This window comes from Acartia tonsa, chromosome 3, assembly GCF_053477335.1.
Source record: "Acartia tonsa isolate MP-2025a chromosome 3, ASM5347733v1, whole genome shotgun sequence".
Classification (NCBI taxonomy): domain Eukaryota; kingdom Metazoa; phylum Arthropoda; class Copepoda; order Calanoida; family Acartiidae; genus Acartia; species Acartia tonsa.
In genome coordinates this window covers 43730924-43852819 of record NC_137262.1, presented here as the reverse complement: position 1 = coordinate 43852819, position 121896 = coordinate 43730924, and the positions used below count along the sequence as shown (strand labels likewise).

General features: G+C 30.2%; 4 protein-coding genes and 1 long non-coding RNA gene across 5 annotated transcripts; all 5 read right to left on the bottom strand.

Annotated features, from left to right (window-relative positions):
• Positions 1-5721: 5721 nt before the first annotated feature.
• LOC145314905 (uncharacterized) lies at positions 5722-13264 on the bottom strand. Its single transcript, XM_080154982.1, has 15 exons — positions 13048-13264; positions 12736-12858; positions 12087-12220; positions 11849-11905; positions 11661-11719; positions 10770-10863; positions 10551-10633; positions 10054-10131; positions 9815-9906; positions 9507-9605; positions 8775-8845; positions 8223-8309; positions 7316-7420; positions 6711-6840; positions 5722-6244 (listed from the first exon to the last, which is right to left on the bottom strand). The coding sequence occupies exons 1-14, from the start codon at positions 13262-13264 to the stop codon at positions 6775-6777; spliced, it is 1365 nt and encodes a 454-aa protein (XP_080011108.1). The 3' UTR covers positions 5722-6244; positions 6711-6774.
• Positions 13133-13857, bottom strand: LOC145314904 (uncharacterized). Its single transcript, XM_080154980.1, has 3 exons — positions 13843-13857; positions 13477-13765; positions 13133-13333 (listed from the first exon to the last, which is right to left on the bottom strand). Exons 1-3 carry the CDS (start codon positions 13855-13857, stop codon positions 13272-13274), a joined length of 366 nt encoding a protein of 121 aa, XP_080011106.1. The 3' UTR covers positions 13133-13271.
• On the bottom strand, positions 13769-14931 carry LOC145314286 (uncharacterized). The gene is made up of 2 exons (XR_013877719.1): positions 14646-14931; positions 13769-14003 (listed from the first exon to the last, which is right to left on the bottom strand). It is a non-coding gene; the product is annotated as an uncharacterized LOC145314286 (long non-coding RNA).
• Positions 14932-21874: 6943 nt separating this feature from the next.
• On the bottom strand, positions 21875-27930 carry LOC145314903 (uncharacterized). Its single transcript, XM_080154979.1, has 7 exons — positions 27922-27930; positions 26854-27343; positions 25018-25211; positions 24248-24314; positions 23493-23563; positions 22808-23041; positions 21875-22370 (listed from the first exon to the last, which is right to left on the bottom strand). Exons 1-7 carry the CDS (start codon positions 27928-27930, stop codon positions 22218-22220), a joined length of 1218 nt encoding a protein of 405 aa, XP_080011105.1. The 3' UTR covers positions 21875-22217.
• A 13-nt stretch (positions 27931-27943) lies between these two features.
• Positions 27944-80290, bottom strand: LOC145314902 (transcription factor EC-like). Its single transcript, XM_080154978.1, has 10 exons — positions 80028-80290; positions 64629-64705; positions 64264-64342; positions 53762-53891; positions 44938-45013; positions 34794-34884; positions 34324-34398; positions 29023-29118; positions 28671-28794; positions 27944-28029 (listed from the first exon to the last, which is right to left on the bottom strand). Exons 1-10 carry the CDS (start codon positions 80055-80057, stop codon positions 27944-27946), a joined length of 864 nt encoding a protein of 287 aa, XP_080011104.1. The 5' UTR covers positions 80058-80290.
• Between the last annotated feature and the right edge of the window lie 41606 nt (positions 80291-121896).

Here is a 121896-nt window from a genome sequence, read left to right as displayed (position 1 = left end):
TATTATAAGGTTAGAAATAAATTCTTTACTACTTTAAGTTAACTTAAAGTAAATTTGTGCTTCTAACTGTATTAAGAAATGATGGAAATTTTCCAAAGCTAATTATATTCCAAAGGCGGAATTTGCAATTTTTTGCTTGTTTTCAAACCTTAGTTTGTATTCCTGTTTTTGATAGAGGATACTATTACCTATATTTTTCATTGCATACATATAGGGAATAATATTAAATAAAAGAAATGTTCAATGGGCTTATAATGTTTTTTTTCAGAACAGCTTTATTTTTGTATTACTATTAATATATTTTTGATTATTGGTCCAGGTTTTAGGCTATTTTACGATGTTAATAGCTATCCGTTTTAAACAAAATTACCTAGATAGTCAGATAAAAGCAGCTTAGTCTCTTTGAATTGATAAGCAATAAGCATAGTACAATTGGAAAATAAAAAAATCTCTCATCGCCCCTCATAGATTGTGCCAAATTTTATCAACTTAATTTTTAAATAAATGACTTGTGTCAAAAAGTGTGATTTGATTATTTTTGAGATATTTTTTTAAAGGGGAATAAATGGGGGAGAAAAAAAATAATTTTAAAGAATGATCTTTATCAATTTTCACTGTTTAGTTTTGAACTTTGATTTTATTCGCAGTTAAAAAGTTTATATGTTATTCTGACTTGCAATTTTAGGAAATGTTATTCTCATAGAAAATTAAAGTCATATAAAAAAAAATTAAGCAAATTACTCTCATAGAGCGCATCAATCCAATAGCATATTTACATTTTACAATCTCAGTAACTGTCCAACCAAACAGATGAAAAGACAAACAATAATTATTATTTCAGAGAAGCTTTTCTCTTGCAATGATTGAGTATTTTGCACGCAGTTCGTTTTCTTCCAAATTTTTTTTTGCACATTTCTTAATCATTTTTTCAGCAAACAAACGAGGTTTTAGAAATTAGAGGTTTGGATATTTTACAATCATAAAACTATAAAGTTTTTGATTTGGTTAACGTCATCACGCATTAGACTTTAATTTGAATTTGATATTTACAAATATGCCATTTTTCTATTCCCTTTTCAAACACACATTAAACATCTATTTCTGAAAGCTTTTCCAAACAACCATGCCAACTAAAATCCCATACTTTTTTTTCTCACTTTTTACTGTCTTTTACATAAGTGTCAGGGATCAAAAGGGATAAGACAATGGCTGATTAATTGATGTATATCCCCAATAATGATAAACATGAATACCCCTTCTGTAGATTACAATTAGTGGTTTAAACTTAATAAACAAAATAAAAACTCAATAATAGTCTCCAAAGTTGTTTAGTCAACAAATAAGCAAAGTTGCAAACGTTATACTTTGGGGACCAGTGTAATAAACAGCCCAATGCACCCTATAAATGTACTCAATGGCAAACATGAAGATTTCAGAAAAAGCATCAAAATAATAAGTTCTTGAAAATCTTTTTCATCATTATATCATTAGAGGATTGAGAAAGAAAGTAAGAGTGATTGTGAGAGAAAGAGAGAGAGCGAGAGAAAAGAGTTTTGGGTGAGGTTTAAATCATATCTGCAAGAAAAGAAAAATCGCAAAATACAACAAAAATTTAAAAAAAAAACAGTCCCTTGAATACCTATAGATTACAATAATTCAATAATATATAAAATTAATCTACAAAATATATGTTTAGAATATTTTCAATCATATGGGTTTACCCAACAAACATAATAAGATTAAATTCGAATTAAATAAAAAATGTGTTATTTTGTAGTGACACCTTGCGGGGATATTGTGCATCAAAAAGAATTTTGAATTATACCTGGAAATTAAATATTCACTTTTGCCAGACATGAAGGGATATATCAACAGAAAATAATAGATGACCCAAGTAAGATAATTTTGGTACTTAATTATTTTATTATGGTCGATTTTCTCTTCTAAATAAACTATAATAGTTTTGTTGTTAACCAAAAAATAAAAAAATCTCTTTATTTGTGAATTTTTCAGATATTTTTCTCCTTTATGCATAAAACATAATTTTCAATTACAGATATGGATTACGTAAGATCACACTTTAAAGAGAGTTTCCTTCTAAAAAGGTTGAAAAATTCATAGATTTTTTTGAGACATCCCATTTTGTCCCTTTTTTGTATCATTTTGAAAAGTGCGACACCCTATGACGTCATCAACCTTTTGGGAAAGAGAAAGGGAAGAGGGGAAGAAAATCTCTTCAAAAGAGATGGGAGAAAAGGGGGCTTTCTTACTATAATAGGCTGAGTCGATTAGACAAAAAAAAATCATATATAAAGATGCAACGAGTGCAAACTGCAATATTTGCTATGCTCTTTGTAATTCTACTTTATGTTGCCTTTCCATAGAGAAATTAATTTGTACTTTCTAGAAATTAATTAACTTTTAAATTCATCCAGCTTGGAAATGATTTAGGGATAATCTCGTATTTTGCTGGTTTATTGCCCCTACAGGGCCATATCCTAACCTGCGTTCGACTCTTACCCTGCAAGAACCTAATTTAACCCTGCGGGGCAAATCTAACCTTAACTTAATTCTTCATAGTTACACACTATACCTCTTAATATTAACCGCCATGCCAAATTTTAGTGTTGTAACTATTTTTTAGTTGAGTTCCTTTTACTTTTGGTATCTTTAAGTGTCACACCCTCCCTCCCCCTTTGAAGGCTATAGATAAGTAGTTGTGTTGTTTGCATAATTTTCATAATACAAGGATAACCACATCCATAAAAGTAAAGCTCTAACGGATCAGTAATATTTGACATAATATCATTTGACATAAATTCATTTCACATAAAACATTTGGCATAAAATCACTTCACATAAAGGTACATTTGACATAAAAACATTTGCCATAAAGGTACATTTGCCATAAAGGTACAATTCACATAAAAACGTTTCACATAAAGATACATTTGACATAAAGGTACATATGATATAAAGGTACGTTTGACATAAAGGTACACTTGGCATAAAGGTACATTTGACATAAAGGTACACTTGACATAAAACGTTTCACATAAAGATACATTTCAAAGTGTACCCGAGGTTGTCATTTTTTTCCCTGAGCATGGCAACCGGTGAACAGAATCTCAGTTCTGCACCACAAGCCTTGCACAACTGAAGTTCCCATGTCTATACAGTCATATTTATATGAAAATATTTTTAGAAGATTTTTGAATTTTTTTTTGAAGATTTTCCATTTTTTTAAAAAGATTTTAGAAATTTTTATTTATTATTAAAAGAAAATCTTCAAAAAAAATTCAAAAATCTTCTAAAAATATTTTCATATAAATATGACTGTATAGACATGGGAACTTCAGTCGTGCGTGGCTTGTGGTGCAGAACTGAGATTCTGTTCACCGGTTGCCATGCTCGGGGTACCTTTATGTGAAATGTACCTTTATGTCAAGTGTACCTTTATGTGAAATGTACCTTTATGTCAAATGTATCTTATGTCAAGTATACCTTTATATGAAATGTATCTTTATGCCAAATGTACCTTTATGCCAAATGAGTTTATGTGAAACGTTTTTATGTCAAATGTACCTTTATGTCAAATGAGTTTATGTGAAATGATACTTTATGTCAAATGTTTTATGTGAAATGAATTTATGTGAAGTGATTTTATGTCAAATATTACTGATCCAGCTCTAACAGTAGGATAAAAGTACATTTACACTTGTAGAGTTTCAGAACTGAATAATCGGAATATAAATGTTTAATAGTCAAAACAAAATTGAAAGTAAATTAGTTGAATAACTGTCTATATACAGGATAATGTTTAAGGACATTCTTACATTTTTGGGACTTGATTATAGAGATGATTCGCCAATAGCATTATAACTTTCTTGTTCTAGGAATCTGTATTCCAAAAATCAGATGAACCATAAGGATGACAATATCCATAAAAGGGAAGCTCTGAAGTGGTAGAACAAACAAACATTAACACTTGTAGAGTGTAAGAACTGAATTATCAGAATATAAATGTACAAAAGTCGACAAAACATTATAAGTAAATTTCTTGAAAAAATGCTTAAATACAGGATAATACTTACATTTTTAGAACTGATTATAGAAATAATTTGCTTATAACATAACACTTTGTTGCCATAGGAATCAGTATTCTAACAATAAGATCAATAGGATTAATACATCATATAAAAATTGTTGTTAAAAATATAAAAATAAACATGTCTAAAATGGAAGTACGGACATTCTAGTAACAATTATTGAGTTGCTACGCTTTCTAAATCCTACCAACTACTACAGGTATCACTATGCAAAGGTTGAAATCAAGAGGACAATTCTAACATGCCCAAATTAACGAAAAAGATATCCTTTCCAGACAGACACACCCTAATTATAGAAAGCTTTGCTTTAATATTTAGTGGTAAAAAAGTTGATAATGTTTCAAATGGGCGTACGGGCATTCTGGTAACATTTATAGAGTGGCTATGCTTTCAAAGTTATACCTAACTATTATAGGAATCATCAGCTAACTGTTCCGACGGATGGGCATACGTAAGGACAGACCCTAATTATAGAAAAGGTTTAAAAATCAGACATCTGTATTACATTGCAGGGAAAAAAAATTTCCGCTTTGTTGATATCATGTTTTCTAGCGCACTACAGACTGGCTGACCAAGTGGGTTGTATAGTAAACGCAGATATTATAATCTTCACCTAAACAATCATTTGTAAAACCAGCTGAAAAAAATTCATTTTTCTTACGGAAATTAAGTTTAGTCTCCAATTTTTGTTTTCCCCTAAACATAGCTAACAGACAAACATTTCTAATCTTAGAGTAGCCACGCTAGTAAAGGCTAAACATCACAAAAACAAGTAAATCTTTCAAAAATGTTTTATATTTTAAATTAAAATGGATTGTGATTAATGGCATTTAGGAACAGTTTTGGCATTCTCCTCTTAGAAATATTTTTTTTCAATTTTGAAAATTTTTATACCCTCCCCCTTCCCCCCTGACAAAACAACTATTTTAGGTTAGGTTAGGTTTTAGAATAGGGAGCCGAGCGCTGCGATTAGGTAGGCAAGGGTGCCGAGCGCCGCGGCCAGAGTTCATAGTTCTGTCAAGGGGGGGAGAGGGGGGGGGGGGAATTTTCAAAATTAAATAAAATATTCCTAAGAGGATATTACCACAGCTTTTACATAAAGGGATAGTTGCATGAAGTGCATTTCAGAAAACCAATTTCAATTGATATTTTTAAAACTACATGTACAAAATTAAAATCTTTTTAAATATATGCCCTATAAATATAGCTTAAACCATTTAAAAAGAAAATATATGCAGTTCACTAATTTCATAAATAAATGCATTTCGTGCAACTAACCCTTTAAATATACAACAAGTAACATTTTGATATTACATAGTATATAGTAAATATAATTATAATTCAACAGTTTCACAAAATTTTTAGTGACCTTAAATTTTATAATTTCAATATATTTTGTTTGTAAAATTCATTATTTTCTAAATTAAAAAATTATTTAATAAAAAATCCTTAATTTTAAGTTACAAATGCATGGAAGAAATGAAAGAATTAATATTTAAATTTAAACTTGTTCTTACCTACTTACAAACTATGAACAATATTATTTTAACAAAATAGTTTTTACTGAGAGAGAAAAATTTACCTGAAGAAAAACAATTTAACTATTTGAAATTATCATTTTTAGCAAAATAGCGTAGACTACTGTACACTATTGTTTTAGATTATAACTAACGAAAAAGTTTGATTATAAAGAGTTTTTCATTGGATTAAATATCGCCCCCTGTATTTTTTTCTTACATGTCTAGATTCTTAAGAAAATACATTAGATAATGTTCTGAAAAAAGATGTGTTAAATGTAGTTTCACTAAGTATAACACGTTTTTTATGCCAAATTATTAATTATGACTTAATAGATTAAAAAATGAAGACTGAAAAACTGTAGTTTCAAGTTTTGATAAACAAAATTATATAAGGATAGATAAATAATCATTGATTACAACCTTGCATTTATAAATCTTGTAATAATTATAGTTTTCTGTATGACCCGTACAAATATTAATAAGCTTTCAATTATAGCTTAATGACAAACCGAAATGACTGTTATGTTAACTAAAATGTTACAGATATAAAAAGTCTGTTTTTTATTGTGATGTAGGTTGCGATTAGAAACCAGTTTTCTGCAGGGCTGTTAGCATCTGAACAAAAAATGATATTTAATACAAAGATTTATAATAGATGAAATGACTTCAATTTTTAAAAGAGAACTTAAAGGTTCGCTTTGTCCTTCATTAACGGTTAGCACTTTTCATTAATTTTTTTTAGGTAGTTTTCGAAGTACATTCTTGCAACTTTTAATGGTGTATATGAATGAATAACCATGCATAAACTCTATTTCTTCCTAAGCAATTTAAAAAAAAGGTAATATCACCTACGAATACAAAAATTTCGTGACATCATTTCGTTGTCATGTCATGAAATGACAGACTGATGAATAAAACAATGAAACAATTCAAAATCATATTCATCCTATATCGTTACGGATTGAATGACGGACAGACAGAAGAAAATTTTAGAGTGGCTTCACTTAAAAAAGTAATTTGAGTAATTTCACTTATGATGATAGCAACGAATCTTAATAAACCTTAAAATAAAAGTTTATACCTGAAAATAATGGCAGGTTTGGTGGTTGTGTCTATGTGAGCGGCCGCCAGGCTGCTTTTAGGTACTACGCAATGCGCGCTAGGGCCGAGAACACGCGGACAAAGGCTAGCTGTCTTGGACTGCTGGTCTCCTAAAACAAAAAAAAAATTTATTTTCACGACAAAAATATCTTAAAACATTTCTTTAAATAACAAAAAAATAATAAAGAGCTTTAAAATTATTTGTTGAAAAGTTTTTACACTTCAGGTTTGGAACCAACCAATCAAAATTAAATTAAAGTATTGAATGTTTTAAGCCAACGAATACAATAACTACAATAGCGTGGTTGTTATACTTTGGGTTCTAGTGATTTTAGTAAATATGATTTTTGACTTTCTGACTTTCATCTGACCGTATAAATGAAAATATTATATAACTAATGTTAACTCATCAATGTTTATGCACAAAATTACTCCTACTGCAGATTACAATTAGTGGTTGAAACTTGAAAATAAACCAACATATCAAAATCTATTAAGAGTCACCAAGTTGTCAAGCCAACAAGCCAAAAACATTTTCTTATAAAACTTTTGGGACTAGTGTAAAAAAAAACAATTTTCCCGGACCTCTAAGTACCTGTACTGGCCATTAATAGGTGGATTGAATGGCAGGTTATTGGAGACTGGAATGTGATTATCCTCAGGATGAGGAACTGGCCGGCTATCTTTAACCTGGACAGAAATTAATTATTTAAAGGGGGGGGAGGGGGCGAAAGTGACACTTTTTGAAACCAAAACTAAAAGTCAAAGGAACTCAACTAATTAAAGAGTTACAGATCTGACATTTTGCATGGCAGTTGCTTTATAGGGGTACAATATGGAACTGTGAAGAAACGGCGTCGCAACCGCCGAAAACCGCCGAGAAAAGGCAAAAAAAATTAGGCGGGAAACGGCGGTTGCGCCGCCGTTTCTTCACAGTTCCATATTTTACCCCTATAAAGCAACTGCCATGCAAAATCTCAGACCTGTAACTCCTTTTTTAGTGGAGTTCCTTTGTTGACTTTTAGTTTTGGTTTCAAAAAGTGTCACTTTCGCCCCCCCCCCTTTTAGTTTTAAAAATCTCAAGAAGGAAAATAAAAACAAACTAGGAAATGTATTTAAAGAACAGATAGAAATTTTTTGAGCCAAGCTACTTCCAGTAGCGACTTCAATGAATAAACAAAAAGGTAGCGTTTTAATATTTTTAATTAAAGCGTTTTCCATTCAACTTAACATTACAGGAATATGTATTCGTTATGAATGGCTGAAGTAAAAGATCTCAAAATTTCAAAGAATTTTAATTCCATTGGTCAATATAGGGCTTAAAGCTATTTTGAGGACTGAAAGGAAAATAAAACAGCCCAACCTATAAAGTATAGAAGTAACACCCAAATAACCTAATAGAACATAATCGCTCAAAGCCACATGAACAGAAATAGGTAAATAATAGCTATGATGAGATGATCACAGACTCAAGAAAAATCAATTTGTTTACCTTGACAACGTCGAGATAAAGATTTCTGTTCATTTCAGTAGCCAGGTTCATATTGAACATATCACTATCCTTCTCAATATCTTTAACCTAAAAACAACAATGTATAATAAAGATGATTGTAAAGTGTAATCCTAATAAAAGGTCTGCCATTTTCGGTATGAAAGTGCAAGAGTGTGTATGTGTTTATATTCTCTTTAGGTCCCTGAAGGGTTTTAAACTATTAATAAAAGGTCACGTCTACCCTCCCAAGATCAAATAAATCCTAAAAATCTCCAATCTAATTTTATTATCCCTAAAATTATGTGGCGAAGTCAATCTCACCTTCGGGAAGAAGTATTTGTTGTACATTTATGTTTTATTATCTCTGCTAAAAAATGAATGGGGAGACAACGACTAATTAAAAATAAAACAACTATAATGAGCTTATTTTCGCTGGATTTTAAACCTTTAGTTATATAAAAACAGATTGAATTTTATACAAATATTAAATAAGAAGAATGAAGGAAACTAAACATTACAGATAAACTCTTTATCACAACAATAAATATTCACCTTAATTTGATTCCATTGATTGCCATTCAGATTTTGAAAACTTGTATTAACAACATCATTCTTGTATGTACCTTAAGTAATATTTGATCATTAATAATTAACTAGGGTGACAACATCCTCCAGTGGCGAAGCACAAAACATTCGTGTGTGTACATTTATGAAAATAAAATACATGCATTCAATATTTTTTAAGTAATAAAAATTAAAAATGTCCTAATCAGTGAAGTTTCAACAAACTAATAAATTAAGTTATTAACTGTCTTCCCTGACATTTTTTTCTGTCCTAAAATAAGACGCTTTTAACTTAAAAATTATGCCCTATAATATTAACTAGGGTTGGGCCGGATATCCGGTGTGGCCGGATATCCGGTGTGGCCGGATATCCGGCCATTTTCAATATCCGGCCGGATACCGGATATTGAAACTATCCGGCCGGATATCCGGTTCTATAATTTTTAATACTTTACACCAAAAATCTCTGCTTTTAAAAATTTTAAATGGCTATAATTTTCTTATTATTGAAGCTAGAAGAACTTTTTTTCTGAACAAGTTTAACTTTATGTAAATTTGTATAAGATTTCTTAAGAAATTTTTTTTGCTACTGTAGTATCTAGTAATTTGGCCGGTTATCCGGTAATTTGGCCGGATAACCGGATATCCGGCCCAACCCTAATATTAACGTCCTAGAAATTGCTCTATACAAATAGATCTTGGGACCAAAACTAAGCTTACTTATGTCTAGCTTCATTCTCTTGGTGTTGATGATGTCCAGATCTGGCATGTTGATTGTCTTGTTGAACATGGAGGTCACCTCGTACGGTTCAGACTGACCTAAATTTAACGGAACGTGTTTAAGCTGGACTTTAACGAGTAGTAAAATATTACTAGATTTAAATCAGGAATAAGGTATATTAATATTAATCTAAGAAAATTTGGGTGGGAGGGTGGCAGTCAATAGAACAAAGATCAATTATCATATCCAAATTGTATACCTGCTTTTTACAATATAAAAAAATGTGTTTTAATTTAAATTTACGTACCTAAAGCCCTGTTGTAAACATCGTTTACATCAACACCAGAATCAGCACTGGATTCGCTGGATTTCCGCAGAGATTTCGTTGGCATCAAAGGTCTAAACAATAACAATTTTTATTCAAAATTTTAACATTCGTTAATAATTAAGTCTAGTAATAGAAAACTAGTCTTTGTTAGAAATAATGAAATAATATTTTCTTTTCGCACAGGAAAAATAGCTTTAAACCAAGGTGTAAAAACTCACCTGAATCCAGATTGATGTTCTCCAACTCTTGTCTTCTCTGCAATGTGTTGCTCCTCTTCCTGGTGAATGAAGTTGCATCTGAACAATTAAAGTTTGTGAGATTTCAAACAAAATACATAATTTTAAATTTTTTAACTCTTTGAATAATGAATCCTTTGGATAAATTCTGTAAAAGTTAAGATTATGTTTGATGTAATAAAGGTAAATCCCTGTACTAATAATCAGGGATCTAAAGGGATAAGACAATGAATGATAAATTGATGTACATCCCCAATGACTACCGTTCTGTAGGTAACAATTATTGTTTCAAACATTTTGACATTAATCTTTATGAACAAACTACCTAATCAAAATTTAAGTAAATGTTACTCCAAAACTAACCAATAAGAAAACTTAATAAAAAATTTTTAGGAGACTAGTGTAAAAATTATAACAGTCCAATGACCCCCTCTTGACTTATTAAACTAATAGACAGGTTGCATAAACATGGAAAGTACCTTGTGCCATAAGCACACCATCCCTTGATCCAATATTTCTGGCACAGCTTTGTCTTGTACTTGTTGTGGCGGATCATATCATGCTGAAAGTAATTTATGTATTTTATACAGCTTTCTGCGGATACTAAAATAAAAAACTTAACTGTTTTAAACCGGATTTAAACTTCTTTTTTAGCCCTTTCGATATTGGATATTTAAAATTTTTATTTAATATCTTACCCTTAATTTTGCTTTGCCATGAGCGAACTGGCACTGATTTCCATAAATGCATTCACCCTTCTCTCTAAAGTTGCGACAAAACTCTGTCTTAAACCTTAAAGACAAAAAATATGTAAAAGTGAATAAAAATAATCTCGAAATACTACCTATGGAAGTAATACAAAGGGGGGGGGGGGGGCGGATGTGCCACTTTTTGAAACCAAAACTAAAAGTCAACAAAGGAACTCAACTAAAAAAAGAGTTACAGGTCTGAGATTTTGCATGGCAGTTGCTTTATAGGGGTACAATATGGAACTGTGAAGAAACGGCGGCGCAACCGCCAAAAACCGCCGTTTCCCGCCGAATTTTTCGGCGGTTGCGCCGCCGTTTCTTCACTGTTCCATATTGTAACCTTATAAAGCAACTGCCATGCAAAATCTCAGACCTGTAACTCTTTTTTTTATTTGAGTTCCTTTGACTTTTAGTTTTGGTTTCAAAAAGTGGCACATCCGCCCCCCCCCCCCCTTTGTATTACTTCCATAGGTAGTATTTCGAGATTATTTTTATTCACTTTTACATATTTTTTGTCTTTAAGGTTTAAGACAGAGTTTTGTCGCAACTTACAGGTCTGAGATTTTGCATGGCAGTTGCTTTATAGGGGTACAATATGGAACTGTGAAGAAACGGCGGCGCAACCGCCAAAAACCGCCGTTTCCCGCCGAATTTTTCGGCGGTTGCGCCGCCGTTTCTTCACTGTTCCATATTGTAACCTTATAAAGCAACTGCCATGCAAAATCTCAGACCTGTAACTCTTTTTTTTATTTGAGTTCCTTTGACTTTTAGTTTTGGTTTCAAAATGTGGCACATCCGCCCCCCCCCCCCTTTATAATGATTAATAAATTGTGTCTATACCTGGGATTTGGGGATATAATCTGGCCAGGCTTTCCATCCTGTGAGATCATTTGACTTCCCTAAATTAAAATAACAATTTTAGACCAGCTAAACGACGGATTTTAAAATACATAAGTTTCTTGTGGTGGCAAAGTAATAAATTAGGAATAAACAAAGATTTTATTGAAAGCTTCGTTAATTAAACTTACATCTTTAGATTCATTATCAACTCCACTGGCGTAACTAGCTGTATCCATATGCTGAACCTAAAAAGTAACATAAGTTAACTGAACGGAAACCCCAAAATAAATATTAGAATAGGTATTTAAGTGGCTAAATAAACCGCACACTTTTCATAGAACTATTACATATTTATTAATATAAAGGGGATATTTCCTTAACACTAGTTTACACTTAATTTACCTTATAAAAATAAAATATATAAACCTGTAATAATTTTTGTGCCAGTCTAGTAGCACTGTCATGGTCCCATGTGTCAGGATTACTGTCCCACAATGGAGTCTCTTCGTTTGTACCCCAAATTTCCTGGGAATCACCGAGAGTGGACCATTGAGATTCGCCTAAAATTCAAATTCGCAAGAAAATTTTAAAATTTGGTTGGGTTCATACAGGTACTGCAAGACCTGATCATATAAATACAACTTAGTTAATAATAATAAAATGCAACCTTATTTTATACGTCGCCCCTAGTTTCTAGAAGAAGGTAAGGGAAATAGCTTAAAACCACTCTAAGATATCCACTTAAATTACATCAAATTAGGACCAGCAATTAACAAGATCTTTAGCTTCAGACAAAAAAAAACTAACTACCTTAATTACAGGTTAGTCGTGCGTTAGTTGACAGGGAAACTACTTGAACATATTTCTATTACCATTCGGCAACTACTTGTTAAACTAGTGTCTATAACGTATGGGGGGGGGGGGGAGATTCTAATGGTAAAATGTTGTTTACTTGTCAGCAGCACGATGAGCCAAGCCCTCAAAATTTCTTTAAAAACCTTTAATCTATTAATAACGCTATGTGTAAAGCTTGATTTCATATGACTGATTTAAAATTTAGGAAGTAAAAAATAACCTGTTTGTTGTTGTACTATAGGTAAACTAGAGGCATTTTCTGCGGGTGTTGTTGAAACAGGAGCTGTTGAAACTTGTGGAGTTGTTAGAGGCGTCTCTGATTCTGTGCTTACTACTGTTGTACCTTATCAAAATCATAATTTGAAATAAAATCTTTTAAGTTTTTTATTTAACACAAATAGAAACTTAAACTCATATCAGAAGTTCATTTTATGAAAAATAACAAAAAATTTGGCGCGAGAGAGGAATTTAAGCTTTAATGTTCTTATCATGGGGAGTAATACTATGAACAAAATGAAGTAGAATGTTATACATACCTGATTCTGTGCTCTGTTCAGTAACCTCCTGGCAGTGGCGGCAGTGGCTGCTGTTGCAGTTGCAGCTTCGTCAGTAACATCTCCAGGATCCCCATCAACTTGAGAACTGAACATACACTCTCCGTCCAGTTGGGAATTAAACATTGACATATATTCAGCAAGATCTATATGATGAAATTCGGTGTTGACATCGCCCTCTTGAGGTGTCACCATGCCCCCGTCAACCTGGCTGGCACCAACGGGTGCTGGCAGCATCACTAGTTACAGGGCCATCAACGGAACCTAGGAAAAAAAATATACATTTTAAAGGACATTCAAATGTAAACCTTATTTACTTACATTAATCTATAAATATCTTTCCTTAAAATATATGTTTCAACTTCCTTTGAATTTTTCTAAAAAGGTTAATTAAGAAGTCTCAATACCTGTAACACTAGCTGTAGGTTGGTTGCCAATACCAGCCGCCGACATAACGACCATCTGCTGGCCGCCTCCTGCGCTGCTGCCAACAACAACCTGTTGGCCGCCAGCGGTAACTAGCTGGCCGTGGTTTGATGTTGGTTGGCTGCTGACTGTGTTTACTAATTGAACTGTTTTACCTCCGTGAGTGGCACTGCCAGCTATGCTGGTCAAAACTGTTACGGGTTTTCCTCCTGAGAAAAAGATCAATGTGAAATAAATTGAAAGCAAGGGAAGAGGGCGAATAATTTTTTTCTAATTCTTTAGGGCACTGAATCTATTTGCCCCGCAGGGGTTAGCAATAGGTATTTTTAAAAAACAGAATTTGGTACATTTGAAGAAATCATAATTCACAGATTATTGTTGAATCATTAAATCAAATGTATGAAAACCCATTCCTGTCATGCTGATTAGGGGGAGGTCCAGTGGAATCTCTGGGACTGGTCGACGGCTGCTGGTCATGAGAACTGCTGCCAGACTGCCGTCCGCGGTCCTAGATAGGTAATTAACATTAATGATATGGTGAAATGCAGCCAAAACAGTGATCCTCACTCAATCAGTTAGCATGTCACTGTTCATAAGTATTATTTTAAAATTATTAATATGTTTGAACATAAGTTAAGGCTATTATCTTGGAAGATTTTTAAAAAGTTTAAGGGGGGGGGGGGGGTTTAATGCAACCATCTCGTAATCAGTGATTAAATTGAACTGAAATTTTTCATGGGTAATCCTTGGTAGGTCTATTTTCCCTAAATCGAACAAAAAGTTGGAAAAGTAACGGCTGGCGGCTCAGCCATTTACCCGCGTTTTGCCTATTTTCAGGGCAAATTCATCATTAATTACGTAGGAATCAACTTTTAAAAACATATTTTTTTGTTTAATTCATGTAAAATGATAGCAATAGCCATTTTTTAAGTTTCTAGTACCAACAGCAACCGGCTAGAACTTAAATAAGATTTTTGAGCCAAAAAAAAGTAATATGTGTTCTTTTTGTTCGAATTAGGGAAAATAGACCTACCAAGGATTATTCATGCAAAATTTAAGATCAAAATTCGAATTCTAAGTGTTATTCAATCATTGATTACGAGATGGTTGCATTAACCCACCCCCCCCCCCTCCTTTAATCCTAACATACCATGAAGAGTAAGTTTCCTTCTTCCTCTCTTCTTTTCAACTCCTTTAATTTGTTTGTCCATGAATTTTTACCCATAGTTCTAAGTTCTGAAATAAAATATTTTATGCTGATACTGTTGTTCCTGCCTAAATACACTTTACGACTTCCAACCATTTTTAAGATTTTTAAAGAAACCAAAAGTGTTCCCAATTTTCAGCCCATTAAGGGGAAAAGGGAAATGGGCATAAACCGGTTATAAAATATCTGAATCAATTAAGATATCATATGCCCAAGACCGCTAAAACGCTAAAACGGGACCATGGTCAGAAAAAAACACCCCAAAGGAAGTTCCGGGAATGCCTGATTTTAGCAAACCAAAGGGGGGGGGGTTAAATTTTGACATAATTTGGCTTAATGTGAATATTCTCATTACAAAATACCTTATTCTATCCTTCAACTTACTAAAAATATTACTTTAAGATAATAAGTATTTTAACATTGTGTAAAAAAATTTTAAATTCAGATTTTTTACCACTAGCACAACAAATTCACATTTTTTAAAAATTTTTTAATCCAACTCTTGTTTGGTCTTATTAAAGACTTATGTTTAAATTCAAGCCAGTCAGGTGCCTAACTCTGTACATCAGGCATGTAATGGGAATCCCCCTTCCCTTTCATCCTTTCAACCAGGAGGAAAAGTCGATAGCTGATGATAACGTGAACAGTCTTAAATAATTTATTTTAAAAATATTTTTTTATATTCATTTGGGGTTTATGGTTTTTAGTGTCGTTTTTTATGATTGTAATAAGTTTATTTGTATTCATGTGATATTAATGAAATTTTATTTAGAGACTACCAATTACTTTAACTAGCTATGTTTAAAATGTCATCGATCTACATTGAAAGGCCAACGAATTAACGACACTGAAAGACAATCAACATTTTTTATTTAATAGTATAAAAAAAGACTTTTTTAAATGTAGTACCTACGGACAAAGTTTGCATAATTAAAGGGATTTAAACATAAAAATGGATCATGAAGCATAAAAGAACTGCGATTCTCATTTGTCTAAAGAATCTACACAAAAAATTTCAGACTCCTTTCTTTATTTTTAGTGGTTTATTTTTGCACGAAAAGTTAATGTAAATTTTGTTACAGGAAAAAAATAATTGATCCGAAATTTAAACCTACTAAATGAAAACTAGCATAAATCCTGCCCTGTGGGTCTGCCCCCAACCCCTTACCACTTACAAATAAATGAGGTCCATATTAGCAACCTAACTATACAACATGTTCTACCTTGTAAATATTTCAATGAATGAGGGATCTTTTATTTTTTCAGTACAGCTTTGCAACCGATAAATATAATGGATATAGAATAACGTTTTTCACTTCGTTTTTAAGTTTTTAACTCTTGTATTTTTATTTTAATATCTGCGGACAGCTGTCTATAATACGATGTGATAAATAACTATTCCAGTATGGCTTCCAAACCAATTTATATCCGCTGGATAAGAACCTGTTCTAAGCCATACTGAAAAAGTCATGTATAGCATTGTATTACAGACATTTCCCACGATTACTAAAATAAAAATCCTAAAGAATAATGTCAGTTTTTTTTAGCACAGGCCTTAGGCAGGGAGGAAGGGAGGGGACAATGGGCAATTAATTCAATTTTATAGTTGTGACACTGTAAGGTTGAAAAACCAGATAATTCCAGATAAAACGAGTATTTCTGATAGTGCAACTTTTATTGGAATTTTTTTCATTTTTTAATTAATTTTAATTCAAAATGCACCATCCCCCAAACGCTACTTTACTAAAAGCCTCTGATTATCAAGATAAAGAACTTGGTAGCAATTCATTTACTAAAGAATATTAGTTTTAGAATTTAGCGTAGAAAAATAGCATAAAACCATCTTCAGATTTTAATGATGAAAACGGTCTAAAAGGATTTTAGAACCTTTATGCATCTTCCCTAAAATGTAGAACTTAATCGGATCGGTAACCAAATTCTTAAGCTATATATGAACAAAGCTTACTACTTTTTATTGGATATTAGCGCAGATTACTATATGTGTATCAGCATATTATAAATGGACGTACGGATTCTATGGTTTCTAAATCGTAATAAATAATAAACAAGAATCAGTTAAAACAATTGTATTAAAAATTATTAAAATAACAACAAATTCTACTTAAATAATACATATATAAATATAAAACAATTGAATTAAAAATGATTTATGGGTATAGTCCCATTCATGGCAACGCCCCTTAAGTGGCGATTCGTCGTATTTTCAAAATTGCTTGGGGCTAGAAATAGGAGAAAAGCTACTGTGAAAATACAAAGAAACTCCCCTTAAGGGGTGTTGTCACGAAAGGGGCTACCCTGATTTAATTACAACAAAATAATAAATAAAAATAAAATCCATTAGATTAACTTTTTAAAATCTAAAAAATTTGTCAGTTTAAAATTTAAAGTGCTTGTATACGACGTACCTACACAGTTATATACACTAGGTATAAACAAATTAACTTGATTAAAAATGTTTATGAATAAAAAAGGTTGCAGAATAGAATGTCTCAAGGATATTTTTAGTTTTGTATTTAGATTTATGGTTCTAATTCTTAATTATATTTGGTCTAGTTACAAAAAATTTACTTTTTATTGATAAAGTCTTAATAAAACATATTTTGGAAAGTATCAGATAAAACAAATGGATATAATAAAATAAACTTATAAATGGCCCCCTTTTAAATAAAATTAAACAAGGATGACAACATCCATAAAAGCGAAGCTCTGAAATGGAAGGACAAACGAACATTAACACTTGTAGATTGTCAGAACTGAATTAGCAGAATATTAATGCATCAGTACAAACAATATTGTAAGTAAATTTGTTGCAAAACTGCATAAATAGATAATACTGTTTAAGGACATACTTAAATTTTTAGGACTTGTTTATAGACATGAAACATTTTTATGTTAATTCATTGATATATTATAAAGAATTAATTTTTAATTAGTTTTGATTGATAAAATCAAAACATGTAACTTTACTGTATACTAGCATACAATATTTATGACGCAAGACACTCTAAAAGCTGAGTATTTTACCCACAAAGGAAAGAAACATCATGATTCAGTAAAATTTATTGAATCCATAGTAAAAAATAAACTTTAAAATCCTAATAAAAATCGACGTGGGCAATTGTTCTTATTTTTGGCTTTGCAGTATGATTCTACAGGTGTCACAGTATGTTTTTTATATACCTTTCAAAAATAGTTTAAAAACAGTTTAATTTTCCATTTTAATATCCGTGGACAGCTTTCTATAATACAATGCAATAAATAACTATTCCAGTATGACTTCCAAACCAATTTATATCCGCTGAATAAGAACCGGTTCTAAGCCATACTGAAAAATCATGTTTAGCTTCATATTACAGTCAAATTTCCACATTTTCCCACAATTACTAAAATAAAAATCATAAATAATATGTCAGTTTTTATATCACAGGCCTTTATCACAAAACTGGTTTTAATCTTATAATTTTCCATTTTAGTATCCGCAGACAGCTGTCTATAATACAATGCAATAAATAACTAGTCCAGTATGGCTTCAAACTGATTTATATCCGATGGATTAGAACTGGCTCTAAGCAATACTGAAAAATCATGTTTATCTTCGTATTACAGTCAAATTTCCACAATTATTAAAATAAAAATCATAAAATTAATGTTAATTTTTTACCACAGGCCTTAGGCACATCAGGGCCCACAAAAATGGTTTTATTTGTATATTTTTTCATTATAAATAACTGTGGAAAGCTGTCTATAATACAATGCGATAAATATATATTCCAGTATAGCTTCAAACCGATTTATATAAGATGGATTAGAACTGGCTCTAAGCAATACTGAAAAATCATGTTTAGCTTTGTTTTACAGTCAAATTTCCAATTATTAAAATAGAAATCATAAAATAATGTTTAATTTTTTAGCATTGGTCTCAGGCACCTCAGGGCAAACAAAACTGGTTTCATTTGTATATTTTTTTATTCTAAATAACTGTGGAAAGCTGTCTATAATACAATGCGATAAATACCTATTCCAGTATGGCTTCCAAACCGATTTATATCCGCTGGATTAGAACCGGCTCTATGCAATACTGAAAAATAATGTTTAACTTGGTATTACAGTCAAATTTCCACAATTATTAAAATAAAAATCATAAAATTAATGCTAATTTTTTTACCACGGGCCTTAGACACCTCAGGGCCCACAAAACTGGTTTTATTTGTATATGTTTTCATTCTAAATAACCGTGGAAAGCTGTCTATAATATGAGGCGATAAATTGATTAATTTAAGCATGTTAGAGTTGTCCTATAATTTTCAAACTATGGATTTCCAGCCCAAAAGTTGTTGATCAACAGTGCAGTTACTCTTTAATTTATTTGCCTTGTGGCTTTTCTTGGATGTAATTAAATATCTAGGTTTACAATTCAAATATTATGCTTATTTTATTCTAAAATCTTTTAATCATTTTTAGTCTTTTAAAATCGCTAGGATTTGTAGTTGAACTTAAAAAAAGAGCGAATTATGAGATTTCCATTTTATTATTGTTATTATCATAAACCGGTTTCAAGATATCCAAGAAACCATAGAATTTCTTCTGCTACAACCATTTGACCTTCCCTGGTACACTGGAGAGAGTACCTCTCTCCCCCTTCTGGCGATTCCAGCTTCCGTGTCGCTGGGGCCCCCCCAAATTCTACACAGTGCCTAGGATGAGAGACTTTCCCTTTTCAGATGGAATCTTTTGGGTCCTCCACAACTTTACATATATGATCAAGGGATAGGATAGCCTAGCTGGCCTGGGTCCTTGCCAAAGAAGCTGGCCCCAACGTCATCAATTAAAATAAATTTCATCAAATAATATAAAGTTCTAATGCTGAGTCTTCCCTCCCCCCCCCCCCCCCGATGACCCCTTCGCCGCTCATTCCCCCCTCCGTCCGTACCCCATTCGACCCCATCCATAAAAACCGACAATTACTGTCAAAAGTATAATTTAAAGATGAATAAATAAACCCTTCTCTTACATCTACTTAATCAAACATAACCTAAACTGAGCATCATTTGTTGTCTAGATGCAATACAAATGGTATTTTTAAAAGTTTTCTTCAGTTTTGGTTTGTACTAAATTAGCTCTTATAATAATTTAAAGCTGGCAATATTATTCCTTTAATTATATTTTGTATGCATTAAGTAACAATAAATGTTTATAACGGACCTATTAATGATTATAAAGTACCATCACTTTCTATATTTTATTCTATATTTCTATAATTTTAATATTTTCAACAAATTTTAAAATTGTTATGAAAATTATAACACGCCTCTAATAACAATCAAAACAATAATAAAAAATAGAAATCAGCTGATGTGATGAACATTGAAGATTGAATTTATTTAAAAAGTAGCAAAAAAACTAATTTTGTTACAAAAAAAAGAAGCAAATACGTTTTATAGAAATTATGTATTGTTTTTAAGATTTTTAATATTTTTTTTAAGCATTAAAAATAGTTATTTTAAAAAAAGTTGTTAATTTTATTACGATCAACTCTTCCTATTTCATTGACGTCACAGGGTGTCGCACTTTTCAAAAGAGATACAAAAAAGGGACAAAATAGGCGGTCTCATTTTTTTACTTAAAGGGTATTTTTTACTGACTGGGGGGAAAGTTAAAAAGAAATATATTAGTGTTAAGGAATTTGAAATAATTAAATACATTGCTCCTTCTAGCAAATGCAGAATTAGTTAACAATAATGTTGCTATAGGAAAAGCAATTTCTTATTTTCTTATTTTTCAGTAATTATTAAAAAGGTAATATCATCCATTCAAAATTTATAAATGATCTGAACTTATTTATTGAAATAATAAAAAGTTTTTATAAAAAAAAACATTAAAACTTACAAGTCAAAAATTATTGAAAGAAATACATTCATAAATTTTTATAAATGGCTTGTAGTTTTTTTCTTAATTTTTTCGCTATTATTTGATTGTAAGCAAAAATTCAAAACATAGAAAACAAATTGAAGAGAGAGAGAGAGAGAAAGGAACGAGAGTAAGTCAGGGAAAGAGAAAAAAAGAAAAATAAGTAGAGAGTGAGGGAGAGTTGAGATTTAATTGAAAGGAGAAAATAAATTAGAAGAGTTGAGAAATTGAAAATGGAAAACCTAATTTTCTTTTGTGTGTGTTTGTGTGTATTTTACTGTCAAATCTTTGCCCTCAAAAATAATGTTTTTAAAACCAGGAATTTAAAGAATACATTCTCTTTTGATTTATGTATAATTATGATTCGAATGATTATTTATTTCAATTCATTTATATTTGCAACCCAGTGTGAAAATAGCTGAAAACCACCAAAAAGAGATACACCATTAGAGAGATCTTAAACTTCATGCGGACGGATAGTTTAACATTCTTGTAATACTACCTAATGCTTTACTAAGGTCAAAAGCAAATCCGAAACATGATCTTAATAAATGCTAAACAATTATTTTGATTGTTTTGTTATATAAAACATTTTAATGTATTTAAATGTCATTCCTATTAAAATCAAGATTTGGGATACACGTTTATAATAAAGAGAACAATAGAGAAGAATAAAGTATCTATACAATTTACATAAAAAAGTAATTGTACAATTTTTGTAACGTGTATTATCAAAATTTACTAAAGATTAGTTGAATTAGTCAGATTCTATAATAAAAGTAATCATATATTGAGTTAATGGACGTTTACTTTCTTGTTTTGTGCTCATTTAAATTCAAATTTTATATGTAATTGTTTCATCTCAAAAATGCATATTATAAAAAAAATGTTAAATTGTACATAAAATTTCATATATTTTCTAAGTAGCACAGCTACTATAGAACTAACTAAAATAGTTGTGATGTAACGATTTATAAACCTTACATACTAGATAAAGGGTGAGCAAAAAAAATGCGGACCTTTTTAAAATTTCTAAAAAGTTCTAATGGTATGCATAACGTTTTTCTACTATTAACACAAGCCGCGCAATTTAAATTTTAAAAAGGTCCGCATTTTTTTTGCACACCCTGTAAAAACATAATTATAACATAAACACTTTATAAAGAAGAGTCTTACATTTAATTGCTTTCAAATTTTGATTACTATTAACTTATTTCCATTTTGCTTTACAAAAATATCTCTTATTTTTTTCATGTATGACAAAATTTTAATTGTAAGCTCATAATTTTAAGATGCTAAGAGATATTGTTGTTTTTATTTAACCAAACATATATCCATGTACAGTACAAACCAGATCATTTAATTGCCGTTTGAGTATTTTTAACAGAAATTTGCAGGGAGCTTTGTCTACAATTTAACCTTTAAAATAGTTTTTATTTTGAAATTTAATTCTTTAATTTATTTATTACAAATATGGCATGCTTTTTTTGCAATACAATACAGAAAAATAAAGATAAAATGCACCCTAATCCTTTTTAATAGGCTGTAAACTTGGAGGCAAAATCCAATAAATTTGCCTTCGAAAACTTACAGACTAACATACATCTTGTCACCTAAATCAGCAGTAGAGCCATCCGTGATGTCAGTACCATTATCATTGAATCCATTGTTTCCAGTAGTTGCTGCGGCTGCTCCAAGGGATTTGCGCTCTTCCAGGATGATTACCTTTCTGGCGGTCACCTGAAAATTAAAGGTTATTTGTTGTGTCTATTTTTCAAGAGTATTAGGTACGTATGTTAACATCCACCAGACAACACTGTCTTTGTGTATGTTAAGGATCATTAACTGGTGAAGATTTTGATACTATCACACATCTGACATAGCAACAATAGGTCCAATATTCAAGTCGGGGATCTAAAGAGATAAGACAATGGCCGATTAATTGCATCCCCAATGATGATACACAAAATTACCCCTTTTGTAGATTACATATTGTGGGTGAAACATTTGGACATTCAACTTTATGAACCAACCAATCAAAAATCAATAAAAGTCCCCAAAGCTGTTGAGTCAACGAATAAGAAAACGTTATTATAAAACTTTGGGGACTAGTTCATTATTATGCGGGGGTAAAGAAACAAACTATAACCAAGATCGTTTTTTGTTGTATAATTTACCTTATTGCCAGCGACAACGGTCATCTTAGTTCCATTGTTTGTTTGTCCAGATACTGAGGAGGATGTGTACAGGGTGGTGTCGGGGGGAGACGAGGACAGGGGAGAGCACGAGGTGTAGGAGGAGGAAGGGGTGCAGGAGGTGTACACAGGATTGGAGGAGGCCACCACTTCTGCTGGACACAGGTTGGCCTCGGGAATTTCCAGTTCGATTGGCAATAATTTTCCTTCGCTTACCTAAAATTTTAATAAATATCAAATAAAAAAATAAAAAAATTAAGAAAAAAATAAACCAAAGGTTATTTGTTTCTAAAAAATCAGAGGAGCGTAAGAATTGAAATGACAGGTGACAAAGTCAATTTATTAAAACTATTGGCATGTCTTTCATTCTCACTAAACATTTTCCTAAATTTAAAACAGAAGGTTTTTTTTCACGCGTATCTAGTTAACGAACAAAGCTTTAGAATACACGGAATCTATAGGGCCTATAAACTGGTGTACATACCTAGTGGTGATACACAAAATGACCCCTTCTTTAGATTACAATTAGTGGTTGAAACTTTTGAACATTAAAAAAACGAACCACCCAATAACAGTCGTCAACGAATAAGATAACATCAATATAAGACTTTGCGGACAAGTGAAAAAAAAACAGCATAATAATCGCCCCCTCCCTGGTAATACGAACCTGTGATAGTGTTTCAAAATCCTGGCTAAAAGAATCATCATGCTCCATATGTGTTGAGTGATCAGAGGCCTATAGGCAGCAAAGATATATTAAGATTTATAATAGTCTTATTGGAGAGCCAATTCAATGAAATTTGAGTTTTGTATACTGTCGTATTTTCACAGTAGCTTTTCTCCTATTTATAGCCACTGCGGGGGGCCCTAACCCTGAGTTGGCCTATTTTCTAACCCTGCGGGGTAATCATAAACACTTACCTAACCTAAAATAACTTTTCAAACGCTACTGTGAAAATGAGACGAAACGCGCAACTTAATTTTCTTTCCATGGCCCTAAGTTTAAACCTACAACGGTCAGAGAAGGAGGGGGGGGGGGGGGGATGGAACGTCTTCTCCACTTTCCGAAAGATAATGATACTGTTAAAAGTTTAAAAATCATTAAATTAAATTGATCTTTACAAAGCAAAGGGTATTTGGTTCATATTATTATCAGGCTTATTGATTTTGATCATTCTATTACAATTCTTCATGAAATATGTTGAGAAAGACTAAACTACATAACTTTTGTGTCACTTTTGAGGAAGACGATTCCCTTTTTCTCCCATCTCTTTTGCAGAGATATTCTTCCCCCCTTTCCTTTTTCTTTTCCATCTTATGACGTCATATGGAAAAGTCTTCCTTAAAAGTGACACAAAAGTTATGTAGTTTAGTCTTTCTCAATATGTTTTTCATTAAGCTATATGTTAATAATCTTTTCCTGTACTGGTTCTAGTTGACTAAACGCCTTATCTTCACCTGAGAAGCTCATATACTCGTTCAAGGATACCTAAAAAGTAAAAACATTAAATAATTAAAATATAGAAAATATTTATTTTTCCTTATAACAAAATATTTCACTTTACAATGTCGTGTCTAAAATTAAAGTAAAAGAATATGTAACTCAGTTCACGGGGTGGGGACAATGTGCTGACTTTCAATTGGGTTTTCAATTAACACAGCTAAATCAATACAAAAGAGTAGAAAGCAATTTGCTAGCAAAAATCTGAAAGGAAAAGTACAAAAATTAGTTAGATAGAATATGGAGTAATTTCTCAATTGCAAAAGTTTGTTTTTGCATCACTTTCAAAACTATTTCTATGAACATTTTTTAGCATACTTGTACTTGAAATCATTGAAAATAATAAAGTTAGAAAAAGATTTTTTCCATTATTGTTAGTATGTACGTCAGTCAGTGTTATTCTTGTAGTCGAGTTTAAAGATATATGTAGGTTTCAGGTAGTATTAAGTTGTTGGACATAATTCTAATGTTAGAATCAGGCAAAATACATTTAACACTTTAATAAGAGGCAATTTTATTATTTAATTTAAAGTACTAACATTTATTTGTATGAAGCTAAAGATCTTGGAAATTGCTGGTCTGGAGGGGTTTTAATTATCTGGAAAGCCTTATAAATGTCTTTGGGTGGTTTTAGGCTATTTTAGGCTAGAGGCTAGGGGCGAAGCAACAAGTTTTTCAATTCTAAAATTACCTTATCATCCAAAATAGACAGGGGCGCTAGCTCCTCACCCCCTAGGGTGAACATTAACCCAGAAGAGGGAGGGGGAAGGATGAGGGATTTATCATTCAACTGCTGTGGATTGTTAGATACTTGTTGTTGTTGATGTTGGTGGTGGTGCGAATCTGTTGTTAGGTGATGCAGGCTGAAGCTGTTCACTGTTGAATCTAAAAATATCATATTTTAAGTAGAGAAGCAACTCTGTGAAAACAAAATTTTTATCTTTTAACTTTTAAAAACTTTAATTTATTGAGAATTTCAAATATAAGGATTTTACAGGGACTTTGATATTGTTTCTAAATAAATATCATTTTCATTTTAAGGAAAAACTTAAAGTGCCTTTCAGTAGAGCAGCAACAATTTTGTCATTTTTTGTTTTAAGTTTGAATAAAGTGTATGACAGACAGATAGACATATGGACGGACGGACGTCGTTCTTCTTTGTATTTTCTCAAAATGAGGAAAATCTTATGTCGATGTCCTTTTTTACAATTGCAGTTTTTATTTCCCTTTTACAATCTACGTATGTATCATTGATATAGGTAAACAATAAAATATAAGCAAAACAAAATAATATAAAATATTGTGCGGGTTTCTATCTATCTGTTCCAAGGATAAAATACAAAACAGTAGTCCAATATTTATATCAATAATTTTTTCTTAGTCAATTTTTATTTGAAATATACACCTTTTGGTCAAAGGCAGTTACTGAGATCTTAACCTTCAGACAGAACCTATATATACTATAAACCTTCGAAATGGAAATCAAGGCTAATAATTTTTGTAAAGTTGCCAACAATCTTTGCAGATATTTTCTCTAAACCTGCTTATTTGGTGGGTCTTTAATAATTAAACCAATGTCCCGGTTGTAAAGTGTAGAGATCCAATTTTGTATGTAATTGGAATTGTCTGAAAGTCAGGCTATATATTTTTTTCTCTCCCAGATTTATTTTCAAATAAAGGGATAAATAATAATCCTTATTATAAGTAACAGAATGTTTATCTGTGTTTTTGTACCGATGGATCTCGCTTACTGCTTAACCGATATGTTTCTCTATTACAAGATAGTTTCTCATAGGCCCTGGAAAGGTTTAAAACTATTTTGGGAGAAGGTACCACCAGCCTCCCAAGAAAAAAAATTACCCACCCCAAAAAAGTAATCTCATTTTTTTAAAGCTGAAATTAAAAATCTCCTACTCTCAAAATAAAAAGAAATAGGTTATCGAATTCAACTCCTCAATCCTAGAGGCATCAAGGGGCGTAGCCGCTATTATATAAATAAGTGAAAATCATAATAAATATCATATATTTCTTGTACAACTGTAATTCTGTAATAAAATAGGTTTTAGATCAATTTTCTTCTAGGTATTAGCATATAATCGAACCGCAAATTTAGGCGCCAAGTCTTTAAAAATGTCAAATGGGTACAAGTATTCTTATTTTCCTACTTTCTTTGAAACTTTTTAACCAGAAACAAAATTGGTTACAGCTTACTTTTTTGAGTATTCTTTTTAACTTGTTTGATAGAGTGACTTTTACTTTTGTAATTTTTGTTTTGATTAGAAGGTAAATACAAATAGGATTCTACATAGTAAACAATAAAATGATGTAAAAAAGCCTAATAATTTTTAAAGAAAAAAAGTTTTACGCTTTTATAATTAAAAATTTTAACATTTAGGGACGGTTGGCTGTGACCCCTGTGGAAACGTTGGGTTAAACAAAGTAAGTTAAGGAAAATCTTGGAATCAAACTAAATCATGCTTGGCCATTTTATAGTTTTATTTTTTTAAATTTTATAAATAGCGCTTACCTTTGCTATGAGCACTGATGTTGATATTGCTAGGACTGCTTCTATTGCTGCTGTTACTGAAGCCACTGCTATTGCTCAAACTACTATTTACACTGTCACTCCTGCTGAAATTGGGCCCCTCCAGTCCAGGCAGGCTAAACATCGGAGATGGCGATATTTTTGTCATATCTAAGGAAATATATTCTCCCGCATTTACCGCTGACCCGCGTGATCCATTAACCGCTGAAAAATTTGACCGCACTGGCTTCTTGATGATCATAATTTCTGGCTTGCTTTCAGTGGCGGTGTTGTCACAATTTTGATTGTTACGCCGCCTGCCCCGACCACCGCCGCCACCACGCTTTCCCCGAGTGCTTGTGCCGTTTACACCGCCGCCCCGAGTGCCACCAGTTGCGCGAATTGTGGGTACTGTGGTGTTTTTTGTGTATCTACCGCCGACGGCTGTAGTGGAGTTACGCCGAGAGGAGCTGCCAACCGCTGAACCTCTCTTCTAAAGATCAATACTTATATAAATATGCTACTTAAGATCTCTAGTAAGACTATAACATTAAAACAATAATAAACGTATGGGTAGAATTCTAAAAAATAATATTGCTAAACAAAAATAATTTTAAGTTTTGGTCCCTGCTGTGATTGTCATAAGATGTTAGAGTCAGCTGATTCCTCCACGGAAGAGCTACGGGATGAGCTTGAGGCAGAACCTGGCGGAGCAGCAATTAGAAATATACGTTAAAATATATAATTAAGTTTGTATCATACTATAAACTATGTATTTAAAAGGCAGTTTTAAAATATCCAGGGGCATTAAATTTTTAAAAATCTATTTGATTGCACAACCCTTGTGTTAGAGTCCTATCTGTGGGTGCATAGTAATACATTTTATTGATGAGAATGCCGGGTATCCTATCAAATAAAGTAGTAAGCTTTTTGGATCAAGTCAAGCAGAGTGTGTCAATACCCTGTTTTAGCACACTCTGCTCGACTTGGGAAATATGAAAAATACTATTTTAGAATTTCACAGACAGCGCACGCAATATTGTCCAGACTCGATCCCGACAACTTGTATACGTATATCATGCAAAATACTATCTTATTGTATCTCTAATAGTGTTCCTGGAAGGTATGAAGAGGTTGAACTGGTCAGATATGACGAGGTAGACGAGGGGATCACAGAACCTGAATAAAGTAGCGGGTATGCGGTTGAAACTTAGCATTGACAAACATATCTATAATACGAAGTAGAATGATGTCTGTCTGTCTGTCTGTCCCACTCAACCGATCGGATTCTCCTCTTTAGGGAATATGCCTACATATATACAACCCCCCAAAAATTAAAAATCCCCCCCTCAATTTATTTTTTCTTTAATTACCTCTTGGGGCAAAGCCCCTGAGGCTAGGAGCGAAGCTGCTTGTAATACATATATGGCACTTTATATGTTTCTGTTGGAGGTATAAAAATAGTAGGAAATTGTAAAAAAAGATAATTGAAAGGTCCAGGAAGGAACTAGAAAGGAATAAATGGCTTAAAATGTTGTAAATTAAATAAAATTTTACATAAATAGTAATGAATTCTAAAAATGGAACTATATTAACTTATCAAGTATCACAAACACATAAGTCCTTTTTATTTTAAAGAAATATTTGAAGATGATTAAAGTACCTCCACAGATTATGACGTCATACGATAAAATAACCAATGAGAGGACAGCATAAATTTTACCATTGGTCGATTACAGTGTATACTGGCCTCTCATTGGCTATTTTATCGTATGACGTCATAATCTTTGGAGGGACTTTAGTCATCTTCAAATATTTACCTGGATTAACAGAATGAGAAAAAGGGAGGTTTGGTGAGGAAAGCATTGTATCCAGCTTTACTGGATCATCCATATCAAAATCCAAGTCAACACTGGAAAAATACTGACCAATTGTCTGCTTTTCCTTAAAATATTTATCAGAATTATAGTTAAATTTTTGATAGCATAATTACTCTAATAAGTTTGATAAATTAAACCTCGTTTAAATATTCTTATTTTTTCAATTTTTGTTTTTCAAAGTCATTTAACTAGCCTAAAACAATAAAATGCCCATCAAGGTTTAAAGTAACATGACTTCTAATATAAACGTTTCACGTAAGAGAGCTTAAGAGTCAATTTATACACCTCGTACCTGTTTAGGAAAGTTAGGAACTCTATTAACATCAATAGAATCCAAGGTGAAGCTCTCAACATGCAAACCATAGCTTCTCATTTTCTCCTCGTATTCCTAAATAATAATACGCGGATGTCAAGTAATTCTTTTCAATTCTTTTTTTACCATATTATTCTTCTATAATATAAATCAGTAGGGTTTTTGAAGCTTAAGATCTCAGAAAATACTGGTCGAACATATCAGGAAATAATATACTTATTTATGGGTGGTCTAAGGCTATCTTCTGACCTTCCATGACGCAACTAGTCTTTAATATAAATTAGTTTTTTTTTATAGCTGATCATTGCTTTTTAGGGTAGCTATTTACAGTCTTGTTCAGTTTTTATTAAGAAGTCTTTTAAAATTAAATTACCGCCGATTCTTTTTATGTTTAGTATATTTAAAATATTCGTGTTTATTTTATGCACTTTTCATGCAAACAGTTTAAAAGATTATCAAAAATCTTCCATTTTTTATTAATTTGTTTTGACATAACATATTAAGTTTGAGCAAACATTTAGATTAGTTGAGCAATTCAATATTATTAATAAAAGTAGCATAAACGCAAAAAAAATATTTTTTGTAGGTTTAAGATCATAACAAAGGTTAAAGTGCAAAGTAAAATTATGCAGATAATTAAGGAAAAATAAAAAAAATGCCTAATTGTTGATTATTTGATGCACATTGAATAATTTACATTTTTATTATTTAGATTATTGTGCAGATTTATTTAGCACAATTAGACATCTTGATGTGCAAAAATAAAACAGAAAAACAATCTAGACATTGCATTGTAATATCTTTCTATTTGTTCTTCTTTCTTATATACTACTGCAGAAAGAAATATTTGTAATTTTAATTGATTTTATAGCAGTTTCTTGAGACAATACAGTACTTAACAAGATTTATTGCAATTTAAAAAGTTTATTTTTATAGTTTTTAAAGATAATGTTAATAAATCTTAATTTCTAAAATCATAAAGAAAAGTTGAAGTAGAAGAGAAAATAATTGACTAGTGGTTTCCCTCAAACTTACTCAAAGTCCCCGAATTGGTTAGGCTACCCACTAAACTACGAATCCCCTCCCCTTTCCCCCCTAATTATCAACAAATTATAAAATAGGAGGGGTGAGGGGGGGGGATGCATCAAAAAATTTACTTTTAATGCCCAAAGGTAAATTGATTTTATCTATCACTTAATCTTATCAATAAATCAACATTACGTTTTGCAAAAAAAGTAATGCTATGAAAGAAATATTAGCAGTTGCATAAATAGTTTTCATCATATATTAATTGGCTCAGGCTTTATAGTTTTAGAGACGCTTAATGGCGCCAATTAGATGCCGCTGAAAACCATGGATGCCATGTAATTATATTTTTTAACAACCATACAAAATTTTTATATAATTTTTTTATGGCAAAGTAAAAAAGTTGAAGTTAATAACTTGTAAATGTTTTTTAAAAAACTAGCAAAAATTTAATTAATTACAAGTAATGTCTAGCATAATTTATTTATTTATTTGTGTATTTTATAAATGCTCCAACAAAGAATTAGAAAACAAAGTCCACTCTGACCTTTATTTGCAAAAAAAAAGACGCAAAGTAAGCACTTTTCTTTTTATGTCATTTCTCTTACCAGGAAAATTTTCTTCAGCCTTTTAATAATTCTTTATACCAAACTAAAGCTGATTATATAATAGTCTATTGGTCTGAAATATAGGCTGTAACTTAATTTTGCATAAATAAATATACAGCTGAAATAAAACATTTTATACCAAATGTCTTTTTTGGACAGGTATTACTTTAAATGTTTTATTTTTGGGTGGGAAAAAATCTAACCCCCCACCCACACCCCCCTAGCGGTCACTGATTGACAACACAAAACCGTAATAATATTCAAAATATGCCTCCGTATTTTGGTGGGACATTCAAAGTTATTTGTTGCTATAAATGTAAAGATTATATACCTTGACTTAAATATAGCCCTTAATTAATTTTTTTAATCTGGCATCCCCGTTATCATGGACATTGTGTTAATTTCCAGTTTTATTATCATCTAATCATCAACAGAGAACACAAAAATAAGATAATGCATTACTATTTCATATCCAACTAATAATACAATTGTATATTCTGTTGTTTTTTTTTATGAGGAATGCTTTTCTATGCAACAGAAATGTACGCCTGTCCTTTATATGTCGATAAAGAGGCTTTAAAGCATTAAGGAAGGAGACATTAGCCTGTAAATTTTACTGGTCCCCAAAGTTTTATAAACATTTTATCTCTTTGGGGGGCCTAAACATTGTGGGAACTTTTATCAAATCTTGATCGGTTTGTAAAACTTTTCTACCTATAATTATAATTTACAGAAGGGATATTTTTGTTTATATCATAACAAGGGGTCGCCTATTATCATATTCCTTTATGGGAGTTGCCCTATATTATCTTTTAAGCTATTTATCTAGGCGAAGTTTCTTGTAAATGGCACAAAAAAATTCTTTTGATAATTCTTTCATCCTTGTTCTCCCTTGATGTAGGGAGAATTTAATTTGTAATTGTGCTATGTTAGCAGAATTTTTATCAATGACTTTGGACATTTTTTGCTGTAAAACTACTCTTCAATTAGTTTATGTCTGTATCATAAATACATACTTTATAACAAAATGCAAGAAAGATTTATACAAGAATTGAAATTTAACAACAAAAACACAAATTAGTAATTTAAGTCCAATCAAAAGATTATATAATATAAATATGAAATATCACAAACAATTTTACTTTTTTCCTTTTATTGTAATTCAGTTTTAGCTTTCCAATATGTTTTTCAATCATATAACAAGCGATGTGTGTAATTTTGCTCCTAAATATCATTTTTATTTCCCAAGTAGTGTAACTGAATCTTAGTTAAATTCATAGGTATGTTAACACCGATTGCTGTATAATCGAGGAAACTGATAAGAATTCAACTTCTATGAATTGTTGTAATAGTTTAGAGTCAACAAAACATTCTGTCTTAATAATTCTATTAAATCCAACAGAAAAATGAAAACAAAACTTTTTGGAACAAATCTTTTATTTTAAACTTTATTCTTACGAATTATTCAATTTTATTTACACTGCATCTTTTATTACAAATTGCCAAAATATTAAACGATTCAAGAAATACATTTTTTTAATATTTGTCATTGTTCCTCGTAAGATCATGCTAATATTATCTACAATACTTCTTCGTTAATTAGACACAGACATCTATGCAAATCAAATAAAAATAATTTTTAAAAATAAGTAATCGAGTTTTGTTCACAGAGATTTATAAGGTGATGTGAACTTGGTAAGGTGGTAAATAGAAAGGCAGGTTACATAATGCTTGTTTTTAAGATCACGACCCTGGTTAAGTGAATAAAATTCTTTGTTTAATTCTTGGTTAATGATTCAAATATACTTATTTCCTAAAACAGAAACATGACAAAAAAACAGACCTTTGAATGCATACCATTTGTCAAGAAACTAATTATGGTAAATAGTTACGGCTGTTTAAGTGTTTAATACATTTCCAATCACAACAATATTTTCAATGTCTGTTTGTATTTCATATACCCCAACTTTTCTTGCCACATCCCAAAGTAAAAGAAGCACCATTTGACCTTGCAAAAACCTAATCTAAAATTCAATTTTAAATAAAAGAAAATTTTTCCTGATTTTCAATTTGTTAGAATGCATGATTGTATTGTATTCTGATATAAAAGGAAAATTTTTGCTTATTCCTGGGCCAGGCTAGGCTAGGCTAGGCATGGTAAACTAATTAATTAAGCTGCAACTAATGCAAATAATATGGGGGGAAGTTGGGGAGGAAAACCACTATGTAGATAACATACAGTAATTCGTGTAGGAATATTTTGAAGGTTCTATAAAGAAAAATAGTTAAAAAGGAATTATTGTCATATGAACACCAAACCTCTCTTGAAAATAAAAAAAAACACTATGTTATCGTCTATTTCAAAGACTTTGAACCTTTCTTTGAAAAAATCTTAACCATTTTTTGTTAAACTCCTTTAAATTACAGGATAAATCATTAAATTTATAATGTCAAAAACCGGCTTTAAACTTTTCTACTTGTAATTTAGAAAAAAGCCAAATCTTAAAATTGTAATACTGGTGAAAAAGCATAGTGTGGATTAAATTAGGATGAAAGCAACAAACAAAAAAACTTTTTTCGGCCTTAAAACTTAATTAGAACTTTAAACAAGGCATACACATATCAATATTCAAAATATTTCAACTTTTTCAATTTGAGAAGATTTTTAAAACAATTTTAGAAGCGCAGCTACAATACTATTAAGGATTGTCCGTACGTCACATATTGTAATTTAGTAGTTGTAAAATGGATTTTTGTATCTATAATACAAAGTAGAATTATGTCTGTCCGTCCATCCGTCTGTCTGTCTGTCCGTCCCTTAAGATCTCGGTAACCACTGAACCGATTGGATTCTACTCTTTAGGGAATATACCTGCTGGTCCTGTGGTAGTTTTAGGCTATTTTCTTAGGGGTGGGACACCCCCAACCCCTCCAAAAACAAAAAAAATCCCGCCCCATTTTTTTTTTTTTTTGCTGAAGATTTCCTTGGTCCTTTTTTTTGATCACCTCTTGGGGCAAATATTGCAATATAGGAATAGTAGAAAAGGGGACACAAAAAGAATTAGAGTAATTAAAGAATTAATTGAAAAATTAAAATGCCATTTAAATAGGTGCATTACAAAAAAAATGACCGACCTTTTATCCATGGAATTTGTTTGTTTGTTTGTTGAGGTTTGAAATCTCACACATGCACATTTTAGATTATTTGGCGGGGGTTACAAAGTATTTACAAAAGAAGTAATAATTTTGTTACAATGACAAAAATAAGAGTTGTGTACTGTGCGCCTATGTACAAAGAACTTGCGGCTTACCCTAATTGGGATAAGGGGATACTATCCTAAATTTATTAATTGTAACTAAAAATATAACTTTTTGTATGCTTGCCCATGACCAAATTAAATATACAAATCAATCGGTTCGGTTCAGTGGTTTCGAGATCTTGACAGTCCTAGCTATTTTACAAAAAAAAATACTTTGTTAAATTATCTTTGATAATAATCCTAAAGTTTGTAAAACAGAAAACTTAAATAAGAAGAAGGAGAACGGCCTTGTTGGTTAATGGTTAAACCCAAGTTGCAATTATATCTCCAGGTTTGATGCATAGTTATAGGATGTCTATCTGTTCATCTATAGAAATATTCCTTACCTGTATTTTGAGATACATTTTCCTATTTCTAAGCTCTAGAATTGAACATATATTTTGTAATTGCACTCGCTTTGCCTAAAATTAATATAAATCATAAACGATATAAAGATCAATATTGACAAAGCTACATATGTCTTAGCTTACAAAGATCAAATAGAAAGAGAGAAAATGACTAAAACTAAAAATGTAAACTATAAATGAAGACAGGGATGCGAGGCCTTGTGGAACAAACATTTCTTTCTTTAGATTGCACAAAAGCAGGGCAAATCAACAGTGAAATAAAAAAGCAGGGTAAACCATTTGACCTACTAGGGTCTTTTTAATAGGTATTAATAGTATGATAATAGGTATTTAGTCCAACTTATTTTCGTAGAGAGTAAAATAAAAAAATCCAGTCTTCGAAGCCATACTAGAATAAATGTTCTTTAAATCTATGTAAAATATCTAAAGCTAAATAGTTATGAACTTACCAGATCTTGTTTTAAAAGTTTGATATACTCGACAGAAGCTCTGAGAATGGATCCCTTGTTCTGACGCACATCCCTTATGGTATCATAATGCCTAAAATAATCATGTATAAAACAAGCACAAGCATATACTAGACAGATAGATAGATAATCTGAGGACATCACTTTAAAGATACCAATTTTACACAACAAAAACATTATGAAAGGGTGCTTACATATGCTATTCATATTATGGCCAAATTGCTAAATATTTAATCAACGTATTAAAAAAAAAACTTCATGAAAATGTTTTTAGAGTTGCTGCGCTTTCTGATTTTCACTTTTACAATAATCATAATCACGGTTGGTTTTTTATTAAATGAATAAGTTAGGGTACAATGTTTGGCACTTTCGATATAAGTAAATGATAATAACAAAGCCACAGAATACGATAATACCTTCAGAAAAATCGATGAAAATAGTTTTCATACTAAATTTTGGTTTTTTATATTTTTTTTTAAAATGTCATGACAGAAGATGTAAAATGTCGTCTTAGTTTTTTGAAAGGATTAATCTTCTCTGAAATTTAAATTATTAAAATATTTTTTTTGGTAAATGATTATTTACTAAGTATATTTGCGATTACTTTTATTTAATGAAATCTTCCAATTTTTAACATGTACAAAACGGCCTGCTTAATTGCTTTAAGATCCATGTCAGATCTATATAGGAAATAAATGTCTATAAACGAGCTCAAGTTTTCCAAGGAATATATGATTAAAACTCATAGTGCTCCAATAATCCATAATAAACTCTCATTGCCCAAAACGATAAGACCCATTATTTTACTTTATTAAAAATAAATTCATTTTTTTCATTTCATGTTGCTATTTACCTTATATTGATGTATTTAATTTCTAATTTCTTGTGGAAATAGTTTTCTGCAAATGTTGATAAACATATGTCTGCTAGCATTAAGATGTTTGTACTGCCAATACACGTTGGGTTTTATTTAAATAATTTTTTTAAATGTTCTTTTTTTTACCTCGTATACCAATAACGCAAATTTGCTATCAGGAATTTAGGAACATTAAAAAAAATCATTTTTTGTTTATGATTAAAAAAATTTTTCTATTTCTATCATTTCAGTTTATGTGACACGGCTACGCCTGGAATTATTAATGATTTGAAATATGTGCAAAAAGGGCAGTGTGGCTGGGGCTACCGTATGCCTAAAACTAGCTTGTCTCTGCTAAGACTGCAAAAAGTGCATTATGGTATAATAATTGTTGCAATAAATGTATAAGCATAGGTGTATGTAACCCAGACACCTATCTGTTTAAAGTGGTGGTGACCTTTTTATCTACTAAAAAATTGCTTTCTGCTCTTTTGTAGCAACTTGGATGTGTGAATATTTTGACGCTATTGGCTGTTATTAAAAGACCCAATTAAAAGATGGCACATGCTCCACCCCTGCGTGGACATACAGTTACTTAACTCCTGTCATTCTATTCATTTACTTTAATGCTGCTGCTTAAACCTTATAATTAGATGCGAAGCTACTAGTAAAATATACTGTACACATACATAATATAAAGTTTGTATTCCAAATGAGAACCATAAAAAACGTTAGATTTGATATAAAAGCTACTATAATAAAATATTTTTAAGCAACTTTAATCTAAATCATTAATTTACTTTTCAGGATTTTAAAAAAATGTAACTTGATAAGATTCACTAAAAAGGTAAAATTGAAATTTTTTATAAAAAAGGACCTAAAAACAAAGGTTGTTAAATAAAATAGTGAAGGAAGCGAAAATTGAATCTGATTCACTTATAGTCGGAAATTCATTATGAAACAGGGGACATGCACAAAATTTTTGAGCCCTGATCGAATAGGAGCTGAGATAATAGGGGGGCAGGCGCCCGACTGATAAGGGTTAAATAGAAGTTGATTGAATATTGGTTGGAAAAGGTGATCATTAACCCCCCCCCCCCCCAATCGACTAAGACTCGCCTACGGCCCGATCTTTTAGGATTGCTTTGTAATTCACATTTTTAAAAAATCTTTCAACAGTATACACAGCAAATTCTCTCTTTTTTAACTAACTTTCCGAATAATATACCTAAAGCATTTGAATTAATAAAGGATATGCTAATATTTTTACCATTCAAGTTTATTTAATATTCTAATAAATAGCGCAACCCTCCAAGTTATGGCTACTTTTCATGAACATATGATCTAAAGAATAAGCTCTGACGCAATGTCATATAAGGATAATATAATATTCATTAAAAAAATTGTTATTTTTGCATATATGTTACATTTTACAGTGTTTTGTGGCTCAAAAGAAAGACAATTACAATTTATTTCATATTATATAGTTTAAATTGCATAAGATAACCTAGAAATAGTAAAAAAGTCCCTTTCTTTTTTTGTCGTAAAACAGAAATTAACAAAGATTTTTATTAAAAAACACCTTAGTGTAAAAATTAAAAATTTTAAATATGGTCACAAAAAGATTCAATTAGTTTATTAAATGTTTCATTTTCAGCAAATGACGATTAATCTCTATTACAAAGAATAAAGTGTAAAAAGATGTTCTTGTTTTAATTTTAAGCAACTTAAAATGCATTTTAATACCTTTTAATGATTTATTTTTTAAAACATCATTTTATAAAATGTTATTGATTTTTAAAGTTATATATTTGAATGTTTTTAAATTTTGTTAACATTTTGTTTTAAATGTAGAAAATTGGTAATTCTAAACATTCAAAAAATGATTTTATTAAATTTTCATCACTTAAATTGCATGTTTGATGAAATTTTCAACTGATAATTCAAGAAAAATCGTTTAAGTTTTATTATATTTTACTTTGAAATGTTAAAAAAATATATTATTGTCAAAAATGTGGAAGTTATACTTTCCTCAAAAAAAGACCTAAAACATGCAAATTAACACGTGTAATGAGATTTTTTTTCTTTCAGGTTTAATATTAAGTAATTATTGATATTTTTTGTAAAAAGGATTTTATATAAAAAGTTTTAAAACTCGAGTTATGTATAGTTCTAAAAAAGGTTGCGAATTTATGCAATTTTCTTGCAAAAAATATTTTCTAGGATTTTAAAAATAGCAAAGGGTGTTATTAGACGTACTTACAGATACAATTGCTAAGTCATTTTGGCCAAACACTAAAATAAAGTTTTGACATCTGAGGGTCCAACCGTGTAATATAAACTTTAGAATTGATAGGACGGTTCTGACATGTCAAAATTTAAAATTAGACTTTTCCGCTTTTGACAAGTACAGCTATATTTTGGAGAAATTTAAGAAAAATTTATATAGAGCCATGCTACTTAAACTTGATTACTGTAAATCTAAATAGTCGCTGTAAGTCTTTTTACGTTAATCAGATAAAAAACAATGATGACAACATCCTTAGGTAGCGAAGCACAAAAAATCGTAGATGGACAACATAAGAAGGGACTTATAGAGCAGTGTTCAGTTGTAATATAAAAAAAACAGTTAAAATAAATCACAAAACCTTTTGAAATTTTAAAACTTGAACGGACAGACCGATGGACAGATTAAATTCTATACTTGATGCTCATTAGCGTAATGATCTTTCGCCCAAAAATTTAAATAGCAGCAGATATATAGCTCCTTAGCAATACTAAAAACTGAAGTACAAACCAAGTAAATTCTATAGTAGCTTCGCTACAAAAAAAAGTTCAAGTAAGCCTTCCAATTAGGAGGCATATAAAATATTTTACAACTGCAATAATTAAGCCGTGAAAGGCTTTGTTGTCTCTACTCATATTTATTATGGTTGATATACATGTCCAATTTCACAAAGCCAATCCTTAAATCAAACTAAACAAGCGGCTGCGCTCAGCATCTAGGGGTTCTGTTTTCTAAAAGGGACTAAAATTACCTCAGGACCTATGTAAAGCTCTTAACGGACAAACAAAAAAGTCTTACTACTTTTATAAAAAAAAATAATAACGGCTATGCCCTTTGAGGTCTTGTCTCTGGGGGAACTTGAGGAAATGATTAAAATGTTATATATTATATATATTTCATGTTGAATATAATTTGAAGAAAGTTTAATATTGAAGAAAAGATTTGCTTGCAAATATTTTCAAGCTTTTCGAAAATTACACAAAAAGAAAGGTTTGAAAAATGAGTTTATGACTTTATCTACCAACAGAGAAAATAATTTATGGTCAGTTAGCACACCTTTTATTCTTTTTGTACACTCAATAATATTTTCTAAATAATTTTACGTTTTAAGGTTACAAGTTGCTTCACCCCTAACCTCAAAGGGCGATCTGGGGAGGTTAGAAATAAAATCAGAAAAAAATATTCTTAATCCACCTCAAGACATTTGTAAAGCGTCCCTGAATATTGCAACTAATTCTGACCAGCAATTTCCAAAATTTTAAGCTTCAGATATAAACTCTTACTTTTTTATGTGAGTAATATAGTCAGAAATTATAAGTGGAAATGTATTTTGTACCACTTATTAAAGTTTTATTAAAATCATCTGAAGATTTTTCTCAGCGAATCAGAGAACGTTTTTTATAAAACTTTGGTGACCAGTTTAACTTACTGTCCAACTTCACATCCCTTTAAGTTTCAGGCTTATTTTGAAAAATTTTAGAATAAATCTTTTAATGTCATTAACCTTTGCTAATAAAACGTGTAATTATGCCGGGTGAAGCGCATAGAACCATTTTAAGTAGAACTTGTATCAAGATAGATGGCTTTAGCTAAATCTACTGTCGAAATTTGTACAACCATTAGGCACTGTTCAACTTTCAAATGCCATTAACCTTTGCTTTATGTAAGTCATTAAAACGTGTAACTTGGGTGCATAGAAATTAAATCAAGATAGATGGCTTAGATGGGTTGGTTTACAATAACTGTTTTCATTAATTGTACAGGAATTATGTTGTTTATTGTATTTAAGTTTTTAAGAGAAAAAGCATAAAGTGGACAATTTTCTGTCAAAACAAATCTAAAATTGAGCCTGAAGAGGTTTTAAGTTATTTTTCAAATGAGTGAGTTAGCCTCTTTTTAGACAAAAGTACAAATCCATGAAGTAGTTTTGTACGGCTTTGGGTATCTTTTAAATAGTAGCTGTGGTCATTTTAGATGTCAACACAAAATAAAGTAGTTAATAGGAGAAACAGTTAAAAATAGCTAACTAATTTTAAAAAAAACTTAAAACACAGTATTACTATGTTACCTACGTATAACAGTCTTCAATTTTTCAAAATTAAAGCTACTTTGATAACGATCACATCATGCTATTGGTGTATACAAATATTAACTTATAAATCTTTACTTACAATTGCAGGGAAGTTGGAGGCAAAATTGATTTTAGTTACGTTGTTAAACTCCTCTACAGAGACAAAAAAAACCTAAGCTTATTTATAAATAAAACCACAGCATATTTCACTTTTAAACCAATCACTAGATTATTGGATATTTTCATTGGAGGATTTTTTTCTCAATGTTTTTCGGTTCGAAGATTTTTCTTTAATTATTTTGGTTACAATGTCGAAACCCAAAGTAGCTAATTAATTATTCACTTGAAATATATGTCTGTCCATAAAAAGAAAAACATAGGTCTGATCTGAATTTGTAATGTCTATAGGGCAAGTGATAAATTTTCTTTTCTTAATTGTAAATTTATGTCTTTAGAAGCATATACAAATTTGCTTTTATACGCGTTGCTCTTTTCTTCATTGTATATGTTAGATACATACTTATTGGTTTATTGTTGCTAAGCACTTAAAATGAACCGAGAGCATAAAAAATACCTAGTTAGTTTTAAAAGCGAGGCGTTTCTACAATAAGTCTTTACAATAAAGTTCAAACAAGACAGCTATTCTTTGAACAGAACTTAATTAGATAACACTATCTATTTTCAGTGCAGTTAAATACCTCTTCTAAGAATTTTTTATTCCATAAAAGTTTATGACAATTTTATTGTTTTTACTGTCATGTTTTCATGAATATTGTTATTTTTGTTTAAAAGTGCATATAATCCGCGTACTTAATCACTAATAATGGAGTGTGAAACTATTTAAATCATGATTTATTCCAAACCATAAATGTCACTGCAGTATTAAACTTTGCCTTTCAAAAAAAAGTTTTGTGCTTAAATCATATTTTCTAAGTCTTTTTATGATGGTTTTTTATTTAGATGGTTTGAATTTTGTCTGTATACAGAGGTAATAATTTTAATATAAGGAACATTAACAAGGAACATTTAGCCATTAGAAACTCTTATCCTATTTTTAAAGAAATTCAGTGGCCTACCCCGGATTGAATATTTATTTTCCTTAGCAAAAAAACCGTACCCATGGGCAGGAGAGGTCTATGAATTTACTCAAAAGTAGGTATGAAACCAAATTAAAAAGTCCTCGCCGCTAATAATTCAACGCTTGCTAAACAAAAATATCTTTAAGGATTTAAAGCAGCAATAACTTTTAATGTTTACTGCAACTTTTTGGGGTATTTTAAACATCAAAATCACATTAGAAAATAAGCAATCTTGCCTACAATTGTAAATAAATTCTTTAGAACGGACCTGTTACCTCCTAAATTGCAACACTAATTAGAAGCAACCAAAACTAATTTTACAAATAAAATAAATCTACTACTAGATATTTTATCAGTGTGACAACTTAAGGTGAAACGTTCAAGAATTTATGAGAGACTTCAATAAATCTACGCTTAAAAGAAAAAAACAAGGTTGAATATGTCCAACAGTAATAGTGAAATAGTGAAAAACACATCGTTTCAGACAAAACTGCGTTCACAGGAGGCATTCCTAGTTTGTTAAAAATATGGGGGATCATATCTGCAGGCCTTTTTAAAAAATCAACTTTCAGTTATGTATATTCACCAGATTTAAAAAGTCAGTTAGTTAATATCATTTAAATCATAATCAGAACATCAGATAGAAAAAAAGTGAGGCGTTCAACCCCCGCCCCACATTCATAGATCCATAGGTAGCGAAGCATAAAAAAAAATATGGATGGGAATATGGACATAAATACTCCATGGTATCGGGATTCTTCGCAAAAACAATTCATCCGTCTATCTTGAATAGCAACCGATAAAAGGACATATACTGTGAACTATAGAGTGACATAAATAGGGATCGGTATAAAGTCAAACTGTTTAATGAAATTTGCATTAATTCACAAACCCAAACGCCAGGGATCTAAAGAGATACGACAATGGCCGATAAATTGAAATACATCTCAAATGACGATTCACAAAATTACCCCTTCTGTTCATTACAATTAGTGGTTGGAACATTTGGACATTCAACTAAATAAACTAAACAATCAAAATTCAATTCAAGTCCACAAAATTGTTAAGCCAACGAACAAGAAAAAGTTATTATAAAACTTTGGGGACTAGTGGAATAAAAAGCCCAATGTCCACTCCCTCCCTGCCCACCCGCACTATTATTTCCTTGTACACTTACATAATTCAGGATATTACATTTACAATATGAAATATCTTTCATCTTTTTAATAAACCTAAATTCATACATTTATGAATAAATATAAATGAAAAATATTTAAAAGTTTAAAGTGAAACTAAATACATAAATATTCAGAAATATTCTGTAGAGATAAAAGGCCACATTTAAATGTAAAACCATGTCATAAGTGGAATAAAGGTGGTACAAAATCTTTAATAGTGTTATATTTTTCCTACATGTAACTTTTTGGTGGGAAGGCGGTTGGAGGTTTTAAAGGTTAATTTAATTGTGCTTATGATATTTTATTATGTTTTAATATGAAATAAATGAAATGAAGATATTTGTAAATGAAATCAATTGACCTTATTTCAATTTTGATACTATTTTGTAACACTTTCCGTAATAGCCCCACTCTAAGATGTGATGTCATGATACATATATTTCTCGTATAGTAACAGGAATAAGGTATAGCCAACAAGCAAATAAAACTAAAATAATATTTTTTTTTGGGGGGGGGGGGGGGGCAGATAAAATAAAAAGCGTCGCCCCCCAAAATCATGAGAAATAATCTGAAATTACTAAATACTTGTTCAAGTTAATTCAGTTGTTGGTTACAGCTGGTAAAGTAATGGAATGAACTAAACAAATTTTAAAGTCAATTAAATAGTGTCCAGCCATATGAGACCTATTATTGGTTTTATTGTCATCTGTGTCCTTTCCTAAATAATTAAAAATTTTGGAAGATTTTTAGTTACTTTTTCCCTGATTATTTCCAACATACAAATTATACAACATTTTGCAGTCTCAAAACTTTTTCTGGGGGTACAATTTTTGTATTAAAAATTATTTTTCCTATTCAAAATTAGCAAACATTTCAAATTTTACCCTCACTTTCATTGCAAAAAGATAGAACATCAAATTTATCGAATTATAGAAAAGTTAGTTGTATATTTTTTTATCAAATCTATCATAAGAAATTAGTAGACTTTCCAGGGCAGGTTTAATTCTGTTTGACAAGTGATGGAGATATGACACGAAGAAATTAAAAACCTTCTGGTAAATTTAATACACTTTTGTTTAATAAATAAGATCAATGTAAGGGGATGTATTTATGTATTTCTGTATGGCTTTTCAAGAATGGTAAAAAGATTATTTTTACAAGGGCTAGTGACGCAGTCGTTAAAAGTAAATGTTTGACTTACAAAACTCAGGATTTTTTCTTATTTTACGAAGCTTTAATTTTTATCCTATTATACTTAGCTTACATATAAAAATCATGCTTAAAAAAATTATCCAGTTTTGTCCTCATAAACAATCAGGCTTAGCCTGGATCATAAGGAAATACATTATAAAAAATAACATTATTTGTTCATATTTATTGAATAAATAATTTGGTTTTAACAATTTTTCTTCTTCCTTCCTTCTATTTTCAAGTTAGAAATATATCTAGTTTAAAATTAAAGGGTCTATTCTACTATTTGTTTTCAAACAAAAAGTTCCCTAGCCATGGCTTGACCATTAAAATTGTTAATCTATCATAAATGATGAATATATAAGAAAATTCAGAGAGTGAGAATGAAAGAGAGAGAGAGAGACAGAAAGGAGATAGATTTAAATGAAGTACATAAGAGATAGTGTCAGCATATAAAAGCCTAATCCTTGAGAAAATATTTATCAATATCTTTATGTAGCCTATATAAACTTATCAATTTGAAAAAGGGTTCATTACTATAAATGTCAAAAAGATATTTTGACACAAATATAACAAATAATTTTAAGTATTGAACCCTGGTGACAAGTTTAAAAGATGATAATCGTAGATAAATCATAATGTCTTCTAGCACATAATAATGACTTGGTTTAGGTGTTTCTCTGTCATCGTTAAACTTCGTTTTAATTTTTAACAGCTATTTTTAGAATCAAATACAATAGAATATAGGGCCAATACACGAATAGTTATTTATCGCATCGTAGTATAGAAAACTTTTTGTGGATATTAAAATAAAAATTAGAAGATAAACCAGTTTGGTAGTCACGTGCCTTCTACCCTTAAGGCTAAGAAAACTGGTAGTAATTTCTTAATTTTTATTTTAATATTTGTGAAGATTTGTCTGAAATACGGTGCTATATATGAATTTTCAGTATGGCGAATAACCGGTTCTAATCCAGTGGATATTAATCGGTTTCGAAGCTATACTGAAAAAAATTTCAACCATCTTTGAATCGAATTTTGCTAAACTATAGGATATAAACTTTGTTGAAATGAATGAACATCCAAACTGTAGCATGGCTACAGGCAGATCCAGTCTTTTAAGGTTGACGACAACCCTGTTCTATTTCAGTACACTAATAGTCTAATAGTTACTAGCCAAATAATCGAATATTCAGCAAGATATAGGTCAAACTTTCATCCAATTTTTATGTAATATAAAAATCCTAAACATAAATTTTAACTGTTTAAGCAGTGGTGAGGCTGGATGGTTTGTTAATGTTTATAAGCATAGTGTATAGTCCTTATTTTTTATATCTTTACAAGTAACCTAGAGGCTCCCCCTATCAATCAAGGTCTTCCTTGGACCTATGTAATTTTTTCTTAAAATGAAGAACTCAATCGGTTTTCAAACGCTTCAGACAAGAAAAAAACTATGAAACTTACTGTTCAGATTTTCTAGGTAGAAGAGTGCCAAGCTCTTTGATTCTGTCATTGATGTTGTATCTTCTTCTTCTCTCAACTAAAAAAATAAATATTTGTAAAATAATTTGATGTTCTAGTAGGGATCTAAAGGGATAAGACAATGGCTGATAAATTGATGTACATCCCCAATGAAAATACACAAAATTACCCTTTCTGTAGATTGCAAATAGTGGTCGAAACGAATAGACGCTTAACTAAATGAACCAATCTATCAAAATTCAATGAAAGTCCCCAAGTTTTGTTGAGCCACTGAATAAGAAAATGTTATTATAAGACTTTGGGGACTAGTGTAACAATTAGCCCAATGCCCCCTCCCTCCCTATGTTGTAGTGTCTGCAATATTGTTTTAGTGCCGGTAATCATACACTTGCTACGAATCTCATAATATTTTAATCAGTTTTATTCATAAAAAAAGTTCCAAATGTGGCTAATTTTTATAGTTGGTAGGGGATAAAACTCAATATAATTCCAATCCCTATTGTGCGTCCATGATTTGTAGTGTAGCTTCGCTTGCAAAAACAGTGTTCTAAAATGGTGAAAATATATAATAGTGTCAGGAAACATTTATTACAAGAAATAATTTAATTTAGAAGCAAAATCTTTTTCTCTTTTTTATTCTTTTTCTCAAGGGAAATTTAGAATAGAGTAACATTGTTCTAAAGATAGTGACTTTACTCCAGTTTACTTTACAATAAGAGTTTATTATATCTTTAGGTACTTAATTAATTTCTTTTGTATTGAAGTGAAAAAAAAAATTATTTATGTAGTTTTTAAGGCATAAGTTATTAAGTATATAGCATTATTTAATTCCCTTTAAAAGAGTTAAATTTAACTACACAATTACTTCTTCTCATTACTTAAAAATAGTAGTTATCTTTTTTCTAAATTCAATTATTCTTTTTTTACAACACAGCTAGGATCAACATAAGAATATGTGTTCTACAAAATATTATTACAATTTTACATTATTCTACAACATTGTATTCTTTTGTTTTATTTTAGAATCATAAATATTGCTTTTCATATCTTTTTAAAAGATTGTTTTCTTGTTCATTTGCTAAGCAAAATTTGGCGAATTTTATGGCCTTGGTTTGTCTTACAATTTTTGGTATTACATACCTTACTGACTTTAATTTAAAACCTAATGCGATATTTTAAATTTTCAACAAACATAAAAGTTTTACTCTTTCTAATGGTTAATATGAATTAACCCCTCCCCCCTTTATTTATTATTTTTTTTTGAAAATAAGAAGGGTATAGGGGAGGGGGGTGGTTCGGTATTTCTTAACTCATGTAGTGCCCTGAAAACCTCCTGAAAATGATATAAATATGAAATTAATCAAATACTATAAACTATAAATCTATCATTACAACTATAGATTATCATGATACTTTTCGATACCAAAAAAAGATAAAAGAATGTCAAAATTAATTTGATGAAGATTTTTACCCGGTATGTTATTACATACCTATTCAAATTTAATTTTTGTGTCATGTTTACAACTTTCTTATTTTTTCAAATTATTCAAATTATTAATCGGAAATAATCATTTTGACAGAAATGCAAAGAATAAAAATTGCATAAGCAAAAAATAAACATTCAATGAGTGTACAATAATGAAACAACTTTGCTTATCTAAATATTCTGATAAATTTCGAGGACAGGCATAAATATTTAAAACTTGGTTCAGTAATAAAATTGATTGGACTTTTTGCATCCTATTGTGGTATCCTTAAAAAAGCCAAACAGAGGAATAATATTGGCAAACCGAAAAGTTGCCTGTCGCAATAATCAAGTCGCAAATTTAATTTTATACTTAATCTATATTGAAAAAAATTAAAGAAATGAATTTATTGAGTCTTTGTCTCCTATCCTGATAGTATCAAAATTTGAAAAACTGCCTCTTGAAATTTTCAAATGTTAAGATAAGAAAATGAAAAGAAATTCAACAGTCCATAAAAACTTGTCCTGTAATATTGCATATTATAAAAAGGATAATAGCCCTAGAACCACCCAACAAAGATTTTTTTAATATGCAGTTTATATGTCATCATAAAACAATGGCTACAAAATTGTTATTAGAATAGGATAGCATTCTATTAATAGGACATAACATCGACATAAGTATACTAGCTCTGCTGACGATATAAGCATTATTTTCAATCCGCGCAAAATTCTTTTCTTGTTGATTTGTCAGTTTATATGAACACTAAAACTTGTCTTTAAAAAATTTATACTCTTTTCATTCAGTCCCCTGTTTTTTTCTAATTTAGATCAATGTTTTAACAAAGTAACTAATTTAGTACGTAAATTTTATTAATGGATATATTGACAAGGGAGAGCTAGCTAATATGGACCTTAATTATCGTTCAGTTTGTTCATCAAGAAGGAGAGGAGGGGATAAGGTAAAGGATGTAGATGGGGGTATCGTTAATCTAGCCAGCGTTCTAAAAGTACATAAAAATCTGGTGGAACATCCATGTAATAATATATCGATTACTCTATTACAACTAAAAATGTCTTTTTTACTATTTTATTACTATTCTAAAAAAGGCAAACTTGTGTATAAATACAGAAAATTATCTAATATAATTAAAACATAATTTGGCGTTATTGTAATAACACTAATATGATGTATTTAAAAGATAGCGAAAACTATTCATAATTATCTTTGGATCAGGACAAGGCAGTTGGCTGACTTGCTTCTTTTTTGGTATTTAAAATGAGACAAAAAAGTGTACAAGGTTTGGGTTAGGATATAAAACCACAAATAATTTAGGTAATTGCTAAAAGAAGCATGGATTAAAACAAACTTAAATAATGATGATGAAGTAAAACAATGTCTGCCTGTCCATCTGTGCGACAATTATATTTATATTATTAACCACTGAACTAATTTTAGGTAACACAAATTTGTCTAGTTTCAGCTAGGGGCTTTGGGCTGTTTATTGCCCTAGTCTCCAAAGTTTTATAATAATGTTTTCTTATTCGTTGACTCAACAACTTTGGGCACGGTTATTGAATTTTGATTGGTTGGTTCATATAGTTGATTGTCCAAACGTTTCAACCACTAAATGTAATCTACAGACGGGATAATTCTGTGAATCATTGGGGATATACATCAATTTACAGCTATTTTTGATTGAAGTAAAGCATATATTTTACTGTTTTATATCTATACCACCTAGTGACAGTACAGAAGCTGACATCAAGATTGACACCTATAAAATCTTTATATTAGCTAATTAAATGAGCATAACTCTTGTCTAATTAGAATCATAGTAGAGTCAATCTAAAAAGCTGGAAAATGATGCCTATGATTGGTGGAAAAATTTTAGCATTTGTTTAGGGGCTCTTTGGGATAAGACAATGAGAGATTAATTGATTTACATCCCTATTGATGATAAACAAAGCTACCTATTCTATGTATTAAATTTTTGGTTAAAAATGTTTGGACACTACTACTTTGGTATCAACGAATTAGAGAACGTTGTTATAAACTTTTTTCAAAATAATATAAGGGAGTTAGGATATATCTTTAACTATACTTCACAAACTAAATTAATGTGTTTTTAGAACTTAAAACCGTTAATATTGAGGAATAAAACATATCACTAATCATAAAATAAATATTTAATAAGCACAAAAATGAAACTCATGCTCAAATATGTAGCAGAAAATATGAAGTAATAAAGTTGGCTACATATATTTCTTTAAATCATGGTAACTTGCAATTTATAGAAAAAAAACAGAGATTTAAAGATAAATAAATATGATAATTCGAAAGAAAAAGTATATATATAAAATTCCTTACATACAAATATCTTATAATCGACGATTTTTCCGTTTTAATTCCTAAAATTGCTCTCTATTCCTATTTTAAGTTAATTGAATAGCTAATAAAGTTGTTGATTTGATTAATATATAATTAATATTAATCATAAACCCAAATTTACTTATTTCTCTAGCTCTATAATATAAAATAGAAGTAATAAGGATTTGTGAAGAAATAAAAAGAAACAAAAAATATGAGAAATGGAAATTTTATTTATATTAAAAGAAATAACATCTTTTTTCATAATTTGTTATGCAAAAAAGTCATTCACAGTTGTATTTTTAGGTTTCATAAGTAATATATTACTTAGGAAACCTAAACAGCCACTTGACTATCATTTTATTATTGTATATATTAACAAGGATGACAACACCTATCAAAGCAAAGATCTGTAACGGTTGTCAAAAGTTTAAAATGAACATGTTTTTAATGGACGCACAGACCATCTGGTAGCAATTATAGAGTAGCTACGCTTGCTAAAGTGTACCTAATTGTTATAGAAGTCATCATGTAAAGTTTAAAATCGATATGACAATTCTAACCTGTTTAAATTAACGAAAAGAGCAAACCGTTCCAAAAGACGGAACGACCCTAATTATAGAAAAGCAAAGTAAAAATGCATGTGAACTTGACCATTTAAATTGGTCATTAAAAGAAGCATAAACTATAAAATTACTTGGAGATGTTTGTCACTGTGTTCAAGATAGTTTAGATAAGTTTATATGTGCTTATAATAGAGTATGCCTAGAGTAGTAAAGCTACAATATTGATCATTTTGTTTTAGGTCAGTTCAAGTCTTATTTCAGGGAAGATTAAAGAATTATAACAAGGAAAACAATTTTTGTGACCTTAGACCCCCCCCCTCCCCTACACTAATAAGCTATAAAGGGATTTTTGACAAAATCTTTAGTATTCTAAATTTGCGCAATGGAATAAGAATAAAAACAGACATTTAGGGATAAAACAATGGAAGGTAATCAATCTTCGTCTTGGAGTAAAAAGCTATCATAATTGTTAATGTTTTTTTTTAAATAGAAGGATTAAATTAAACTGTCCTATCCCTCCTTGAAATAAAAGGGATCTGGAATCAATTAATTTTAATGAGAGGTTCATACAACAGATTTCTATTAACTAGATTGGCAAAATAATAGGTACAGGGGTTGAAATACCTCAAAATTTCAAAGACAAGATAGAAGAAGGAATTTTATGGTTATATTTGTGAAGTTGTTAGGCATGTAATATGTTCACAAAAAGCAAATGTATGGTAATAATAAACTAACTTCTTTTTTATAACACAAGAATGTACGCCCTTTTTTTGGAGGGTGGGGGGGGGGGGGGTATTTTTAAAAGAGCCGTTAAGCGAGAGAAATATACAGACTTCCTGTTCCTTTCATATAAGGGTAGTAATAAAATATTTTTTTTATAAATTGAAGTAGATAACTAATCAAAGATGAGTTTGAATTCTAAGAACCTCTATAATATTAACTTTGAAAGTTAAAGAGATAAGTATCACAAAGCTATGTCTCTCCTACTGTCACTTTCTAGATATTCATCTATCCATCTATTGCAATACTTTCTTTCTTTTTGTCAACCTATTTATCTATTTATTTCTCTTATTATCTCAATCTATTTTTCTTAGATTGTTCTCTTCTTCCATTTTTGCCTCTAGATCTCTCTCTCTCACACACACACTCTCTCTCACTCTCTCTTTCTCTCTCTCATTATTTCACAATATCTATCTATTAAACTAATTTGAAATATTTGTCTATCAATAACTATTTTTATGAGTTAAAGACAACTAGACAACTACTTATCAACTCTTTTCAAAATATAGATAAGCTAATACTTCTTTTAATTCTTCACATTAATTGTTTTGATAACACATTTAATTCATTGACTTGGTACCTATTGAGAATAAAAAGTACATTAATCAGGGAGTGAGAGGACATGGGATTTAAATTATAACAGTATCCAATGTTTAGTAAAAAGATTTTTCAGTCAATGGTTTTCAAACTTATTAAATCTTGATTGGTTGATCCAAACTCTTTAACTAATGACAGAAGAGGATTTTGTTCAAAAATGTATCGTCCATTGTCTTAACCCTTCAAAACTAAGATTGTAACACTGGTTTATGAAAACAATTTTTTTTATCTAGCTTGTTTTAGCCTACTTAAATCTTTGTCTTACAAGTTATAAAGTTAAAAATGAAGCCATTTATCTGCAAGCATTTTTGTAGTTGTATAAAATTATCAGATGCCACTTTGAGTTCACTAAATAGTGGCAAGAAATGTTAATAAGTGGATCTACAAAATGACTAAAACTCTTTTAACTAAAAGAGCAAGAGATAATTATACCCAAACATTTGGTACACATTAGTCTTATGTATTTCTTAAATCTTTGAAGAAACACCCTAAAACCACTTAATCTAAAAATTTTGGCTGAAACTTAATTTCTGGGAAAAAAATTATTTTGTTAAATTTGAGGACGTCTTTCTCATATCTTAGTTATCAATCAGTCCACAGACATTTGTCTCTTCAATGGACGGTCTCAGGAATTTTGGGATAACTCTGATAGTAATTGATATTTTTGAAAGATATATTTTTGTTAGTGGCCAAAATTTATGATGTTACTCATTAGAAAGTCGTTTTTATTGAGGTTTTCTATGAATTTTAAAGTGAAAAAATTCTCTAAATGGATAAAAAAAAAATTTAAACAATCTAATGTCAAATATTGCTTAAAACCTGCTTAATTTTTTACCAACTTATTACCAAAGCATTTGTACGGTTGATTTTGTGATTTCTTACTTTTGTGTCACAAGTGATAATTATAATTTTTATATTATACTAGCGGTTATGCCCCTAGCATATAAGGGCTCTGTATTCGATGGGACAAAAAATAGCTTAAAACCATCAAAAACTTAAATCAAAAAATATAATAGCCTAAAACCATTACAGGACCTATGCTAAGCGTGCTTATAATAGAGAACCCAATCGGTTCAGTAGTTATTTAGATCTTAAGCTACAGACAAAAATTCTTACTTCTTTATATAATAGGATGTAACAATGCTAAAGTTAAATAAATGTTATGTTATGTAATGTTGAATTCATATGTAATACGAACACAGTAATAGTGTCTGACTGATTATGACGTAACAAAAAAATTAGCCAATGAGAGGCCACTATAAATTTTACCATTGGTCATAACGGCCTCTCATTGGCTAATTTTTTTTTGTTACGTCATAATCAGTCAGACACTATTACTGTGTTCAAGTAATACCATTAGTTCCTGATCGGACTAAATAAATATTTTATCAAATTAATCTGAAAAGAAACTGAAAAACTTGGCAAGGAGTTGGATAGGCTCCTGGCGGAATAATAGATTCAAATTAATTAAAATTTCAATGTCATAAATTATAGTTTTAGAGACAAAGCTAATCTGTGAGTTGAGTATACGAAAACATTAAACAAAAACATCTACAAATTTTATACAGTACAAAATGTCTACATTGAATCTTTCAATTCATATTTCAACAGAATTTTAGGTTGATAGCACATAATAAAGATAATATACGTAGATTGACATTTTTTAACAAATATTCAGTAAATAAAAATAATTATCTGGTATGTAGTAAAAGTTTTGAATCTCTAATAATTATTAGATCAACAACTCTAGAAAATCTTTTACCTACATAATATAAACGGTAAATAAATAAAATTTGAAATGAATAAGATATTTGAGATATTTCATAATTATAAGATTCAGAGTGTCCTTTTAGATCTTTAAATTCACGAGAAGACAGTTGTAATTAATAGGACCATTTAATTATTCTTTAATGAGATTTATTGCAGATTTAACAGATTAGACAATCGCTTGGGACTCTCTTTTGCTCAGAAAAAGGGAATGGTATTTAACAAGGACAATTATATCCACAGAGGGGAGGGGACATTGGGCAGTTTATTACACTAGTCCCCAAAGTTTTATATTAACGTGTTCTTATTAGATGGCTTTAAAACTTGTTGACTTTTAGTGAATTTTGATTGGTTGTTTCATTAAGTTGAGTTTACAAACGTTTCAACCACTAAATGTAATTTATTGAAAAAGTATTTTGTGTAATAGTATCAATCAATAGAAAATTTGTTTCCCCTTAGATTGTAGCTTAAGTAACCTGACACAATTTTCAAAAAAAAATTGATATTGGATTTTAATACAGAAATAAATTCAACTCAATATGAAAAAATGCAAGCCATAAAACATACAAAAACATGGCGTTTGTGAGCGCACAGTACATGACAGTGTATAGAGAGTCATATACTTTGTAAATAGAGTAGATAATAGAACCATTTAAACAATTTTTGACAAAGTAAGGACCACACTCTATTTTCGTTGACGAAAATAATGACTGAAATAATAATTTCTTCAAGGCATATTTTTTGGTGGAAGTTACTGCAACTTTACACCCTGATTCTATAGTGTATAGTGTACACCCAAATCGTTCGTTCACATTTGAATTAGCCACTGTTCAAATTAATTAAACTAGTTTCCTTAGATTTATCTATATTTTTACACATGACCCAAAAAGGCTTATGTTATTGTTAGTGTCTTACCATTTAAAATATATATAAACCATAATAAAAAAAATATAAAATTTAGTTAAAGTGATGCTATTTTTGTTTAAAGTACACCAACCACAATGTCTATTTGTTCATTTGTGGCTTAAGATCTTGATAACTGCTGAACTGATTGGTCTCTACTATTCAGGGAATACAGATATAGATTCTAAGTTAGCTCTTGGGGGGTTGGACACTACAACCCTTAAAAAAAAGAACCCCCTTCCTCTCCCATTTTTTAAATCAATTGCTACTATATACTGAGAAAGCATTAAGATATTTTATTGGTAGAAGTAGTAAACACTAGATGCCTTTTTTTCAAAAGGCTTAATAATCACTTACTCATATTATGATTATCCTTCTTGATCCTATCCTTGGCCTGGGCCTTGAAGTCCTCCTCTGACAGGGGTTCATCTTTCACATCCTCGTCAAACTGGTCCCCACCACCCAACAGACCCATCTTGTTCGTGGTCTAAATAAATAAGTTCTCGTAAATAACTATTATTGACGTATGGGGGTTTTTAGAGGAGGGTAAAATTAGGAGTTTTAAAGGTTTGAGGGGGATAATGTAATGTATTTTTTGAAATTTTGATGGGGGATAAAATTTGAGGGTTTCAATTGGGCAAACATCATTTTACCTCCAAACCCCCTAATTCTCGAAGGATCAATTTAATGTATGTTTTAATAAACCTTATCTAAGAAATGATTAAACCTTTTTTGTGAGAAACAGACAGTCTGCTTCTTGTGGAAATGTACTTATTCTGAGGTTAATATAATTGGTAATAAATTTTGTTTAATGATCTTTAGACTTTAACAAAGTGCTTAACAATGTAATCAGCAGTGATATAGGAATTGGGATAGGCATTTTAATATGTTTATTGAAGGTTCTTATTTATATGAAACTTGAGTCAAAAGGTAGTTACAAAACCCTAAAAGAATTCGCCCCTAGAATTAAAAAATGCCCCCACCCCCAATTTTTTTCAGTCTAAAACTAGAATTAAAAGTGTGGGGTCAACTTTCTCTTCATCTCCCTTCGAGTGCCCCTAGAGGCCTCTGGAGGGCGGAGCCTCTGGTTGATATGCCTAAAAGAACTACTTGGACATTATATCGCCGTAGATTCAGGAAAATAAGCACATATTCTAAATATCTTTTCCTACAAACATTAATATAACCATCCCTGTTCCTATATAATCTGATAAATAGTCCCAGAAAGTTAATTAATTTGTCTATGTTAACTTGAAAAGATAAATTGACAAACAAATTTAGAGCAATGTCTTCAATTGTCTGGCTTTGGTTTTGACCGTAACAGCTATTTATCGAATCGTATTATAGGCAGCTTTCCGTGGATATTAAAATAAAAAATTATAAGATTAATAGCAGCTTTGTTAGCCCCGAAGGATCGAAGGACCGGGCTAACACAACTGGTATTTATTTTATGATTTTTATTTCAAAATCCGTGGAAAATTGTCTGTAATACGATAATATACATGATTTTTCAATATGGCTGAGAACCGGTTCTAATCCAGTGGATATTAATCGGTTTCAAAGACATACTGGAACATTTTTAAGTTATCGGATCATTAGTAGAAAAACAATACTTTCCATGATTTTCTAAATTAATAACTTTCCATTTACGCTTCCACGGACAACTATGACTTGAAAAATAATGTTTTAAACCAAGTTCTTTTAGAAAAGTGGTATACATTTATCTTGAAATATTAAAATTTCTTAATTCATGATTATATATAAATGACAAAAAGTAAGATGCATTAATCATAACTAATGCATTACTACAATTTAAAAGATAAATTTTGTTTAACAAAACTTCAAGCAAGTATAACATAAACATGTAATTTAAAAGCATAAGAAATAATCTATAAAATATATAGTGATATATTTTAAAAGTATCTGTGTGTTTTTGCTGACTTGCTTATAACTTTCAAAAGTCTTTTTTAAGTTTAATTCAAAAGCAGCTTTATGATTACTTGTTCAAAATTCGGGGCCTTTACAATCTAAGCATAAAAGAACACGCTTACGTGTCAAAAAATGAGTAAAAGTCTTATAAATTTGAAGAGCAATTTATTATACTGAGAGGAAAAGAATGCAAATATTTAGAAAAATATTTTCAACTATTCTGATAAATGTGAACATTATATCTTACAGAAGACGCAATATCCTTAAATTTTCATTTTAACCTCATAATAACTAGCAGGGTAACTTCGTCTTTGTTTCGAAGTAAGGTAAACAAAAATTGTCCTACGTTAAATTGGTCAAGTTACCCAAAATTTATACTCAACAAAGGACAAATATATGTATATCCTTCTACTTTAGCAGATAGTCATAAAATTACTGCATAGAACGTCCTAATTATTGGATAGTCAATGATTATATTAGACAATGGACAAAAAATCAACTTCCCCAAATAGCAACTTAATTATCTGGATCCAGTGTTGGAGACCTTTTTCGTCTGCTAGCAAATTGTTTTCTGCTCTTTTGTAGTGACTTGGTTTTGTAAATATTTCCGACGTTATTTACGGCTGGTATTCAAAGACTCAATTGAAAGTCAGCACATGGTCTACGGGGTGGGGTTATTCAGTTATTAAACCCTTCCTCCTCTTTTACTTGTTACATAAAAATGTATCTAAAATTGTTCGATATTATAATTTAACATCTCTAAATCGAGGGTTGAATTAATCCTTGCAAAAAAAACTTTCTTTAAGAAAATGGGATGTTATAATTTTAACTGATATGAATGAAAAGTGAGCATACATATAATTTTTCAATTTCTAGCCGGAGTAAAAAATGCTAGGAAAGAAGTCGACTGAATTTAAAAGTGCAATAATGTTTAATTAGCCATTAGCTATTAGTTGGTCTGTTGGTTGGTAATGAAGAACTAATGTCAATTTAAGTGTGTGTTTTAGTATTATTATTTATATTAAAATCCAATTTTCCTCTAGTCCTTTTTGTAACTCTTAAATTTCACATTTTACAGAGAGTAAAGTAATAAAGGAGATAAACTGATGTACATCCCCCATTATGATAAACAAAATTAACCATTCAAATCATTGGTTAAAATGTTTAGACACTGCACGTTTGAACCAACCAATCAATATTAATAAAGTATTCAAAGCTTTTAAGTCAAAGTAATTTACCCTCCATTCCTGACATTAAAAAAAAAGATTTTTAGGTTACTGGTTAGGTTTATAACTAAAGGGTTTTACTTATACCTTTCCCGTAAAAATTATCTAAACAGCTTCCCTAAAAGTTGTGATTTTAGAAAATCTTACATAACAGATATATTTAAGTTTAATGAATCTGTACATTTTCCAAAATGATAGGGTAAACTAAGAAATTGGCCTTTTTGAGAATTTTATTGAAATCTATATAATACATTTTTCAATTTGTTTTTCAAAAACACAATTCCCTGGCAAAATATGTACATTGTGTAAAATAATATTCATATTTTTTACGCATGAAATGTGCTTAAAATGTTCACAATTTACATGTAAGAGACTATAATTAGTCTAGTTCTACTCAGGAAGGGAGGGGATATTGGGATGTTTATTACGCTAGCGCCCAAAGTTTTATAATAACGTATTCGTGGCTTAACAAATTTGGGGACTTTCACTGAATTTTAATTGGTTGGATCATAAAGTAGAGCGTCCAAACGTTTCAACCAGCAATAGTATTAAACAGAAGGGGTAATTCTGGAGATGTACTTCAATTTATCGCCCATTTATCCCTTTAGATCCCTGAGCTCTACTACTCCTAAAGCATTTCAAACATCAAAACTTGTAAAATATGAATTTTCAAAAAGAATTTAATATTTGTAGATAAAAAAATTTGGTATTTCAATTAGACATACTTCACCTTCAAAAAAATGTTAATAACAAAAAATAAAACGAGGATGACAAATTCAAAAGATAAAAACATCGTTCATAATTCTTTTAGGTGGGTAAAACTCCTTGGATCGACGAATTGATCGCAGAATCCCCAACTACCGTCCTAATTGAATTTTCTAATGAGGAGCTCCAACTTTTACACAACCTAAAATATGCATTAATAAACTTTTATTTCAAAAAAAATTGGTGGGCTAGTTTCGGTTGTAGTAAAATTGCCATATTTATTTAATTGTTTGTTGCTTATTTCGTCTCCTAGTGTACTTTTATATTTATAATCTTTAATATTGATCATCTATCTATTACTTATAATTGTACTTTTTCAAGTATTTAGCACATACAAAAATAAGGATTCTAAAAATGGTGAAGAATAAGTTAGGCAAAGATCTTATAATGAACAAAATGAATTTATAATCAAAAAAACCTTGATATGTCAGCTTTTTGCACTTTTACACACAGAAAAATTGAAAGAAAACAACTTGTCTTGTATGTTTTATTTTCAGAACATATTTCCCTGTGTTATAGTCCCAAGGGCAATTACTGGCCCAGACATGCAGACCATTATTATAAGCAGCGAAGCTACTTTACAATTGTTTTGTTTAGCACTTGTGACGTCACATTTGACTGAATTTGGACATACAACTTTTTTGACAATTTCTTCTTTTTGTGTAATTTGAGATCTGCATATTATCTGTAAAAAGGATAAACTAATTTTCTTAACTTTGCTTATTTGAAACATTATCATTCTTCTTTTATTCATAAATTATGATTCTAATGTCATGTAACTATATTGTTACAACAGTTAAAGTCTTGCGTTGGCTAAAAGCCTACGGTAATTTAATCTGTTGAACAACCATGAAAATAACCAAGCTTCTTGACCATTAGAAGTTATGCTACGTCATAGATGTAGGGAAAAAAGGATAGTTAACATAAATTCAATGTAGTAAGTAAATTAAACTGTTTTTAAACTATTTTTGAATGGGGGGTCAAAAATATACTAGGACACATATAGAATCAGACTGCAGAGCCCAAATTTGAATTAAGTCCCCAAGAAACTTTTTTTGGAGGATTTAAAAATTAATTTTTACTGTTGCTCTGGTAATTTTTACCAGATCAAAAGGACTTTGCTTACTTCGTGTAATATTGTAACTTAGTGAACAATTTTATATAATTCACTTTATACTGATACAATAAAAAAAACATTACTCTGTTCAATGGAAATAATTTTTTTTCTAAAACAATAAATTTCATTAAAAAAACTGACATAATACAATAAAAAACACAATGCTGAATTTAAACCTATAAGAAATCCTTTTTCATTTCAATTCTTTATAATTACCAAAAGAGTGTTTTCACAAAGTGACTTATTTCAAACGTAGTTAAATAATTTTATTTAATAAAAATGAAAAGAATGAAAACCCTACTCATAAAAGATACATACTTTTTAAAAATATTTTTAAAAATATGTTTGAATAATCTAATTTTATATCATAAATGTATATATGACAAAAATAAATTTGTTGTATTGCATAAACATTTGTTGTTATCTTAATTTATTTAAACCTTTACAGCCAATTTTTATGTGTTTTAATGTATAATAGACATGAAACATTTTTATGTTAATTCATTGATATATTGTAAAGAATTAATTTTTAATTAGTATTGATAGATAAAATCAAAAGACCTAACTTTACTGTATACTAGCATACAATATTTACGAAGCAAGACACTCTAAAAGCTGAGTATTTTACCTACGAAGGAAAGAAACATCACGATTCAGTAAAAATTATTTAATCCATAGTAAAAAATAAACTTTAAAATCCTAATAAAAATTGATGTGGGCAATTGTTCTCATTTTTGGCTTTGCTGTATGATTTTACAGGTGTCAAAGTATATTTTTGATATACCTTTCAAAAATAGTTTAAAAACAGTTTAAGTAAAAAAATCAGATCTAAAAAAAAAATAAAAATCTCTTAGGTAGTCCATGAATAATTAGTCTCCTATTGACCTTTCCTGGGTAGCTTATATTAATTTAAATGTGTATTATAAGTCTAACTGACCATCCTATTGTTTACTTTATCCATGATGAAAGGGTCAATGCTTAATAAATAGGCCTGTACTTTTATTAATGCTTATTTATTTTTTTCTTCTGTCTGTGTTTTGCCCCTATACTTTAAAGGGCTTCACCCAAAACAGAGAGGAGGTTGACACCGCAAGTAATAGATATTAGGGTCAATTTATCTTGGGAGAGTTGAGGTACACTTCCAAAACATATGCATAAACCTACCCGGGACCTAAAAGAAGCTTCAATGTCAAAGAGAATCATATTAGCTTATTATTATTATTAGCTTAATTTATTTCAGTACATTTACAAATAACATGAAATAAACTATAATATTTTTTTATTTTTTAGCGGTTCTTTTACTCGTTGTACTTATCAATTAGTATGAATTATGAGTATTATAAGTAGAATATTAATACATTTCTCTGGTATATATTAACTTAATAATGATATTTATTCTTTTTTGTTGGCCTCGTTAATTGTATCACTGTACTTTCTGTACTGAAAACGATTGACCACGTGCTTTTCTGATTCGATTTTTAAAGAAAAAACATTTAGACATTAAAGTTGCGTTCATACTTCTACCTTTGAAAGTTAATACACTTGTTTCTTTTACATAAAATTCTAGAGGCAGTGAGTTTTGCTAAAATTGTTTTAATTAAAGACGCCTGTCTAAATTACAAGGGAAAATTATTCTGAACAACAAATAGAATTCCAAGGCAGTAAGGAAATTCAAATCATAAACCAAATCTCTTGAAAATAAAGTAAAATGATTGGTAATTTCCATTGAAATGAAAGACAACCAGAAAAGGTTTACTTGTTGTCCCCTAAAATTGAAATTTTAAAAGAAAGATTTGAAGGTCCAAATTATTTAAAATGTAGGATTGGAAATTTTACGTAAAAAAATATTCAATACTAACAAACAGAACATTTCTTTAGTTTAAATGTTTCCTAAATACTTGTCCTAACTTTAATTTCATGTCTGAAGTCTCCTTATAGATCTAATTAGTAACATATTTTAGCAGTACAAAAATGCATTGCATTTCAAGGGCTAAGGAAAAATCCCCATTAAAGTTTGTGGACCATCGACATATTCCTTCCTTCTCCCTATTTAAATTTTAGAAATCATTATTCATTTTTCTACTAAATCTATTACATCAAATTAAAGTTACTATTGCTTACATGTCGTTGTAAAAGCTAATTAACGTCGAAATATTGTATAACAATAAGTATCATTTTTGGAAATATATTAGATAATATTATCCACTTCAACTACCCCCCCCCCCCCCTGACTAATTTGAACCCCTAAAATAGGGGTACCACTACCACAGGCATTACCAAAGGTTTTAGAGGGATAATAAAAATTCTCTGGAACGCTACAATAATTAAAGATTAGTGTTTTGTGATTAAATTGTATAACTTTTTCTTTTCATTTAGAAACAATTGTAAAATATGATTTAATTTTATGCCTTTGGTGTTTTTTACACTCTAATTTTCGCCTTTGTTAAAAAGGCGCCTGCCAGTGCAATTTTATGACTTTTATTATGAGTTGTAACTACACTGAAATCTTGTGTTGAAGTTACTCTTAGGTCTTGATTTGTTAGTTAGAAACGTAGATAGAAACTCAGACGGTAGCATTCATAAAAGCGAAACTCAACAATAAAAAAAGCTTTTTATATGTACAAGCGAGGTTACTATCTATTTTGGTGAACACACCTGAAAAAAGATTCCCTTCTCCCTTTAAAAAAAAACTAATTTTAGAAACTAGCAAAAAAAGGACCAATCGTCTTTCTATCATTTATCGCCCTTTTAGACTTATCGAAAAGAATTTTTATAATTAATGTTTGTCTTACTTTTAGCAAAGAGCTAATTATATCATGTTATTAATGTGTCAACTATGCCCCTTTTAATCAGTATCAATTGTAGATTGCTAAACAATGCTTATTGATTTAAATGAACCATAGATTTATTATTGAGGTGAATTTCTTTTTGTTTTTCTTACCTTTCAAACCCTGAAAGCCATTACAATTGTCGCCTGGAAGCAATTAGTTGCAATTTCAACCTGCCATGCTGAGAAAATAAGATATGGCAAAACTTTGCAAAAGTAAGTATATATAAATCAAACCATTTATTTTTAGAAAAGGTATAATTGCATTAAAAAGGCAGTATTTTCATAGATGATGAAGCTTTTCTCAAATTAGCCTAAAACTTTTAGAACAGACAGAAAGCTTTCTTGAAAAGATTGGCAGTCACGGCACAGCCTTTTGCAGTCAGACATTGACTTGACATATAACTTTTTATTGTAGAATAAGTGATTGCTACATTGCTACATAAAAGAATAGAGGGGGCACGAGCTATATGTAACTCTACCCACGGAGTGGGGACCATGCACCAACTTTCAATTGGGTCTTTAAGTATTAGCCAATAGCGTAGGATATATAAACACGGTCGTTATATAAAAGCAGAAACCAATTTGCTAGCAGACGAAAAAGGTTCCCATCTGGTAGTTGTCTGTGTTATACATCTATACTTATACATTTATTATTACTTCTTGAAATTGGCATTTAAACTTTTATCTTTTCAAATTTAATTAAGTACATAAAATACTAAAATCTTAGACATTAAATTTAAAGTATGCAGTTTTGATTAAATATTACAGACATTATCAAATTTTATAACAGACATTTTCTAATTTAAAACATGGTTATTTTATAATTATCATAAATTAGGATCTTTTTGTGATAATTTCGGACAGTGAAGACTTCGAATGTAAAAAAAAAGAATTTAGGCAAACCTATTTTCACATGGATGTACCTATACCAATATTAGTTAACCTATAATTATCTTTACCCTACATTTCTATTTTTTAACAAAATATTAAATTTAATTTTTTACAAGGTTTCTAAAGCATTTTCAATTTTTTAGTTGGTGATACTTTTTCTGCTTTAATTTGTATTAATGTGTTAAAGTTTGTGTTGTATTTAAACTGTTTTTTATTCATTGACATTGAAATCTACCAAAAAAGCCCTAATAAACCTTCACTTCTAAAATTAAGACCATAATATGTCTTGTGGATAGAATTACATTTTTGTTGATTTGAAAAGTCATCGCGTAGGTACGTTATAAGCACGAGCCATTAGCGCCAGTTTAAAGGAAACTACTCGACTTATCTTTTTTTTAAATTTTACAATTATTGCATATTTCTGATGGAAGTAAAACATACAATGGGCTGGGTTCTATTTAACCAAATCAAACTGCTAAAAAAAACAGCTATTTAAAAATAACGTCATACATTACAAATAACCAATCATTGCAATGATAGGCCAATACTTAGACTAACAATGACAGGCAATATACATCTTAATTGACCAATGGTAGGCCAGTATGACGGTATTTTGTATAGGCGATATTTGAAATAAAGAACTATTTTTTTCTCTCGAACTTCAAGGCTTAGACGTCTTGATGCAAATAAATGACTGCGAATTATCTCTAGATATTCTACAGTTTTCACTGTCTGCGACCACAGCTACATTGCCTTTCTTAATATTCATTATATTCTCTTTTAAGGCGACTGCTGGGTTTGAAAAAAATACTTTATCTGTAATTAAATACACATAAAAAAAATATTTTAAACAGAAGTACGTTAAAAATTTTTTTTTTGCAAAAAAAACATTCTTGTGCTATATAATATAGACGTGATTTTTTAGACTTTAAAATCTTTTTATGCTAGATTAAAATCCACAAACTGCATTTTTATGACTTATAAAAATACTTTTTTTTTCTTAAATGCTTCAAAATGGTAGTTAAAAGAGCAAGCAAAAAAGATTAATTCTCCATTTAATAACATTTTATAGACCAAATTCAAAGTTTGTTTTTAAACAAATGTTTAATAAACCTTTCTATTTAAGATTTACATGAAATTAATTACTATAACTCTTCGGGACTACCCTATACCAAATATAATACAGGGTGTCCCTCGTAAACTGGTTTTTTTGAAACGCTTATTACTCCCTTAATATTTGAGCTATCTTAGTAAAATAAAAAGTATTTGACAGCCTGCTACTGACCATTTTATGGGGTAATGATGAAAAATCCACAAAATAAACAGGAAAAAATCTACGAGGTATTACATAAGAGGCTAATTTTATTGAATTTAGACTAACCCACAAGAAAATATTTGCTTTGTGAACTTTAAGATTAGCTAGGGTTCAAACGGCTGGTCGTTCAGACTTTCTAAGCACAAAAATGGAATAGGCTTGACATGGCATACCAGAAATTCTCAATATTCAAGAATCTGAAGTGTAATATAAGTGAACAATACGTAAAAATAGGCATAATATTGATCTTTTTTGTTAATTTTTCATGTGAGCTCGCTTCAAATGCACACAAGAACCTGAAATATACCAGACTTTTTAATTATACTACAATGCCAGTTCTTATAATGTCTGGAGTAAGTCTTTGGGATCCACCGTTTGACCACCAGCTGCTTTAAAAGTTAACAAAGGCATATTTTTCTTGTGGATTAGTCTTATATTCACTAAAATCAGCCTGTTATGTATTACCTTGTAGATTTTTTTCTGTTAACTTTGCGGATTTTTCATTACTATATCATTAAATGGTCAGTAGTAGGCTGTCAAATACTTTTTATTTTACTAAGATAGCTCAAATAGTAAGGGAGTAATAAGCGTTTCAAAAAAACCAGTTTACGAGGGACACCCTGTATAACAATAAGTAAAAAAAACATTGAAGCTTCCCAAATGCTCGAAATGGTACTTTGAAGAGTAAAACCGACAATAATTGTTAAAAGAAATTAATTATAGAGTTTCTGAATCTTCTGATTTGATTACATACTTACGAGGTTTTGTGCTGAACAATTTTCCTACCTGAACTTGTTGGGTGAAGAAATCAATGATGGAGTTGGAAGCCACATTTCTATCCAGGGTGTTCAGCAAACAAAACTCTATTAAAGATACTTCAAATAAATATTCGAAAATTGAAACAATACTTGATTTTTTTTCAGGATTTAGATTAAAATACATTTGAAAAATCTTAATTGGAGAGGGTGTGAGCTTTTTTGCATTCAAGGGAGGTTCAGAGGAGTGTGGGGGACACCTAGGGGGTGTGTAACAACCCATCTTAATTTTGTTAGAGGGTGGATAACCCCTCTTGCATCCACCATTTATATTCCTCTACATTTAATCATATAAAAGCTGTGTTTTTTTTTTTAATTTGAATGATCTTTATCCCTGAATCAGTGAGTCTATGTTCAGTTTCTGATCCAGCTGCGTTGAGTCCCAGACAGGAGTACAGCTCAGAATCAACATCCTAAACAATAGAGTTATTAGTAGATCCTGCAGTGTTTAGTCCCAGACAGGAGTACAGCTCAGAATCAACATCCTAAACAATAGAGTTATTAGTAGATCCTGCAGTGTTTAGTCCCAGACAGGAGTACAGCTCAGAATCAACATCCTAAACAATAGAGTTAGTAGTAGATCCTGCAGTGTTGAGTCCCAGAAAGGAGTGCAGATCAGAATCAACATACTAAACAATAGAGTTAGTAGTAGATCCTGCAGTATTGAGTCCCAGACAGGAGTACAGCTCAGAATCAACATCCTAAACAATAGAGTTATTAGTAGATCCTGCAGTGTTTAGTCCCAGACAGGAGTACAGCTCAGAATCAACATACTAAACAATAGAGTTATTAGTAGATTCTGCAGTGTTGAGTCCCAGACAGGAGTACAGCTCAGAATCAACATCCTAAACAATAGAGTTATTAGTAGATCCTGCAGTGTTTAGTCCCAGACAGGAGTACAGCTCAGAATCAACATCCTAAACAATAGAGTTAGTAGTAGATCCTGCAGTGTTGAGTCCCAGAAAGGAGTACAGCTCAGAATCAACATCCTAAACAATAGAGTTATTAGTAGATCCTGCAGTGTTTAGTCCCAGACAGGAGTACAGCTCAGAATCAACATCCTAAACAATAGAGTTATTAGTAGATCCTGCAGTGTTGAGTACCAGACAGGAGTACAGCTCAGAATCAACATCCTAAACAATAGAGTTATTAGTAGATCCTGCTATATTGAGTCCCAGACAAGAGTACAGCTCAGAATCAACATCCTAAACAATAAAGTTAGTAGTAGATCCTGCTGTATTGAGTCCCAGACAAGAGTACATCTCAGAATCAACATCCTAAACAATAGAATTAGTAGTAGATTCTGCAGTGTTGAGTACCAGACAAGAGTACAGATCAGAATCAACATCCTAAACTAGAGAACTAGTAGTAGCAAAAAGATTGGCATTCTATAAAAAAAGGTAGGCATAAGGAAACATTTAAGAGAAACAAGTAAGAGTAATGAGATTCAGTATTTATGTTTTAGAAAATAGGTTTAATTACATTATGTAAAGTAGTGAGGTTTATTTGTTGATCCGTCTAATACTAAACTGATTCATTTTTCATTTTAGGGAACCTACATCTTAAATGAGGTCAATGACATACAAAGAATTGAAAAAAATAAACTTGAATAAAAAAAATGTATTGCAAATGAGATTTATCAGATTATTATTGCAATTTTAGTCATTGACAAACACAAACATTAAAACTGACAGGGACTAATTTTATAGAAACAAAATTTTATGCAAAAAAAATCCTTTAAAAAGCAATAAAAGGGCATACAAAAACATTCAGGTTTTGGAATGTGGCAGCTTTCTTCTGTTAAAAATTAGGAGTGACGCATTTTTATATGGTCTGCATAAGAGTAGAAGATGTAACCACCCTTACAACTGCACTGCAGTCATATCTGTAAGTTGCTTTGAGTTTAGTTATAATCTAAGCATATAAAAAGGATGTCCAAGACATTCCCTTTTAGTCCTGTTTATGTAGTAAGGTTAAATAGTAAAAATAATATTTAAATAGAAAGGGGGGGGGGGGTGTCCCAACAACATTTGAAGGGATATTACCGAATGTTGTTCCCCGTCCCCGCATTTATTTCGTGACTCAAACATGTTTACTATTAAAACATAAAGATAAAGGATGCAACATAAACAAGGATGACAACAGTAATAAGTAGCCAGGCATTGAATTTAAAGCAATTATAGACAGGTGTGAAATGGTGTTAATGCATGTTGGTCAGAAAAAACTTTTAAATCAAATAGAAAACAATTAGAAGAGAAAAATTGATATTGAGCTAATGTAGAAAGAGTTCTTATATAAAAGTGGTAAGATGTCTGTCAGTTTGTACCAAAATATTTCACTAATATTTTGACCGATTTTGTCCTCCTCAGTCTGTCTATCTACCCTCCAAAGAGAAGTCACGCTTCCCCCCCGATCCCTTTAAATCTGAAATATGGGAGTAGCTGCTAGCCCTAAAGAGTAGTTTGTAATGATGGTCATGAGTTTTTTTAGGGTACTCTACATATGTTTCTTCCCATACAATTATAGTTTAATTGAATCATTTTTTTATTATATTAGATTCAAACTTTCTTGAGCTAAGTTATTTAAAGGTTTGAAATAAGGAATCAAAATATTATAACTTAAATAAACTTTAAAATTAAATAAAAACAAAAGTAAAAAAGTTAAATTGCAGACAGAAATGCAAAATATAAGAGTGTCAAAAATATCAAGTGCAAATTGTTCAACTTATAATTTTAGTAACATTTCTTGTAAAAAAAAAACGCAATTCAAAATCAGATTGCAATGGAATATAATGAAAAAGTTTTATTTTTGAATAATTTTAATATTGATTTAAGTTTTCTTATATGAACAAAACAAGTTTACTAAAGTTTCATCAGTAGTTGGTACCAATTTAGTTTCTTTGAATTGCCATTTATTTACATTGGAACATTCACAAAGAAGGATTATTTGCCATCACTCTCTCTCTCTCTCTCTCTCTCTCTCTCTCTCTCTCTCTCTCTCTCTCTCTCTCTCTCTCTCTCTCTCTCTCTCTCTCTCTCTCTCTCTCTCTCTCTCTCTCTCTCTCTCTCTCTCTCTCTCTCTCTCTCTCTCTTCTCTTTCTCTTTCTCTTTCTCTCTCTCTCTCTCTCTCTCTCTCTCTCTCTTTCTCTTTCTCTCTCTCCCTCTCTTTCTCTCCTTCTCTCTCTCTCCTTCTTAAACTGTAGTTTAACCATTACAGATAACTTAGTTGGAATTAACTTTGAAGCCGAAGTTTGGTTAGATTAGTTGTTTTAGCAAAACAGTAACAATTTTATTTTACCATATTAAAATGAGTTTAAAAACTTTAAAAATATAATAATAATAATATAATACTCTATAAAGTTTTACTTGCAGCTTGTTAAAATAACGGTGCCCTCATCCCCTGTCCTCCTAATGTATGAACAAAATGACTAAAAAATAAGTCCATATTAGTAACCTAAATTGACGACAAATTTTCCCCCGGTGAATATATCCACGTATTCTATATCCATTATCACATAACACATTTAAAAATATTTGTGGTATTATTTGCACACAAGGGGATATAAGAATACATGGATGGGAGGTGGGGATAGGATAATCTAATCTTGACATTACCTTCATCAAACTTGAAACAAAGTCCATCAATTCATCCATATACATACATATATACAATATACATACTTCACAATAGACTTAATTAATGGGTTAGAAAGGACAATAATGTCCATAAGTGGCACAGCAGTAACATGCTACTAATAGTTTAGATACAGAAGGAACAGTAAAGTTTATAAAAACAGAATAAAAAATTAGTTCAATTAATCTATATTTTTTAATTTCAATTTTGTAGAATAGATGAAAAATTATTCATAAAAGTTCAAATTTTTGATAGATATTTTGGTTAATTTGACAATCATAATGACGAACTGACAGACTGTAGTCAAACAACAGCTAGCTACGCTACTTGTAATAGAATAATAAAAATACTTTTTAAAGTTATTTTTCTTATAATGTACTATCAACAATAAGGCCAAAATTGATTAAAAACTACATAAAAAAAAACATTTTTATAAGAAACGTTTCCAATGTTTTATTTATTCTGTGTATTAACTTTTTATATTAAATCAATCTTTAATCTAATGATCCTTATGTCTCAATGTCCATTGAAAATAAACCATTTCTTCATTCTATCAAAGCTCTTTGAGAAAGTTATACACAACAAGTCAAAAAGAACAGTATGTCAAAATGGTGTGGCTTCATTCAAAGCTTCTAAAAACATTTAAAATAGTCTAAAACCTGACAATTACATAGCTTTTATTAAAAGTCTACTATATAAGCTAAGGAATTACTTATACCTATACAATGCTTTCATTAGAATTCTACTTTATGAACTATGCAATAACTTTTATTTCTCAATTAAAAACAGTACTACTTGAATAGACTAAATTTGTTAAAAGCAATACAATAGCATTTCTTGTTTAGCTAATAAATGACCCTTAAGTATAATGCTCAAAGTAGCTTTATAAAAGTTTACTATAATAACCGATATATTATTATATGGATGTTGTACCAGATTTTCGTGTACTCTACATACTCGCAGTTGGCTAAAATAACGATACCCCCCATCTACCCTCCTTACCCTATCACCGCTCCTCATACTGGATGGACGAAATGATCAATAAACGATGTCCATATTAGCAACCTAATTTGACGAGAATTTTTCCCCTGTCAAAATATTCACGTATATCCTATATTCATTCTTACAATATACATGTTTTTAATAAAGGAATACAATTACAAATACATATTATTAATTCAAAGCCAATCCTTTCTTTCTACATGAATTTAAAGTAAATTAATTGTATCTAGAAAAGCTTTGCTACTAGAATAATAAATAAAAAAAATTATCAACTTTGCCTTTAATTCTTTGGATTTATTTTATTATTGCGCATTGGGACATTGCATAATGAATACCATTGTTAAGAAAAACAAGAACGATTATGTTTCCATTCGTAGCATAGCTATGGATATCACTTTCTGTGTGTGTGTATATCCATCAATATAAGTGCAAAATGTAAAGATGAGGACCGATCAACCAACTGACCAATTAACCAAATAATTTTTAAGCTACTGATAAATTTTCAACAAATTACAAATTGGCATTTAGTTCTTTAGAATAATCATAATAAGCACATTTTTTTAGTCTTGAGTTAATTGCTTTATAAAATATGTTATGTAAAAATAAAAGTTGAAACTAAATTAATTATTAGCAAAGTTATAATGAAGAACATTAATTGAATTGCAACTTTAGAAAAAAAACTTATTCCCTATTCATTTATAGTTTAGACTGTTTACAAAATCAGAGATCTAAAGATAGACAATGACTGATAAATTGATGTACATTCCAAATGATGATACACAAAAACACCCCTTCTGTAGATTACAAATAGTTTTTGAAACTTTTGGACATTCAATTTAATGAACTAACCAATTAAAATTAAAGAATACTTCCCAAAGTTTTTGAGCCAACGAATAAGAAATCATTAATATAAGACTTTGGTAACTAGATAAAGAGCCCAATGTCCTTTCTCTCCCTGATACAAATTAGTAAGAACAGAAAAGAATAGCTACTCTAAAACTCACTTTGTCTGTCCGTCTATTAGTCAGTCCGTAACGCTAATATGAAAATGTGATTTTCTCATCTGCTATTAAAGATAGACGGATGATTTTGTGTGTGTAAAGGTTTCCTATACCAATTAGCATCCTGTAGGTAATTACTTTGTTCGTCATGCAGTATGATGGTACAAGGTATAGTTATGAAAAATAAGTGAGAAGGGTTTCGTGATTATTTTCTCCAATATATTTATATGTATTCTTGATTTTAACAAATCATCAAATGCTCTTTGACTTAATTGTTTGTATTCACATCCATGATTTTTTGTGCTTCGCTGCTTATGGATGTTGTTTAATATGTCTTTAATATAATTTTCTTTCCAGAATGGATTGAGTAAATAAATAGAAGATGCAATATTCCCAAAACTCTGAGAAAAATGAAGAATCTAAAAGAGATCTTATAAAACAATTTTAGTATTTTTGAAGAAAAAGAAAGTTTTTATCGCAACTTTTCTCTCTTTCATTGTTTTCTCGTATATTGGTAAAGTTATATTGTTGATGCGATAATAGACAAATTTGATTAGAGTGACAGTTGCTATAAAAAAAAACCTTATTCTCTATTGTCCCGTTTCTCTACTCTGTATTCTGTGTCCTAATTTTTAAATTGGATATATGAGGCTATAAAAGAAGACTGTTAGTTTAAGAATGGAGGGAGGGGATGGAGTAAAGGATGTAGATCGTTATATTAGCCAGCTACAACTTTCACTTTATTAGATTAAATGCTAATCTGTTGCATGATCCAAGTAATAAGAAATCCATTATCTTAAAACATAAACAACATTGCTTTATATTGTTGCTAAATAGTTGTCTAATCCAAAAATCTATTATTAATAGTAAAAGTTTTTTACGAAGTATCAAATACATGTATTGTTGGTTTAACCTATACATTGTTTAAAATTCAAACATTATTTTGCCATCCTTTTTTAACCCGAAACTGTGACGTAACATGTATCGCATCCGCTCGGCCCGACACCACCGCCGCATCATAACTAAAGACGTTATATATGATTCCTACTGCTACTATGTCAGGTGCGCGACATAAATAGTTAGCGTAGTAGGAATGATTTGGCCCAAAACAGGCGCAACTCACAATGCACAGTTAGGACTTCTCAGAAAAAGGTCGTGTAATAAAAGTGTTGGTTGTCTGATGGGCGAATGGACGCTTTACACCGCAATCATAGGCGGAGTATGCTTCAAGAAGAGGTCTAGAACCCTAGAGTCATCATCATCATATTAAAAAACTTGAATTAAAAGAACAAAATCTAATTTAAGCATCACGTTTTAGTTGCATTGCTCTAGGAATTGATTATATACTAAAAAGTTTAGAAAATATGTATATGAAGTATGTCTGTAACGAAGGATCTCGCTAACCACTGAACCGATACGGTTCTTCTTTACAGAGGTCCTGGGAAAGTTTATAAAAAAGTTGGGGGAGGGTACCACCACACTCCCTAGAGAAATCAGCCCTTGAAAAATTGAAAATCCCCAAAAAAACTTTTTTTTACTTTTTCTTTTTTAAAACTATAATTAAAAATGGAGGAGTTGGGGGTCGACTTTTCCATCAAGGGCTCCTAGGGGCCTCTAAGGGCGTACCAAATAGATCGTATAAAACTAGACAAATTCTTCGAAGATAATTTAATAAATCTTCAAGATTGTATTTAAAACGTTAATTTCGACACCTTAATAGAATAACCTTACAAATTAAAAACTGCATAACAAAAAAATTGAGACAATATTTTGTAATTTTAATGATGACAGTAACTGTCTTGATTAGAATTTATTTGTCTTGTTCTTATCTCAATCAATAAAGTAAAGGGGAAACAAAAGAAATAAAAAAAATAAACAGACTGCAAAAAAATAATAATTACGACCTGAAAATTATTTGTGGGTGTGTAAAAAAGTGTATTTAATGTACACACGTTTTTCCTAATCTATCGCGGTCAATGACAGGTACAGCTATATAGTATATATAGCAATTTTAATTGATTCAAATCAAACCTATTTCCTACACCCAAACATAAAGGGGTAAAATAGAAAGGAGAAAGAATGAAAGAGAGATAAAGATAAGAAATATAAACAAACATTGCATGATTTAAATTGCTAATTTTCTATTATTTATCCCAATTCCTGTCATAGAAGTAAAGCGGTGGCGTACTTTTCCAAACCACAGGATTTTATAATTTTACTCCCCTGTATACTTTACAGTAAAGTTCAATGTTAAACATAGACAAGGATAAATAAATCATAAATTAATATGAAAGAAAATTATAAATTATTGTTTACTCTTTTCTTTTTACTTTAGACAGGTTAGGTGAGCTTATATTGGGTTCTAGGTAGCCCCAAAATGTTTGGCGCACTACAGGTAAAGAGTTAGGGCCCCGCAGGATATAAGCATAAAAACTATTTTAAACTTATTTAAAAGTTATGGGGAGGGGTTTTTAGTGTTTAACAGTCATTTTAAGGGAAAATACCTAATTTTTGCTCTACACTGCCATTTTTATATGTTTAAAACAAGCATTCACAACCAATTTATTTGGGAAGTAAAGATGTGTGATTAAATCCTAAAAAGGCCACAGATACTGCATTTAATATACAAGAATATACAGATGTACTTTTGTTACTATTTTGATCTCTTTTTACTTAAGGAAATGAATTTTTTTAACTTCAGGGATCTGAAGGGATAAGAAAATGGACGTTAAATTCAAGTATGATAAACAAAATTACCCCTTTTACGGATTAAAGTATTGGTTTCGTAGTTTGCACTCTACTAATTTGGAACCAAAATCAAAATTCAATGAAAGTACCCAAAAACTTTGAGCTAATGATAAAGTGTTAAAAAATACTTTGGGTAAATTTGTAAATTACACTGGTACCATCCCTCCCTACTAAAAACGAAGATATTGACTTGAAGAGTTGGTTCGCCACTAAAAAGCTGTAAAAGACAAATTTTATTTTATTTTTTAGTAGAAGAGAAAATTCGTTATGTTGTTGGGGTAGTGCTGAGCTGGATCTTTAAATGTGTTGCCGTTGCCGCTACCAGAGGTACAGCCACTAACCTAAAAGCGATCTTGGAATAAATTGCCTACGCGTGGCCATGGCTATATGCGATCTTTAAATCACAACTACTTTTTGAATTTTCAGTGAAAATATGAAAATAATAATAATAATAATTCGGAAAAACTTCAAACATTTAAAAATCCATGTTTTATTGGCAGCACTGGCCGTGGCGACAGCTACGACTACGGTCACGACTACGGCCACGACTACAGCCACGACTACAGCCACGACTACGGCCACGGCAACGGCTACACATTTAAATATCCAGCTCTGATAATATTTCTGTAAAGTGATACAATACAATAGTACACTAAAGTATAGATATGTTATCATATGTAGTACATGCAGCAAATATAATTTCAACAATACATGTGTATCTTTTATAGATAAAATGTATGTTGTCTAAAGATATTTATTCTCAAATAAGAGAGAAAAAACAGGGAAAAAACCTAGCGGCTGCATTCAGGGGCCCTGTTTTTGAAGAGGTAGTGAAGGACAGAAAAAGAGCCTAAAACCATACTAAGACTTAATTAAAATAGCCTTAATCCATCCTGGGATCTTTGTGACTTTTCCCTTTTATGGAAAACTCCAACTGTTTTGTAATTATAGAAATCTTGAGCTAATGACAAAAAACAACTTTATATAACAGAATACTGATATTTTATTTATTTTTAGAAATCTTACAAGCTTAAGAATTGTTTATTATTTAAATTTTGTGTTTGTTATTTGATTTGATTCAAATATCATTAATTGGGGGACTAAAAGTACATCTTAAATTGTCCTTAAAGGGAAGCTATTGAGTTATTAGTTTAGTCGAGTAGGTGTTCAAGCTATGCATTACAGGGAAGCAATGGTAGGTTCTGGGAAGAAACAAAAGATGTTCTCCAAGGGTTAATTCCTCAGTAGAGCCGTTAAACCTTGGGCTTAAACTTAACAGGATCAATAAAGGGCTTCTTTTGATATTCTTTATTAATCTAAATCACAAATTAACAGACACTCAGCTTTTTATATTAATAGGAAAGCTAACATTTTGTTTTCAATTTCAAAAAAAGTCATATATATAAGTTTCGGAGTATACTTTGAAACAAATCCTTATCAATTAAAATTTTAAGAAAAATAAATTATAAAATTTTCCAGTTAGGGGTGTTTGTTTATGATTAAAACTAAAGATGAAGGGAAAAAATATTAAATTAATTTTGGAACGGAAAACAAATAATTTTTATAATTTTTGATGAGTGATTAATAATTTTCATTTTTTTGTCACTTTGACAAAACATATTTACTATTGTTTGAAGCAAAAAGTTTTTAAGAAGCTATAAATTAATTAAATGAAATTATTTAAGTAAACAATTGTCATTTTAAATATTAAAAAGAACATTAAAATGGAAAGTTACATATTTTTCAGTTTATTCACATTTACATAAAAACTAAAATGTAAAAGAAAAAGTTATTTTATTGGAATGCTCTTTTTCTCCCCAATTTAAAACTACTTCTTAGGACCTATAAATAATATTTCTGTATGACACTTGTTTTCAAAAACATTTACTTAGATTCGGATATTTCTTAATTTGATAATTCTGTCGTATGAATACTCCTTTTCTCTGTGAAAATCATGGATCTTAGGGATAAGGCAATATTACAATAAGCAAAATTACCACATCTGTAGATGAATATTACTGGTGGAAAAGTTTGGACACAGCTAGTTTATACTAACAAATCAAGATTTTATGAAAGTACCCAAAGAATTAGGCCAATGAATGAAAAAATTTTAATAAAACTTTGGAACATAGACCGTAAAATATAGATTTTTTTGAACTATTCTCATTCGTTGTCTTAAAAACTTTGTGTAATTAATTATGAATTGTTTGCTAAATAATCAAGCTTACCATCATAAATTTATTGTCCATTGTCTTATCCTTTGAGATCCCTGAGTATAATTCAGAGTCCAATGTCCCCTCCCTCCCTGGTTTAAATCAAGTTCTGTCTTTTAAATGAGTGTAAGTGATGATTGAAATATACATCTATTATTTCTAGCATTCCAGATTTTAGCTTTTTTTATAAGAAGTACAGACTTTTGAATCTTTTTTTTAACATTTTAATGCATATCTAAATTATAATGTTTATTGTAATTTTAAAACTTTCTGAAAATATCAGTTCCATAGCTACTATACAAATGTTATCTGTTTAATAAAAAACAATTCAAAAGGACGTTTTATTTATTTCAAAGTTGGAAACAATATATATTTTTCTGCTAGTACCTCATCCCTTCCCTGTTTTAAAAAGTTGGTAGGACATTCTTTATCCTGACTAATAGTCCTTGATTTATCTTTCCTAATTTACATATGTACATATATTGTGTAGTGTATTGGACAGTATAGGGGAGTTATTCATATAACAAGGATGACAATATCCATAAAAAGTGAGACTGTAGGACAAACGATCATTATCACTTGTAGTGTGTCAGATCTGAATAAGCAGATTATACATTTTGTTAAAAAGGTTTTAGGAATACTCTTGTCCGTATGTTCATTCTGGCAATGATTGTAGAGTTGGTACGGTTTCTAAATCGTACCTAACTGATATAGGAATCATCATGCAAAGTTTGAAATCGATTGGAAAATTCTATCATGTATAAATTAACGAAAAGATCTAACCATTAGGACGGACGGGTGGATGGAATGACCGACCCTAATAGTAGAAAATCATCCTGTACTTTTAATTAGTAAGCTGTATGTACATAGGCCATTGGGCCAGAGTATACGACACCCCTTAAGAAGAAATCAACTCTCTTCCCTTCCTAAAAATATTTTAGAATCCAGCTCCTAAATGTAAGAAGTTGTTCTTTGATGTAGGGTCATCTATTCACAAAATTGCAACCGATTTATTTTCAGGCATAAAAGGGATTGTCTAATGTTCTTGTTTTACTATTTGTTTCGTCCCTATCCTGTAATGGCGGTCCCCTGGGTGCAGAGGATGTCAGGAAAATAGCTTAAAACTAAGACAAATTTACAGTACAACCAATTCAGGCTAATAGTTTTCGAGGATTTTAGCTTCAAACAAAAAAAAAACTACATTATATTGTAGTAGGAAGATAAATGGAAATTTGATTTAATTTAATTTAAATATAAGGCAAATGTTAAATTTTTTTTGTATATTCTTAAACTGCTGGGTTTCGGTCTTCCAATTGAACCAATTTTGTCATTAAATTCCAAGTCGAACCAAATTTTCAAGATCACATAGAAAATATTATGTTTTGATTCCTTATATCTTAAATTCTAGATATGTAGCTGTATTTGCGTTGCATATACCTACCCACTTACTTATAAAGGCACTGAGTGTTTGTGTGTGTGTGTGTGAATAAAAACAAGTCAAATAAGACACTGCAGTTGTCACAGTAATGTGTAGGACATTAATATTTGTGACCTTAATGACATGGTAATTTGGCCTCGCACGTTATATGCAAGAAATTGCATATAATTAAGTAGGCCGTGTTGACGTTCTTGTATAGGGTTCATACAGGGCTCGTCAGCCGCCTGTAAGCCTTCGAAAAATCAAAATGTTACAATTTTTAAAATCAGCTGAAAGTCTAAATCTGACCCAAAAATGGTCATCCCTCTCTTAAAAAATATCTTCCAAATCGGTTTTAATTTTAGGCTTCTTCGTGGCTGACGTGCGGCTGCCGAGGCCTTGGTACAGCTAAAAGACCCTAGCAGAATCCTACGAAAGTGTTACCTACTCCAAGACAGCTTCAAAAGATCCCAAATTATCTAATTTTTCCGAAATAATTTTAAGATATAAATATGCATGTACTGACTTACGTACTTACAATCAGATAATTTGGCCTTATCATTCATAACCTGGTAGACAAGAGTGATATTCAACATGTATACTGTTTGTTCGTTAGCTTTAATATATTTGCTTTAAATGATACAATTATAACAATCAAGCCTTTAATTTCACGACTATTGCCTGCTTTTTGAATAGTAATGAGTTGCGCCTGTTACTCTGTCATGCGCTTGGCAAAGCATCTGAATGTTTATCGATAGGGTATGACAAACCCAAACACCAAATTTATATTTACAAATTTAAAAAGTACTAAACAGAATAAAGATATATATAGTACAAATTTTGAAAATAAATATTATTGTTACATAAAAACAAGTATAGTTGCAACCATTATCTGTATCTAGCGAATCTATTCATTAATCATACTTGTCTTTAATCTCCGATATCAAGAGTGCATTTAGTAATCATAAATTTCTTTTAATGAGGGCCTCAAGTATTCTTAGATAATATTTAGGTTTTTTAAACATGAATATTTCTTTTATAATGGTAAAATGTAAATATTTATGATCTTGAATTTCTGGATTATGTAGCCTTTCCAAATTTTACACTCTTCTTGTTAAATCTACTATTTCTCTTTTTAAAAGCGAAGTTTTTTTATAATAAGGATCTCTCCGTCTGTCCGTAAAGATTTCAAACTTTGCATGATGATTTATAAAACAGTTAGGTACGATTTAGGAAGCGTAACAACTCTTTAAACGCTTTTATGGATGTTGTCATCCTTATTTCTATTTCCTCCTAGAAGACCCCATTTTCTCCTCATATTTATGACAATTGTGTACGACCAAGTCACATGTCAATATGACGTCATCAAAATAATATACAATACAGTAATAAATGCATCTATATAGCAGATTTTCCTTTCTATGAGGAGATTAATTTGGTTTAGAATTAACTTTATTATAGCACAAAACAAAGGTTTTTAAAATTTTGGTATATATTTAACAAGAACGCATTTGTCCATTTACAATAATATTTAAAATATTCTGGCAATAATAGAATTTTCAATTAAAGTTCATTTATAAAAAAAGTTCTTGTTTTATCTTTAATCTTTGTGCTAAAAAGAAAATCTGAAAACCAATACAAGCTACTGATAAGTAAAGCCCTAATGTGCAGGGCATGGCTATTTCAATGCATCTAATTTAATCATAAAGATACATGATAAAGAACGCGAAGCGGTCGACAAAATATATTTGACTCTCAAGCTGTGACTGAACTTTATTGACAAACTTTTGTCTGTGCTATCCTTAAATTAACTTATCCCAAAGTTCATTAATTCAATGTTTAATCCTACACACAAAGACGGATAAGGGATGAATATACGCTGACTCGAAATAAAGAAAATACACACAAACAGTAAATACCCGAATCGATTAAAATCACAAAATATGTATTTATGTCTCTGGCATAATAGTATTTTTTCCCCTTGAAATCTCTCCATTCTTTTAACTATCCAACCCTTTTTAAATTGGGACCAACAGTTTTTTTTCTGAGTATCCCTTCCTTTCTCTCTCTCTCTCTCTCTCTAACTATCCATTTTGCTGAGGTGTTAATTATAATTTCTCAAATTAAACTTGGTGCAAAACTTTTATGTAATAGAAGAGGAAAATCAAAATTGTATTTATAGGATAAGAAATAAATAAGACGTATAATAGTTTTTTTTTATTATATCGTATTATAGACAGCTTTCCGCAGATATTATAATGAAATTCCCGAGAGCCCGATGGTTCAGGAATAATTTTATAATTTCTATTTTATTATTCTGGCGAAGTTGTCTACAATATGATACATGATTTTTCATAATGGCTCGAAACCGATTTTAATTCAGTGGATATTAATCGGTTGCTAAACAATACTGGAAATAAAGATCCATAGATGCAGAGACAAATGCATTCTATATACCTATAGACATAGACGTCCAAGCTTTTTTTTGGAGGGGGGGTAAAAAAATTTTAAGGGGGGTAATTCGTTTTTTTTTGGGAGGGGGGGGTAAAATGGCGTAAATTTTTTTTACCCCGGGGGTAAAATTTGCTTGGGGGGGTAATTACCCCCCCTGAAATCTGTTGGCAGGGGTAAATTTATTTTAACCCCCCCCCCCAAAAAAAATTTACCCCAGGGGTAAATTTTTTTTGGGGGGGTAATCGCCCCATTACCCCCCCCCCCTTGGACGTCTATGCAAATAGATAAAGGTAAAAGTACAATTTAAAACTGATTTGATTTCTTAATCAAATGCTATTGTTATGATACATTGAATAATATGCAAAAAGATGTAAATCAAATTTTACAAGGATGACAACATGTATAACTAATAGCATACAAAGTATTTTTATAATATAGTAATACTTATCAAATGTTTAAGTTTTAGATCGTTGTATTAATTTATAAAAAATCGTTTATTTCCATATAAAACTTTTGGCTATTTTCTAATATTTCTAGCCCCTTTGGGGGGCTCTAACCCTACGGGAAAATCACCTAACCAAACCTAACCTATCAAAAGCTACTGTGAAAATACCACGAAACGCCCCTTAAGAGGCATTGTCACGAAAGGGACTGTACCCAAAACTGGATAGTAGTGAATCTGGCATGAGCTATCATAACTGCTCATTAGTTTGGATTAGGATTTTTAAAGATGCTAAAGTTTGCTCATATGCACGGTATCGTTTTGTCGATTTAATCAAACTAAACTTGCAAAAGAACTACTCTTCATATTAGTGAATGTTAAAGTCTACAAAACTAATCTTAGATTTGCTTTGCTTCAAAATATTGTCATTTAATTTATGGTTTTTGCAAGTAGGCGTATTACAAATATTGTTTGCATAAAAAAATAGCATCTGCCAACATTAATTTCTTCGTTTCAAAATATTAAAGAATGATTGCATCCAAAATGCCAATTCTTTTAGAATTTTTAGAAAAACTGCTCTTTGAACATCTTTCATATTTGTTAAACGAATTTAATTATTTAATATCGATACAAGGGACAAAATGTATTTTTTCATCTCCTTTTAGACTAGTCAAATATTCACTTTAATTATTTTCGACAAAATCTTCACAAAAACAGAGAAAATCAAATTTCCTCTTCAACGTAGCTGACTGACGAAAATTTTAAATTATAGAGTAGCTTCGCTACTAAAAGACAATATTTTAATGTATATACAAAAATATTTACCTCATCTAAGTATCTGTTGTAAACAGGCATCTTTCTTCTTATTGTTTCTCAAAACAAAATTATAATAACTTAAAATAAATCACTTTTAATAAAATCACTTGATATAAAGGGTTGAAGTTTACTTATTAAATTTCACTGATAATGAGAGTTTATTCATTTAAAGGTTCACTTAACAGTACAATAGCTTATGTACTGCTTGGTACTTCTAAAGTCCACTGTGAACTTGCTGTTGATGTACCTCTTGATACCTCCAAGGTCCACGGTGTACTAAGAGTTTGAAGCTGATATGAGTATTGATATGATAATCCTTCTTAAATAATGTATTTCTTTTATTGATAACATAATATAGCTATAAAACTCTAAGAAATCATATTTTATGTTAATGCCGTAATTTAACATTTCAAACAACATAATATTTCAAAAATACATTTACTGTTTCAGAGATCTAAGGTAAACAACATTCATACAAATATATTGTATTAGCTTTTTTATAAATTTTGCTTAATTTTTTACAGTGTGGTAGGAGGTAAATTCCTATTATACACTTTTTTGTGGTTTAAAAAAGATAGCATTTAACATTGAAAAAGTAAAAATAGATATAAAAAGTTTTGAATTGAATATGAACAATTTAATGCCTTTCTTTTATATGGAAAATACCTAGATAGACATTTTATCAAATTTAAAAGCGAAAACATTTTTCTTTGATAAATCTAAAAGATTCTAAGATTTCTAAGAATAAATTCTTTGTCATACTATTTCTTACATATATTTTAAGTTATTTGCTTACCATTTTAATCATCTATTGATGTAGTAAAGAGCAGCTATTGAGATAACCCTAACCCAAATAGTACAAATTTTGCAACTACCCCGCCCCCCCCCCCCACCTCTTTCGCAGTAAAAATTTCCGTTTAAAGAGACCGATATCAAGTTCACAAATAATCGTGTCCCATTAAAAGATCCCTCTGATAACAGGGTGGGGGGGGGGGGGAATTATTAGACTTGAGAGAGGGGGTGGGTAACTAAAATCTGGGAAATTACCATAATAAATAATATGTTAAAGTTAAAGTGTAGAAAGAAACTAAAATCGACAGAAGTTTATCATGTTAAACAGAAAAACTAATTATTGAAATGTTAGGTTAGGGAAAGTTCACTAATGCAAAATTGCTACGTTGATTGGTTAGTTATTTTAAAAGATTATTTGTAACTAGGGCCGAAGCTGTTGGTAATACATTCATTCTTTCAATTTTTAGGCGAATTTACTTATTCTTTACTTATTGGTAATTATTATTATAGGGTTACAAAAAAAGGAGGTGTGAAGAAGGGGAAGATTAAAGAAGGGGGATGTACAGGAAGTGAACAGTAGTAGTAGATGCAAAGCGGAGATGGGGAGAGATAAATGGAGTTAGATTTGATAAGGAGACAATTATTGCTTAAAAGGACAGTTCAGGGGTTCTTTTTGTTTATTGGAAATTATGCAATACACATACTTTGTGTTTATTATCACTTTCAATAATAAATCTAAAAACTTTTGACCGAGGTATCCCGAATGACGTCATATTAGAATAGTCCATTAAGTATAATACAATCGGCTTCGCCCCTAAGATTTTTTTTATTTTTTGGAGGTTAGGGGCGTCCCACCCCCCAAGAAAATAGCCTAAAACCATCACAGGACCAGTAGGTATATTCTCTGAAGAGTAAAATCCAATCAGTTCAGTGGTTACCGAGATCTTAAGGGACGGACAGACATCAAGCTACTTTGTATTATAGATGACGCCATTTATGATTTTTCGGCCAAAAGTTTATAAATTTATCTCTTACTTTAAATTTGTTCTCATTCTCTATAATCTATAACTGTTATTTCAATGTTTGTCTTCGTCTAAGCATTGTTATTTTAGAATATTAAAAAAAGAAATTATTGGGTCATCTTTTTTACTTTTTTAAAAAGAAAGAATTAAATGAAAAAAGAGTGTCCTTTTGACATTGTTTATTATCTTGACTAGAAATATTTCGCAGCTTTGCCTCAATCTTATCGAAAATCTTCAAACCTAACTAAACTTTAAAGTAGAGCCGCTAATCTACAAATTGGTTTATTTGTTCGTATGTCCGTCAAATGCTCTGTCCGGTATCCATCTATATTAACTTTGACAAAATAACCCTTCAAACTGAATTTTTAAAAATTATAATTAGTCACATATAATTTAACACCATAATTCGAGCGACAAAATGTTTGGACAATGAAATAGCTCCAAAGTTTTTAGCATAAGAATTTCAATTATAGCTGACTCATTAAATAATTTCAACTAAAATCGGCTGCAGTTGTACCAAAAAGTGTACACTTTCTGACCAAAAAGTTGATCCTAAACTATAGCCCAGTTTATTTTTTTGGATGTAATTTTACACACTATATATATTTAACTAATAATAAAACATAAAGACAAAATTTACATATTGTCTTAAATACTTTAATCGTAATCAGCTTTTCATGTTTCGCCAAATGGACCAAATTGTTTTTGTTATTTTAGCTTCCTATCGTTTATGCTAACCCCCTCTATTATTGTGTACTTCTGATTCTATATTTTGGAAGATTTCTTCATGATAGTAATTGGAGGAAATCCAAAATTAGTTCTTCCATTTCCTTCAAAGTGCCTTGTCGAGCATAGAACCCCCATTCCTTTTTTTTTTATTTTTGATATATATTTAAATAAGGAGGTAGGGTATTGTTTTTCGTTTTTTTTGCTATTACTTTAGGTCGGGTTAGGTTAGGTTATATTGGGTAATGGGTAAGGGCACCGCATGTATAGACAAAGCAGGGCTCACCTATGAAACAAACTAAAAAAATTAAAAGCTTAAATGGCCGAGATACTCCCCACAGATTTCAACATCATTTCATTTAAACCTATCTACACCCAGTTTTTTTAACTTTAAAGTTTAGCAAGTGTATCTAATTAAAGTTATGAAATAATGGAAATTTACTAAGCATTTAATATTAATTATATTATATGCATTAATTTACTATCTGTAAATTCTTAACAGTTGACATTAATATAAATAATACGCATATAAATCAGAATTAAATATTGCGTATTTTTATTAGGGTGGGCCCATTTCACCCTTTTTTTTAGATTTTACTGTTATCATAAGTTGTGGAAGTCATATATATGTATGATAATCCCCATTCAAGTTTTAAAAGTGACTTGGCTCTTATGGCTGCTGGCGCGCGGGAGGTATAAATAGTACCCACCCCCTTATAAAACCAAAAATTTAAATTCCTTCAAACACAGGCATGTTGCATATCAAAATGACCGTATTGAAATGCTGATTACGAATCTGAAATTCGTTTTGAAAAATATTGCTCCTAGTTCGAATAAGATCTCATTAAGTACCTAAAAACAGCTGATTTAGTCAAAATTGTTCATTTTAGTAGGTTATTTGAAAATCAGACTGAATCAATATTTTTCGAAACGGTTTTCAGATCTGTAATCAGCATTTCAATGCGGTCATTTTGATATGCAACATGTCTGTGTTTGAAGGAATTTCAATTTTTGGTTTTATAAGGGGGCGGGGAAATTTTCAACCCCCCGCGCGCCCGTTGTTTTTGGATTAAAAAACCTCTTTCGAGTTTTACAGTGTTTTATGTTGGCCCAGTAACCCTTGCCAATGTCTACTAATGTGAAATTCCAAAATCGACCCACCCTAATTTTTATCTCAATTATAATTTAGGAAGCTAGAAATTGCGTAAGGTGTTTAATTTGTTTAAATAATCGTTTTGCACTTAATTAAAAGAAATATTTGATATTATTAATCCTATAATAAACAGTAGTAAAGTTTTCTGTTTAAAGCCTAAGATTTAAAGTACTAAAAACAGATTTAATTCTACTTTTAAGCTTTATGTAGGTCATGGGATGGGTTTATAACTAAGCTTTGAGATGGTTTTAGGCTATTTTTGCCTTCTCCTTACCCCTTTCAATGCAGAGTCCCTAGATGCTAGGTGGTCGGGAAAATACTCTAAAGCTTATTGAGATTTGTTAAGCTTTCCTAAAAAGTACTACCAATTCAGAGCAGAATTTCCCTAGTTCTTTTAATAATTAACAACTTGTTGCTTCTTTTTCCTTAGCCTCTAGGGAGAGGGGGGGGGGCATAGAAGTTTAGATAATTATTCTAATAAACCTTCCCAATACATTTACATTTTACAAATCTTCACTGAAAAGTATAACCAATATGAACCAGCAATTTCCGAATTTTTCACAGGACCTATGAGAAGCTACACTGTAAAGGAGAACCATATTGATCCGTTCAATTGTCATTAAGATCAGGACTGACAGGCAGACATTCAGACACAGATCCTATTACTTTTATATAAAGGATAGAAGTATTGATATACAAATCATTAAATTAATTTTTATTATAAAATAGTCCTAGAATAAACTTTTATTTCATCTAACTGCGTTTCAAAGCCTAGCAACGTTTAAAATTCAAGTTTAGAATTATAAATTTTTGATAATTAATGTCAAGATTAAATATATCAAAAATCAATACTCAAAAAATGCGCTAATGGTCCCAAAAGATTTCATCGATGTGAAAATGTCAAAATTGCCGCCAAGTGTCTAGCCAATGAAAATCAAGAAATTTTATATTGCCGCTGCACAGTGGCCAATAGGAAACCTGTATTTATACGTAATACCTAAGAAAAGAGGGGGTGTTATATAATAGAGGGGGGGAGGGGTTCAATTAAAAGCCCAATGATATATCTGTCTAACCATCTTGACCAATAGATTTGGACAAAAACAATAGCAATACAGGTTATTAAGGTGAAAATAAAAGCTTACAAAAGTGTACAGCAAAACTTATTAACTTATGATAAGAAAAGTCAAGCCCCTTACAAATCCAAGAAATGCGCAGTTTACCTGTATTGAGGCGTCAAATTGAATATATTTTTTTATACTTAAATAAATTCTAGATATATTCTCGTTTAATGGTTATTTGGCTGCAAAAAAGCAGGTAAAATGTAATTAGGTTACTCATAATTTTGATGATCAGAATACTTCAAATTACTTTGGGACGAGAGGATAGTTTTATTCTTCAAACTAGAGTTGAAAAACTTTTCAAAATAATTAATTTAAAATTAATCTAAAATCCAAAACAAATCAGTTACATATGGTGCATTATTTGCCAAATGTACCACTTTTCTGCACTACCCCTCCGATTTTGTTAATACTCTATATTTTGGTCCGTTGGGTCATTCAAGGATGCTGGATGGCCAAAAAAAAGTTTCAGAGTCCCTGGATGTCTAGATATCTAGCTATCTATGAAGGTAGGTAACGAAAATGTAAAAAACACCCATTTTTTCACAATTTTAAAAATTAATTTTTTCATCAATCTTACATCCAATCTATACATTTTATACACCAAAATGATCGTTTATTCATGTAAAAAGCGCACATAATGCTATTTTGGCCAAAACTCTAATTTTACAGGGTGTCCAACAAAAAGTTTATTTTGGATATCTAGCGTAATACCCAAAATACCTGTCCGAAAAAAATCATTTTTTTTGGCTTAAATCCTGTGTTTTATCTGTGTGCATATGTGGTATATAACGGTTTGGACCACCCGGGACTATAATGTTGTCAAATTTCACTTTGGGACACCCTGTAAATGTGATTTTTGCGTCTGTAGAGCTAAAACTTGGTCCAAATTGGCTATTTTTTTCAAATTACTCCAATATGTGTCTTAGTATGTTTGGCCATAGTGTTTTCTGACCAGATCAATATTTTCATATTTTTTGGACACCCTGTATTTTCAAAAAAAGAGAAAATTTTTTTTTGTTTTTTTTTAAATTTATTTTCTATTTTTAAGTTACTTAAAACTATCATATAGATACAAATTTTGACTAATAACAATAATATTTGCCTATTTTACAATTTTTTACACTTTTGGGACACCCTGTGCATGTTTTTGAAAAATGATGGTTTTTGCCCATTTTTTGGGGGAAGGTTTCGTTTTAGGGCCATAGACTATTTCTTCATTTTTGTAGAACTTTTCACGACACATCATTTGTTATTTATGCAAAAACCGCAAAAACCGAACCGTTTAGCCGTTATTCACCGCCAAAGGCAGAATTTTTTACGTTTTTTGCCGTTCCCGAGGTTCTAATGGGCATTTGTGGTAAGAAGACGTTGATTTATCAAGATAACTGTGAAATACTTTTATTTAGGCATTTTAATTTACTAAATTTCATGTGAAGTAAATTTTTTTGTATATCCAACCGATTTTGGTCAAAAGGAATTTCAAATGCACATGATTTATGTTTCTTTTATCACTTATGTTATAGCAATTATTTATGTTATATTCACATAATTTTCTTGTTTTAACAATTGAAATCCACCTCGACGAAAAACGGTTAGCTGCACAAAAAATTTTACTTAATATGAAATTTAGTAAATTAAATTACCTAAATAAAAGTATTTAAGAGGTATCTTGATAAATCAACGTTTTCTTACCACAAATGCCCATTACAACCTCCGGAACGGCAAAAACGTAAAAAAATTCCGCCTTTGGCGATGAATAACGGCAAAACGGTTCGGTTTTTGCGGTTTTTGCATAAATAACAAATGATGTGTCTTGAAAAGTTCTACAAAAATGAAGAAATAGTCTATGGCCCTAAAACGACTCCTTCCCCCTAAAAATGGGCAAAAACCATCATTTTTCAAAAACATGCACAGGGTGTCCCAAAAGTGTAAAAAATTGTAAAATAGGCAAATATTATTGTTATTAGTCAAAATCTGTATCTATATGATAGTTTTAAGTAACTTAAAAATAGAAAATAAATTTAAAAAAAAACAAAAAAAAATTTTTCTCTTTTTTTGAAAATACAGGGTGTCCAAAAAATATGAAAATATTGATCTGGTCAGAAAACACTATGGCCAAACATACTAAGACACATATTGGAGTAATTTGAAAAAAATAGCCAATTTGGACCAAGTTTTAGCTCTACAGACGCAAAAATCACATTTACAGGGTGTCCCAAAGTGAAATTTGACAACCTTATAGTCCCGGGTGGTCATAACCGTTATATACCACATATGCACACAGATAAAACACAGGATTTAAGCCAAAAAAAATGATTTTTTTCGGACAGGTATTTTGGGTATTACGCTAGATATCCAAAATAAACTTTTTGTTGGACACCCTGTAAAATTAGAGTTTTGGCCAAAATAGCATTATGTGCGCTTTTTAAATGAATAAACGATCATTTTGGTGTATAAAATGTATAGATTGGATGTAAGATTGATGAAAAAATTAATTTTTAAAATTGTGAAAAAATGGGTGTTTTTTACATTTTCGTTACCTACCTTCATAGATAGCTAGATATCTAGACATCCAGGGACTCTGAAACTTTTTTTTGGCCATCCAGCATCCTTGAATGACCCAACGGACCAAAATATAGAGTATTAACAAAATCGGAGAGGTAGTGCAGAAAAGTGGTACATTTGGCAAATAATGCACCATATGTAAAATGTCTTTAAATTCTCAGATATTTAGTTTATATCTAAAAACGATGATTTTTCAAATAAGTTTTCATAAATTAAACAAAATTAATCCAAAACATTTAAAATGAAAAAAAACCTATTTCAAAAAAATTTATAGTAATATCAAGTAAAAAAACATTCAAAATCAAAACAATAAAAACCTAAGGTTTTCAAGAAGGCAGCCAATGAAAATATTTATTTTACTTTAAGTAGAAATCAGTGGGATCTAGGGGTTTGTCAACACCCCCACGGGTAAAAGCAAAAGGTAAATAGACATGCTTTCTAGACTTCACCCCCCCCCCCCCTCCTTAAGAAAAAAATTCTGTTCACACACCCGTCAAAAATAAAAATCTATCATTAAAGGTAACAAAAAAAGTTTAATGACAAAGTTATTAATAGTATAGCTAACCACGATTTGTAATAACATATCAGTTTCCTTCACTGTGTTGTCTGTGCACGCCCTTGCTTCCTCTGTACCTGCTGCTCTGCACGCACTCGTCAAAATCACACTTATATATCAATCTCCGTCTATCCTGGAGAATAAATTTGATTTTTTGGGTATGTTTGCCCGTCTCTCACTAACACACAACTGAGTTCCTAAGCGCCACTTCTTATTAATGGGCATGCTATATATATCTATCTATGTATTTGTGTTGTGTATCTGTAAATAGGAATGGAATTATTTTATCGCACAAGAAATTTTTTCTACAGTTTCTCTCCCTTTTTCTTTCCTCACGGCCCGTTTGCAGTTTATTTCCAATTCTTTTCCTTATCATGTTATTCCATACATTTTCAGTCGGCATCTTCCTAATGCGACACTTTAAAACTATGAAAGATTTAAAGCTTGAATCCCTTGTATTTTCGATAGTGAAGATTTGATTAAAGTTATGTAAAGACTTTAAAGATACCCCTGACCAATGAACATTTAAACAAACTTTTTTATCGTTTCATAATATACGAAAAAGTGTATTTTGTGGGGAGGTTTATTAAGATTTCTCCAATAAATGAGCATCTACTCTATAACTATTGAAGTCCGTCTGTCCACCTGTCTGTCAATATGTTCAAAATGTCATTGAAGAAAATATTCTCTATGTGCATAAAGTATTAAGATCTTGCTATCCACTAAAACTGATTAATTTCAGGAACGTTTGGAGAAACGTGATTTTCTCGGCTGATATTTAAGATGTGTATTTTTTTTGACTAACTCTCACATCTACTCTGTAAATCCCTTTCTATCAAGTGAATCAGTACTGCTATGCAATATATACAATATGCAATATTTACTTTCTCAGTTGTTATCAAAGAAACTTTGTTTGAAACACATGACCACTACAACTCATTATGTCTGTCTGTCTGTTGTGCTTACTTTTACCTTGCTTGGATGTATTTTTTACACATACATTAGCTTTGCTACTTAGGGATGTTGTCACCCTTGTTATTATTACATCCTTGTTTACTTTTACAGTTGTTCATTAGTTCCTGATCTGTCTTCTTATAACCAGTAAAATTTGAATATCTTATAAATCAAGATAACTTTTATTGCTCATAAATAAATCTTTTTTAAAGTAACGTAGCTGCTCTACAAGAGAAAAAGAATTAAAGTCTGTAAGAAATGCCTCAAATGTGCTTTACTTGAAAGATGGATTTATTGTTCGAAAACAAATAAATTATGAAAAGTCTTAGCATTCTATCCAGACCTCAAGCCAAGATCGAGGGAGTGTGAAGGGTTGAATTACTCCCTTAGGTGTTCAACTTCATAATCAACATACTCAAAAGTCAAAAAAATCATTTGATTTGTAATTTAAGGTGCGTGTGATTTTTTTACCCTGAAAACCCCCCTGGCTGTTTAAGGGGGGTAGAACTTTGCCAAATGGACAAAGACCAAAGTGTCTTTTAAATCAGCATGTGACGTCATAAAAATGAGGGAGATGAGAGAAGAAGTAGAAAAGAAAACCCCTAAAAAAGATGGATAATCCCTCATTTTTATGACGTCACATGCTGATTTATAAGACACATTGGTCTTTGTCGCCAAATGGAGTGAAGAGGGATAATATAGTAAAAGTAACTATTAAAGATGAGAAAAAGCTTTGCTTCTGACTATTTAATGGTCCTTGTTTTTAAAATAATTCTGTCCCTTTGGTTTCACATAACTTAAAATCAATTTAAATTCGTACTATACAATATAAATTTACTTTTTTATTAACTAAATTTGAAAGGTACATTTAAACATTTATTAAAGAACACGGAATGAAAACAAAAAATGTAATTTTCTCAATTTTGAATGGATTACTGAGGTTAAAAGTTTATTATACATTATTTATTGTATACATTTTGATGATTTCATATATATTAATTTTAAGTATTTAAAAAAGTATTTTATAGTACCTATTCTACAGAGAAGAACCTACATTACGCAATAAAAAAAACAAGGATGAAAACATCCATAACAGCGAACACAAGATGTTTGATAATGAAAGGCTTACATTTACTTGATTATAAATAATTATGCTTTGATTATAAAACGTAAATAAATTCAGGTTACTTTCTGGTAGTGATTATAGAGTAACTACACTTTCTAAATTGTTCCTAGTTAATACAGAAATCATGCTAAGTTTTAAATCGATAGGACAATTAATTAAAACATGCCTTGCTTTTAAAAGAAAAGCTTCGCTTTAAAAAAAACATCAAAAGTTGAAGTAAACTAAAATTGAATTAATTAAAAGAATTGTAGAAGAAAAGTTGCACTAAATTAGTTACAAAGCTAGCACGTACTTTAAGAATATATTCAGTATTATGAGTACTTAGGGCTCGGCAGCCCGTAAGCTACAGGTAATTTACGTTTTTTCCTTATGCAGAAGTAATATGTTCTCTTTGTGTCTTTATTAAATAGCTGGATGCGAAACCTGTTCCTAATACTGCAAGCAATCCGTTCAATAAACAAATTATTTAAATATTGGGGCTTAATCGTGATTGCCGAGCTCTTTGAGATAAATTTAATATAGGGATTGGTTAACAAAACCTTAAAAATATTGAAAGTATACCTGGGGTAATTTTTTGTAGAAGTATGTTCTCTTGCAATGCTTTATCCCTGTATCATTTAAATATATCTACAAATAGTATTAGAGTACATTTTAAAAAAATACTTTAACCGTTAGATACTAGATAATATACCTACCATAATATAATGTTTGTTAAAAATATTAAACTTATGTATAATAGATCTATTAGATCATCTGAATGTTTTTTTTTAAAGTTCTTAGATGGGACAATTTTAGGTATTTCATAGTACAATAGAATAAAAAATGTTGTTATTGGCACAAAATAACAATAATCTATATTGAAAACTCCATTATATTATTTGTAATTGATTATATTTAAATTCTTGGCTATTTATTTATACAAGACATATCAGATATAATTGTGAATCTATTAATCTAATATGCAATGCTTATTCATTTCAGATTTATGACAAGATTTTAAGAAACAAGTAAAGCTATGGCCATAAGTTGGCCTCAAATGTATTTCATCTTGAATCAAAAAAAGAAATTATTGTATTAAAGTTAGTTAAAATTTCCATTAAATATTCAATTTAAAGAGATACTGCGATCAAAAAAGAATTGAGAGGAAAAATGTTTAAAGGACTATTTTGTAAATCTGAATCCTTATATGAGCGACAAATTAAAGTACACCTTTCAACTGGATTAAAGAAATTATCTCTTAAAATCTCTCTGTATATTAAAATTATTGTTAGAAAAGTTTGAACAACTAGTTTTTATAACTCACTGATCTAAAGGGATAATACAATGGCCGATGAATTGATATTTAGTTCCAATGACGATACACAAGATTACCCCTTCATTAGATTAGTGGTTGAAACGGTTGGACAATAAACTTAAAGAGCCTACCAATCAAAATTCAATAAAAGTCCTCAAAGTTGTTAAGTTAACGGATGATTTAACGTTATTTTAAAACTTTGGGGACTAGTGTAATAAACAGCCCAATGTCCCCTCCTCAGTCAAAATTGAATATAATCATCAAAATTTGTCAAATGACTAATGAGAACTTGTTTATAAAATTTATGGACCAGTTTGATTTACAATACAATGTCCACTCCCTCCCTGTTCACAATAAATTTTTCCCATTAAATTAAAGATTAAAATCTAATCGCATCCACGAAATAGACTTGATTCCAAATGTTTAAAGTTAACCCCGTTTAAATTTAGAGTATTTTTTATTTGCTTACTGAATGACAACTTACAGAAAATTAAAATCATCATGAAAACGAGCAGTGTTTCTAAGTCTGAGAATTGGAATTGAGATAAAGAAAATCAAATTATCAGGGATTGAATCTGCTCATATTCTACATTTTCAAATCAAGTTTCATTAAGATTTGTCTATAAATTGCGGTGCTAGATCGATTCCTAGATTTTTAAGTTTTAAAGGTTGCGTAATTTTAAAGGTTTCTTGGTTTCCCTATTTTATTAATTAATTTTTTTCCTGATATCCCTTTACCATTTTTGAGCTTCGCTACTTATGGATGTTGTCATCCTTGTTTTAGTTTTAATAGCTTTCCATGTCAATGATATTTTATACATGTATGCTTAATGTAAAAAAGTCTAGCTCTGTCTAATATTATGAGAACGCAGAAATGGTCAGCCTTATCAAACAGCCATGACAATTCTCTTTAAAACCTTTTCTTGTTAGTTAAAAATTGTGTTTTTAAGTATCTGTAAGGAAAATTTCCAATTTCTAAAGTTTCTTATGTGTAAAATTTTACTTGCTTACGTTGGCGTTTTCTGTAAAACATAATTTATAAAAACTGACTTACCTACAATCGATACTTGTTAAGAAGCCTCAAAATTAAGTCTGAATGCATTTATTTTTTTCTCTTCAATGTGCACAAATGAAACTTTGTCTGTAATTGCAAAATAAGTTAAAATATTTTTTCTATTAAAACGTCTTTATTTTCAATTGACACATTTTATGGTTAATGTATTTCACTCAAACCTATTATTTGATTATTTGCGATATGATCAACACTATGAGCAGAATATTTCACTTTTTGAATGAGCCAAAAAAATATGCTGGTTCTATGCTATATTTTTTAGGTGTTAAGCTAGTCTACAAGCATTAAGTGTTGGTTGATACAAAACTAACGTGTATTTTTTTGTATTTTTAACACATCTTTGTGTGTTATGACCATGAGTAGTCTTCATTTTATTATAACTAAGTATTAGGTTTAAAAACAAAAATTTTTTATAAGATTTTTTTGTGGGGGGGGGAGGGGATTTTCCTCTAGGGACGATTCATCTTTGGAGGGTGGCGGTACCCTCAAGTTTAAACCTTCCCAGGATCTTTGAGAAGCTACATTGTAAAGGAGAACCATAACAGTTAAGCGGTTAGCGATAACCTTCGTTACAGACGGACACAAAGAGATCCTGTTATTTTTATATATAAGGATTATGAACCTAGTAATAGTGTCGGACTGATTATGACGTAAGAAAAAAAATTAGCCAATGAGAGGCCATTATTGACCAATACTAAAATAAGGATTATTCTAGAATTTTATTTTTTATAGTGCATAAATTAACATTAGTTACATTAACTAAATATTAAATGATATAAACAAATATTAATCTTTAAGTTAATATGTAAACATTTATTTCATTAATTTATCTAAACGAGTGTTAATATTTGATAATTATACAAAAAGAGACATATTTACAGTAGCTTCAAAGGACACTCGTGTATTTTTTAAATTTACACAATAGGGTTGGCTACATTCATAAGTAGCGAAGCTCTGAAATGAAACTGGACATAAAAAAGCGTTGTAAAGCATAAATGTTCAGAGATCATACGAATCTCAAAATATCAGCATACAATGAGTAATAAAGTATACATTGTATTTGACCAATGCAATGGTAAAATGTATACTGGCCTATCATTGGCCATTTGTATTGTATATACGCTGTTTTGAACCAGAAAAAATTCTGCCTCCTATCTTTAATAGCAGCTGAGTAAATAAAATTTTTCTTTAGAAAAAAAATAACAATTAAAGCATTGCTGATATACCGACGGACCAAGTAAATTGTATTCTGGATTCTCATTGGTAAAGGGAATCTTGCCAAGAAAATCACGTTTCTTCCTCAATGTAGCTAACTGACGGACATTTCCAATTATAGAGTAGCTCACCTGAAAATAGACTACTTCGCTGAATATCAGCCAGGTCGTGTAAATCATAAGACCAAATCAACATTAATGTTTAGGACAGACAGGCGGACGATATGAGTTTTAAGAATGAAGGTTTGTTTAACACATCTATTCTAATTAGCAGACGATAAAATCATGAAGAAAAAAAACAATAAAGCTAAATTCACGATTATCCCTTGAAAAATATCAGTTTTTGCTGGATGTTTCTTGTTAAAAAGTATGTTTGAGTACTTTTCAAATCTTTTAATGATAATTAGTAGTAGTACAATTTAAATTGATTTTTTAGGAGGGTAATTGGTTTGAATAATGGCCCTTATTGCACCATAACAAAAGTAAAGAATTTCTGAGGATAAAGTTTGGAGATATTTTACTTCAAAAGGTAACTAAATATAAACAAAAATCTTCGTCTGTTAAAAATGATTACAAGATCCTTTGTAAGTATTATTGTATCTGATTGATAATCTAGGCGTATGATTCTATTTTGAAAATCTACAGAATGATTTAACAAATTTATTATTTCGGACAAACTCTAAACATCTGCATTTAAAAAAAATATTCTTTTACAATTCTATGTCACAAATCAAGTTTTTTTATATGCATTTACAATTACATATAGGACAATAAAAATTTAATTCAAACTTGAAAAAATCAAGATTAAGAAAAACAAATTAATTCTTATCAATTCTTTTTACAATTATTGACATGTTTTGTAACTTGTAAGCATTTAAAAAATAATCGCGGTTGCCATTTGAAACATTGTATACATCGTAAATTTTTTAAGAATAAGCCAATGGATGATAAATTGATGTACATTCATGATGATGATTTAAATAAGATTTCCCCTTCTTTAGAATAGAATTGTTGGACACTACCAGTTTGGAACCAACCAATCGCAATTCAATAAACAAACAAATAATATCACGTGGTTAGAAAACTTTGGCTATAAGTGTAATTTACAGTCCATGGTATTCTCTTTTTCTACAAATACACATTTCTTTTCGTTTTTAATGTTTTTCAGGTTAAACAGGCACCCTAATAATTGGGGTTAATTTCGAACTCCCATCAACCCCCCCCCCCCCCCCCCTTAATCAAAACCCTGCAAAACCATATGAAAATAGTTTTAAAAGCCCTTGGTTTATACATTTATGAGTTTTTAACATCCTATAAGTGAGTTTTTAAAACAAATCTAAAATTAAAGGGGTAATTACACACTCCTCAATGTCAATTTTACCCCCGGAGTGGATATTTTTAAAAGGGGTGTGGCAAACCTGTTATTATATGTTGTAGACATTTAAACACATTGATTTTCAATTATTTATGCAAATAATTTATATTTTCATCTGTTTTTAAACAATTCTAAGAAAATGATTAATTATTAAGTGTCATCAATGAATGAATGAAAAAATAACAAGAACAATAACAACGAAGCGAGAGGACATTGAATTTTAAATTGTACTGGTAGTTGGTACCCATAGTTACTGGTACTCATTCTTTCGCAAAAAAAACTTTGGGTACTTTTCTATCTTGAATGTTTGTTCAAACTAGCATTTCAACCAATAGTTTTAATCTACAGAAGGGGTAATTTTGTTTACCATGATTAGAGTTATACACCAATTTAGTTTCCATTGTCTTATCCCTTAAGATTCCTGAATTTATACTATTTCAAATTTAAGATCCCCAAGAAAATTAAGTAAATTGAAAAAGAAATTTGAAAAAATAATAAGAAAATGAAAGTAAAAGGAATAAGTAAAAGAATGCAAGGATAAATGATTTATCAAAAGTTGGGTTGTGTAACATTTTCTGTAAACGATTATTTATCGTCTTTACAGTTATAACGAATCCGCAGCCGCAAAAAACTATGCGGGTTCGAGGAAGCGAAGCGACTTGCAGAAAGCCACAAAAAAAAACACAGCTTAGACCATCCGCAGCTGTAATTTATTGATTTATATTGAGGTTTCTAAATTTTAATCAAAAATGTTAATCTTGTGTCTGTCCGACTTTAACAATATGTGGACTTTTCATGGATGTTATTTTAGAAATAATATTCTTTAAGTATTTAGTTATACATAAAATTCACAGTGTCCGTCCGTTAGGTTCATACACTCATACCTAAATTCCTGAAGGTAGAGTGGAACAGTGTGAATTGCCAATTTAAAGTTTTATCAGTTTAAAGGTTGGAATATAAGCTGGTCAGGGAATACAGACAGTTAATTGAATAATGGCATTAAACCTCCCAAAATTTTTAAAAATGATTCAAGAGCTTGAATATCTCAAAGACATTGGCATCCAATGGGTTAAAAAAAAACAAGTACTCCCTTAACCTTGTGATAAAATAATATTTCTGGAAAAGAGGGAGAAGAAATTTAACCCCCAAACTCTCGGCCTCCCACCTCCATCCCCACACAAGTCTCAAACAGATTTCCCAAGTCATTTCATCCAACTAAGTTTGTAAACTTTATTTTTTCTCCAGTTGGATTATTAGATTAACCTTCTCAACTTTCATTTATATTTTTAGTAGCAAAGCTACTAATTAATTTACTATGCCTGTCTGTCCAACCGTCAGTCCATAAAGAGCATTTTCTAAAGAGCATCCAGTATACAACTTAATTTGTCTCTCAGTTTTATTCACTTTGTCAATCCATGTTTTTTAATGCTTATATGTAATTTTATTAGATTTTGAGATTATATTTGAGATGACCATGTCAAAAAATTTGTAATTGTTAAAAATCTAGTTAACTGTGATCAACTGCTACACTTGAAATAGGGTTGAAGGGCAAGAAATTCAATAGAGATCTTATTATAGAAAGTAGGAGGGGGGCAAAATGGTAAAGGCCAGTTTCAAACTTTTAAAAGGGTGGTGGTAGAAATTGGGGAAATATGGAGATGAGCTAGAGAAATTGATATATTATCCTCTGGATGTTGCACCAGATTTTCATGTACTCTAATAAAGTGATACTCCAAGCTTGCTAAAATAACAATAACCCCCATCACCCACTTTACTCATCCCCTCAATTCCCCTCCTTCTGGATAACTGACCATAACAGAAACCTAAATTGACGACAAATTTTGCCCTCTCATTATATATCCACGTATTTTATATCCATTGCTAGAGGACATGTTTTATAAATTGGCACCGATTGAATACTCACTGAGAAAAATTTTTCAAAACCTTTTAAATTTTGAATGTGAAATTGTTGGAAAGTATTGCATTTTCCATGGACATGGACTTTTTCAGATAACAGGACAGGTAGCTTATTCTCTACTAGTAATTATATGTAAACAGACCACAAAATCAGGGAGGATGGATACATTGGACTGTAAATTTTACCGAACCCAAAGTTTTTTATGAACTATCGTATTAAACTATCTTGATTAATTTGTAAATTGCTTTTCAATTAGGAAACAATTTTGTCAATTTTTATCATTCCAGGCTTCAGCGCAATGCAAATCTATCTTACATTGCAAAAATTTCAAATTGTTGCAGAGAAATTTAAATATTTTAAAATAACAGATCAACTTTTACGTTCTTGTCAAGCTAAAATTAAGATAAAGAACAATTTTTCAAATTAAATAATTTATTAATTTTTCTGTATTCAAGCCTTGCTAAAATATAAAAAAATTCTTACTCAGTAATCGACAGTCGCGACTTTAACAAGCGGCAGATGCTGCTGCTGCATCTAATGGTAACTGTGATTGATTCTGGCTTTCCTTCGAGGTGGCTGCGACTCAATTTTAGCCACAGTTTAAGGCTAAGGAAGGTTGCTGTTCAGAAAGGATAATTTTTACATCAGCTTCCTCTAATCTGTATGTTTATTTGCAGCTGCCACTGCAGCTTTGTCTAAGATGAAAGGAAGAGTTAGGTTGTGGATGCAGTTTCTAAAAAGCTCTGTAATCTCTAATGGTGACTGAATCTGCCAAGTCCTAATTCCTTCCATACAAACAAATTGCTGTCCTTATTTACTGTACTTTTATCTAAAGCTTAAAAAGTGAAACATTTTATAAAATGCCTTAAGGATACAATTTCACTAATAATATCTCTAGACTAATTGATGAATTGCATTTATCAAATGTACTTTTTAAGCTAAAATTAACTCTATTTTTAAAACAAACGAATAAAAAATCTTTAAAGAAGGTGTATCAACTTTTTTTTATAGCTAGCCGGTTCTTTTAGTAAGTAGTAGATGTAAAATTTTTCATAGAATTCAGATATGCAATTGTTTTTTTTGTAGACCTCTTATTTTTTAAGTAATTTAAGTTGGATTCGTAATATTTTTCTGATTCTAAAGGTATATATGAACCCATATTTTTTTACCTGTTAAATGATAAAATTAAGTTCAAAGTTTTTATTCTCGTGGGTTTAAAAAAATCAATTTTTTCAATAATTACCTGACAAAATTCAAAAAGTAAGGTGTCAAATTAAAGATCTTATTATTTTTGTACATAATGGACATTTTCTTCCTTTTTTTTGTTGCGTTTTAGTACCTTAAAATCGACTTAATCTTTTTTTTAAAAACTTAAATTACTTAAAAAATAAGAGGTCAACAAAAAAACCGATTGCATATCTGAATTCTATGAAAAATTTTACATCTACTACTTACTAAAAGAACCGGCTAGCTATAAAAAAAAAGTTGATACACCTTCTTTATTAATTCTATTTATATGAAGCTTTAAATCTCAACTATTACTAAACAAAATGGGTTCTTTTTTTGGTAAGCTTCACGTGTATAGTTCTGTGATGGTCTTAGACTATTTTGTTATCAGATTTTAGTCATAAAAATGGGTTTAAGCTATTTTCTAGCTTCTCTCTGTCCCTTCCATTGAAGAGCTCCTAGATTCTATAGTTAGTATATTAAAATCAAAGAATAAAATAGATAATAGTTATTTATCGCATCGTATTATAGAAAGCTTTGCACAGATATTAAAAGTATAAATTTAAAAAAGTTAAAAGACCCGGGCTATTGAAACTACAGGGTGTCCCACGTAAACTGTTTTTTTTTAAACACTTATTACTCCCTTAATATTTGAGCTATCTTAGTAAAATAAAAAGTATTTGGCAGCCTACTACTGACCATTTAATGATATAGTGATGAAAAATCCGCAAAGTTAACAGAAAAAAATCTACAAGGTAATACATAACAGGCTGATTTTAGTGAATATGAGACTAATCCACCAGAAAAATATGCCTTCGTTAACTTGTAAAGCAGCTGGTGGTCAAACGTTGGATCAAAAAGACTTACTCCAGACATTATAAGAACTGGCATTGTAGTCTAATTAAAAAATCTGGTATATTTAAGGTTCTTGCGTGCATTTGAAGCGAGCTCACATGAAAACTTAACAAAGAAGACCAATATTAGGCCTATTTTTACATATTGTTCACTTATATTACACTTCAGAATCTTGAATATTGAGAATTTCTGATATGCCATGTCAAGCCTGTTCAATTTTTGTGCTTAGAAAGTCTAAGCGACCAGCTGTTTGGACCCTAACTAATCTTAAACTTCACAAAGCAAATATTTTCTTGTGGGTTAGTCTAAATTCAATAAAATGAACCTCTTATGTAATACCTCGTAGATTTTTTCCTGTTTATTTCCTGGATTTTTCATTATTACCCCATAAAATGGTCAGTAGTAGACTGCCAAATACTTTTTATTTTACTAAGATAGCTCAAATATTAAGGGAGTAATAAGCGTTTAAAAAAAAAACAGTTTACGAGGGACACCCTGTAGTATCAATTTTATGGTTTTTAATTTATTATTCGAAAAAAATTGTATGTAATACGATGCTAAACATGGTTTTTCAGCATCGCCGAGAATCAGTTTAATTCAGCGGATATTAATCGGCTTGAAGCCATCAGTTATTTTAACAAGAATATAAAATAAATTGATTTTTTTGAAACTTAAATGTTACAACCAAAACTACTAGAATCACATTTATACAGTACATACAAAAATTGCAAACAATACATTTAAAGAAAACAGATATTAATGATACTTCTGCTTTTACTTTTGTTGTTAAGCCCTTTTTTTCAAAGTACAAATTAAAATACATATAAAAAGATTCGATATATTTAGTACACAACTAACATATTTATATATGTATGTGACTCTGGTCCAATAAGATCTCAATGTCTCTTTGAATTTAAAAATTAAGACATTTTAAAGGAAAGAGTCCTTTAAAATCTCGCTAGCCACTGAGCCGATTAAGTTTTATATTTTAGGGAAGCTTCATAAAGATTCCGGTATTTTAATATTATATTTTAATGTCTTGGGATGGGTTTAGACTATTTTTCCAACCTTTTCCTAAAGTTATTATACTTCGCTTCGATACGCAAGAGCGAAGTGACTAGTTTAGAAAATAGTGCTCTATTCATATTTTTCTTTTAGGATTGCTCATTACAAAGCACATACGGGCAACCAGGGGATTTTATTCACCACCCCCAAATCAAGTTTTAATCATTCTATGAGTATTATTATATCCATATTACATCAGATTTCAAAGGAATCGTAAAATTAAGCTTTTTAAGTAAGCTTTCTAATGCCTGGAAGTTAAGAAATGCAAAAAATTTCTTACAGAAAAAGGCATATTTTGTGTGTTTCACCAACAATTTTAAAAGTATTATAAAATCTCTTAGAATTAACGTAATTAGACAAAATAACTTTTGTTGAGTCATGCATTACATGTATATTGAGAATGTAAAAGAAAAAAGCACAAATTGAAGATATTAGTCCTACATAATTCTAGTTGAAGTCAAGATTTTAGTTTATTTTTGTTTGTTTTAAAATCAACATTTAAGTTGACAGTATCAGGAAACATGTTTTCACCGGGTGCCACCGGCTAAAAAAGCGATATTTGATTGCCCAAAGACATATTATAATCGCCTGTACTGGTTTCATTTACCCCCCCGCGCCCCCGTAGGGGTTTTTTGCCTGTTTTCTGAAGGTGGGTGCACAAAAACTTTGTAAGAAAATGCTTTTAAATGCGCTTTTGAAGTCAAAATTTATTAACATAGTTGTTTTATTTCATTAAATCCCTGCTTTATTTTACCTCTAAAATATATGGGTTTTTTCAAGTTTGATATTGCTGCGCTAATTTATTAGATAATTCTTCCTGTCAATATTGTAACAACCCGAAATTAGAATCTTAATAAGGGATATATAATTACTTGCATGTTGCACCATATTTTCTCCAACTAAAATGAAATGGTTTTTCCAGCATGCTAATATAATGATATCCCCTCCCCTCATATTGGACGTAAGAACTGACCAATAAATGAGGACTAAATTAGCAACCTAAATTGACAACAAAATTTACCCAGTTATAATATCCACGTATATTATGTCTATTATTTTAGAGTGTTTAGATAAATTGGAAACACTATAAAAGCTATTCAGTATGTAATTTACTATTAAATTTAAGCATTTGCTCTTTAATTGACCATATTCGCAATTTATCAAAGTTGATTTTTTGTGCTTCGTTACTTATGAATTGTATCATCCTTATTGTTTTCCTTAGAGGTTGAGATAGATAGATAGTTGGATGATGGATAGATGGATGGATAGATAGATGGATTATTACCATTATCAATGATCTAAAGGGACAAGACAAAGGTCAATATAATTGATGCACATTCCCAATTATAAAACACAAAATTACCTCTTGTGTAGATAAAAATTAGTATTTAAAACATTTTAACACACAACTGTAAATCTTTGGCGACTAGTGTTATAAACAGCCAAATGTCCCAAAGGTTAAGTTAATATCCAAATAACGTGGTGTTCTTATAATTAATTGAAATTGGAATTAGCAAGTGTTATGTGTCTGTCTATTGGTAATGCTTTGTTTTTAAATTAGGTATGTAATTACTTGGTAATCATTTTAAAATCTGCAGTTTTATTTAGAAAGGGAGGGGACATTGGGCTGTTTATTACACTAGTCCCCAAAGTTTTAAAATAAATTTTTTATATTTTTTGACCTAAAAACTTTAGGAAGTTTTATTGATTTTTTATTGCTTGGTTCATTAAGTAGAGTGTTGAAATATTTTAATCACTAATTGTCATCTACAGTAATCAATTTCATAATATAATTTGATGTATCAATATTATGTAGTAGGTATATAGAATATACAATGATACATATATTAATCGGTCATTGTTTTGTCCCTTAGATCCCTGTTTGTTAATTAACCCTTAACAGTTGGGCCCCTTGTCGCACATTTATTGGTCGGGGGGGGGGGGGAGGGGGTTCTTTTTGCAGGTCCCCTGATTGATAATAAATTTCCGACTACAAGTGATTCAAAGTCAATTTTCGCTTACTTCGCTCTTTTATTCAACAACCTTAAAAATTTCAAAAAGCTGTTATTTTCTTTTTTTTGAAGCTACAAATACAATTTTTTCAGAAAATGTTTATCTTTATGTAAATTTATATTATAAATCTCAAAACATAAATTTTGGCAGCTGCAGCTGTACTTGGCAGCTGCCAGCCGCCGCGGGAAAACGGCGGCGGATCTTTAGGAAATTTTAATACGTTATGTAGACATACAAGAAAAGCTTAAATTTAAAATTTGAATTCTCTAAGTCAAAAATTGCGGTCACAGGAGGCTTTTAAAGATTTCTAGAGACCTGGAGGATCAGGACCTTTAAGATCATACCTGGAACCTAAAATTGACTTGAATACCTATATTTTACATAAGGGTTTACTACTAGATGATATTTTAGTAAGATAAAAGGCTTTGTTTAAGTCAGAAAAAATAATTTGCTTTTTATCTGTATGAACCTGTCAGGTTTGCTGGCATGCAGTGCCCGCCAGGCTGGAGATATTCAAAAAAATTCCAACTCTCAGTTATGTGGCATAGCCATAGTTAAGAAGTCACTCATTTATAGCCCTCTATCTTTCACACACAGAAAATATGATAGAAAAAAACGGAGGGGGGGGGGAACGACCCCCTCCCCCTAACCGTTAAGGGTTAATATACAGATAAACAGTAAACAAGAATCATAATTTCATTATAAATATAGATATTAGTTTATAAAAATTGATGTCAATCATGCCTACATTTATAATGGATTTATTATCACTGAACAAACTTGTAGCTGACTAAAATAAGGATTTCCCATCCACCCCCTTTACACCCTCCCCTCCCCTTCTACCGAAATGAATTCCCAGGCCCCAACAACCCCTAATTTGACACTTTGAACACTAAAATCGGACTACAATTGACATAGATACACTTTAAAGGGCCAAAAGAGCGAGTGATAGAGTAGCTGCGCTACTGAAAAATTTTCATACTACTCTGATAAGTTAAGAAATGCATTCCCTGACCTCAAACATTCTAATTTGACATTTTGAACACGAAATTCGGGCTCTAAATAATTAAATCCCCTTTTTGGCTGATATGCCCCAATGTGCAAAGCATTAAAAATATTTCATAACTGGAATTTTTTTCCTCGTTAATCTATAGGCGCCATGTCGCGCCAAATTTGCACGTTTCATCTCTATAAGCGTATGATTTTTTTGTCACTAATACCAATTTGATTTTCTGCTTTGTTTTCACTTTTTTTATTCCTCTATCCATCTACCTTTCTGTTTATCCAATTTTCCCTGCTGTTTCTCTACAAGGGATCTAAAGAGATTAGACAATAGACGACAGATTGATATACATCCCCAATGAGAATAAACAGATTCCCCCTTCTATAGATTAAGATTATTGCTTAAAAAGCTTGGACAGTACTTTAATTGAACAAATCAATCAAAATAAAATAAAAAATTTTTTTGTATATTTTCATCCTTGATTATATTTTCTCTGGATGCATTTTTTCCCGAGTGCAAATTGTGTATTTTTGAGGTACTAATTATAAAAATATGCTCTATAAAGAAACAGCTATTGACTAAATTTAGATGTAAGAATTATTGTAGACAACTTTTGGAAAATTAATGAAGTAAACATAACAAGAACAATTACGTCCAGTAGTATAGAATGAGATCCACAATAAACGCTAAAACAGGGTATTCATTAAAAGTATAGAGAAAAAAGAAGATAAAAAATTAAATTTTTTTAACAAATAATTACTAAATCTCACATGGCAGCAGTAAGAACCATTTTTAATGTGTATAGTTATGACGCGAGCCGACCCATCACCTTCTACGGAGCTATATGTTAAGCCACAGTCGCAGGTTGCGGTAAAATGTATAAAGCTGATGTTATTTGATTTACTTACCACAAAAATTTCAGATTAAAGATAATTTATCAGGCAATTTACATTTCTTAAAAATATTTACAAATGGTAATTTAATTAGGGTTCTGAGTAATAATAAATTATCTTATAAAATATGATACATTTAATGATGTTGCATTTTAAAAGTAAATTTAATGGTGTAAAAATTACGTATTGGAATGAGTAAAATGTGCTATTTTTATTTTGTTTATCTAAATTATATTTATTAATTAATTTCAATCTTCTAGTATACAATCTTATAGTTTTTATCTGTTACACCATGAAGAAGAACCATATCGGTTGTGTTAGCGAGATCCTTCGGTTCAGAAAGAAAGACATCCTGTTAGTTTATCATAAAGATTAATTAAACATTGTATATTTACATCCCATACCTATAGGTCTGATATTATTTATGTATGTTAATCTTACCCTACCTTCGTTTATTTTAAATTTAAGATACCTTTCTTAATTTTAATTATTAGTCTTACCGATCAACAAATCCAAAAATAGAAGAATAGATTTGTTTAAAACTTGAATACCATTAAAAAGTCAATATTTCCTATCTGATATCCAGCAGATTTAGAAATCATAATATTGATGTGTGTCTGTTTGAATTTTCAAATAAATCAAAGGGTGATTTCCCTCAAAGTGGTTGTCAAGCAATGAAACCCCTTTTATTTTTTAAAGAGGGAATAAAAATAGGGAATAGTAATAGAGGAGTTTACTCAGTAACCAATATAACCTAACTTAACCTAAAATAACAAATAAACATTTAAACTAAACCCCCCATATTTCAAATTCAAATCAAAAGGAAGTGGGGTATCTATGATCAACAATGTACAATAAAGTTAAATAAAGTTGATAGAGGTTATCAAGCATTTTCATCAAAATAATTCTTTTTCTGTTAGTCCATCTGTTAGTAATGCAGTATTTATTCACGCACAAGAGACAGGATAAGATGAAGACATGAAGTAGTTTCATTAAAACTCTTCTCTATTCAAGAACGTAATCACAAGAGATCACTACAAAAATTTGAAGAAAAATTACGCCAAAAGCAATTCGGATGAGCGATCTACTGACAATTAAGACCTATGCGCTCTTTCTTGGGATAAATTATTAAATCTCTGACATAGCAACCTACTGACAATAAATATAGAAAATCTTTGTTGTAAAAAACTGCCTTTAAAGAGTGAAAGAAGAAGACTAATTGTATTTGATTGTTAACCTATTTGTCAACGTTAGGGCGACCAAATTCTTTAAATATAAAAAAAATATTTTGTTTTGCTAAGAATTTAATCTACACAACTTAATAATTTGATATTTCTTTTATTTTTTTTATATCAAATGTATATTTAATTAGGATGACAACATCCACAAAAGCGAAGCTCAAAAATACTTTATTAATACATTATTATAAAAAGCTTTGCGTCTAATATAGTGCCTATTTTTATGGGAATCATTAGTGCAAAAATCAGGTAAACATATCTTATAACAATTATCATTTTGATTCCTACTGGATTATTTTGAAAACAGTTATTTAAAGAATATGGGCAGTGATGTTAATCAGACCTAGCATATTATTTCAACCTGTTTTACATTAATAGCTATCAACATAGAATAGTTTAGAAAAATAGTTGGGTAGTTACCCGTTGGTTAAATGATGTTTTAATAATAGTTATCGACATAGATAGATTAGTATAGAAAAATGGTTAGGTAGTTACTGGTTGGTTTCTTGATGTTCTATAAATAGTTTTCAGCGCCAATTATTATAAAAAAATGGTTATGTAGTTACTGGTTGATTAGATGATGTTCTATGAATAGTTAGCAACATAGATTTATATAGAAAAAGAGTTGGGTAGTTACTGGTCGAAAAATCTATAATGAAACATCTAGTTTTAGTAAATATTAAATAAACTTTAATTTCAATTTAATCCTATATGAAAGCGAATTTAGGGTAGGTTCTTTTAGTTGGTATCTCTGATCATTAGTTTATGTATATCAGAATTGATTTTCAATGGTGTTTTTTAACAATAAGGTTCATATTAGAAAGCTTAAAGCATGTTCTTTTAAATACATTTTGATTTTTGATCCAATAATCTTGATTTTATGAACCTTTGTGCAAAAGGTTCAAAGTTATAAGCGAGGCATCTCTATAATTAAGTTTAAAACTGGAAGTGAGTCATGAATTAATTAAGCATCCTATTCAAGCATTTTTTAAATTTTTTATTGAGCTTTGCTTAAATCATGTTCTCATTCTTGTTGAATTAGATAAATTAATTCTGAAATACATTATTCAGCTAAATTATGTAAAGAGGCATAATTAAGTTTATATCTTATTTTTTGTAGATTCAGGTAGTTTTAACAAAGTTAGCTTCTTTCAAGAGAGCTTAATTTAATCAGAAACTAAGAGAAGAACCCAGTGATGGCTAAATAGGTTAAATACTAACGACATTAGAGTAAAACACTAGAGGCGGATGGGGTAATAGCTGTATCTCCCCATCACAATGACCTTGTGCCGACTCTCGATGGGTCTTTGAAAATCATCAAATGATGTCAGGAATATTAACATAGCCAAGTAGCAGAAAACAATAGGAACTAGAAAAAAAGGTAATTTAAAAAGAGATGAAGGTAGGTAACTGTATATACATCAATACTATAGAACTGTTACTAAGACACAAGATAAAATCTTAAAGTTATATCACCTAATTCAGACCTTAGTATACTAGAGAAAATAAAAAAAAAGTACAACTCAAATCCATAAAGATTAGAAAAAAACTGTAATATAAAAGTTATTTGGAAACTGCCATTTTGGCAATATTAATGAACTCCGTAAAAAGTCAAACAATCATTATGACAGTATGTTTTTTTTGGCAGCTGCAATGTGTTCAAACATGTTTAGGACTGTGGCTTGTTAAGCGGCTGCATTCAAATGCAAATAAAATCAAAAAGGAAATCATTTATTTTATTTCCCAATTCCTTTTATCCTGAAAAAGCGATGAAAACTTTTATTAGGCGAGAAAAAATATCATTTTACACAATTTGAGTTTTGAAAGAGAGCGAAAAAGAACACTAAGTATAGGCGAAACTAATAATAATTCAAAATTATGAAAATTTTGAGGTTTAATAATAAAAATGGATATATTGTTACTTGGATGTTACCAGATTTTAATGATTTCTAATAAAGTGGAACTCGCAACGGACCAAAATAACGATACATTCCCTCCCCTCTTGCTGGATTAACGAATAAATAAGTTCTATCTTAAAGACTATTTTTCCTTATCCACGTATTTTCTAAATCCATTGTATTAATACAACAATTGTTATTAATAAAGAATTAGAATGATCATTAACAGCTGAAAATTAAATAAATGTGTTGTATTGTTTAACAAATTAAACTGCAGAGCAGCTTTGCTGGTGAAAAAATATGCGATTATTAAAACTTTTCTAATATTTATTCATTTATAAACTTCGTTCATAAGAATGAATAGCTTCTTCACACTGCTTACGTCATCAAATAAAGAAATATTTCATATGGTTTTGTTCAGTTTAGTATCCGTCGATCTTTAACGCTTTTATTTCAGTGTGTCTTTGTTCAGTCCTCAGATGAAAACATATATTTGGATATTAAAAATACATATATTAATAGCTGAAAGTTATTTTGAAGTATATGTACTTTCAACTAAACCTAATGGTTTTACAAAGAAGTCTAAAAAAGTTTCAAATCATTTGCGTAATGTTCCATATTCGCAACAGACACATGTAAAAAATTTATTTACTTTGTTTGAACTTTTTTAAAACCAGAAATTAAAATATAAACAACTGTGGGGTTGCAGCTCAGACACTATAAAATACCTATAGCTTAAATTGTTTTAATTAAGGCTAATGATTTACAAAGTGTTGACAATTTAACAATTTTACATCACTAAGACGACATTTTACAAATATTTAAACAGCAAATAATGCAGATTTTACTTGTATGTAGATTTTCAAATATAAAAGAGACAGACTGATTTGTAAGAAACATTTCCCTAACTGCTAGACCGATATAGCTAACCTGTTCAGTGAAGCTTATTATAGACACATGTAAGGTTTTTCTTAATATTAGTGTTTGCTTCATCTTTGTTGCATACAGACAACCAACATTTGTTTTTAAATTACCGCAGATATTTCATAATACAAAAAAAACATTGATTATTTATGTAATAAAATAGTTCACTGCATTTTTCGAATAATTTCAAATATTCATTGACAAATATTCATCGTTTTACTATTTTTCATTTTTTATTGCTTTAAGAAATACAAAGCTGGATCTGCCCGAGCGAGCCGATTTTGAAAGTGGCTCACCTCATATCAAAATCGAAATAGCATTGGTGATCTGGCTCACTGGCAACACTAATATTGTAATGCCACCTAGCCGGGAAGTGATCTGTCAGTTATCAATTAATTAATTTTCAATCAATCATGCCAATTATTGGTCAATTAATGCATCTAAAATCAATTTATGATATATTAACATTATACTATTTTTCAATTCTAATTCAGTAAGACGACATTTAACCATTTAATCCACTATCTCATAGGAAAACACAATATTAAAAGAAATAATTGCTAAAACAATAATTTAATCAGGTCACTGTAAGGTGATTGTTGGGGTGATAATATTTTATCATAAAACAGTGTCTACTTTAGTCATGAAAAAGACTATGTATTTGACTTTGCTTAGCATACTCTTTCTTTAGTATTGCTTTTTTGCAAATTCAGAATACTGCAAAGAACATAAACCTGTGATCATTATTAATCAACATTTGACATTTTGTTCCAGGAGACGTTTTCCCCCAGTTTTACAAAACAATTATCAGTGGCAGTATGTTTACTTCGCTTATGTTAATTATCAATGCTTGTTGCAGATTCTGAATATTAAATAAACCAGTGTAATTACAAGTTCAAATGTTCCACTTAACTATTTTCGCATTATTAAGGAATAATTATTTTAACTCTGTAAATCTTTCTCCATAAGACGACATTTTAACAATCCTTATAGTTGCAGAATAAAGGGAGAAATAATATTCTATTATAAAGCAGTGTCTGCTCTAGTCATAAAGTAAAATAAACATGACTATAGAAACACTACTTTGCATTATAGATAAAATAAAATCCACTCATCTAGCCTTACTTGAATTTTGGTGGTATTATTTCTACTAAAGCTTATAACATTGTTGGTTGTTGTAGATTCTTAATATTACAAAGAACATAAACCAGTGATTCAATTAATAATACAACCACTGTCAAAAGTTCCATGCAACCAAAGACTTTTAAGATTAAAAAATAATTTACAATTATGATTGTAATGTATGCCAATAGAGTCATATAATTGTGATATACCATAATCTATTTTATATCACACTTATTTAAATCTATTAGTAAAATTAGAAAACTTAACAGAAAATTAAAAGTTTTAATGTACCAACCACTATCAATTGAATCAACTATGAAATAATTAAACAAAATGAAGAAATGAAATTCTAATGTAAAGGTCTACTCTAGCCATGAATTAATTTATGCATATGACTATAGAAACATTGCCTTACAAGAAAATTATTCTTATACAAATTTATCATTTTTCTACTTGGCCTATGTCATCATTGCTTATTGTAGATTCTGAATATTATAAAGAACATAAACCAGTGATTATCAATATACCAACCACTGTCAAATGTTCTCTGCAACTACATTTCATGTTTTTTAACAAAAGTAGTAATGTACTTTTATTATAAAGCAGTGTCTACTCTAGTCATGAGGTAGAATACAAACATGACTATAGTAACACTACCTTACAAGTAAAATTAAGTTTACCAAACATTTTCTTTACCCAGGAAGATTTCTATCCTATAAAAGAGTAAATGTGATAATATATTTTCTTCATGATACTTCATCATTGATAGCATTTTAGTTGTTGCAGATTCCCCATCTCTGACTATATGACACTAAATGTCATATATGACATTTAGTAACAATGTGTCAGATATGGTAATTTCCCCAACTCTGACTCTATGTCACTAAATGTCATATATGAATTCTGATAACAATGTGTCAGATTAGGTAGTTTCCCCAACTCTGACTATATGACACTAAATGTCATATATGACATTTGGTAACAATGTGTCAGATTAGGTAATTTCCCCAACTCTGACTATAAAACACTAAATGTCATATATGACATTTGGTAACAATGTGTCAGATATGGTAATTTCCCTAAATCTGACTCTATGTCACTAAATGTCATATATGAATTCTGATAACAATGTGTCAGATTAGGTAGTTTCCCCAACTCTGACTATATGACACTAAATGTCATATATGACATTTGGTAACAATGTGTCAGATATGGTAATTTCCCCAACTTTGACTCTATGTCACTAAATGTCATATATGAATTCTGATAACAATGTGTCAGATTAGGTAATTTTCTCAACTCTGACTCTATGACACTAAATGTCATATATGACATTTGGTAACAATTTGTCAGATATGATAATTGCCCCAACTCTGACTCTATGTCACTAAATGTCATATATGATTTTTGGAAATAATGTGTCAGATTAGATTATTTTCTTTACTCTGACTCTATGTCACTAAATGTCATATATGACTTTTGTAATAATGTGTCAGATTAGGTAATTTCCCCAACTCTAACTCTATGTCACTAAATGTCATATATGACTTTTGGTAACAATGTGTCAGATTAGGTAATTTCCCCAACTCTGACTCTACATCACAAAATGTCATATATGACTTTTGGTAACAATGAGTCATATTAGGTAATTTTTGCAACTCTGACTCTATGTCACTAAATGTCATATATGACTTTTGATGATATTGTGTCAGATTAGGTAATTTCCCCAACTCTGACTCAACATCACTAAATGTCATATATGACTTTTGGTAACAATGTGTCATATTAGGTAATTATTGCAACCCTGACTCTATGTCACTAAATGTCATATATGACTTTTGATGATATTTTGTAAGAATAGGTAATTTTCTCAACTCTGACTCTATGTCACTAAATGTCATATATGACTTTTGATGATATTGTGTCAGATTAGGTAATTTCCCCAACTCTGACTCAACCTCACTAAATGTCATATATGACTTTTGGTAACAATGTGTCATATTAGGTAATTTTTGCAACTCTGACTCTATGTCACTAAATGTCATATATGACTTTTGATGATATTTTGTCAGAAAAGGTAATTTTCTCAACTCTGACTCTATGTCACTAAATGTCATATCTGACTTTTGATGATATTGTGTCAGAATAGGTAATTTCCTCAACTCTGACTCAATGTCACTAAATATCATATATGACTTTTGGTGGTATTGTGTCAGATTAGGTAATTTTCTCAACTCTGACTCTATGTCACTAAATATCATATATGACTTTTGATGATATTGTGTCAGAATAGGTAATTTTCTCAACTCTGACTCTATGTCACTCATATATGACTTTTGGTGATATTGTGTCAGATTAGGTAATTTTCTCAACTCTGACTCTATTTCACTAAATGTCATATCTGACTTTTGGCAACAATGTGTCAGATTAGGTAATTTTCCAAACTCTGACTCTATGTCACTAAATATCATATATGACTTTTGGTCATATTGTGTCAGATTAGGTCATTTTCTCAACTCTGACTCTATGTCACTAAATGTCATATCTGACTTTTGGCAACAATATGTCAGATTAGGTAATTTTCTCAACTCTGACTCTATTTCACTAAATGTCATATATGACTTTTGGCAACAATGTGTCAGATTAGGTAATTTCCCCAACTCTGACTCTATGTCACTAAATGTCATATATGACTTTTGGTGATATTGTGTCAGATTTGTTTGCATTGCCAAAAATGAGAAAATAACCTGACATAATGTCACTAAATTTCAGATTGAAATCTGAACTTTGGTCAAATTTTGTCATATCTGAACTTTGGTAACAAAGAGTCATATTGAGACAGATTTAAATCTGAAATCTAGTGACTGTGGATTTCTAATCTGACCGAAAAGGGGTAAAAACTACTAGGGTATAATAGCTTAAATTATTAAAATAAGGCTGCTGATTTATGGAATAAGTATAGTATAACCAACAAGCAAAAAATCTAAAGTAATATTTTGGAAGCATTTGGAGAGGTCGTCAATTTCGCGACAGCTTAAAATATGTAAATGTTTCGTGATTTTTTCCCGAATTAATTCAGTTATTGGTATAAGATGGCATAAGATGGCTGATTTACAAAGTATTGACAATTGAAATAGTAGATTAAAAAGTTTTACATCACTAAGACGACATTTAAACAAATGTTTTAACAATAAATATTGCAAACATCATTCTATTCATGAAGTAGACTATGCAAAGGACTATAGAAACACTACCTTACAGGAAAATTTTCTATATCTGTCAATTATAGTTTTTGAATATTAAATAGAACATAAACCAGTGATAAGTATATTAAGCACTGTCAAATGTTTCATTTAATAAAATTACTGGTAGTCTATACACATGATTATTTTAACTTTGTATATCTAACCCCTTAAGACGACATTTTAACAAACATCATAATTGCAGATAAAAGGGAGAAATAATATTCTATTATAAAGCAGTGTCTACTCTAGTCATGAAGTAAAATTAACACAACCTTACAAGAAATAAAATAAAAATCCACTCATCTAGCCTTACCTGAATTTTAATGGTATTATTTCTACTAAGCTTATAACATTGTTTGTTGTTGTAGATTCTGAATATTACAAAGAACATAAACCAGTGATTATAATTATATCAACTACTGTCAAATGTTCCATGCAGCTAATAATTTAAATAAGATTGTAATGTATGCCAATAGTCATATAACTGTGATATACCAAAATCATTTTTTTATCACATTTATTTAATTAATAAATATTAGAAAATTTAACAGAAAATTAAAAGTTTGTACCAACCTCTATCAATTGAATCAAATATGAAACAATTAAACAAAATGAAGAAATGAAATTCTAATATAAAGCAGTGTCTACTCTAGTCATGAATTAATCTATGCACATGACTATAGAAACACTGCCTATAAGAAAATATAATATAGCACAAGTTCTCTTCTTCATTCAATTAATCTGATTTGATGGTAGCAATCCTTCTTGAATGATTTCTTTGTTGCAGATTCTGAATATTACAAAGAACATTAACCAGTGATTATTTACAAATCAACCACTGTCAAATGTTCCTTGCAACGAAGGATTTCAAGTTAAAAAATTACATCACTATAGAGATTTAATTAAATACCAATAGAGTCATATAACTGTGATATTCTATAATTATTTCTATATCACAACTATTTAACCCTTTAAGTAAACATTAGAAGTTTGTATGGATTGCTGATCGTTGGAAAACTGATAACGTACCAATGTAATATATGATTTATATAGGAGATACTTGAATAATCGCATATAAAGTAAACGGAGAAAACGTGCTTGGCTTAAAACTTTGGATCATTGCTTGTTGAAGATTCTGAATATTACAAAGAACATAAACCAGTGATTATTTTCAACAAAAGTATTAATGTAATTTTATTATAAATCTACTCTAGTCATGAGGTAGAATACAAACAGGACTATAGTAACACTACCTTACAAGTAAAATTAAGTTTGCCAAACATTTTCTTTACCCAGGAAGATTTCTATTCTATAAAAGAAAGAGTAAATATGATATTTTTTCTTTTTGATACTTCATGATTGATAGCATTTTAGTTGTTGGAGATTCTGAATATTATAAAGAACATTTATTTAAAAGTCAATCACTGTCAGATGTCCAATGCAACCAATAATTTTAAATTTAATCTACAATTATGATTGTAATATTTACCAATAGAGTCATATAACTGTGATATACTATAATTATTTCTATATCACAACTATTTAACCCTTTAAGTAAACATTAGAAGTTTGTATGGATTGCTGATCATTAGAAAACTGATAACGTACCAATGTAATATAGGCTTTATATAGGAGATAATTGAATAATATCATAGAAAGTAAGCGTAGAAAACGTGCTTGGCTTAAAACTTTGGATCATTGCTTGTTGAAAATTCTGAATATTCCAAAGAACATAAACCAGTGATTATTTTCAAATCAACCACTGTCAAATGTTCTCTGCAACTAAATTTCATGTTTTTTAATAAAAGTAGTAATGTAATTTTATTATAAAGTAGTGTCTACTCTAGTCATGAGGTAGAATACAAACATAACTATAGTAACACTACCTTACAAGTAAAATTAAGTTTGCCAAACATTTTCTTAACCTAGGAAGATTTATATTCTATAAAAGAGTAAATGTGATGGTATTTTTTCTTCTTGATACTTCATCATTGATAGCATTTTAGTTGTTGCAAATTTTGAATATTACAAAGAACATAAACCAGTGATTATTTACAAATCAACCACTGTCAAATGTTCAATGCAACCAATAATTTTAAGATTTTAATTTAATCTACAATTATGATTGTAATATTTACCAATAGAGTCATATAACTGTGATATACCAAAATCAATTCTTTATCACATTTATTTAACTCTATTAGTAAAAATTAGAGTATTTAACAGAAAATAAAAGTTTTTATGTACCAACCAATATTAATTGAATCAACTATGAAATAATTAAACAAAATGAAGCACTGAAATTTTAGTATAAAGCAGTGTCTACTCTAGTCATGAATTAATCTATGCACATAATCCAGTGATTATAATTTTATCAACCACTGTCAAATGTTCTCTGCAACTACATTTCATGTTTTTTAATAAAAGTAGTAATGTTATTTTTATTATAAAGCAGTGTCCACTCTAGTCATGAGGTAGATTACTAACAGGACTATAGTAACACTACCTTACAAGTAAAATTAAGTTTGCCAAACATTTTCTTTGCCCAGGAAAAATTTCTATTTTATATATTTTTTCTTCTTGATACTTCATCATTGATAGCATTTTAGTTGTTGCAGATTCTGAATATTACAAAGAACATAAACCAGTGATTATTAATATATTAACCATTGTCAAATGTTCCTTGTAACTAACAATTTTACGTTAAAAATTTATAGATTATATAATATAGTAATAAATGCCAATATTTATATTACTGTGATATACCATAGTTATTTCTCTTTCACAACTAGTTAACTCTATATATAAATAGAGAAAGAATTTGCAAGTTTTGGATATAACATACAACATATTAATTTGAATTTTGGTGGTATTATTTCTACCAAGCTTATATCATCATTGCTTATTGTAGATTCTGAATAGAACATAAACCAGTGATAATCAATATACCAACCACTATCAAATGTTCTCTGCAACTACATTTAATGTTTTTTTTATCAAAAGTAGTAATGTAATTTTATTATAAAGCAGTGTCTACTCTAGTCATGAGGTAGAATACAAACTATATAGTAACTATAGTGACTATAGTAACTCTACCTTACTATTAAAATTAGGTTTGCCAAAACATTTTTTATCCATTTCTATACTATAAAAGAGTAAATGTGAAGATATTTTTTTCTTCTTGATACTTTAACATTAAGAAACCTGGAAGCACTGTTAAATGTTCTGTGTAACCATATTAAAGGAGTAATGGAATTCTATTATAAAGCAGTGTCTACTCTAGTCATGAATTGATCAATGCACATGACTATAGTAACTCTACCTATAAGAAATTATATTATACAACAATTTCTCTTCATTCAATTATTCTGATTTGATGGTAGCATTCCTTCTTTAATGATTTCATTGTTGCAGATTCTGAATATTACAAAGAATATTAACCAGTGATTATTTACAAATCAACCACTGTCAAATGTTCCTTGCAACGAAGGATTTCAAGTTCAAAAATTACATCACTATAGAGATTTAATTAAATACCAATAGGGTCATATAACTGTGATAAACTATAATTATTTCAATATCACAACTGTTTAACCCTTTAAGTAAACATTAGAAGTTTGTATGGATTACTGATCGTTGGAAAACAAATAACGTACCAATGTAATGTATGATTTATATAGGAGATACTTGAATAATCGCATAGAAAGTAAACGGAGAAAACGTGCTTGGCTTAAAACTTTGGATCATTGCTTGTTGAAGATTCTGAATATTACAAAGAACATAAACCAGTGATTTTTTTCAAATCAACCACTGTCAAATGTTCTCTGCAACTAAATTTCATGTTTTTCAATAAAAGTAGTAATGTAATTTTATCATAAAGCAGTGTCTACTCTAGTCATGAGGTAGAATACATGACTATAGTAACACTACCTTACAAGTAAAATTAAGATTGCCAAGCATTTACTTTTATCAGTAGGAGTTCTATATAATAAAATAGTAAACGTGATGGTATTTTTTCTTCTTGATACTTCATCATCGATACCTTACAAGAAAATAATACAAAATAATATAACTTTATTTTCACACTAGACTTAAAACTTTGTATCATTTCTTGTTGAAGATTCTTTATATTACAAAGAACATAAACCAGTGATTATTTTCATATCAACCACTGCCAAATGTTCTCTGCAATTACATTTCATGTTTTTTTTTATCAAGTAGTAATGTAATTTTATTATAAAGCAGTGTCTACTCTAGTCATGAGGTAGAATACTAACATGACTATAGTAACACTACCTTACAATTAAAATTAAGTTTGTCAAAACATTTTTTATCCATTTCTATACTATAAAAGAGTAAATGTGATGATATTTTTCCCTTCTTGATACTTCAACATTAAGAAACCTGGAAGCACTGTTAAATGTTCTGTGTAACCATATTAAAGGAGTAATGGAATTCTATTATAAAGCAGTGTCTACTCTAGTCATGAATTGATCAATGTACATGACTATAGAAACACTACCTATAAGAAAATATAATATAGCACAAGTTCTCTTCTTCATTCAATTATTCTGATTTAATGGTAGCATTCCTTCTTGAATGATTTCTTTGTTGCAGATTCCGAATATTACAAAGAACATAAACCAGTGATTATTTACAAATCGACCACTTTCAAATGTTCCTTGCAACGAAGGATTTCAAGTCCAAAAATTACATCACTATAGAGATTTATTTAAATACCAATAGGGTCATATAACTGTGATATACTATAATTTTTTCTATATCACAACTATTTAACCCTTTAACTATTAAACTGTTTAAGTAAACATTAAAAGATTGTATGGATTGCAGATCGTACAATGCTTTATATATGACATACTTGAATAATAGCATAGAAAGTAGGCGGAGAAAACGTGCTTGTCTTAAAACTTTGTATCATTGCTTGTTGAAGATTCTGAATATTACAAAGAACATAAACCAGTGATTATTTCAAATCAACCACTGTCAAATGTTCTCTGCAACTACATTTCATGTTTTTTATCAAAAGTAGTAAGTTTATTATAAAGCAGTATCTACTCTAGTCATGAGGTAGAATACAAACCTGACTGTAGTAACACTACCTTACAAGTAAAATTAAGTTTGCCAAACATTTTCTTAACCCAGTAAGATTTATATTCTATAAAAGAGTAAATGTGATGGTATTTTTTCTTCTTGATACTTCATCATTGATAGCATTTTAGTTGTTGCAAATTCTGAATATTACAAAGAACATAAACCAGTGATTATTTACAAATCAACCGCTGTCAAATGTTCAATGCAACCAATAATTTTAAGATTTAAATTTAATCTACAATTATGATTGTAATGTATGCCAAAGGAGTCATATAACTGTGATATACCATAATCTATTTTATATCACACCTATTTAACCCTGTAAGTAAACATTAGAAGTATGTGTTAATTGATGATCGCTGTTAAACTGATAAAATAACAATACTATTTAGGCTTTATATATGAGATGCTTGAATAATAGCATAGAAAGTAGGCGGAGAAAACGCGCAAACAACAACAGCGCTTAGTTACGTGGCGGTCAAACTGGACTGGTTGGTGTGGTCAACGCGTAATGGGTCTAAGTTTGAGGGATTTTAGTGAGCAAAAGTACTAATTCATTTTACCCTTATATCTTTAAAATGAAAAGAATTTCAAGTTTTAAAGTAGGATCGTAAAAAAGTTATAAAAGCTAAATTTTTTGTTAAAACAAACAAGATTTTTATTTAACTTACAAGAATTATGATTTTACTTATGATATAATACAAAAACCTTATTATAATTAATAAAGTTTGTTATTGTACTTTTACAAATTGAAAACTTATAAAAGGATATTTTTTATTCCGAGCCATTTCAGTTCTTGTAAATATTTCTGCCATAATCAAATTAAACCTAGTTGTTTGTGACTGTAGAAACTTTCACTACACTTTACCATGGCTAAATAATAAACCATGGCCAAATAATTTTAGAGACAGGAGTAATGACATCCAAAACAATTATGTGACAAAGCAAAAAAAGATTTCAACTAAAATTATTAAGTTTTTCCCTCAAAGTGTCTAGCAAGCACGTAAACTCCCCTTATTTTGGAAATTAATTGAAAATAAAGGGAAGAGGGTTAGAGTTTTTTTTATGCTTACCTAAAACACAAATACACAAACTTTGTAAATACAAAAGAAAAAGATAAAAAATGGAATAGATGGGTACATACATACATAGATAGATAGACACAATACATTATGATGATGTTTATCATAAGACAACAAACTTGTAACCAAGTTTGTAACTATTACCATATTCATATAATTTAGTAATTTCTTAGTAGCCTCTAGTGGACCCCTCAATTCTCAAAGGCAAGAATTATAGACGGATATCAAAATGAAATATTGTGATATTGGTGTTAGCCTCGAGTCCCAGGCTAATATAACTGGTAGTTTAATATTCGTGGGAAATTGTCTGTAATCCAATGCTTTACATGTTTTTTTCTTCAGCATGACTGAAAACTGGTTCTAATGCAGCGGATATTAATCGGTTTCGAAGCCATACTGAAATATAGTCCACGATATTGTACATTAAGATAAACAGTACATCTAAATGATTGTGCATAAAAAAACGCATTTTAAAAAATTGTATGTTATATGTTAAGTAGGTATTTGAAATAAGTTTAAAATTTGAAGTAAAAAACACAGCCACAGGAGCCGTCAAAATTATTCTTGATACCTGGAGAACCAGGACCTGCAGGATCATTCCTTGAACCTGAAATCTGCTTTTACAAAATTATGGTTTAATATTTTTTACTATTAAGGATTATTTTTGGGAGGGAGGGGACATTAGACGGTAAATGACACTTCACTGGTACCCAAAGTTTTATTAAAAATTTTAATTGGTTCATATAAACTTTTCAACAAATAATTTTCATATAGAGATGCGGTAATTTGTCCATCTTCATTGGGTACCTACATTAATTTATGGTCTTCTGACTTATCCATTAATTTCACTGGATATTTAGAATATGGACAATCATAAACGCTTTGATAAGGTCAAAAAATGCCTTTGCTTTCTCGAAATTTCGTCGCTGATATCATAAGAAAGAATTAGTTTGAAAAATTTTACGGTCAGATGGACCATCTAGATATACATATTATGTCTATTACACAGAATGTCGACAATTAGACTTAAAGGTAAGCTTCGCTATAAAAAGAGAAAATATATGAATATTTTATTCCTTTATTTAATATCTGTATAATTATATGAAAAATGAATAAATACCAATAGAAGCATTCCAAAAGGTCTCACACAGACATATACATCAATAAAAACTGAATATATTTAGTGGTAGCGAAGCTAATCTACATCTTTCTCTCTCGGTATGTCAGAAGAAATTAGTATAAACATTAATTTTTTCGTTGTTTAACAAACCTCAATGCTCAAACATCATTAAATAAATTCAGTCTATTTTTTATAGCTATAAACGGTACTACGTCAAACACTAGATACGTCAAACAGTAGATGCGACAAACGCTAGACAGACAAACAGTAGATGCGTCAAACGCTAGACAGACAAACAATAGATGCGTCAAACACTAGACTACGACAAACAGTAGAATTTTCAATTTCGCGACAAACAGTAGAATTTTTAAAGTGCGACTAACACTAGAAGCGACATACGCTAGAATTTAAACTAAAAAAATATTCAAAGATTTTTTCGTTCATAAATACTAAATTTATATTACTATCAATGCAGGGATCTAAAGGGATAAGATAATGGCCGAAAATGTACATCCCCGATAGCATAAAATTAGTGGTTAAAACGTTTGAACACTCAACTTATTAAACCAACCAATCAAATTCATTAAAGTGCCAAAAGTTGCTTAGCCAACGAATAAGAAAACTTTCTTATAAAACTTTTGACCCCCCATCAACCTCATTTTTTATTTTAGTATATTTTAAAATATATATTTTGTTTTTTTTCGGGGGGGGGGGGGAGTAATTTCTTCTAGGGGCGAAATATCTAAGGAGGGTGGTGGTACCTTCCCCCAAAATATTTATAATCTTTCCCAGGACCTATGAGAAGCTACCCTGTTAAGGAGAATCCGATCGGTTCAGCATTTAGCAAGATCCTTCGGTATAGACAAACAAACATCCTTTTACTTTATTATAAGGATTAATTCTAGCGTTTGTCGTATCTATTGTTTGTCGCCTTTAGAAAAAATCTAGCGTTTGTCATATTCTAGCGTTTGTCGCATTCTAGCGTTTGTCGTATCTAGTGTATGTCGTGTCTAGGGTTTGTCTGTCTACTGTTTGTCTGTCTAGCGTTTGTCGCATCTACTGTTTGACGTATCTAGGGTTTGACGTAGTACCTTATAAACCTTTGCAGGGTTAGTTCGTGTACCCAATTAATCCCATCTTCATATTTTGTGAGCTGTATTGAAAAAGACCGTAATAGTTATTTATGGCATCTTATTTTGATAAACTTTCCGTGGATAAAAACATGAGATTTGTTAGTCCGGGCCTTCTGCCACTCGGGTATTCTTTTTTGAATTTGAATCTTGATATTTTTAGAATATTGTCTGTAATACGATGCTAAATATGATTTTTCAGTATTGATGCGAACCAGTTCTAATCCATCGGATATTATCAGTCTCGAAAGCTTTGACATTATAGTAAATAAATCTAATTGGTCACCAAAGAAATGGTCATACAATTATTTAGCTCACCCATCCCCCCTTCAATCTTTTCTTTAACACTTCCCTTAGCGTATTTCAACAGACAACCAACCCTTAAATTTTCAACAACTAAATATTGTATTGGTTTAGGCCATTCATTATAATTTTTTTCTCTAAATATATAAATATGTATATATATATATAAGTACTGTTCCAAAATCCTATAATACACACATTTGAAGTAAGGGAACAAAATTGAAATGTTTGGAAGAAAATTATAAAGTAGATAAACATTGAGTAGATACAACCGCGCTTGTAGGAAAGGAGCAGCGGTTGCCGAAAACATAACGGTTTATAAACAAGTTTTGATAATATTTTTGAGTAGCCATTGTCTGAAGCAAAGTAAAGCACAGAGTGCCACCTGCCCCTTATTTTGAAGCAAAATTAATAATAAAAGGTGGAGTGGAATAGGAGGGGGGGTCCTTTGTTTGTTTATTACTTAAGTTTACGTTAGGTTAGGTTATATGGGACACAGAAGACAATCTCTATAGTGCGACAAACACCATGAGGGGACATTAAGTTCTTTAAGCAAAACGCTTTAGGATGTTTTGGTATTTTTAGGTTGTATTATCATATTAGAGAATGGGTATTTTAGACCCCATGAACATGTTAATTATAAAAAAACTCCCCTCCCCCTACCCTTTATTTATATTTAAAATCTAATTGGAGGGGTTTCAATGCTCGACAAACAATTTTATGGAAAGCACCATAGCAGCCCCTCTAGTGTTTAATT

What these genes read in the sequence shown, in the direction of transcription:
- LOC145314905 (XM_080154982.1), bottom strand. Translation starts at nt 13,264, where the DNA reads ATGGTGACACCTCAAGAGGGCGATGTCAACACCGAATTTCATCATATA. An exon ending in TTGATAATGAATCTAAAGAT is followed by an intron (nt 11,720 to 11,848) that starts GTAAGTTTAATT and finishes ATTTTAATTTAG; the next exon opens with GGAAGTCAAATGATCTCACA. An exon ending in ATTATATCCCCAAATCCCAG is followed by an intron (nt 10,864 to 11,660) that starts GTATAGACACAA and finishes TTTGTCTTTAAG; the next exon opens with GTTTAAGACAGAGTTTTGTC.
- LOC145314904 (XM_080154980.1), bottom strand. An exon ending in ACCTACAGCTAGTGTTACAG is followed by an intron (nt 13,334 to 13,476) that starts GTATTGAGACTT and finishes TTTTTTTCCTAG; the next exon opens with GTTCCGTTGATGGCCCTGTA.
- LOC145314903 (XM_080154979.1), bottom strand. An exon ending in TGTCTATTTTGGATGATAAG is followed by an intron (nt 24,315 to 25,017) that starts GTAATTTTAGAA and finishes TTTACTTTTTAG; the next exon opens with GTATCCTTGAACGAGTATAT. An exon ending in TAGTCAACTAGAACCAGTAC is followed by an intron (nt 23,564 to 24,247) that starts AGGAAAAGATTA and finishes TTTGCTGCCTAT; the next exon opens with AGGCCTCTGATCACTCAACA.
- LOC145314902 (XM_080154978.1), bottom strand. Translation starts at nt 80,057, where the DNA reads ATGCCTGTTTACAACAGATACTTAGATGAG. An exon ending in AACTTTTAAAACAAGATCTG is followed by an intron (nt 34,399 to 34,793) that starts GTAAGTTCATAA and finishes TATTAATTTTAG; the next exon opens with GCAAAGCGAGTGCAATTACA. An exon ending in TTCTCATTCTGTTAATCCAG is followed by an intron (nt 28,030 to 28,670) that starts GTAAATATTTGA and finishes TACTTTATTCAG; the next exon opens with GTTCTGTGATCCCCTCGTCT.